Genomic DNA, 138,457 nt, shown 5'->3' with positions numbered 1-138,457 from the left:
GGGAGGGCCCTCAGGACAGGGCAATGGAGGCAGTGGACCTGGGACCTGTGTCTTCAGGAGTCATTTTTGTTGTCTGCTACTAAGAAATGAGTGGTTGCCATGGTTACCAGCCTTCCACTCCTGCCCTTGCCAAGTGTCTTCTCAGGAGCCTGGGGCTTGGAGCAGGATTCAGTGCCTCTCTCCTGTGGAGCTCACTCTCTGCTCCAAGCACCTTGAATTGCCAACGTGCCTCTGTTGGCACTCCAAGGCACTTGTGGCTGCTGCTGGACCTCAGGAGCCTTTGGTGCTCCCAGCTTCTTCCTCATCCTTGAGAGCAGGGAAGAAGTGAAAGACAAATTGACCAGAGCACAGCTTCTCTAGATATGAGCCTGACCTGACCTGACCATGAGCCTGAGCTGACCATGAGCCTAACCTGACCACGAGCCTAACCGGGTCCTGCACAGTGGCCACAGCAACCCCATGCAGAGCTACAGGCTGGGGGCAGAGTGGCTGAGAGCAGCCAGGCAGAAAGGGACCTGAGGGGACTGGTTGATAATAGGCTGAATATGAGCCAACAGTGTGCCCAGGTGGCCAAGAAGGCCAATGGCATCCTGGCCTGCAGCAGGAAGAGTGTGGCCAGCAGGAGCAGGGAGGTCATTCTGCCCTGTGCTCAGCACTGGTTAGGCCACACCTTGAGTCCTGTGTCCAGTTCTGGGCCCCTCAGGTTAGGAAAGATGTTGAGCTGCTGGAAGGTGTCCAGAGAAGGGCAACAAAGCTGGGGAAGGGTTTGGAGCACAGCCCTGTGAGGAGAGGCTGAGGGAGCTGGGGTTGCTTAGCCTGGAGAAGAGGAGGCTCAGGGGAGACCTTCTTGCTCTCTACAACTACCTGAAGGGAGGTTGTAGCCAGGAGAGGGTTGGTCTCTTCTGCCAGGCACTCAGCACCAGAACAAGAGGACACAGTCTCAAGCTGTGCCAGGGGAGGTTCATGCTGGATGTCAGGAAGAAGTTCTTCATAGAAAGAGAGATTGGCCTTTGGGATGTGCTGCCCAGGGAGGTGGTGGAGTCACCATCCCTGGAGGTGTTCAAGAGGGGATTGGATGTGGCACTTGGTGCCATGGTTTAGTTGATCAGATGGTGTTGGGTGAGAGGTTGGACTTGATGATCTCTGAGGTCTCTTCCAACCTGGTTAATTCTGCTCTATTAAATGAAGGTTCACAAAGCTTTTGCCTTGATTCTGAGGGGTTTTGCACCCTCTCTTCTTTCCTTCAGTGTCAGTAGAGGAAACTTGAGTGAGAGGTGAGCAGGTTAACAGGGAGTCTGCTTGGGTTAGTTTGGTTGGCTTTGCTTTGGGGGGTCAGCTGAGCTCTGAAGAGGGGGGTGGCACTGCTTTGGGGGGGTCAACTGAGCTCTGAAGAGGGGGGTGGCACTGCTTTGAGGGGGTCAACTGAGCTCTGAAGAGGGGATGGCACTGCTTTGGGGGGGTCAACTGAGCTCTGAAGAGGGGGTGGCACTGCTTTGGGGGGGTCAACTGAGCTCTGAAGAGGGGGGTGGCATTGCTTTGAGGGGGTCAGCTGAGCTCTGAAGAGGGGGGTGGCACTGCTTTGGGGGGTCAACTGAGCTCTGAAGAGGGGGGTGGCATTGCTTTGAGGGGGTCAACTGAGCTCTGAAGAGGGGGTGGCACTGCTTTGGGGGGGTCAGCTGAGCTCTGAAGAGGGGGGTGGCACTGCTTTGGGGGGGTCAGCTGAGCTCTGAAGAGGGGGGTGGCACTGCTTTGGGGGGTCAGCTGAGCTCTGAAGAGGGGGTGGCACTGCTTTGGGGGGTCAGCTGAGCTCTGAAGAGGGGGTGGCACTGCTTTGGGGGGGTCAACTGGGCTCTGAGAAGGGCTCATGTGAGTTGTGGTGGAGCCAAGGATCACAGCAAAACCCTGCTGTAGGAATTCTTGGAGCAGGAGGAAGCGTGAGGAGTCCCCAAGGAAGCATGAGGTCATTTCCCTTTTAGCAGAGGACATTTCAGAGATACTTTAACAATTAATCAATATCTAAATCTGCAGCCCACTGCAGGCCTTGGCAGCGTGGTGGTTCCTGGCCTGACAAATGGGAGCCTGCCTGTGCTAATAAGCTGAGTCCCTGAGCTGCACTTAAGGCTACTATCACATGGCAAGTGATAACTTGCTCCTCCCTGGCTCTTTGGGGCTGAGGTCAATGAATCCTACCACTTAGGGAAGATCTCCTTCCAATTCCCTTCAACAGGGATGCCAGGAATCCACTTTTGCTTTCTTTCTTTCTTTTAAAGCAGTGAAATTACTAATTGCTACCCAAAACCTGGGAGGGAGGGGCAAGGGAATCTCTCTCTCTGCAGACAGACAGAGCCAGGCCTTACGACACGGCTTTGGCTTCAGGCACCCAGGCTGCTGCTGAGCCCCTCTGTAGCCCCTGCTGAACATCTGGTCCAGCTCATGGTGGAAGGTCAGGCAAGAGAGCCTGGTCCTGACTGCAGCATGAGTGCCTGGGCTGGGGGAGCTGAACAGCTGCTGAGCACAGAGCTGGGAGCTGGCATCGCTCAGGGAAAGAGCTCAGCTTGGGAGGTCACTCTGGGAGGGGAATCCTCTCTGCCTCCTACCTCCTGGGGGGCTTGAGTGCCCTGAAGCAGAGTGCTGGGCCTGCAGAGTGCTGGGCCTGCAGAGTGCTGGGCTTGCAGAGTGCTGGGCTTGCAGGTTGCCTGGGCTTCCCCAGCCCTCCAAACAGTGTCCTGGGCACGGTGTGTGCGTTACAAGGGCTGGCTGTGATAGGATGAGAGGGGATGGATTGGAGCTGGCAGAGGGGAGATTGGGGCTGGAGATCAGCAAGAAATTCTTGGCAGTGAGGGTGGTAAGGCACTGGCACAGGTTGCCCAGGGAGGCTGTGGATGTCCCTCCCTGGAGGTGTTCAAGGCCAGGCTGGATGAAGCCTTGAGCAGCCTGGGCTGGTGGGAGGGGTCCCTGCCCATGGCAGGGGGTTGGAGCTGGATAAGCTTTGAGGTCCTGTCCAACCTAAACCATTCTATGGCTCTAAGGAGGCCTTGTGGTTAGGGCAGTGATTCCTGACTACTTTCCCAGCTCTGTAGCTGGTGGTGGTGGCCAGTGGCTGTTCCTCTGCCCTGCTTACCTGTCTAAACCTAGCTCTGAGTCCCTCACCCTCAGGCTCCCCTGAGCTGCCCTTCTCCCCTCCCCTCTCCTCTCCTCCCCTGAGCTGTCCTTCTCCCCTCTCCTCTCCTCCCCTGAGCTGCCCTTCTCCCCTCCCCTCTCCTCTCCTCCCCTGAGCTGCCCTTCTCCCCTCCCCTTTCCTCTCCTCCCCTGAGCTGCCCTTCTCCCCTCTCCTCTCCTCCCCTGAGCTGCCCTTCTCCCCTCCCCTCTCCTCTCCTCCCCTGAGCTGCCCTTCTCCCCTCCCCTCCCCTCCCCTGAGCTGCCCTTCTCCCCTCCCCTCTCCTCTCCTCCCCTGAGCTGCCCTTCTCCCCTCCCCTCTCCTCTCCTCCCCTGAGCTGCCCTTCTCCCCTCCCCTCTCCTCTCCTCCCCTGAGCTGCCCTTCTCCCCTCCCCTCTCCTCTCCTCCCCTGAGCTGCCCTTCTCCCCTCCCCTCTCCTCTCCTCCCCTGAGCTGTCCTTCTCCCCTCTCCTCTCCTCCCCTGAGCTGCCCTTCTCCCCTCCCCTCTCCTCTCCTCCCCTGAGCTGCCCTTCTCCCCTCCCCTCTCCTCTCCTCCCCTGAGCTGCCCTTCTCCCCTCCCCTCTCCTCTCCTCCCCTGAGCTGCCCTTCTCCCCTCCCCTCTCCTCTCCTCCCCTGAGCTGCCCTTCTCTCCTCTCCTCTCCTCCCCTGAGCTGCCCTTCTCTCCTCTCCTCTCCTCCCCTGAGCTGCCCTTCTCTCCTCTCCTCTCCCCCCCTGAGCTGCCCTTCTCTCCTCTCCTCTCCCCCCCTGAGCTGCCCCTCTCCCCTCTCCCCTCTCCCCTCTCCCCTCTCCCCTCTCCCCTCTCCCCTCTCCCCTCTCCCCTCTCCCCTCTCCCCTCTCCCCTCTCCCCTCTCCCCTCTCCCCTCTCCCCTCTCCCCTCTCCCCTCTCCCCTCTCCCCCACACCCCCAGGTCTCCCAACTTCTGCCTGGAAGCTGACTCGGAGCAGTGGGCTGTGAGCAAGTCCTGGTTGTCCTCTTAACTCTCCTGAGCCCCCCTGGAGCCGGCGAAGGAGCCGACTGCTGCCTGTGCTCGCGGGGAGGTGATCAGAGGAGCATGGAGCATTAGTCATTTCATTAGCATTAATAGGGCAATTATTACCTTAATAAAATGACTGATTATGACATTGGAGCTGGGTTAGAGGTTTACCAGCTGCAGCAGCCTGCCTGAATTGCATGTTTGTTAATCCTCAGTGAGAGTGCTCCGCGGCCCTGAGTGCTGTTTATTTAACATGCAATAAGTGTCTTAGTGAATCCCTGTCCCAGGCACATGTGGAAGCCTTCATCTGAAGCATTACAGAAGAGAGGGAGACTGTTCAATTCATAAAATCCTCTTGAAACACTGAGAGCTCCAAAGCTAAGGCAGTGCCAAAGCAAACTGTGTCCTGCCTGCTCCCTGCCAGATGTCTCATGTGGGGTATGCTCAGGGTCCAAGGAAAATAAGATCTGAAGGGAACAGTTTGGCCACTGACTCTCCAGACCCAGCCCTATAGAAAGGGGTTTGGTTTCCATTCAGGAAACAAAAACCCTCTTCTAGAGGCAGCCTGTTCCAAGGCTGTTTGCTGAGCAACTCTTCCCAGCAGCAGTGATTCTCCCCAACACCTACGCCTGTGAGGAGAGCCTCCGCCTGGTGGGGAGCTTTGGAAGGCATCCTAAACCTCTCTGCAAGCTGAGGAGGAAGAGACACTGAACTGGTTAGGGATGTCTCTGAGGGTGAACCCTAGCCTGGCTGTCCTGATGGTCTTCTGGGTCAGAAAACCATCACCTCCCCTGTGGGGACAGGCTGAGGGAGTTGAGGCAGGAGAAGAGAATCACAGAATCACCCAGGTTGGAAGAGACCTCAAAGCTCATCAAGCCCAACCTGGCACCACAGACCTCATGGCTAAACCATGGCACCAAATGCCACATCCAATCCCCTCTTGAACACCTCCAGGGATGGGGACTCCACCACCTCCCTGGGCAGCACATCCCCATGGCTAACAACTCTGTCTGGGAAGAACTTTCTTCTCATCTTGAGCCTAAACTTCTCCTGGCACAGCTTGAGACTGTGTCCTCTTGTTCTGGTGCTGCTTGCCTGGGAGAAGAGACCAACCCCCTCCTGGCTCCAACCTCCCTTCAGGGAGTTGCAGAGAGCAATGAGGTCTCCCCTGAGCCTTCTCTTCTGCAGGCTAAGCAACCCTAGCTCCCTCAGCCTCTCCTCACAGGGCTGTGCTCGAGGTCTTGAGGCACCAGGGAGACCTTAGAGCAGCCTTCCAGTGCCTGAAGAGGCTACAGAAGATCTGGGGAGGGACTTTTGACAAGGGCTTGTAGTGACAGGATGAGAGGCAATGGCTTTGAGCTGCAAGAGGGCAGATTTAGACTGGAGATTAGGAAGAAATTCTTTCCAGTGAGGGTGGGGAGACACTGGAGCAGGTTGTCCAGGGAGGTCATGGATGCCTCCTCCCTGGAGGTGTTCAGGGCCAGCCTGGATGAGGCCTTGGGCAACCTGGGCTGGTGGGAGGTGTCCCTGCCCAAGGCAGAGGGAGTTGGAGCTGGATGATTTTTGAGGTCACTTCCAACCCAAACCATTCTATGACTCTCTGCTTGTGCTTTAGTGGGCATGGTGGTGTTGGTCTGATGGTTGGACTGGTTGATCTTAGAGGTCTTTTCCACCCTAAATGATTCTAGGTTGGACCTTACCATCCTCCCTAGAAGCATGCAGGATCTCACCTGGCTGCTCTGAAGTGTTACTGCCACTGATTCTCAAGTACTCCACGTGGAACACCAATTCATCTGCACACCCAGGGGGGAATTCTTGCACACAAGCATATAACCAAGAGTAATCCACTCTGTCTATTTAATATGAACTCCACTGGATGGTCTTTAAGGTTCCCTCCAACCCAACCCAACCCATTCTATGCTGATGAAGCCTCAACCAGCCTGAGTTTCTCTTTCCTGTGTGTCCCCTGGCTTTGGGTGACTTGCTACTGTGGCTCACCAGGCTCTGGGCAGGCTGCTCCAGAGCATTGGGAAATTGCCTTCAGGAGCCTGAGCTGATGGAGAGGCTGAGTTCACCCTGAACCTGGCCTGGCTCTTTCTGGGTGCCTCTGGCTGGTATTTCACAGGTAGGTGCATGTTCCTTTTGCCTGTGTTCAGAGACATCTGGGTGTGAACAAGGTCTCAGCTGGCACCCTGTAGCCCTGGTGAACCCAGGGAGGGGGTGGGATCCTTTAGTGCTGATTTGGCACTGAGCTAATGCAGCCCCAGGACTCCCAGCTGGCTCAGACACATGCACAGCACATGCACAGGCATGGCACAGGCTGGCTCCTGAGCTGCTCTGAGGCTGGAGCTGAATTGCCACGGATGTGTGAACCCTGATGCCAGCCTTCTGGATCAGAACCAGCTCAGCTTCGCTTCTACCTCTCCCTGAACATTTCCTGCTGGGTGAGGGAGGGGTGGGCAGCCCTGGCAGCCTTCCCAGTGTGAGCTGTGTTGGCTTTGGGTGCAATGGAGTCATTAGAGGGACCTGCAGCTACTGCCAAGCCTGTGCTGTTTCCTCAGGTGAGGCAGCGTCATCTTCGGGGAGCTTGCTTGCTGGGGTGGAGCCTTCTGCATGAGGTCATCTGCTGTGATGGTAATGTCTTGTGTGCCTTCTCCTTCCAGAGGTGCTTCTGAAGGATTAGGATTGTCCTGTCTGAGAAGGAAACAGGCTGAGAGGATCCCCTGGGGCTGTTCAGCAAGGCAGCAGCAGGCTGGTGTAGAAGCTGTCTCTCCTCCAAGAATCCTGTATGGACAAGACAAGCTTCTCCCTCACCCATGGCTCCTGCTGCCTCTAGCTCATGCTTCTCTTCAGCCTGGTGCAAGGTATGCTTGAAACAGCTTCCCAGCTCTCTGCCCTGACCATGTCCTTGTCCTAGGAGCCAGCAAGCTCAGCAGCCAAGTGAAGGACATAGTTCTCTGACCCTGTGACAGCTTAGCTTGGGCTGGGAGCCTTGCTGGACACATCCTGACTGCTGTGTGGAGCCAGAGGCTTTGCCACTCTTGGCTAGCAATTACCTTTCCTTGCTTGTCATCCCTCCAGGGCAGCAAGCCAGGCAGGCCCATAGGCATGATCAAAACCTGGGATAAATATTCCAAGTGGCTTCATCTATAGGAACAAGCACATGGGGGAGGGAGTGAGCTCATCTGCTCCACACTCTTGGCCACAGCAGAGCTGTTCCTATATCCCCTGCATGCTGCAGTGGGGTGATAAGCTGGTTGCAGGGAGAACACTCTGTCCCTTCCCTGGAAGAAGAGATTCATCTGTACCTGCCTCCTGGGAGCAGGCCTGGGTAGGCAGCTGAAATTTTCCCTTTTCCTCCCATCCCATGACTGCTAGGGAAGATCCAGGCCCTTGCATTGTCCAGAACAATTCCACTGCCCAGAGGACTTCTGGGGTTTTTCTCTATCTGAGGGTTGCTTCTTGCCTCCTTTGCACTTTTCCAGCTGCTTTCTCCCATGTTGGTGCCTCCAGCCCCTAATAATTCCTCTTCTTCTTGGTTATTGAGATGCTTGCAGGAATTCAAAGCAGAGGACATCTCTGCTCCTTCCCTGCTTCTGCCCCAGCCTCAGTGACCATGGTGATGCTGTTGAATATGCAGCCCCTGTGGTAGGAGAGCAAAACTGAAGTGAGCTCTGCTTTCAAAGGTGTCTTCATTCATAGAATGATTTGGGTTGGAAGGAACCTTGAAGATCATCCAGTTGCAGCCTCCCTGCCACAAGCAGGGACACCTCCCACCAGCCCAGATTGCCCAAGGCCTCATCCAGCCTGGCCATGAACACCTCCAGGGAGGGGGCAGCCACAACCTTCCTGGACAACCTGGTGAGACAGAGCCTTGAGCAACCTGGGCTGGTGGGAGGTGTCCCTGCCCATGGCAGGGGCTTGGAACTGGATGATCTTTAGGGTCCCTTCCAACCCAAACCATTCTCAGCTCGAGGTGAGGAGAAAGTTCTTCCCAGAGAGAGTTGTTAGCCTTTGGGATGTGCTGCCCAGGGAGGTGGTGGAGTCACAATCCTTGGAGGTGTTCAAGAGGGGATTGGATGTGGCACTTGAAGCCATGGTTTAGGTGACAGGTTGGACTTGATGATCTCTGAGGTCTCTTCCAACCTTGGTGATTCTGTGGAAGACAAGGAGATAACCTCTCACATTCAAGATGTCTTGGGTTTCTGACCTGGAGATGTGGGTGGAGGGCTGAGGGAGCCCTGTTTGAGGAGGAGGTGGTGTTTTGGAGAGGGCAAGAGTGTCATTCCTGCTGGGGAATGTCCTGAGCTTGACTTGCTGTCCTCTCTCTGTTCCCAGCTCTGACATCTCCCGTGTGCTTCAGAGTGCTGTGCCCAGGGCTATTGTGTATGGGTGTTTAAACAGTGCTTAAGCAGCCCTGAGCCTGTTTATTTACTGAGGCTGTAAATTACCTTGGACCAGGAATTCCTCACAGCAGATCCCTTGTTTGAACAGGCAGCCTGGCTCTCCGCTAGAAGGACGTCAGGAGCAGACCTCCTACCTGCTGCTGCCAAGCTTCTGTCAGGTCCAAGTGTCCTTGCATGGGCAGTTGCTGCCTTCCAGAGGCCCAGGCAGGCTCAGAGGGTTGCTTGTTTGTGGTTTATCTGCTGGTGGCTCAGGGAATGTGGCAGCCAGTGCAGGTCTTTGATGGATGGGTTGTGTGCTGCAGTTCGCTTGTGCTCGCTGGGATTTGCTGGGAGACTAATGATCTGTCTAGCCCAGTGTCTTCCAGGCCTTAGCAGCAGTTGTCTCCAAAGGACAGCAGGAGAGACTGATATTAATCAAGGAATGAGCTTTTCCTAGCTTTTCCCCCCCCCCCCCCCCCTTTTCCTTGAGGAAAGTCTGTTACTGAGGTGTGTGGCTCTCACAGCACAACAAGAGCAGCAGTGTCCTGCTCAGGGTTACCTCACTGTTAGTTTTTCTGTGGCCTCAGGCTTAATGTCTGGGAGAGCTTGTCTGAAAACACATCAGCAGAATCACAGAGTGGTTTGGGTTGGAAAAGATCTCCAAGATCATCACCCCCCCCCCCACCCCATGGCCATCAAAGCATGTCCCAAAGTGCCATGGGCCACACGTTCCTTGAACACCTCCAGGGATGGGGACTCCACCACCTCCCTGGGTAACCTATTCAACATCCCCCTTCCACCATGTGAAATGTCAGTTCTTCATCAGGTAACTTCTCTTTGAGCTTAGAGGTTTGCCCAGTGAAGGTCAGAAGCCACCACCAAGGTGGTTGTTGGTAACTCATGGCCCTGTGTTTCCCTTCCTGTGGATGCTGCTGCTGCTGCTTCTTCCCTCACTTAGAAGCTGCTCCAGACTGGATGATGAAGCAGCTCACTCAGATTGGATGTCAGGGAGAAGTTCTTCCCCATGAGGGTGGTGAGACACTGGCACAGGTTGCCCAGGGAGGTGGTGGAAGCCTCATCCTCATCCCTGGAGGGAATGGAATGGAATGGAATGGAATGGAATGGAATGGAATGGAATGGAATCATCCAGGTTGGAAAAGACCTTTGAGATCATCAAGTCCAACCTATCACCTAACACCATCTGATCAACTAAACCATGGCTCCAAGTGCCTCATCCAGTTTCATCTTAACCACCTGCAGTGATGGTGACTCCACCACCTCCCTGGGCAGCACATTCCCATGGCCAAGCTCTCTGTGAAGAACTTCTTCCTAACATCCAGCCTGAACCTCCTCTGGTGCAGCTTGACTCTGTGTCCTCTTGTTTTGAAGGCCAGGCTGGATGTGGCTGTGAGCAGCCTGCTGTAGTGTGAGGTGTCCCTGCCCATGGCAGGGGGGTTGGAACTGGCTGAGCCTTGAGGTCCCTCCCAACCCTGACAATTCTGATTCCTCACCTCAAGCTGAGTGTGGTCCTGGCAGTCCAGTGTCCAGAAGCTGCTGTGTGAGCTGTGTGGATTGGGCTGGCTCCCCCTGGCAGGTTTGGTAGCAGCCATGAATCACCCATCTCACCTGCTCTGGGCTAAGCTGTTGCCTCTGCACATTTCTGGAGCCACAAGAAGTGGAGATGGGAAAGAGCTGAGCTCATCCAGCCTCTCCATTTTTCCCCCCTATGGGGGAAGGCTTGTTCCCTACACTGGATTTTCCTGTGCTGGGTCCAGTTTTAAGTGACTCAAGCAGCAAGGTTTTCACTGTTTCCCTTGGGAGCCTGGCAGATTTCTCACCATGAGAGATGTTTTCCTAACCCTCCACCTGACCTGTTCCCCTCCTTGTTTCCAGCCCAGTGCTGGAAAGCTGCAGTGGGTTAATGCTTCCTCAGTCCCTTGAGTCCTGATGAACTCTTTCTGGGTCACTTTGATACATGTGTTAGGTGATTCTCCATCTTTCCTCTGCTGAGACCATGCCTCCAGTCCTGGTGTCCCCAGCATGAGAAGGACACAGAGCTGCTGGAGTGAGTCCAGAGGAGGGTCACAAAGATGATCCAAGGGCTGGAGCACCTCTGCTGTGAGGATGATCTTTGAGGTCTCTTCCAACCTTGGTGATTCTGTGTGACAGGCTGAGGGAGCTGGAGGTGTTCAGCCTGGAGAAGGGAAGGCTCCGGGGGGACCTTGGAGCTGCCTTCCAGTGCCTGAAGGGATCCTGCAGGAAGGCTGCAGAGAGACTTTTCCTGAGGGTGTCTGAAGACAGGACAGGACAAGGAGGAATGGTTTGAAGCTGAGGCAGAGCAGGGTTAGACTGGAGCTGAGGAAGAAGCTCTTCAGTGTGAGGGTGCTGAGACTCTGGAACAGGTTGCCCAGGGAGGTTGTGGATGCTCCTTCCCTGAAGGTGTTCCCCAGAGCCTTCCCCACCTTTGTTGCCCTTCTCTGGACACACTGCAGCACCTCAGTGTCCCTCTTGGCCCAGAGCTGAGCCCAGGATTGGAGGTGCAGAGATGGTAGTGTGAGGGGAGTGTGAAGCTTTAAGGTTTTTGTCCAGAAGCTGATTTGTGGTTTAGCTGTCAGGAGCAGTGGGGTCTTCAACCCTCATCTGCACCCTGCTTTGACCAGGCAGAGGCAAGGATGCTGCCTTCACCCCTCTGCCAGGGGAAAGGAGGGTGGGGAGTGGGTCTGTGCTCCCCTCACAGCCTTGTGCTGCACAGATCCTGCTAACCTCTGGGTGCAAAGGGAGGAATTTTCCAGCAGGAGAGGTCCCTCTGCTCTGAGGAGCACTCTGGCCATGCTGGGGGGCAGAGGGGGCCAAGGCAAAGCTCATGACTAATGGTAACGTGGAGAACCACCTTCCCCACAGCCTGATTCACCCCAGCCCTTCCTCCAGGAATGTGTGATAAGGCAGCATGCACTGCTGAGATCACCCTTCTGGCAAGGGCCTGCCGTGGTGTGGGACCCAGTCAGACCCAGCCATCTGCTGCCTGCAGTCTCCAAGGCAACCTCCCCTGCTCCTCTTCCCTGGAAGCTGTGCCTCTCCGTAAGGAAGCTCTCATCCTTCTTACTGGAAGTGCAGCAGATGTGGGAGCCTCTGACCTGTGCCAAAGAGCTCTAGACCAGGGCACTGCTGTGCTGGGGAGCAATGGCAGGGGGGCTGGAGCTAGATGATCCCTCAGGCCCCTTCCAACCCTGACACTTCTGTGATTCTAATGCTGCCTTGGGGATTGTGCTTCCTGCTGAAGGAGGCTCTCTGTGCCCTCCTGCTGCCACAGAGGCTCTCTGTGCCCTCCTGCTGCCACAAAGGCTCTCTCTCTCCTGCCAGTTACCCTCTCTGCCTGCCCTCTGAGCCCACTGCTGTCTGAAACCAGCTGTGCTTGCACAAGGTCTGGGCTGCCTTGAGGACTGCTGGAGATCTCAGCTGAGACAAGCCATGTGCTGCAGCAAGGATTGATTCCAGAGGGATCCCAAGGTGGATTTACCACTCCTGCTCCTGTACCACACTAATGCTCCTGGTAAGGAAACTTCTGAGCTGCAGCTCAGGCTGTTCTGCCAGAGGGGCTTCTCTTGAGCTGAAGCTGCTGGCTGTGTTCCTCCCTGTTAGGAGGAACTTGGAGGGTGGTAGACTGCTGGAGCAGGCTGCCCAGGGAGGTGGTGTGCTCTCCATATCTGGAGTCCTCCAAAACCCCCCTGGACATTATGGTCCTGTGCAACCTTCTCTAAGTGAACCTGCCTGGAGAGGGGAGCTAGACTCCATGATCTCCAGAGGTCCCTCCCAACCCTCACCACTCTTGAGTTTGCTGTGCTGGACAAGGAGTAGAGGCCTCCCCTAAACCTTGCCATGCTCAGCTGGAGTGAGCAAGCCCCTGGTGCAATGGATGTAAAGCAGTTCATGATCCAGTGTGGTGGGGGGCTTGGTCTGTGTAAGTGACTGAGTGACTGAGCCAAGAGCAGAGGACCTGTGGTGTGTGTTGATGCCTGGGGCCAGCCTAGCTGATGGACAGGAGGCAGGGCAGTGGAGATCAGCCAAGCAGAAGGAGCCCTGGCACAGGATGTGGGAGGGTGACAGGAGCTGTGCCATTGTCACCGAGTGAATGGGAGCCCGGGGTGCAGCTGCTGTGCCCATCAGTGGTGGTGGGAGGCACAAAGAGAGCGTTTCTGGCCAGCCTGGGGCCCTGCAGGGTGTCTCTGTGCTGGCATCAGCTCTCTGAGCAGGAGCTTTAGTCTCTTGTCTGGAGAAAGCTGAAAGCATGGTGGAAGGGAGCTCTGGAGATCATCCAGCCCACGCCAGGGGCACCCACAGCAGCTTGCCCAGGGTGGCAATGGCCAGGTGGGTTTGGGATGCCTCCAGAGGAGGAGACTCCACAGCCTCTCTGGGCAGCCTGCTCCAGGGCTCCAGCACCCTCACAGCAAACAAGTTTCTCCTCTCTTCCTTTAGATGGAACCTCCTGGGTCACAGTTTGTGCCCACTGCCCCTTGTCCTGGGGCTGGGCATCACTGAAAAGAGCCTGGCCCCATCCTCTTTAGCTCTTGCTGGGCATTGGTCAGATTCTCTCTGGCTGCTCTTCTCCAGGCTCAGCAGCCCCAGCTCTCCCAAGCTCTCCTTGTCACAGAGGTGCTCCAGATCCCTCATGTGAAAAGGAGTAGGAGAAAGTGCCTTGGGTCAAATCCTCTTTGAACCCAGGAGGGTGTTTTAAGCACCCCAGGCTGCTGTGGGTGTGGAACTGCCTGGAGGAACAGGTGACATCAGAAACGGGGGGATGTGGAGCAGGATGGATGCAGGAGCAGACCACTCACCTGGTCCTCCTGCTGTGCACATCCATGGGAGCAGCTGGGCTGCCCCAGCCAGGCTGGGTGAGGTGGTGTGCAGGGAATGGTGTGGGATGTTTTCCTTTGATTCATCAGCTGGCACACTCTCCTGCTGCTTTGCCTCCTGCAAGTCATCCATTCCCCTCCGGGACCAACCCCTGAGTTCACTTCCAGGGGATGCAGCCTTTCCTTCCCCCTTCTACCCCCCTCCCGTAGCCATCCCGATAGCTCCCAGCAGCACAAAACCCTCTCAGCCCCCTGTTCCCTGACCCTGTTGTTTGTGTTGGCTTCCTGGGGTGAGAGGTTGCCCCTAACGATCGCTTTGGGCTTCCCAATCTCTTTACTTTTCTCACAGTTTCTAAGACAACGGCTGCCAGGAGACACAAATGTGTCAGCCCCTCAGCCCCTCTTGTGTCTCGAGTGCCTGGGGGCAAGGCTGAGCTGCCGCGGGAGCCAGCAGACAGCCCCCTCGTCTTGCAGCCCCCAGCCCCACAGCATTTCACCACTGCCTGCTCCCGGGGCAAGCTGGGGCCGGGTTTGTGCTGCCCCAGTCCTACAGTGCACCTCGAAGGGAAAGCCAGCACCTGGCTTTGACAGCTGCTTGCCTGGGAGGTGAAGCAAGCGGAGGAGTTCCCTCTGGCACCTCCCAGGGCTCAGGCAGAGGGGAAGGAGCTTGAGAACTGCTGGTGGGCTGGGGAGGGGGGAGAGAAACTCAAGGGGCTGCTGGCCGTCAGCAAGCTCTTAGCCTTGGAGCTTTAACCTGAGGGCTGGGAATTTCCAGGCTGATTCAGAGCTGCTTCCCCCTCCTCCCAAGTACCTCCTTTAGGCACCTTGCAAGCATGGCCAGCTCCAAGCTGCCTGGCTCCCTTCTCCAGCCAGTGCTTCCTACGCTTCTTTCCCTTCTCCGACCACTCCTTTCCTTCTCTTTTGGCTCCTTCCCCTCTGGCATTGAGGAGAGGGCTTGCAGCCTGGAGACTTGCTCCGTCCCTGCTTCCCTTGACCTTCTTCCTGGTGAGCTTCAGGAGCCTTTGTGCCTTGGCTGAGAGGGACATCTAGTGGGGTTGGAGCTCAGGGACTTTGGATTTCTTCCTCTCCTGTGGTTGTATTTGCTGCTGAGCTTTCCTGCTTTCTGTAGGAGCAGGAGCTGAAGTTTCTGAGCAGTCCTGCTCTGGGGATGGCCTCGTGGTGCAGTGGACCTTTGGTGGGACAGTTCAGGGAGGGTTTCTCTTGCCTAGTGCTTGGTTGGGACTCTTGGTTTCCCTGTTGCTCCCTGCAGCTGGCTTCCTCCAACGAGGACAAGTTTTCTGTCCTCATCCTGCCTGCTGACAAGGGGTGGCTGGGGCCCTGGCTGACCAGCTGCTCATCCCCTGGCAGCCCTGGCTATTCCCAGCCATGCCCATGGCTCTTTTCCAGGAGCAGGAGGAGCTGTGCAGGGCAGGAACCAGACTGCAGGTGGTGCCTATGGAAGCCTGAGCACCTTCCTGGTAGGTGCTGGACAGTGAGGAGGGCTTGGGAAGACTTCAGCACAGTGAGCTCCAGGTGACCAGGGTGAGTATTCTGCCTCTCTCCCAGCTCCTCCTCAAGCCACCAGGTCTGAGACAACCTTAGTCTTAGTTTGCTTTAGCTGGGAGGGCATCACAGCTCCATGCTGGTACCTGACAGTGCTCAGGAGCCAGTGGGGCTCCAAAGCTGGTCAAGGAGAGCCAAAGAAGTTGTCACAGGGCTTTAGAGCAGGGAGTCCTTGCCCGGCTTTGGGGCAGGGAGGTCATTTTAGTGCTGGTTTCCTCCACCTGGAAGCTGGAAAAGTCAGGGGAAGACACTGGGGCCTCTGCAGGTAGCACAAGGTGAGGAGAGAATGGGACAGGTGTCCTGGGTGGTTGGCTTGTGGGGGACCTTCTGTACCCCCAGGAGCTGTGTTGGGCTTTCCTGGAGGTGATGCTTCCCTAGCAGGGCTGTGTTGGGCAGGGTGTAAAGGGCCTGGAGTTGCCCAGTGAGGACCTGGTGCTCCCAGCTGTGCCACGAGATGGCTGATGGGGCAGGACTGAGGCATCCAGGCTGGGAGTTCTGGCCTGGCCTCCTGCATTCAGGCAGGAGTGTGGGATCCAGTAGCCCTGACTTGGGACTGTGGGGCCTCAGGCACCTCCTGCATAGCATCTCCAAGCCTTCAAGTTTAGGGAAATCTATTTTGGGGTGCATGTCTTGGGGGGGTTGATTGCAAACTGGGCCAGTGTGGAATCAAACCTTTGATGGTTTCATTTGCTTTGACAGCTGAGTGGTGGAGGAGATGCTGTGCATGGACCTCAGCTCTGGGCAGCATGGATGGAACTGGCCCTGGTGAGCCCCACTCAGTGTCCAGCACTACCTGCCTGCTCCCTGCAGGAATTCAGGCATGAGGTGAGCTCTGGGGCCAGATCCTAGCCCATGCAGTGTGTCCAATGCTTTGCTGCTCTACCTTAGCCAGAGGTGTCTTCCTCCAGCCCTGCAAGTGCCCTTGGGCTGGAGAGCAGATGTGGAGCCCTCTACACTGCAGCCAGCCAGCCCCCAGCACTGCAGTGCTCTGAGGGGCTTCACTGAGTCATCTTTGACAATTATTCCAGAGAAACTGTACCAGACCCAGAGTTCCTCTGCCCTATCTGAGGCAGGGAGCTGCAGGGACACCCTGGCACCCAGCCTGGCACCCAGCCTGGCCCTGGCTCACATGTCAGTGTTGTGTCAGAGATCAGGGCTCAGTGAGTGGCTACTCTAAACAGCTTTCTGTGCTGCTGCAACGTGGTGCAACCACAGAGCCAAAATGTTCCTCTCTAGAGAGCCCTGAGCCCCAGATCCTCCTGCAAGCCCTCCCAGCCCAGCTCCTGGTGCACCCTGGATGATTCAGCAGCTTTCACCATCTCTAAGGTGAGGAGACTGCAAAGTGGAACAGAGCAGCCACACCACATACTCAAGCAGGAGCTTGTTTGACTCCTGGGAGTGAGTTGGGGATTTATTCTGCCTCTCTATTTTCTTGTTTCCCCTAGGAGCTGTCTGCCTGCCCAGGGAAGGGGAAGTGGAACAAGCTCCTGCCAGCCTGCTCCCAGCATGGGGGGGGTGAGTGCAGGTTTCCAGGGGGGCAAGGTGCTTCTGGAGTCGCTTGATGTGATGTTCAGCTTCACTTCTGGCTCTGCCTGGACTCTGGCAAGTTGTTCATGCTGGAGCTGCCATGCAGAGGTACAGGAGTGCAGTGCTGGAGGTGCAGGAGCTCAGCTCCTTGTTTCACACTGGATGTGTGCTGCAGGTTTCCCAGCTCCTGAAGAACCACAGCAGCAGAGTACTAGAAAACATTGCTGTTTATTGAGCAGCTCCACTTCACAGAGAGTTTTACAAAACAATTGTATTTACAGGCAAGGAGAGGACTAACTCAGCTCCACTGGAGTGTGCTCTTCTAGGGCAAGGACCAGAGAGGAGAAATCAAATCAGCACATTCACAACTCACATCTCTGCAGTGTTCTTTACAAAAGAGCAAGGAGGGTATAAGAAGTGCCTGGCCCAGCTGAGGTTGTGTTGTCATTGCAGGGGACAAGCTCCAGGAAGGCTCTCAGTGCAGCCCCTCTGCCTGCAGCACAACTCCAAGCAGCTGGAGGCCAGCAGCAGACGTTTCACTAAGGCACAGGGTGGTGATGCCAGGCCCCGGGGGTGCTGTGCCAGGCTGCTCTCTTCCAGCCACGCTGCCAGGGCAGGAGGAGACCACAGGACACCACCCAGGGAGAGGTCTCCAAGGGTAAGGACTCCTCCTCCTTCTCCATCACTGAACAGCAGAGAAAGGGGCACGGAGGGCTGGCTGGGAGCAAACTCTGCAGCTGGGATGGAAGCTGAGAGCCTGGGTTTGATCCTGGCCCAATAACCTTTGCCTCTTTTGTGAACTGAATCGAATTGCTTTTATTAAGTTCCTCTGTGTCTTGGGGGATTGACCATTCCAGCTGGTGGTGGTGTTGATGTCCCCACAACAGGGAACTCTGTCCCACTCCAAGCATTGATTACTCAAGGGCCAAACTCAAGCCTTTCAGCACACCCCCGGAGTCCCAGATGCTTGTGGCGAGGTAGAGGGAGGGTTGAAGTTCACAGTAGAGGCTGTGCGCTGCTAGGAGGCCACGACCACCGCACGTGTCTCCAGCCAGAGCTGCACAAGAGGTGTCCATGTCCACCAGCACGCCCCCTAGAGGCCTGTCTGCTGTCTGATCCAGTCCCGCAGGCTGGTGATGCGACTGTAGACTCCAGGCTTGTTCCTCTGGGCGCAGCCATCGCCCCAGCTCACCACGCCGGCCAGGAACATCCTCCCGCTGGACTCCACGCTGACCAGGGGCCCCCCCGAGTCTCCCTGGGCAGGAACAGACAGAACTGTGAGCACCAACCCAAGGAAGTGATAAACAGCAATTAAGCCTCTGTGATTTACTCTATTAATGACCCTGCAAGCGCCAAACAGTCACAGGAAATTAAGGCAGCTGTCAGTTTCCTGCCCAGGACAGCTTGGTCATTCCCTGAGCCGAGCTGCACCTCGACCTAACTCACATCTTACAGTACAGCAAGAGAAGTGCCCAAATCAGGAGCTGAGCAGGTGTCCTGCCTTGCTAACACAGGCTCTGAGGAGCAAACTGGAGCGTGGGTGCAGTGTTCTCCCACTTGGTGAGGGGGCCGGGAGCCCAAGCCAGGCCAGGCCCGGCCCTGGGGGCTCAGAGCCCCAGCCCATTCCCATCTGTCCACTCCCCCAGTGGAGCAGGATCTGATGATGTGCATTTGAGGGATGTTTGGTGAGGCCCTGCCGGCCCTTACCTGGCAGGCGTCGGTGCCGCCGGTCAGGATGCCCACGCACATCATGCGCGGGGTCAGCTGGTCTGTCAGCAGCTGGTTGCACACCGTTTGGTTGATCAGCCGGATCTCAGCTTTCTGCAGGATGGAGGCTCCACTGCCTGCCAGCACAGAGGGGGGGACAGCGTCACTCCAGGCCCATGCTGCCTTGAAACAGCCTTTCCCTCCCCTCCCTGCTTTGGTGGGAGCCCACAGAACCAGGTGCCAGCTCAATCCCTGTGGCACTGGTGGGAGCCCACAGATCCAGGTGCCAGCTCAATCCCTGTGGCACTGGTGGGAGCCCACAGAACCAGGTGCCAGCTCAATCCCTGTGGCAGTGGTGGGAGCCCACAGATCCAGGTGCCAGCTCAATCCTTGTGGCACTGGTGGGAGCCCACAGATCCAAGTGCCAGCTCAATCCCTGTGGCAGTGGTGGGAGCCCACAGATCCAGGTGCCAGCTCAATCCTTGTGGCACTGGTGGGAGCCCACAGATCCAAGTGCCAGCTCAATTGCTGTGGCAGTGGTGGGAGCCCACAGATCCAGGTGCCAGCTCAATCCCTGTGGCACTGGTGGGAGCCCACAGAACCATGTGCCAGCTCAATCCTTGTGGCACTGGTGGGAGCCCACAGAACCATGTGCCAGCTCAATCCCTGTGGCACTGGTGGGGGCCCACAGAACCAGGTGCCAGCTCAATCCCTGTGTCAGTGGTGGGAGCCCACAGAACCAGGTGCCAGCTCAATCCCTGTGGCAAGAACCTGCTCTTTCCTATCTCCATTTTCCCCCCCCCTGTTTTTCAGGACTGAGATCTTCAGCTGCTCCCAAGGGAACCTCCTTTGCTTCCAGCCCTGAGGCAAGGTAATACATTCAAGTGTCCCCCATTCCCCTAAAGCAACACTCAGAAGTGCATCAGTGTGGTCACAGATGGATAGAATCTCCGAGGTTTGGGTGGGAAGGGACCTTTAAAGGTCATCTAGTTCCAACCTCCCTGCAGTCAGAAGGGACTCTGCAACTAGAGCAGGTGCCTCAGAGCCCCAGACAACCTGACCTGCAATAGGTTGCCAGGAAGGGAAGATCTCTGGGAAACCTGTTGCAGAGTCCCACCACACTCACAGGGAAGAATTTCCTCCTTAAGTCCAATCTAACTCTCCCCTCTTCCCGTTTCAAGTCATTACCTCTTGTCCCATCAGGACAAGCCTTTGGAAAGAGGCCTCATCCCTGGAAGTTCTTAAGGCCAGGCTGGATGTGGCTCTGAGCAATCTGATCTAGTGGGAGGTGTCCCTGCCCATGGCAGGGGGGTGGAACTAGATGATCCTTGAGGTCCCTTCCAACCCTGACAATTCTATGGTTGTAAGAACTCCCTCTCCAGCTTCTCTGCAGGTGCCAACACTCCTGAGGGCACGCTGCCAAGCGCTCACCTCCTTCCTGGGTCGCTCCCCAGCCGGTCACCCACATGTCCTTGCCCACAGGGAAGCTGTGGGTGGCATCAGGCAGACAGATGGGCTGGACAACGGAGGAGAAGGTGACAGGGCTCTGCAGCTCCAGCACAGCCACATCATAGTCGTAGGTGTAGTCGTTGAAGTAGGGGTGGGAGATGATTCTCTTGATGTTGCGTGCCTGCACGTTGGCCCCGTCACGGTTCCCTTGGTCGGTCAGGCCTAGGTAGGCTGTCCACAGGCTGGGATCTGAGTACCTGTAGGCATCCCTATAAACACAGGGTAGGGTGAGGTCCCCTTCTCACAGACAATGGTGTAGCTCTCATTATCTTGCCCCCCCAGTTCCCTTGAGAAATGCTTGTAAAAGGTGGGGAGGTCCTAGTCAAGGTGCCTGAAGACTGGGGGGAGTGGAGCAAAACGAGAAATGGGTGGATCCAGACTGGATGTTAGGAAGAAATTCTTCCCCATGAGGGTGGTGAGAGACTGGCACAGGTTGCCCAGGGAGGTGGTAGAAGCCTCATCCCTGGAGGTTTTCAAAGCCAGGCTGGGTGTGGCTCTGAGCAACCTGCTGTAGTGTGAGGTGTCCCTGCCCATGGCAGAGGGATTGGAACTGGACAACCCTTGAGGTCCCTTCCAGCCCAAACATTCTGTGATTCTAAGAGGGAAGTGCAGTCGGGGAGGGTCCCACCTACTTGCCATGCTCCTGGAAGCAGTGTGCTGCTGACACCAGCCATGTGTCTGAGACCAGTGAGGCCCCACAGATGTGGCCCTGGCTCTTGATGTGGAGGCTGACCTGCCAAGGCCACTCTCCTGTGTCAGAGTCCTGCCCGCCGACGATCCGTGACTGCCTGGTGTAGGAGCGGGTGCCGCAGTCTGGGAAGCAGAAAGAGCACTGAGTGACTGCTTGCTCCCAGCCAGCACCTCCTGCTGCCTGCTCTGGGCCAGCTCCTACACTACAAGTGCCCCAGTGGTTAGCCTGGAGAAGAGAACGCTCAGGGGAGACCTCCTTGCTCTCTACAGCTACCTGAGGGGATGCTGTAGCCAGGTGGGGGTTGGTCTCTTCTCCCAGGCACCCAGCACCAGAACAAGAGGACACAGTCTCAAGCTGTGCCAGGGGAAGTTGAGGCTGGAGGTGAGGAGAAAGCTCTTCCCAGAAGGAGGAATTGGCCATTGGAATGCGCTGCCCAGGGAGGTGGTGGAGTCCCCATCCCTGCAGGCGTTCAAGAGGGGATTGGATGTGGCACTTGGAGCCATGGTTTAGTGGTCAGGAGGTGCTGTGTGACAGGCTGGACATGATGATCTCTGAGGTCTTTTCCAACCTTATTGATTCTATGATTCCAAGTGCAGCTTCCATGTGGGCTGGGCTGGCAAAGTTAATGCTGGGGGGGTTGGAGATTTCAACCCACCCCATACTGCATCTTTCTGCATCGCAGTTGTGTTTGTAAATACAGCTTCCTCTGCTGTCACCTGAGCTGCTCTGGCCAGTGGATTTCAGCCCTCCTCCCCGGGGCACTCACCGCAGTTCTCCTCGTCGGAGCCGTCCTGGCAGTCCTGCTCCCCGTCGCACTCGGGGTTCTGTTTGCTGATGCAGTCCCCGCTGCGGCACTTGTAGGTGTACTCCTGGCAGGGGACCGCTGACTGCCCCCCTGCAGGCAGGAGGAAGGTTAGCCCTGGCTCTGGGCAGCTCTTCACCTCTTCTGCCCAGCCCCAGGATGTCACCACCCCAGGAAAATGATGCCCAGCCAGGACAGCCTGGCAGGAGGAAGGCCCTAAGAGGCCAGCTGAGAGGAGCTGCCCTCCCCAGCCCCACTCGCCACAGCTGCCCTCCCCAGCCCTCCCCTCCCCAGCCTGCCGCCGCCCTGCCTGCCCCACCCTCCCCTCCCCTCCCCAGCCTGCTGCTGCCCTGCCTGCCCCGCCCTGCCCTCCCCAGCCTGCCGCCGCCCTGCCTGCCCCCGCCCTGCCCTCCCCAGCCTGCCGCCGCCCTGCCTGCCCCCGCCCTGCCCTCCCCAGCCTGCTGCCGCCCTGCCTGCCCCACCCTCCCCTCCCCTCCCCAGCCTGCTGCCGCCCTGCCTGCCCCGCCCTGCCCTCCCCAGCCTGCCGCCGCCCTGCCTGCCCCCGCCCTGCCCTCCCCAGCCTGCCGCCGCCCTGCCTGCCCCCGCCCTGCCCTCCCCAGCCTGCTGCCGCCCTGCCTGCCCCACCCTCCCCTCCCCTCCCCAGCCTGCTGCCGCCCTGCCTGCCCCGCCCTGCCCTCCCCAGCCTGCCGCCGCCCTGCCTGCCCCCGCCCTGCCCTCCCCAGCCTGCTGCCGCCCTACCTGCCCCACCCTCCCCTCCCCAGCCTGCCGCCGCCCTGCCTGCCCCCGCCCTGCCCTCCCCAGCCTGCCGCCGCCCTGCCTGCCCCCGCCCTGCCCTCCCCAGCCTGCTGCCGCCCTGCCTGCCCCACCCTCCCCTCCCCTCCCCAGCCTGCTGCCGCCCTGCCTGCCCCGCCCTGCCCTCCCCAGCCTGCCGCCGCCCTGCCTGCCCCCGCCCTGCCCTCCCCAGCCTGCCGCCGCCCTGCCTGCCCCCGCCCTGCCCTCCCCAGCCTGCTGCCGCCCTGCCTGCCCCACCCTCCCCTCCCCAGCCTGCCGCCGCCCTGCCTGCCCCCCGCCCTGCCCTCCCCAGCCTGCCGCCGCCCTACCTGCCCCGCCCTCCCCCTCCCCAGCCTGCCGCCGCCCTGCCTGCCCCCCGCCCTGCCCTCCCCAGCCTGCCGCCGCCCTACCTGCCCCACCCTCCCCTCCCCAGCCTGCCGCTGCCCTGCCTGCCCCGCCCTCCCCTCCCCAGCCCGCCACCGCCCTGCCTGCCCCGCCCTCCCCTCCCCAGCCCGCCGCCGCCCTGCCTGCCCCGCCCTCCCCTCCCCAGCCCGCCGCCGCCCTACCTGCCCCGCCCTCCCCTCCCCAGCCTGCCGCCGCCCTGCCTGCCCCCGCCCTGCCCTCCCCAGCCTGCCGCCGCCCTGCCTGCCCCACCCTCCCCTCCCCAGCCTGCCGCCGCCCTGCCTGCCCCCGCCCTGCCCTCCCCAGCCTGCCGCTGCCCTGCCTGCCCCGCCCTCCCCTCCCCAGCCTGCCGCTGCCCTGCCTGCCCCGCCCTCCCCTCCCCAGCCCGCCGCCGCCCTGCCTGCCCCGCCCTCCCCTCCCCAGCCTGCCGCCGCCCTGCCTGCCCCGCCCTCCCCTCCCCAGCCTGCCGCCGCCCTGCCTGCCCCCGCCCTCCCCTCCCCAGCCTGCCGCCGCCCTACCTGCCCCACCCTCCCCTCCCCAGCCTGCCGCCGCCCTACCTGCCCCGCCCTCCCCTCCCCAGCCTGCTGCCGCCCTGCCTGCCCCGCCCTGCCCTCCCCAGCCTGCTGCCGCCCTGCCTGCCCCGCCCTGCCCTCCCCAGCCTGCTGCTGCCCTGCCTGCCCCGCCCTGCCCTCCCCAGCCTGCCACTGCCCTGCCTGCCCCACCCTCCCCTCCCCAGCCTGCTGCCGCCCTGCCCTCCCCAGCCTGCCACCGCCCCACCTGCCCCGCCCTGCCCTCCCCAGCCTGCCACCACTGCCCCCGCCCTCCCCTCCCAGCCTGCCGCGGCCCTGCCTGCCCCGCCCTGCCCTCCCCAGCCCGCCGCTGCCCCACCTGCCCCCGCCCTGCCCTCCCCAGCCGGCCGCCGGTGCCGCACCTGCCCTCCCGGCGCTCTGCTCGCCGCTGCTGCAGCTGCCCTCGTCGCTCCCATCGCCGCAGTTGTCCTTGCCGTCACACTTCTGCGCCTGGGGGATGCACTTCCCATTGTCACACTTGAAGCTGTCAGCTGCACAGCCTAGGAAAAAAGAGCAGCTGCTGAGAAATGAACCCCACAGCAGCTCCCCCGCAGGGCTGTGTCCATCTCCCTTCCCAGCACCAGCAAACATCCTCAAACCATCTCTGTCCTGCAGCATTGCTCCTTTTAGTCATAGAAGCACAGAAGGGATGGGGTTGGAAGGCAGCTTGAAGACCATCTCGTTCCAACCCTCCTGCCACGGCCACAGCCACCTTCCTCTAGGCCAGGCTGCTCCAGGCCTTTCTCCCTCAAAAGCCTACAGCTCCCACCCCTGCCCATCCTCCTTTCTCTCCTTCAAGCTCTCACTCAGGGCTCCCATGCAGGTTCAAGGAGGCTGGGACTGGGGGTTTCCTGCCTTGTTTCCAGGCTCCATCACCCCCCTCTCCTCACTGAAGCCCTCAGCCCAGCCCAGCCAGGGGTTACTTACTGCACTGCAGCTCGTCACTGTCGTCTCCACAGTCGTTGACGTTGTCACAGACCCAGAACTTGGGCTTGCACCAACCATTGGCACACCTGAACTGCTGCTCTGTACAGGCTGAAAAGGGAGAGGGACAAATCAGGGGAGAGACCTACAGGAGGTACCTGTGGAGTCACCAGTGACCCATCCACCATCACATCTACCACAGCCCCTGGGTGGCTGTCCCAGTGGGTGTGGAAACAAGCCCCCTCCCCCAGAGAACACCATGCAACACATAACAGACTTAGGCTACAGCACAACATTTCCACCAGTTCTGGGGCACACAGCACAGAATTTCCCCCATCTGGGGGCACACAGCTCTCTGGAGAGCTGCAATGTCCTGCACAGGGAAGGCTGATGATGAAGTCCCAGCAGCAGGACAGCCAGAGGCAACAACTGGAGCAAAGTGGCTGCTACACCCAGTGGGAAAGCACCTGAGAGATCCCCACCTTGGTGCTGGCTGCCAGGCCAGCAGCACTCCCTTCCTCAGAAAACAGCTTCCTAGCTGGGAATGAGATCCCAAAGCATGGGATGCTGTCCTCTCTGATTGATTTCATATCCTAGGTGATAACACCTAGGGGATAGCTCTGCCAATCCAGGAGGAAACCTTGCAGCACAAGGAAACAATTCCTGTGCCTCACACAGGGTTTCCAGCTGTGCTCTGCAACACCTGCCCAGGCCACTGACCAAATCCATCCCTCTGCACCACCCAGCTCAGCCAAACCCACCCCAGCCTTGAGGATTACACAGAAAAATACAGTCCCAGCTGGGAGGGACTGGAAGGGGACAGAGATTCCCCAGGGAGAGAGCAAGATGAGCAGGAACCCACAGCTCCTACACACTGGGAAAGGATCCCAGATCAATTCCCACATCAAGGTCCTCTCACTGCAGCCTGCAGAAATGAGGAGAGCAAGGAGACCTCAGCCCTGAGCACCCTGACAAGCCCAGAGGAAATCCTCTGTTACAGTTTGAAGAGGGAGCTTTAACCTAGTCCCTGACTGCAAAGACTGAAAGTAAAAGTACCACTGGGTGCAAAAGAAAGACAATGCTGAGGGCTACAGAGTTCACTGCACTGCTAATGGGCAGACAGGGCAGAGCCACAAGCAGTTCTTGCTCTCTTTTCTCCTCCTGTCACTTCTGCTTGCAGCTTTCCTTCCTCTCTCTGCTGTGGCCTTGCCAGGGCTGTCTCTGCTGTGTGAGGTAACAGAAAGGAGGGAGGGAGTAGGGGAAGAAGAGGTGAATGGGCCCCCTGGGTCGAGAAGAGGAGGGGAATGGGCCCCCTGGGTCCATCCAGGGGGGAGAAGAGGAGGGGAATGGGCCCCCTGGGTCCATCCTGGGGGGAGAAGAGGAGGGGAATGGGCCCCCTGGGTCCATCCTAGGGGGAGAAGAGAAGGGGAATAGGCCCCCTGGGTCCATCCTGGGGGGAGAAGAGGAGGGGAATGGGCCCCCTGGGTCCATCCAGGGGGGAGAAGAGGAGGGGAATGGGCCCCCTGGGTCCATCCTGGGGGTCTGAGGAGTTTCTGTGTTGTTACAAATCTCTCTCTCTCTTGTCCACACATTGCACATTTTGTACTTGTTCATTGCATGTCCTAATTCTAGAGTAAACAGAGCTTCATTTGTTTCCATCCCAAACTGGGCTGGGGGGGTAACTGTCTCAGATTAGTTGGGGGGCACACTTTCAAGGCAGCACACCTCCCCTGAGAAGCCAGCAAGAGCCCAAAGGATGACTTACTGCAGGACCTCTCGTCGCTGCCGTCCACGCAGTCCAGCCAGCCGTCGCAGCGCATGCTCCTGTCGATGCAGCGGCCAGTGTTGCAGGTGAACTTGCCAGGGCAGGCTGAGGGCACAGGAAAGGCTTCAAACAACAGCTTGAGACTGACAGCTGTCCCCTCTGTGTCCCCCTCCCCAAAGCACACCACAGAATCATCACAGAGTCAACCACGTTGGAAGAGACCTCCAAGAGAAGCCTTGAGCACAGCCCTGTGAGGAGAGGCTGAGGGAGCTGGGGTTGCTTAGCCTGGAGAAGAGGAGGCTCAGGGGAGACCTTCTTGCTCTCTACAACTCCCTGAAGGGAGGTTGTAGCCAGGAGGGGGTTGGTCTCTTCTCCCAGGCCAGCAGCACCAGAACAAGAGGACACAGTCTCAAGCTGTGCCAGGGGAAGTTTAGGCTGGAGGTGAGGAGAAAGTTCTTCCCAGAGAGAGGAATTGGCCATTGGGATGTGCTGCCCAGGGAGGTGGTGGAGTCCCCATCCCTGGAGGTGCTCAAAAAGGGATTGGATGTGGCACTTGGAGCCATGGTTTAGTAGTCATGAGGTGGTGGGTGACAGGTTGGCCTTGATGATCACTGAGGTCTTTTCCAACCTTATTGATTTATGATCAAGTCCAACTGATCACCCAACCCTAACTAATCAACTAGAAAACAGGGGGGCTCAAAAGAAAATAAAGGGGGCCTGCAGGAGAGTCAGGAGGTCTGCAGGAAAATAAGAGGGCTTGGAGGAAAATAAGAGTTGCTCCTATCCCCTGGCAAAGCCTGCTTCCCAAGGCAGTGTGAGGCCAGGGCAGGGCCAGCCCCCAGCCCCCAGCCCCCAGGCAGATCAGGCTCAACTCACGGTCACTGGAGTCGTAGGACAGGTAGTCAGCAGAGAAGCCAGTGTCTGTGTAGGACTTGTCTGAGTGGAACTGCACCTCCATTCTGTTGGTGCTGCTGGCCACCACGAACTGGGAACGCTCCCCACAGTACCTGCAGGGAGAGAGGGTGAAGGTGAACCACGTGGTGCAGGTCAGCACTCGGCAAACCACCTTCCAATCCTGAACTCCCCTCAGGACCCAGAAAGCTGAGGGGAGAGAACAGACAGTGTGAGCTGCTGGGCCTCAAGCTCTGCACACAGGACCTTCTGCTGTTGGCTGAAGGTTTGGGACAGCTGCAAACACCAAGCTGTGACCTTGGAAGCACGTGGGAGCAAGTTCACCCAGACCCCTGCCTGCCTCAGTGCTCTCAGACCCCTCATGGCTCTGTCTTTGTGGAGCCTCTACAGCCAGAGGATCCTATCATAGAGATGGGACATGCCTTCTGAAGAAGGTGGTTTTGTGTGGTGGATGGGGGAAAGCCTTGCCTGGGTCCATGGGGTGTTGGGTGACAGGTTGGACTTGATGATCTCTGAGGCCTTTTCCAACCTTACTGATTCTATGATTCTATCCCACCAGTGACACAAGCCCCACTGCAGGAACTAGCCTGGGTCACAGATGTAAGGTGCTGACTCTGAAGCCTCTCTCTGAGGAAGGATCAGCTCCCTTGCCCAAAATGCTGTCAGGCAACACTGCTCCCTCCTCCTGCACAGTGCCAAGCTGGCCCTGTGGCCCAGCTCACCTTGGGTTGTGCAACAGCAAACAGCAAATGCATCACAGAACACAACCTGGCTGCCCTCCCCATGGAGGTGTGCTCAGCCAAGCACAGCCATGCCAGATGTTTCTGCCTTCCTGCACATGAAGCATGGGACAGGGTGGTCCACCACATCTGGAGGGGGTTCAGCTGCCACAAGCAACAAACCCAGGGCCCAAGGCTCAGAAATGGATGTCCTGCTGCCTCTCACCACAGGGCATCAGGCTAGGAGAGCAGGCCAGACCCAAGCACCAGCACAGCAAGGTTAAGGACCCACAAGGTGCCAAGGCTGTGGGTCAGAGAAGACCTGGCACCTACCTGGTGCTGTTGATCTGCACATAGTCCTTGGTGCAGGAGGTGACTGGGATGCCAGGCTCCAGCATGAAGAACATGTTGAAACGCACCTTCACGTTCTTCCTGGAGGGAACCTGCAGAGGGAAGCAGGGTCAGGGGCACCTTGTCCTCTGGAGCACAGGAAGTGGGACTGTGCTTTATGGGGGAAGGGTTTGGGAGGAGAAGATAACTGAAAAAGGCAAGAAGAAAAAGAACCATCTCCCTGCAGAGCCACCATGGCTCATGCTGTCCTTCAGAGCTGACCTCAGCACCCCAGATCAACCAAGCACAGAGAGGTGAGGGTGAAGCCAGACCTCTGGCACTCTGCTTGTGCTACCAGGGCAGGAGGTTGCTCTCACCACCAGTTTTGGCAGCAGGTGCCTGGCCTGTCCCAAAGCCCACATGCTCTTGTGTTCTGTGTGTCAAGCTATGGTTACTGGGGGCTACAGTCAGTGTCCAAGCAAGGTTCAGCTCCCAGAGCCTCCCCTCCAGTCATGCCAGACTCTAAGCCTCCAGGCAGCACTGCTGTGAGCTCACTTGGACAGTGTCCTGCATAACCCAATTCATTTAACTGGCTAATTAAGGCAAAGAGAGGACTTGCTCTTACCTCTATGTTCCAGACACAGTCCATGTCTGGGGCATAGTGTGCTGGGTAATAGGGAGTTGTGAAGGTGCCACTCTCTCCTCTCAGAGTCCCACCACAGGCTGGAAGATAAGCAAGCAGATGAGAAGAGGTTAGAGATGTAAAGAGATGTGGTTTGCCCCAGCCTCAGCCATCGCCCGAGGCAGGCAGGCAGATGCAGCAGCCTCTAACAAGGTTAAGTCCATCTCTGGAGAGAGCAGCTCTGCTCCAAGGCTTGGAGAGAACCCAGGAGATCAATTAGGTGCTTCCTGCATCCATCAATCTGCATGTCTAATCCAACATAACTCTGATTCTGCCCTCCTCGAGGGACATCATTACAGCAGCCAAGAGCACCAGAGGCAAGGCAAGCTCCGAGAGCCAAGCTGTGGCTCCCAGCCCTGGAAACACCACTGGCAAACTGATCACAGCCACAGCTGCACCTCCTTCTTCAGCTCTCTGTGGCAGGGAGAGGTGGGGGGGAACTGGACCAAGGCTTCTGCTCACTTTTCATCTTTGGGAGCTGGAAGAACTCAGCTTTGAAGCCAGGGAATCTGCCCTCCTTGTTGGTAACCAGCGTGACGAGCATGACGTTCTGGGAGGACAGGAAGGTCAGGTTGTAGGAAGGGGCATAATTCCCACACAGCCTGGGAAGGAAAGGACCAAAATCTGTTAGCCAGAGCTGCAGAGAGAGCCTCAAGCAGCAGAGATCACCCCTGAGCAGGGACAGGAGCTCGGGTACCAGCAGCAGCTCTCGGTGTCACCCTGCCGCCGTGCAGCAGCACTCAGTGTTGTGCAGACACCTCCTGAGGACCCTCACCTGACCAAGGCATGGGGCTCCACGGGGCTCAGAGAGTTGTACACCTTGATGTAGTCACTGTCATCTCTGCACTGCTCCAGCTCCAGTGTCTTGAAGGTCAGGCTGATGATGGAGTTGGCATCTGCCCTCAGTGTCCAGTAGCAGAGTGCGTTGTTGGGGTAGGGGCTGTTGGGGAAGCCTGGGGTGGTGAAAGTGGTGATCTCCCCTTCCTTGGCATGGAGGGCAAAGATGCAGCTTTCTGCCCAGGAGAGCAGGGAAGAGTTAAGAAGGGAAGCAAGGAGCTTCTACTCTGCCTGTCCCCAAGATACAGAGTTCAGCACCCTGAGGAGCCAGCTCTTGCAGGGAGCAGCCTTGCTGATCTCCCTCCATCTACAAGGTGAGGCACTGGGGAAGCACAGCCAGGGGCCACCCACTCCTGCCAGGTAACAGCAAGGCTTGTGCCAAAGGCTGGCTGACCCCAAACCAGCTCCATGCAGCACACAGAGGTCTGCAGAGCACATCTCTTCAGGCCTTTCCACATCCTACAAGGGAAACCACCACCCAGAAGAGGCCATAAATGGACTGAGGAAGAGCTGTACTTACTGTCCCGAGTGGAGTGAGCTATGCTGGGGTCAGCAGCTGCAGGAGGAAAGAGAGGAGTTGTCATCTTTGGGCTGTGCAGAGGCCCTGGGAGCAAAGCTGAATGTCTAGCAGTCTGTGACTCTATTGGTCTGCCCTAGGTGATCCTGCTTTGGCAGGGTGGTTGCACTTGATGATCTCCAGAGGTCCCTTCCAACCCCTACCATTCTGTGATGCTATGAAGTTGTCCTGGGACCTGCACTGATCTGGCTTTGCTGGAGGGGTCTCTCCCTGCAAGCCAGCCATGAGGAGGCTGCTCCTACCCATGCTCTGGGGAGCTGAATGGTGAAGCTTTGCCTCTGCAGGAGGGAAGATTCATCCCTGTCCCTCTCCAGATGAACTCAGAGGATAGCTCAGGGAAGGGCAGAGGGTTTGCATGACCTCTTGAATCTGCACGGCCCATCAAAGCCGCGCTGTGAAAGCCAGGTCCTTAAACCCACCCTTGAGAGTTGTCCCCAAGGCAGGGCTGTGGCCAGCAGCTTACCCCTGCAGTGAAATGTCCCCCTCCAGTGAAACATGTCCCCCACAGAGAGGCCCAAGGAGAGCAGGAGCAGCACTCACGGAAGGCGACGACCGACTCCACCTTCAGCATGGGGTTCCGCAGGCGAGGATTCCACCGCTGCACCAGGCTCTGCTTGTCTGCCATGGCCATGTCCAGCCTCTCCTCCAGGTACTTGGGCACAAGGAACTCTGACCAGTAGTAGGCAATGACACTGCCTTCGCTGCAGGGGAAGGGGCATTATGGGGTGAGAGCTGGGACAGACATGGGAGGGCTCACAGTATCAGCAGCAGCAGAGGCCAGGGTGCTTGAGGAGCCAGTTGTGGAGGATGACCACGGGGCAGGGAGAGTCTCAGCGCCAAGATAAACAAATCATGGCCAGCAAAGGTCCCTGCCAGCCTGGGGAGTGCCTTTCCTCTGCTCCCAGACAGGGCTCAGGCAGATCCAACCCTCACCTGAAGGCAGTTATCAAGGTCTCCCTGTGGTATGGGCCAATATCTGCGTGGTTCCTGTAGATCTCCTCCACCTGCAAGTGTAAAGAAGGGTGGTTGAGCACGGCTGGGAGCGAGGAGAGGGAAAGGCTAAAGACAGACAGAGCTTCAAGCCTGCTATGGAAAATCAGGGCACATACCCGACATCCCTGGCTGCAGGAATCTGCAGGGGCCCAAGAGAGGAAGGAGGAGAGTGGAGAGTCCCAGAAGTGCCCAGACCTGCACACCACAGCCTGCTCTGACTCAGCTCACCCCACTCTTCCCCGAGGGAAGCACAGCGAGCACCTGAGTCTGGGGGGAAAGGTGAGAGCAGCCATGGCTTCAGCATGGAGGGCAGGCACCCTCCTGCCTCAGCTCCCAGCCCTAGCTTAGGGCTGGGAAAAGACCTCTGAGTCCAGCCACCAACCCAACACCACCATGGCCATTAAACCATGTCCCAGAGTGCCATGGCCACAGGTTTCCTGAACACCTCCAGGGACGGGGACTCAGCCACCCACCCCAGCATGCTCCCAGGCAGCCTCCCGCCCAGCTGTGCTACAGGCAGCAGCCCCACAGCCACAAGACAAGAGGAAAACGTCCTGCTCACAGGAGGAGGGTGCAAGAAGCCTCTTACCGTGCTCTTGACCTTCTTGGCCAGCATCTGGAACTCTGGAGAGCTGGAGTCCTCATAGGCATCAACAAACTCCCAGTTCAGAACCCTCAAGTGGCCATTGAAAACCTTCCGGACAGGAGCGTTCCTATCTGGAAGGCAAAGGAGCAGTCAGAAAGGGCAGGCAGGGCTGCTGGGGCAGGGGGCTGGAAATGGGGTGTGTGGGGGCAAGGGGATGTGGCACTTTGGGGCTGGTAACCCCCTGGGGTCCTGTGCAGGGGGGGTTTGTGGTGGTATTGCCTATGCTGTGCATTTTCACTGCGTTCCCTATGTCTGGGTTTGTAAATGAAGCTTCATCTGCTTCCAGCTGAGCTGGGCTGGCAATTTTGTTGTGGGGGGGTAATTACAACCCACCCCAGGGGATAAAGGAAGCTTCTCCACGGGGCCAGGCTCCCAGGGTGTCACCACACTCACATTTGAAGTGCCAAACCAGGAGGCCAGTGACCAGGGAGAGGAGCAGGAACACGGCGACGGTGACGGCGATGACCACCCGCCGCCGCGGGCCACGCTTCTCCATCTTCTTGGAGTTCATGGCAGGGAGGAACTCCACCCCTTCATCCAGGTTGTTCATGTCCTGGGAGAGGAGAGAAGGCAGGATGGTGGAAAGGCTGCTCCCAAAGCCTGGTTTGGAGAGGTGCAAGCACAGAGCAGCCTAGAGCAGAGCGACCTGTCCCCAGCGACGAGAGCAGAAGGCTCTGCAGCCGCCCCACGGCAGGACAGACCCTGAAGGCTTCTGTTTCGCTTTTCTGCACACACCTAATTCCCTTTTGGGCCTGATACAAAGTCATCAGCTCACTCAGACTCAGGGGTGAGTCCACACACACACCCCTGTGGCCATGGCAGGTCACAAGCCCACGACCTCCAAGATCTGTGCCTGCTGGCAGCTGAAGCTGCAGGCAAACATCCACCCTCCGAAGCTGCCTGTGGCAGGTGTGGCAGCAGAGCTCAAGGGGCACAGCACACTGTAAATAGCATTCCTGTAAAGGAGAAACCAAGCTACTTCCTCCCTAAGCATCTCCTGGGCCACCACAGGCCTCCTGCACTTCTGCTTGGGGCACAACCATCGAATTAAAAGAAAGAAACCAAAAGCCCTCAGAGCACCACAGCCCCAGCCCAGCTCCCAGGCAAGAGGCTGAGCCCTCAGCCCACCACAGCGCCAGCCCAGCTCCCAGGGCAGGAGCCTGAGCCCTCAGGACCACCACAGCCCCAGCCCAGCTCCCAGGCAAGAGCCTGAGCCCTCAGGACCACCACAGCCCCAGCCCAGCTCCCAGGCAAGAGGCTGAGCCCTCAGCCCACCACAGCCCCAGCCCAGCTCCCAGGGCAGGAGCCTGAGCCCTCAGGACCACCACAGCCCCAGCCCAGCTCCCAGGACAGGAGCCTGAGCCCTCAGAGCACCACAGCCCCAGCCCAGCTCCCAGGCAAGAGGCTGAGCCCTCAGCCCACCACAGCCCCAGCCCAGCTCCCAGGCAAAAGGCTGAGCCCTCAGCCCACCACAGCCCCAGCCCAGCTCCCAGGCAAGAGGCTGAGCCCTCAGCCCACCACAGCCCCAGCCCAGCTCCCAGGCAAGAGGCTGAGCCCTCAGAGCACCACAGCCCCAGCCCAGCTCCCAGGCAAGAGCCTGAGCCCTCAGCCCACCACAGCCCCAGCCCAGCTCCCAGGCAAGAGCCTGAGCCCTCAGCCCACCACAGCCCCAGCCCAGCTCCCAGGACAGGAGCCTGAGCCCTCAGACCACCACAGCTCCAGCCCAGCTCCCAGGACAGGAGGCTGAGCCCTCAGCCCACCACAGCCCCAGCCCAGCTCCCAGGACAGGAGCCTGAGCCCTCAGCCCACCACAGCCCCAGCCCAGCTCCCAGGACAGGAGGCTGAGCCCTCAGGACCACCACAGCCCCAGCCCAGCTCCCAGGCAAGAGGCTGAGCCCTCAGCCCACCACAGCCCCAGCCCAGCTCCCAGGAGAGGAGGCTGAAGCTCTCCAAGGCAGCAACCCAGGAACATGGAAGGGCACCCACATCACACAGCCCTCGCTGCTGTCACCACCCCACAGCAGGCAGGGAGAGGAAGAGGAAGGTCTCTGTGGCAGTGCAATTGCCTCAGTGCCCCAGGGTTTCACTTTTCATGCCCCAGGGTTTCCCTTTTCATGCCCCAGGGTTTCCCTTTCCTGCCCCTCTCCCCTGCCCTGCTCACATACCTGCAGCTGCAGCCCAGGGAGCACTCAGAGCAGCTGCAGCCCCAGATGCTTGCAGAGGATGGCCAGACTATCCTCGGGCAGGTCTGAAGGGCTCAGATCCACACCCACCACCCCATCACTTCCTCTCCTGCCCAGAGCTGGCTAACCCATGCTGGGAGAGCAGAGGATGTGGTCTGCTCTCGTGTCCAGCCCCTCCTCAGGGAGCAGAGGTTCCCTGCCTGCTGCCACCAGCCCAAGCCATGACAATGCCTCACCTCTCCAGTCACCACCTTCCCATCTGCCCCCCAAAAAGCTGGACCCTGAGGTCCCCTCCCAGCTGGTATTCCATGGCTCTGTGGTTTTTCCACTCTCTCAAGCCTTCCCAGGCATCTGGCAGCTTCCTGGGCTCTGCACAACAGCCAGGACACCACAACACAAAGTGCCAGGCCAGCACAAATCCCCTGCATTCAAGCACAGTCCTGTCCTTGTCCCCTGGGGTCAGATGCTGCCTGTCCTCCCCCAGCCCAGGGCTGACACAAACACACACTAATGGCTTGGGCTGATTTGGTGCCAACATCACAAGCCCCTCAGTCAGGAAAACCAAGCAGCCAGCAGATGCTGCTGCCAGAGGGACCTCAGTGCTCCCCTGCAGCCCCAGCCTTCCTCTGCCCCTCCCTGGGGTGCAGTGCTTTGGGGTTTCACCCCTCCCAAGCCTCTCCTTGCAGGGAGGCCCAGCTCCCATTGCGCTGCTCCCCCACTCCTTCTGCCCTCTCCTTCACCCAGTCTGTCCTCTCCTCCCACCCTCCACACCTCCCCAGAGCCTCTCCTCCCTGTGGTATTTGCCCAAGGCCCTTTGCACCAGAAAGGGCTGTGGCAGGCACCTTACCCTACATGCTTCTGAAGGGCTCTGGGAGTTTAATCCCCTGCAAGCACGAGAGGGCCACCACAAACCAAGCAAGCTGCCAGCTTTCTGCTCTCAGAGGGATCTGGATTCACCATTTGACAGCTCTCCACTGCAGCATGGGGAAGAAAGCCTTCATCTGTCTGTGAGATTTACTGCCCAGGGCTGAGCAGAGAGAGACCAATGTGAGGCACATCCTCTCCAAGGTGCCAGGCTGGCTGTGTCACCAAGATCCAGCAACCACCAGACAAAAGAAAAGAGCTAGCAGAGCCCCAGAGGACAACCCCACAAGGGATACTCCAGTTCCCATCTAGTTTCCATGGTCACACAGGACACTCTTTTCAGGTGAAACCCAAGGAGACTCCAAGACAGAAGACACAAAATGAAGGTTAACTACACACAGGAAACAACTCAGCCAAAGTCAAGGTAGCCTGGAGCTTGACACATGGGCTGAGACAGGCATCTGGGTCCCATCAGCTTCCAAACCACAGTGTCAGCCTGGTTGGGGTTGGAAGGCACCTTAAAGACCATCCATTTCCAACCCCCTGCCAAGGGCAGGGACACCTCCTGCTAGACCAAGCTGCTCAAGGCAGCCTGGCTTTGAACACTTCCAGGGCTGGAGCTTCCACAGCTTCTCTGGGCCACCTCTTCCAGGCTCTCACCACCCTCACTGCCCAGAACTTCGTCCTGATGTCTCATCTTAATCCAGCTTCTTCCAGTTTGAAGCCACTGCCCCTTGGCCCAGCACCACAGGTCTGGGTAAAACCTCTCCAAGTCATACAAGGAATAACCCAAAACAGGTGAAGAGAGGCAAGCAGACACAAAGCAGCTCCCTCCTTCCCCCCCAGGGGCTGTCTGCAGTGCCAAGCCTCCCCTGGATTTCCAGTTTCTTCAGCACAAAGACAATCATTTCATTCCCTTCAGAGCTCTGCAGAAGCCTGTGGCAAGGAAAACAGCCTCAGGGGTTCCAGTGCTGTATCTGCTCACACAGAAGCTGCTTTCCCAGGCTGCTTGGGGTGGGAGGAACCTCCTGCCCCCAGGTCACAGGCAGAGTGTCTGTGTACTCTGAGCAAGGGGTTTAGGGCACAAGGTGTTCAACCCTTGGGTTTAATAAGGAGACTCCCCAGAACTCAGGTCTCACCAAACTGCCAGGACAAGGTGAGGAGAGGCTGGCAGCAGGGACACACTGGCCAAGACTCCACAGTGCTGTGGGTGATGCACTGAACACCCTCTTTGGGTTGGGTCTTTGCAGGGAGACAGCTCTGAGATGGCAGCAAGCGTCAGTGTGATTGAACCAGCAGGGAAACACAGCTCCCCTCTGCCCCCAGCACCCCCCACAGGCAGCTGCAGCCTGGCCAAGGGGAGTTAGGCAAGAAAACTCAGCACTGATCTGTCTTCAGACAGTTTCTCTGCTCTTCTGGGGGGAAAAAAAGGATGAAAGATTTTAAAGGTGTGAGAGTTCAGAGCAGGCCCTTGCTCTGTGCTCCAAAGCTGAGATGGCAATGGCACCCACAGCACCAGAACATGAGTGTGGGGGCTCCTGGGGAGGTTACTGATGTTATTACTCCTGTGAGAGGTGCAGAAGCAGCCACTGTTCATCACTCAGTGATCAGAGGTGGATATGAGGCTGGATCCAAAGAGGTTTCCCTCCCTGCCCTCTGCTCTGTATTCCAGACCTCAACCTCCCCATCCCCTGCTTTGCCATTACAGCCCCAGCTAGCTCTGCCCCCTGCCTCAGAGGGCTGTCTCCTGGGTAAGCAGCAGTGATCCCTGCAAGCCCTCACTCAGATCAAGGCAGAGGATCTGAAGCATCCCCCAGGCACTACAGGAATGCTGAATCAAGTTGTGCTGGGAAGACTTCAGACGAGTCCCTGTGTCCTGACCTCTGAGTAAGAGGCTGAACCTTCCCTGCCCACACTCAGCAGCCTTCTGACCCTTGTACCAGAGCTGTCTGTGCTCCAGCAGCACGGCTGAGCCTCTGCTGTGCTCCTCATCCCCTCCCCTGCCACCACTTCTGCCCACTGGGAAACCTCCTCCGTGGTGCTGGTCACTATCCTGTGAGCTAGGCAGAGGGCAGAGAAATCAAAAGCAAGGCAGGCTTGGAAGAGCAGAGTTCAATCAAGAGCACTCTGAGCCTTCCTTAGCCCCTGTTACAAGAGGGATGTGGAGGTGCTGGAAGGTGTCCAGAGAAGGGCCAGGAGGATGAGTAGAGGGCTGGAGCACCTCTCCTGTGAGGACAGACTGAAGGAGTTGGGGCTGTTCAGTCTGCAGAAGAGAAGGCTCCCAGGTGACCTCATTGTGGCCTTCCAGGATCTGAAGGGGGCCTAAGGAAGGCTGGGGAGGGACTGCTCAGGATCTCAGGGACTGATAGGACTAGGGGGAATGGAATGAAGCTGGAGGTGGGGAGATTGAGGCTGGAGGTGAGGAGGAGGTTCTTCCCCATGAGAGTGGTGAAGCCCTGGAATGGGTTGTCCAGGGAGGTGGTTGGGGCCCTGTCCCTGGAGGTGTTTAAGCCCAGGCTGGCTGAGGCTCTGGCCAGGCTGATCTAGTGTGGGGTGTCCCTGCCCATGGCAGGGGGGTTGGAACTAGCTGATCCTTGTAGTCCCTTCCAACCCTGACTGATACTATGAATTTCCTTCCCATGTACTGAGCTTCCCACCTCAGCTGGCAAGCAGGGAGGATCTGCACGTCCTGCTCTCACCCCGTCCATGCTTCTCCAGGCAGCTATCACCAGCCCAAGGTGACTCAAGGGCTGAGTCTCACCCTTCTCAAGGAAACTACTCCAATAAACATTATTGACACAAAACCTTCCTTGCTCTTCTCTCTGCCTGACTCACAGCTTGGATTACTTCCTCCTGCTCCTCCTCTCTCGGCCCTCACCCCTCACAGCAGGGCTCTCCACAGCAGGACCAGAGGTTTCTGGTCCCAGCAGGAAAGCCACAAGGCAATCAAGTGAAAGGGTCAGAAAGGTCTTGCTCCATTTCTTTCATGCCTCAGTTTTCCCCTGGAGCACCAACTCCATGAGGAAACCTGGGAAAGGAGTGCACACAGGTAGGTTTACACAGCTCTTGGGGGGCTCCTGCAGGCAACTCCTTCGTGCTGAGAGCTCAGGGAGAAGCCCTGTGTGTAAGCAAACCTTCCCACTCCTCCTCCAGCCACACAAAGTATTTTTAGAGAGCAACCCCAACTCTGCCAGACTGGACAAACCAGATGCAGAAGTGACTAATTCAGTCAGCAGGAAATTCAGCAGGCACACAGGGATGGTGGCAACTGCCACAGCCAGCTCTGGTGGCAACTGCCACAGCCAGCTCTGGTGGCAACTGCCACAGCCAGCTCTGGGCTGGAGATGCTTACCAGGAAGCAGGGCTACCCTCCTGCAGAGGTGTTCTCCAGCAAGAAGACTTCTGGGATGTGTACAGAATGGATCCATCTGGGATCAGGAGCTCCCACAGAGGCTCTTTGCTGGCTTGTTGGGTTCCAGTAAGACAGGGTGAGGTGTCCCAAGCACCAAAAGCCCTCTCTGCTCCCCTCTCCTCCAAAACAGATGCTCTATTGCTCTCTCAGTGCCTGGTCCACTCAACCCTGACCCACAGGAGGAGGGGGAGGCCCCTGGCCATGAGTTCCACCTGTCCCTTATCACTGCTGGTTGTTTTTCCAGCTCAAGGCAGCTATGAGATTCAACTGCTTCCCTTGAGGTTTATCCACTCCAGCCTCAGCTGGTCCACCACAGCTCTGCTGAGGGCCAAAGCTGATCACAGAAGAGCAGGTGTGCCACCAAGGCAGTCTCACTACAAGAGCCTCTCTGGCTGGCACTAATGTACACTGCCAAGGACAGGAACCTGCAGAAGACAAAGCTGGAGGTGGCCTGGGGAGGTCACAGATGAAGCAGGGTCACCAGACAACACGGTTAGACTCTTGCTGGGTTAATTACACCCTGCAGATCCCAGCCTGTGTGTGTATCAAAGAGGCAATTCCCACCTCCCCTTTTGCAGCCACACCTGCCTCAGGTGGTGGTCAATAAAAACTAAAACATCCCAAGGAGAAATGAAAGGAATGAAATCCATCAGGTCACCAACCAGCTCAGGGTGCTGCCAGCCAGCAGAGCTCAGAGCTTTGAGATCAGGGCTGGGGGTGGGCAGAGCAATGGAGAGCCAAGAAAGTTAGACCTTCAAAACCTGAGGTCTCCTGGGTCACACTGGAAGCTAACAGCAGCTCTGTGATGCTGGCATGAGGGGAAGCAGCCTGTTTGCCATGAGAGAGAGAGCCCAAAGCTCTGAAAGCTGCTGACATGTGGCATGCACAGCGTGCAGCTCCCCTCACCCAAGCAGCTCCACACCTGAGATCAGGTGCAAACCAGCTGCAAACCTCAACAGTCCCCCAGGAAGAGATCTGATAAGAACAGTCCTCTCACATCTCCTCTTATTCCTGATAAGAAACACCAGGAAGCAGCAGGCCTAAGAGCTCAGCTTGCATGAGGCAGGGTCATGCTCTGCTGCCCTACTGTGGGCAGGAGGGCACTGAAGAAGCTTTGCCAGGGAATGAATTTCTGCTTTCAGCTCCTCCTGAAGGACACTGCCAGTGTAAAATGATGACATCAGAACTAAGGAGGGGATGTGGAGCAGGAAAGAAAGGACACCAAGTCCTCCAGACTGGTGTGTCCCAAGCCTTCCAGACAGTTCTGCCTTCCAGGCACAGAGGGCAAGTGCAATAGTGAAAGACACAAGTCACACACACCTGGTCTGGAGCTCTACAGCACTCAGTGTCTTGTGACCATCCTGAGTCATATGAGAAACCAAATTCCTTCAGGTTTATGACAGAAGAAACTCAGCTTAGTGCTTGCACAGGACAGCAGAGGCTCAGCTGGCTGCCCCACACCAGGCTCTGCAGCTGGGGCCTGCAGGACAGCAGCTTCAGGCTGCTTGTGGCTGTGTTGCAGCAGAGAGGTTTAGACTTCAATCTTAGCAGTGCCTGGGGAGCAGCAGGGAAGAAAGCTACCCTGCAGGCCTGATACACATAGCTATGAGCCATAAAATTCCTCCCTACAACACAAGCCCCAAGACCAGAGGAGAAACAAGGCACAGCTGCAAACAGCTGGTTGAAAACACATCCTGCCTGCTACAGAAAGTACTGAGCAACAAACCCCCCCTCCAGCAGCCTCCCCAAGCCAGCTGCACTCCAGACCTCACTGAAACACTCCAAGCTCAGCACATCTCACCCACACCCTTGACCAGCTCAGAGTTTTGAGGTGGATCTGGCCCCATGACATTTGGAGCCAACAGCAGCATCTCCAAGCAGGCAAAGCCTTTGTCTGGCAAACCCAATCCCCACCAGCTGCTCCCTGCTCCTCCTCTCACCGGGGGGATATCAAAGGGAGCTATTTGCAGGGCTCAGCCCCGGTGGCCTTTGGATGGAAGTGACATATTCAACCCTGGGCAAGGTGAGAACCTTTGGTCCAGTCCCTCCCCCCACAGCCAGGCCCCCAGAAACGCTCCTGCAGCTCCCTCAGTGTTTTACAGAGTGAGCTTTTGTTTGCTGAGCAAAGGTCTGGCACACTTGCAGCCTTTTCCTCCTCCTGCCTTCCTTGTGCCTGTTTGCCTTTGGCACCAACAGCAGCAAAACTGGCCTGAGCAGGAGCTCTCCCACCCCAGAGAAAAGCCCTTGCACCTTCCTGAGGAAGAGGAGCAGCTTCTCCTCCTCACTGTGCCCAAGGCCTGTCACAGCTCCTTCTCCTCTGCCACGGCAGCAGACGCAGCCATTGCAACACAGTTCACGTTTGCTCCACTCTTGTATTTATTGGGAGCCAAGTCCAACGACAGCTGCTCCACAAAGGACAAATTCCACAGGCTGTTTATTGCCCTGTCTTCAGGGAAGTCCCTCCTGAAGCAGATCAGCTCCTCCTAAACTGATGCAGTTGGAGTAAAACTAATTCAGAAGCAGGGGAAAGGATTTGAGGAGGAAGGGCTGAGAGCCCTGGGGCTGTTTAGCCTGGAGAAGAGCAGCCCCAGAGGGGATCTGATCAGTGCTCAACAAGAGCTTCAAAGTGGGGGGCAAGAAGTTGAGGCCAGACTCTTGTCAGTGGTACCCAGTGACAGGACAAGGGGCAATGGACACAAACTGGAACCCTGCAGGCTCCATCTGAATGTGAGGAAGAATTTCTCTGCTGGGAGGGTGCTGGAGGCCTGGAACAAGCTGCCCACAGAGGTTGTGGAGTCTCCTTGTCTGGAGAGATTCCAAACCCACCTGGCCATTGTGATCCTGGGCAAGCTGCTGTGGGTGCCCTGCTTCAGCAGAGGAGTTGGACTGAATGATCTCCAGAGCTCCCTTCCAACTGCCACCACTCTGTGATTCTGAAGGGACCTGGCAGGCTGCTGCCTTGCTCAAACACTCAAAGCTGACAGCACCACACAACCTACCTTCTGCCAGGAGAACAAGCTGGGCAGGGAAGATCATGCTGCACCTAACAGTGTTGCCCCGACCCAGCTAGGGAACAAGGAGCTGAATGGTATCAGCAAGAGCATCTCCTTCTTGCTCCTGGCAGTCACCATGGCCCTGCCACACACAGGGCACCAGGGCTGGAGGAAAGGGAAGCAGTTTCTTGCTGTAGGCCAGCTTCTGATGGGTGCCAGAGCTGCTAGATCCTTTATCACTGCCAGGTAACAACCACTAAAGCCAGGGCTCAGAGACCAGCACCAGCCAGGCTGCAGGTGAGCTTTACAACTGCCCTGCTTTAACCCAAAAGCCTGGTTTTCCAACAGCCCCGGGGCACAGAACAAGCTCTGAAGGCACAACCCAAAGAAGACCCTCAGCCAGGACGAGCCAGGTGAAAAGCCAAGCCTAAACTCACTCCAGTTTCCAAGCACACTGCTAATGCATCACTTAATTCACGAAGCTCCAGAGCCCTCCGTTCAAGTCAGCCCTTCTGACAGCTTGAACAGGTTTTGTTAGCCCTGTTGCTAAACAACCTGTGAGCAGCTCACCTCCACCGAGTCCACCTTCCCTCAGCTCCCAAGCTCCAGCCCAACTCAAACCCCTCACAGTGCTGGCGTGGAGGAAGTCAAACACTGGCACAGATTGGGTGGGAATTCCACTCTCCCAGCGCTGCCTTTCCCTTTCCCTGCTTCACCGGGCACGGTCCCCCAGACAGGTTTCTCCTGCCCTCACCAGATGGCGGAGGGGCGGCAGGAGCTCCCTCCCTTCCCAAGCCCCCCGGGGGGCGAGGCTCAGAGGAATGGGAGCGCTGGACGAGGCGGCTTGGTGGAAAGCTGACGGCTTCTGGGACAGCCGCACAGCGCTCGCCTCCCCCCGCTGGTGCCTTACCTGCAGCTGGGCGCTGTACCTGATGCCAGCGGCGCTGGCCGCGGGGCCGCGCTCCATGGCCAGGGCGCCGGCTCAGGCCGCCATGGCGCGGCCGCTGCTGCTGCTGCTGCTGCCGCTGCTGCTGCTCACCTCGGCGCGGCTGGGCTGGCTGCCCAGCTCCTCCTCCCCCTGCTCTGGGCAGGTGCAGGAAGGCGGAAACACCCCACAGGTTCCCCCACGCTCCCACATTGCGCCTCTCCCCTTTCTCCAAGGGGAAACGAAGGCGAAGGTCGCGCCCGGAAAGTGGTTCCCGAAAGCCTGGCACCGGCCCCGCACCGGCCAAGGAGAGCCTTCTGCCATCGCCTTTGTTTAGTGAAGGAAAGGAGGAAAAGCTCTCTGCTCTCAACGGGAGCCACCCCACAGGCAGCAGGAGGACGCATCGGCACCGGTGTGCACAACAGCTTCGAGGGCAAAGCTTTGTGTACCCAAGGTCTTGTCCCTTCCCGGGTGACACCGACCGTCGTGCTACGAAATCCCGCTGCAAAGAGGACACTCTCCCGTGTCCAGCCCCTGGGACAAGCCCCCTGTTCCCAAAAACACCCGGAAAAGGCTGGCAAAGCCAAATAGTCCCTTCATCCCAGCCTGAAACCTGCTCTCAGCTAGGCTACAGCACTTTGAGAAGGAGCTACCTCCTCATCCGACAGAGGAGACCAGAAGCAAAATGAGGAGGCACAGAGCAGCCCAGCAGAAATTGCACATGGATCCGGGGGGGACACTCAGAGTGCTGCTCACATATCAGCAACAGCTCCTGGGGACCGTATGGTCAAGTATTAAATGATGTCCCCAGAGAAGAAAAGAAGGACCCAGCAGCAAAGCCCTGGGTTCTGAAAGTGCTGAGATGCAGGAGGCTTTAAAGGGGGCTTTCAACACTGAGATCTGCACTCCTGACTTCCTCTGTCGTCTTCCCCTCCTTGGAAGGATGCCTTCCCCCTCCACTCCAATATTCACATTTCTTGCATTCAGTCAAGATTAAAAGGCAGCTGGACCAACATCACCACCTTCCTTGAGAGGATCTCCCCTTCTCCATCTTACACATGTGCCACCACCCGGGACGTGCTCAGCCATCCCACCACTGAGCTGAGCCCCACCCCACCGAGTACGCCCAGCCCTGAAACTGATTTTTCCCGCATGTAAATGTCCCAGGAAGCTGGGTTTGGTGTAACAGGAGCTGCCCGGTGATTCCCATGCCCCAGGGAGGTGCTTGCTGGGTCACCTTTGTTTCCCTCAGCTCTAAAATGTCTCCTGCAGAGCACGAGTTTCGCAGCTCTTTTGCAGGTGTTTCTCTGGGTGAAGGAAAGAAAAAGAGATGGAGTCAGCTCTCTGCTCCTGCTCTTTTCCCTCTCTGCTCCTGCTGTTTTCTCGTTAGGTGCAAAACAAAACCAAACCTAATTTCTGTGTTCTCACAGAAACGCTCCTGGAGCTCCCTCGGCAGCCAGCAGAATCCCACCCGCTGAGCAGAGCGCAGCAGGAAGCATCTCCTGATTTGAGGTACTCCCCTTCAAAAGGTGCCTTTGTTAGTCAGCCCGCTGAAACTGCTGGGCTGGCTGATGTCAGGAGCTGCTCTCAGCTCTCCCCTGCTGCCCAGCCCTGCCCAGCGCTCCAGTTTTACGGCCACTCCCTCCTTCCCTACCTGGCTGACTCCAGTGCTCCAGCCCTGACTTCATCCCTTTGTGAAGCAGCAGACTTAGGGCATAAAGCAGCTGAATAGGGATAAAGCTCAACCACTGCTCTTTGTTTCTGGGTATTTCTCCTCTTCATCCCGTTTCCCCCAGGCAGCTGCCAGGCAAACACCTATGCTCTGGGATGTGGCAAGAAGCAAAGTCACTCTTCAAGGCCTAGGGTGTCTCTTAAAAGCTTCACAGGATCCCAGAATGCCAGGTTGGAAGGAACCCCAAGGATCACCTGGTCCAACCTTTCTAGTGGAGTTGAAATGAGCAGGCCCAGCACCCTGGCAAGCTGGACCAACACATCACCTTCCTTGAAAGGACATTCCCTTCTCCATCTTACACATACCACCCCCTGGGATGTGCTCAGCCACCCCACCGCTGATCTGAGCCCCATCCCACCAAGTACATCCAATGTAGGGGACTCCACTGCTGCTCTTGGGAGATTATTCCAATGTCTGACTGTTCTCAGGGGAAAAAATCTTCTTCTGGAGTCCAGTGGGAATCTCCCCAGCAGTAACTTGTCCCCATGAGCTCCTGGTGCTTCCTGTCATCCAAGCCACTGGCTTTTCACAAACTCATTCATCAGCCCAGCTGGCTCTTGGAACAAGGAGAGGTAACCAAAGCAAGCAAAACATGTACTAAACATATAGACTGTACAGCTGGGAGGCAGCTCATGTCACAGAATCACAGAATGGTTGGGGTTGGAAGGGACCTCAGGAGATCACCCAGCCCAAATCCCCTGCCAAGGCAGGGTCACCTAGAGGAGGTCACACAGGAACATGTCCAGGCAGGTTTGGAATGGCTCCCGAGATGGAGACTCCACCACCTCTCTGGGCAGCCTGCTCCAGTGCTCCATCACCCTTTAATTAAAGAAGTTCCTCCTCACGTTCAGATGGAGCTTCTGATGTTCAAGTTTGTGCCCATTAGCCCTTGTGCTGTCACCGGGCACCACTGAACAAAGCCTGGTCCCATCCTCCTGACACCCACCCTTGAAGATTCCAGCCCTAAGTGACAGGATTCCCATTTCTCTGCTGCTAAAGCCGGGGTTCATTTTGCCCCCAGGTCAGAGGAGCTCTTTCTGGGCGCTGTACAGTCCCAAAACATCAAGGCAGCCATCCCCAACCTGCTTTTGGGGTGAGACACTTCCCAGTGTCTCTCTGGTCTGGCTGAAGGATGCTGAGCCCAGCCAAGCCACCACAACAAAAGATGGAATTAAAACACCAAGCTCAAGGCACTTACCCCCCTGCGACGGCAGCAGACAGCACCAAACCTTCTGGTTCTTCCCGCTTGGGATCAGTTCACTCAAGAGAAGTTGTCACCTCGTGCTCTCCTCCTATCAGCGTGGCCACGGCAGCATCATGAGAGCAAGAAGTCGAGGTTCAACGCCTTTGGGGGGGAGAAGGAGAGTACTTTGCTTTAAGCACTGCTTAAATCTGAGAGCCAAGAAGTCCTTCTCTGTCACAGCTGTAAGCGAACTCCAAGAGCTAAACCACTGCGAGCAAGTTCCAAGAGCTCGATCCCCAGGAGAGTCCCGGAGGCGGCAGGGATGAGCGGCAAACACTGTCTGGAGAAGCAGGATACTTCAGCTCCCAGCCACGGGAATGCCATCCACGTGAAAGAAGAGAAAGCTGCTTACATCAGAAAGGAGGCAGGTTGCCTGGGGTGGGGGAGAAGTCTTCTGGAGGCAGTTCCCGGGAATTCTAGCAGAGGAGCAGCAGCCACCCGCCAGCCACAGCAGCAGGGAAGGGGAACTCCAACGTGGGACGGGCGACAAAGGCTTCTCCTCCCTGCTGAGTCTCACCGGGATCCTGATCCGTGTGACTCCTAAACTCAAATTTCACCGACAGTGCCCTCCCACCCAGATTCCTGCCAGACAACCCCGAAACCACCCCATCTCTGCGAGCTCAAACCTCCCAGCCGGTCCTGCAACTTCCCCGGCCACACAAAAGATTAGGGGGGGAGATAAAACTCACAGAGTGTCCTGTTACTTTGCATTCCAAAGAGTAAATAAAAGGCTGATTCAGTGGGAGGAGAGGAAAACGTCATCCAAAGCTCTGCGGTTTCCAGCTGAACCAGCAACCCCCTCCGGGAGAGCAGAGGTGAGCCCTGGGTACGGACGGAGGGATGGAGGATCTGTACCGGGACAGCTCTTCCTGCTTTTGGGCCCAAGATAAGCTGTCTTGGTGTGAATCAGCCTCTCCATCTGCAAGGCAAGGAGAATAATTACCGACTTGGGAGGACAGCACCTGTAAAAGTGCAGTGAATTGTCCTCAGCCGGCCACATGCTGCTTGGAGGCAGCGCAGAGAGGCGCGGCCGCTCTTCCCAAGGCTGCTCAAGGATTACTGTGTCATTCAGATGGGAACTCATCCCTTCGTCTCAAATGCTTCTCCTAACAGCTCTGGAGTGAGAATCCCAGCACAGTGTCAAGTAGCTTTGCCCTCCTGAGATCATAAAGCTGACCAGAACAAAGGGCACTGGGGACCAGCTCCATCCTGTGGATGACAGGAGTCTGAGAGCAAGCAACGGATGTGATTGTGCAACAGACTTCAAGTGAGAAAGTCCACCCCGAGCCCTCCAACACCAGACAGCTCTGAGACTCACTGTCAAAATCCAGGAGGATCACTTCTTGTGCCTCTGTTGCTCATGGTGCCAGCGACAGGAGCCTAAAGGGAATCCAAAGCAGTAGGAGGCACACCACAGGACATAAGCTCACTGCCAGGGCTACACTGTTAGCCGGGTCTCCCTCTTGAGCTCTTCCAGGGCTTGGGAAAGCAGAGGAGCTGTGTTTTGCGAGCCGTGAATCAGCAGGCAGTGTTTGGCAGCCCGACTGTAAGCCAGCGGAGCGGCCGGGCCTGACCGCCCGGTTTCTGCCACTGGGTGTTTTGAAACCCAGCTGCCTGCTGCGGCACGCCCAAGATGCAGTCAGTTAAGGTCCTAACAAGCTGCGAACGCCGGAGACCGAGGCTCGACTTAGCTGGGGAGAGGTGAAGACAATGGGCTGCGATCACCCATCTCTCTTGGGCACATTGCTGCTTCGCCTCCTTCTTCGCCACAGGGAGCTGAAGCTCAGGCTTAGCCTCTGGGACCTCAGCGGTTTACAACCGAAACAAGAAAGCAGCAGCGCTGATTTTTTCACCTGTCCCTCTTATTTCCTCCACTTGGTCGGGAGAGAGGGCAAAGGGATGTGGCATGGGGGTTCTTTGCTGTTTTATGGCCCAGCTCCTGCCATTTGTCAGACAAAGAACTGCTTGATGTGGTCTTGGGTGATAGGTTGGACCTGATGATCTTTGAGGTCTTTTCCAACCTTATTGATTCTATGATGCTCATCGATTCACAGAAGGGTTTGGGCTGGAAGGGACCTTCAAGATCATCCAGTTCCCACCCCCCTGCCATGGGCAGGGACACCTTCCACTAGACCAGCTTGCTCAAGGCCTTGTCCAACCTGGTCTTGGACACCTCCAGAGTGTTTCTCCTCCGGTGGGGCACGGGGAGACTGCACACACTGTTGGAAGCAGGAGAACTGGCTGTGAACTCACCCAGAGAGTTCAATCTGCCAGAGGTGAGGAGCAATAGGTGCTCTCCCAGGTGATGCTAGTCCTCTTCAGGATGAGGTGACAGGTTGGGTGAAACACCTTGCTGGCTAGATCAGGCTTGCAGACCTGCTCTGGTCCATTCCCCATCCCCAAAGCATGATCAGTGTGTATAATGTTTGTCTGGAAACTCTGCTCCTCTCTGTTCTAGCATCAAGGTGTCCTCACTTTCTGTGAGCTTTCAGAACATCCAGCCTACACCGCCTTCAGTTCATGAAAAACTGGCAAGCTCTGACTTCCTTTCCCATGGCTCTTCCACTGGTTCAGACACTGTTGCTGGCTTGCAAGCCTTTGTGGGGTAAGGGTTGCCCATGAGATGAAGAAGGGCCCTCAGATTCCTTCTATGAGATGTTAGGGAGACCTGCCTCACCTTGTGACCCATCTCAGCTCCTGAGAGAAGAGAGCACTTCTCTTGAAGGACCAGTGAGCTGGGGACAGTGCTTCTCTGCCAGCAGCTGCTCTCTGTGCTGCCTGGCTTGTCAATAACAAAGCAGGGGAAATACAGAGATGAAATCAGTGCAAAGCCTGATCTAGGTGTGTGGACACAGTGAAAGCTTTCTTCCAACTGGCATCAGAGAGTCACAGAACTGTCAGGGTTGGAAGGGACCTCAAGGATCATCCAGTTCCAACCTCCCTGCCATGGGCAGGCACACCTCACACTAGATCAGGTTGCTCAGAGCCACATCCAGCCTGGCCTTAAGGAAAAGGAGCTCCTGGGTTTGCTGACTCTGGACAGGCACAGTGCCCACCTATCAGGGTGCCCAAATCACCTTTTCTCAATACAAACTGAAGCCCCCAAATAGAATGAATCCTCTCAGCCAGCCAGGAGCCCAGCTTCCAAATCACAAAGGGCTCACCCCTCTCTTGCTCTCAGCTATCTCAACACCCTGCCTACACCTCCAAAGGAAGAGGGTGCTAATTTCTGTGACAACAAAGCACTTATGGCTTGGGGGGAAATCCTCAGCTTCTCACATGAGCACCTTCCCACCTGCTCTGCTGTCCTAAACAGCAGTTTAGAACAACCTCATGAAGTTTATCACTTATGATAAGCTACCAGAAATCACACACAATAAAACTGGCTGAGAAGTTAACAGCTCCTCTACCTCTGCTCTGCACCAGCATTCAGGTCCTTTCACAGCCAATTACAGGGGTGCAAACCAAGCTGGAAGTGCACTTGCTGTAGAGCAACACCTCAGAGCAAACCTCAGTGCAAGGGCTTCCCAAGTTACTGCTTGCCATTAAGCTTTTCAGGCCACCCCAGCTAAGAAGCAGAAATCCCTTATAGCAGTAAAGCAGTGCAAAGGGAGAGCCAGCAAGCTGCAGTGACTCAAGAGCTCCTGACTGCCCAGACTCATCATTTCACTGCCTAATTGAGAGCACAATAATAACTCAGGTCCAGAGGAAGCCACCAAGCTGGAGCACCTCCCCTGTGGGGGCACGCTGGGTGTGCTGGGGCTGTACAGCCTGGAGAAGCCTCCAGGGAGACCTTAGAGCAGCCTTCCAGCACCTGAAGGGGGGGACAAAAAAGATGGAGGGAAGCTTTTTACAAGGGCTGTAGTGAGAGGATGGGGAGGGATGGATTGAAGCTGGAAGAGGGGAGATGGAGACTGGGGATTAGGAAGAAATTCTTCACAGTGAGGGTGGGGAGACACTGGAACAGGCTGCCCAGGGAGGTTGTGGATGCCCTCTCCCTGGAGGTGTTCAGGGCCAGGCTGGATGAGGCCTTGAGCAACCTGGGCTGGTGGGAGCTGTCCCTGCCCATGGCAGGGGGGTTGGAACTGGATGATCTTGGAGGTCCTTTCCAGCCCAAACCATTCTCTGAACCTATGAATCCTCACCTGACTTACAAGCAGCTTGCTCAGGCAGTTGAAAAATCCTCACTGCAAATACTTTTTCTTTGAGTAACCAACCCTCTTTTCCCACGTGGAGGAGCATATTTTCCTCTGTATGCCTGCTAAATGCCAAGCAGCCATTGCTTCCCCAAGCACACTCTGAAAAAAAACCTCTTCCTTGGCTGCCAAAACCCCATTCAGAATGACACATCCACAGGCTGAAGTCACTCCCTGAGATCCAAACACCACCAGCAGCAACTCTGCAGCTCCTTGGGTAACTCTTCAAGCAACACCAGCACACCAGGCACAGCAGCATCACCTCTGGCAGGTTTGTTCTCCTACCTTCCAGGTTGGGATGGCTTTGCTCTGGCTCAGCACCACCACTTCTTGGTGCTCCCTCCTGTATTTGCTAGGTGTCTTCTGCTCTCTAAGTGTTGCTGTGACCCCACCTCACCCTAGAATCATAGAATGGCTTTGGTTGGAAGAGATCATTGACTACAACCATCAACCCAACACCACCATGGCCATTAAGCCATGTCCCAGAGTGCCATGGCCCCAGGTTTCTTGAACACCTCCACAGGGATGGGGACTCCACCACCACCCTGGGCAGCCTGTTCCAATGCCTGACCACTCTTGCAGGAAAGAAATTGTCCCCAATATCCAACCTGCACCTCCCTTCTTCACAGTGAGAGTGGGGAGACACTGGAACAGGTTGCCCAGGGAGGCTGTGGATGCTCACTCCCTAGAGGTGTTCAAGGCCAGGCTGGATGAGGCTTTGAGCAACCTGGGCTAGTGGGAGCTGCCCATGGCAGGGGAGTTGGAAAGTGGGGCTGGCTCTGAAGGACCAGCAGGTTTCTGCTTCAAGGATCTTGGTTCTGGCAGGTTGTTTCACTCCGGGTCTTGCAAAGTGGAGGACAGATAATGTCAGAAGATCTTGCTGGAAGGCTCTCCAGATTGCTTTGGTGAACACTTTGAGACATATGGAATTAAACTGGCTGTGAAAATATCTTCCCTTGATTGAGCAATCTGCAGGCCTCAGCGTTGGATGCCATCAAGAAGATGAATCCATCCTCCAGTGGATGAATGCACCTTGAGTAGGTCACTTCACACAAAATGTGTCATCCCTAAATTAAATCATTAGAAGCCCCAAATTTGAGCTACTCATCCAGACTGCTTTTTATAGTCCATGGAAAGACATGGTTATACCCAGGGAGTGATTCACCCTGCAAGAACCACGTGAGGGAGGGCAAATGATTTGCCCCCCTGGAGGTACCAGTGCTGGAAAACACATCCTGGGGTGACCAGCTGTGATTTATCTGCCTAGAAGTTCAACACTCAAGCTCAGATGAACCAAACCTACCACCTCATTCCCTTGAGCAAACCATATGCTTCCTCTGCTCCTTATCCCCAGCTATCCCATCACTTACTGGTCCATAGCAGGGTTGGACAGGGAGAGTAAGGGTGGGAGAAATGGCATCAAGGTTTCAAAAATGCCTTCAGGTTTCACTCCAGACTCACAAAGCTCCCATGAAGGCAGGTGGCAAGTTTCTATTCCAACAGCTTCATCAGCTAGAGTGATAGAATAGAATAGGATAAACCAGGTTGGAAGAGACCTTCAAGATCATCGAGTCCAACCAATCAACCAATCCAACCCACCTAAACAACTAACCCATGGCACCAAGCACTCCATCAACTCTCCTCCTGAACACCTCCAGTGATGGTGACTCCACCACCTCCCCGGGCAGCCCATTCCAATGGGCAATCACTCTCTCTGTGTAAAACTTCTTCCCAACATCCAACCTAAACCTCCCCTGGTGCAGCCTGAGACTGTGTCCTCTTGTTCTGGTGCTGGCTGCCTGGGAGAAGAGACCAACCTCTTCCTGGCTACAACCTCCCTTCAGGTAGTTGTAGAGAGCAATAAGGTCACCCCTGAGCCTCCTCTTCTCCAGGCTAAGCAACCCCAGCTCCCTCAGCCTCTCCTCACAGGGCTGTGTTTCAAGACCCTCACCAACTTTGTTGCCCTTCTCTGGACACCTTCCAGCTAGTCAACCTCCCTCCTAAACTGAGGGGCCCAGAACTGGACACTGTATTCGAGGTGCAGCCTAACCAGTGCAGTGTACAGGGGCAGAATGACCTCCCTGCTCCTGCTGGCCACACTGTTCCTGCTGCAGGCCAGGATGCCATTGGCCCTCTTGGCTCCCTGGGCACACTGCAGGCTCATGTTCAGCCTACCATCAACCAGCACCCCTAGGTTCCTCTCTGCCTGGCTGCTCTCAGCCACTCTGACCCCAGCCTGTAGCACTGCCTGGGGTTGTTGTGGCCAATGTGCAGAACCTGGCACTTGTGATGCTGCCCTGAAGTTTGTATCAGAGTGGCTGATTCATTAGGGTGGTTGAAGGACCCAGTGCAGCACTGAGGATCCTCTTTGATACACATCAGATCTACCAACACAAGTCAAGCAGGGGTCAAACTGAGGTAACCTCAGTGAATTTGTAAGTGATGTAAGCAGTCCTCAGCCAGAAGGGGCCTGAGGTCACCATGCACCAAACCCACTTCAGGCAGGACCAGGTTCAAGAGCTCAGTCTGTTGTGCCTTTGTTTCATGGAATGATAGAATGGTTTGGGTTGGAAGGGACCTTCAAGATCATCCAGTTCCAACCTCCCTGCCATAGGCAGGGACACCTAACACTGACCAGGTTGTCCAAGGCCTTGAACACCTCCAGGGAGGAGGCACCCACAGCCTCCTTGGGCAACCTGTTCCAGTGTCTCACCACCCTCATTGGAAAGAACTTCTTCCTAACCTCCAGTCTAAATCTCTCCTCAAGCTTCAATCCATTCCCTCTCATCCTTGTCAGAAGCCCCTCCCCAGCTTTCTTGCAGCTCCCTTCAGGTACCTGAAGGCTGCTCTAAAGTCTCCCCAGAACCTTCTCTTCTCCAGGTTGAACAGCCCCAACTCCTGTGTTTTGCAAGATGAAAAACAAGCAATTTTTTCCCCAGGTACCTAAATAATGTGCCAGTGGCTGCAGGGCATTTGGGAAAGGAAAAGCAACTGCTGAAAATATGCAGCTCAGTGTCCTCCACCAGTTGCTTTTGAAAGGGAAGACTTGAAGTGACCCTGAGTTCAGTGGGTTGTAAGGGCATCCTGCTGGGGTTTATAGATGCAGATTCCCCTTCCTGACTTAACTAGAAGAGAGCAGCTGTTTAAAAGAAAGGTCAGAAAGGCTTTGAATGGGTTGGGGCAGTTTGTGTGTAGCAGGCTCAGCTCTTGTAAGCAATGATTACCTGATGTTGTCTTGCTGGAAACAAACCTAATCCATGGGTTTTGAAGAGTCAGCAAGGCTCCTGGCTAATTAGGGAGGATCTCCCTGTGATAAGAGCAGGCTGCATTCCATTTTTGAGTTGACAAAGGCATTAGAAAAGAGGCAGCAGAGTGCTTCAGGCAAGGGAAGAGATGGATGCTGGAGAGTGTCAGTGCAATGCTTTCTCTAAGCCTCCTTTCCTCTGCACGGAGCTGGCACCCTGGAACAGCTTTCAGTTTCCCAAGCAGATGGGAGCAACCACCACCCTCAGCCACCAAAAAACTACCCTCAGCCCTTCCCTGCCCTTCAGCCTACTGCACAGAAGTTAAAGGTTACTTATTAAAAACGAGGGCAGTAGGCTAGAGGTTATTTTTCAACCAGGGGGGGAGCAACTGGGTGGCAGCTGAACCATGCAGCAGACTGCACTTTGCTCCAGGCAGCTGGGAGTAAACATGCAGTACCTAACCCAGCGTGCAGCACCTCCAAAGAAGCAGCCCAGGTGGTGATTTGGAGCTTTGCAGAAAGAGCATCAGGCTTCAGAAGCAGAGAACTGGCCTAAGTGAAGCAGCAAAGCCTCCTCCATGGAAGCGTTCGAGGTCGTGTTGGATGAGGCCTTGAGCAACCTGGGCTAGTGTTAGGTGTCCCACGGCAGGGGATTGGAACTTTATGATCTTCCAAGGTCCCTTCCAACCCCTAACACTCTGTGATTCTGTGACTGCCTCCAACCCAGCCCTGAAATTGGCTAGTGGTTGTGCAGAATGACCAACACAGCCTCACTCAGCTCAGCCAGCACTGGAGAGCACTGAGCTCCTGTTCTTCACATAGATGACATCCACTAACATGCAGCTAGGAGTAAACCAAGCCTTTAAATGAAGACTGGGAGAGAAAGCAGGTTAGAAAGCAGCATCTTCTGAAGAAGATGGACAATCTGTTAGCTCTGGGCAAGCCAGGCAATCAGGGCACACAAAACCACCAGCTGCACAAAACCACACGGAGATGGTAGAGAGATCTGGGAGGCTTTCTGCACTTTTATTCTTCTCCTGGTCCAACAGTGCCTGCTGATCTCCTTCTGAGAAAGCTTCAAGGTCAGAACAGCCAGGAATTCAGGTCCAAAATTCAAACAGATTTACACAGAGGGCTAAAACTGCAGAGGTAAAAACCAACCGAGAGGCCGGGGGCGTGGTTAAAACACTGCTGCTCCGTCCACGGTGCTACAGCTTGGGTGCCTCTGAAAGCACATTCCAAGCTTTTAAAACAAAGTTACAATCTGCTAAAAAAGGTTTATTTGTTGAGAAGAACTAAAAGAGGATCCTTCTGGTGCACATTTTCCTTTCCAGCACGTCCCATTTGCTGACAGGCTTGCTCACACACTGCCTCTGTGCCTCCTCCTCTTCTCCGCCCCGTGGTTACTCGCTTCCCTACAGCCAGAACCGTCTTGACTCTCATCCTGCCTCTGACAGAACCTTCAGATGGAAGCAGGATCTGGTCAAAAGGAGTCTGAGCTCACAGGTGGGGAGAGGGATTTAAAAACTCTCTGTGAATAGTACACTGAATGTGTCAGGGCTCTACTTCCAAGGCTACAGGACAAACTCTGTGGTGTCCAAGCCACCACAAACTCTGGTGTCCAAGCCAAGCAGTGAGAGCGAGATGCAGCCACAAGAGTCTTCTCCAGGGACTCTGAGAAGTCTGAATTATGCCTTCCAAGCAAGTTTCTCTCTCTGGTTAAGGAAGACTCAAGCTCAACTGCTTTGCCTCTAACCCAAAATGCACAGAAATAGTGGACAAAAGCCCTTTGGGTGGGAAAAGAACGAAGAAAAGGAAGACCTTTAAGTGACCAATAAAGCAGAACTTGGCCTTTACACATCTGGACTGAAAAGGTTTTGGTTTGCTGTGGGATTTCTACCTAGACATCACAACACTGCCTGCAGACAAGCAATGGGACAGAATCCAGGCCAGTCCCCAGCCATGCCTGTGGTTAAGCTGGTGGTGGGTGGAGGATGACCACGGACTCAGGGAAGTTCTTGGAACCTAATCGATTTTCCAGCCGATGTTCATAGCTGATCTTGAGTCTGTTTGGGAGATGGAGCTGTTGTCACAACCACAGTGGAAACTGCTTTGGTAGAGCCAGAGACAGTTCCCTGCTGGAGGTGGGAGGCTGGAACAGTCTGAATTCGCACCTGTTGGAAGTGGGAAGAAAAAGAACTTGGGTCAAGGACAGCCTGGTGAGGCACAGGAGTCGATGTGCTTAATGCAGCTGCTACAGCCAAGCTGTGTAGCTGTGCTCTTCATGGAACCTCTCATATCAAAGCCCTAATGGAGAGGTTAACAAAGCAAGAATCACAGAATCAATAAGGTTGGAAAAGACCTCAAAGATCATCGAGTCCAACCTGTCACCCAACACCTCATGACCACTAAACCATGGCACCAAGTGCCACATCCAATCCCCTCTTAAACACCTCCAGGGATGGGGACTCCACCACCTCCCAGGGCAGCACATTCCCATGGCTAACAACTCTCTCAGTGAAGAACTTTCTCCTCACCTCCAGTCTAAACTTCCCCTGGCACAGCTTGAGACTGTGTCCTCTTGTTCTGGTGCTGCTTGCCTGGGAGAAGAGACCAACCCCCACCTGGATACAACGTCCCTTGAGGGAGTTGTAGAGAGCAAGAAGGTCTCCCCTGAGCCTCCTCTTCTCCAGGCTAAGCAACCCCAGCTCCCTCAGCCTCTCCTCACACAGGACTCAAGGTGTGGCCTAACCAGTGCTGAGCACAGGGCACAATGACCTCCCTGCTCCTGCTGGCCACACTATTCCTGATGCAGGCCAGGATGCCATTGGCCTTTTTGGCCATCTGGGCACACTGCTGGCTCATGTTCAGCTGCTGTCACCCAGTACCCCCAGGACCCTTTCTGCCTGGCTGCTCTCCAGCCACTCCAACCCCAGCCTGTAGCTCTGCATGGGGTTGTTGTGGCCAAAGTGCAGCACCCAGCACTTGGACTTGTTGAATGCCATCCTGTTGGACTCTGCCCATCTGTCCAGCCTGTCGAGGTCCCTCTGCAGAGCCCTCCCACCCTCTAACAGATCAACTCCTGCCCCCAGCTTGGTGTCATCTGCAAATTTGCTGATGACTGACTCAATCCCCTCATCCAGATCATCAATAAGGATATTGAACAGACTGGGGCCCAGCACTGATCCCTGGGGGATACCACTGGTGCCTGGTTGCCAGCTGGCTGTGGCACCATTCACCACCACTCTCTGGGCTCAGCCCTCCAGCCAGTTCCTGACCCTGCTCAGGGTGCTGCTGTCCAAGCCAGGGGCTGACAGCTTGGCCAGGAGTTTGCTGTGGGGGATGGTGTCAAAGGCCTTGCTGCAGCCCAGACTACATCCACAAATATATGGAAAAAAAGGAAAAAAACCCAAAATAGCCTAACCAAACCCAAACCCAAACCCAGAACCAATAAACTGGTTCTAAGGTGTTGTTACCTGTGTGGCCTGGCCTTGCTGCTGCAGCTGCTGCAGCTGCTGTGCAGTCAGGAAGCTCACTGGCTTGTTCCCAGCAATCAGTTTTGTCCCTGCTGGCATGGTAGTCAGGATGATGTTTCTCCCTAAGCCACTGATGCTGTGGGAAGAGAATCACTGATAGGTTAGCAACCAGCAGGAGAGGTCTTTTGAGAGCCCCAAACTGTCCTCCAGTTGCTACAAGATTCAAGCTGTTGATGTAATTTACTCATGGTTTTAAGCAGTGAGGGGCTTTTGCCCACACAGCTGGCAAGTGACAAGTTTATCACTACCAAGAAATGAATTTATCACATAAATTCAACTCCCTTAAGCCTGGACTGTGAACATCACTGGGTTAGTCTGATCAGACCTCAGCCCTCTGCACAGAAAACAGCCCAGCCCAAAGTGTTCTGCCTTGAATTACCCACTGAGGGAGACACTACCAGAGCTCATGGCAGAATAAACACAAAACCTTCAGTGGCTGATTGCCAGAGGAATTTGCACTGAGGCAGCTAACACTTCCTTACTTCCTTTAAGGAGAGGTGGCCTCAGATTACATTTCTTGGGGTGTCAGGAGGTTAAATCCTGTTCAGACACACAGAGCTCAGCTAACAGCTGGTTTCAAGGCAAAGAATGTGCTTTCTTCAGGCTAACTGCAACCCCTAAACCTCTGGGCACCTAAACAAAACCTATGCACCACATCAACTCAGCTCCTGCAGCTGATGGACCTGCAAGGCTCTTCCAGCCTTCTGACCACAGCCCCTCTTAAAGCAGATGCAAGGCACTCACTTGGCTCCGAGGTTGCCCTTGATGATGGGGGCAGTCACCACGCTCTTGCCTTTCACTGGCTGGCTGATCACTGACAGAGGCACTGTTATTCTTGCTGGGAGTTTCCCCTGGAGAAGTTGAAGCACACATGAGGAGCTAAGCACAGAAACTGCTTGACAACATGCAATTACCACTCAGCTTGCTTTTTAGGAGCCCTGGGAGCAGAGAGCAACAGCAGCTTTGCTGAGCCCAAACTCCAGGTGAAGATCCTTTTAAATTCCTCTGCATCTCACTCACTCCACAGCTGCCTCAGCCCCCACACCCCACCAGCATCTTGGGAGTTGGGGCTGTTTAGCCTGGAGGAGGCAAGGCTCTGGGGAGACCTTAGAGCAGCCTTCCAGTACCTGAAGGGGGCTAGAGGAGACCTGGGGAGGGACTTTCACAAGGGCTGGGAGTGGTAGGATGAGAGGGAATGGACTGAAGCTTGAAGAGAGGAGATTGAGGCTGGAGACTGGGAAGAAATTCTTTCCAGTGAGGGTGGTGAGACAGTGGAACAGCCTGCCCCAGGAGGCTGTGGATGCCTCCTCTCTGGAGGTTTCAAGGCCAGGCTGGACGAGGCCTTGAGCAAGCTAGATAATGGTTGGGCTCCATGATATTAGTCTTTCCCATCCCAAAGGATTCTCTGACCCCATAAAGCACCAGTGCATTCATCCCAGCACCCCCTGCTCCCCCAGCTCCAGAGAGAGGCCTGTGTTACTCACGGCCTGGGACGTGGACACCACGGTGGTGCTGACGGGCACCTGCCGCACAGCGGTGCCTCCCGTGCCTATGCTGATAGGAGTCCCTGCAGCCCCTGAGGCCACAGCCACTGCCTTGGACACCGTGGCACTGACAGTTGGTAAGGAGACAGCTGAGGTGTGGGCCGTGCCAGGCACGCTCACTGCTGAGGAAGAGGGCACTTGCTTGGCATGAGTCGCTACCGTAATGGTCTGCCCAGCCTTGGGTGGCACCACCCCCAGCCCCTGCACGATCCTTATAGTAGCAGCTGGCTTGGCCTCAGTGGATGCCACAGTAGTTATGGCCTTGCTCTTCTGATCTGCCACTGTCATGCCCAGAGCAGGCATCAGTCGAAAGGCAGAGCTTGCTGGCTCTGCTGCCTTTAAGTCTGGAGTCACTTTCACCACGGTGCTGCCAGCCGGGCTGGAGGAAGCAGAGGTGGCCGTGCTGGTCTTGGCCGGAGAATCCGCAGTCGGGACCGGGTTGGACGTCACGTGCAACGTGGCAGAGATGCCCTTCCCACTACTACTGCTTCCTGCAGCTGCTGTAAAGAGGTCCTGGGTCAGTTTGACAGTAGTGACTTGAGACTTGGCCAGGGTGGCCATCATGTCTGGGGTGATCCTCAGCACCGTCTGCCCCTTGGCGTCGGTGGTGATGGAGGAGGGCGGCAGGCGCAGCACGTCCTTGCCTTGGATCCGAAAATTGGTGGCTGTCAGTGGGATGCTGCTCCCAGGCTGGGTCTTCATGCCAAGCTGTCCTGTAATAGCCACCTGGGAAGAGAGCAGAGAAAGAGCTGTGCCAAAGCTGGGCACAACACCGAATTTCCCAACAGGACCTTCACAGAATCATAGAATGGCTTAGGTTGGAAGGGATCTCAGAGATCCTCCACTCCATCTTCCCTGCCATGGGCAGGGACAGCTTCCACTAGACCAGGTTGCTCAAGACCTCATCCAACCTGGCCTTGGAACACCTCCAGGAAGGAGGCATCCACAATTTCTTTGGGCAAACCATTCCTAAAATGCAGTCTAAACCTCCTCTCCCCCAGCTCCAAACCATTCCCCCCGTCCTGTCTCTAGACACCCTTAGGCCTTCAGCAACCAGGTGGGAAGTGCCCCTGCCCCTGGCAGTGGGGTTGGAGCTAGATGATCTTTAAGCTCCCTTCTAAAACCCAAACCATGCTGTGGTTTTAAAACATGGTCAACATCTGAAGATGGTTAACCTTGGATTGTGAAAATGGAGCTCAAACTGACCAACCCAGCAACTGCTTGGATCTTATGGTCAGTAACCACACAGCATTACAGCTCACTGCAGTTTCCACTCTCTTTTCACATCTGCACATAACAATAAACAGGAAACAACTGGGTAGAGGATCCCAGCTCCTTGTCTCTCCCTCTCTCTCACCTGCTTGATGATGTTCTGGCCAGCCACGTTCTGGATGACAGTGGTAGAGGAGGTGCTTGGAGCAGAGCTGCCTGGAGAGCTGGTCACAGGTTTCACAGCAGGAGTGGGAGCTGCAGGCAGCCCTGTCACAGTGATGCCTGTCTGGCCTGGCACAGAGCTTCCTGGTCTTTGCACCTGCACTGGGCTGGTTTGAGCTTTCACTGGCAGGGTCATCACAGCCTAGAGAGTAACAGAGGCAGGCTGTGAGCAAGAACTTACTCTTTTTACCTTCTGCTTTATAACTTGCAAGTTGCATGGATGTTCTACTGCAAAGCACTGTGTGAAGGTGCCACATGAACAGGCAGGGAGGTGGCAAAAGGATCACTGAAGCACAGCTGCTCCTCTGCCCCTGCTCTGCAGTTACTGCACCTTCCCTGTACACCATGAGAAGTCAGAGCTACTCCAGCATTCCCATGGAGTCCAACTCACCTGAGGGAGCACTTTGCTTTGGGTGGCTGTAGCTGGGACACGGATTTGAGGCACTGATGTAGGTTGCTGCTGCTGCTGCTGCTGGGTTACCACTGGGGCTTGCTGGGACACAGCTGGCAGGCTGGACTGGGCAGTGACCACCCGCACCTGTGGCAGCCCCGAGGAGGTGGTGTGACTTACCACCCTGGTGGGAGCTGGCTGCTGCCCTGGCTGTGTCTGTGGGCTCTGGGCTGTGGAAAGCAATGTCCCCAGCTGTGGCATGGTAGGAGAGGACACCAGAAGAACACTGTGGAAAAGAGATAAAGCCAGGTCAGCAAACTTCACAGAATCACAGACTGGTTTGGGTTGGAAGGGACCTTTCAAGGTCACCCAGTCCAACCCCACTGCAGACAGCAGGGACATCTTCAACTAGAGCAGGTTGCTCAGATCCCCAGCCTGACATGGAACAGTTCCAGGAATGGAGCAGCTTCCACCTCTCTGGCCAAGCTGCACCAGTGTCTCACCACCCTCCACATGAAAAATGTCTTCTTTAGATCTAGTCTAAATCTTCCCTCTTTAAGTTCAAACCATCACCCCTTGTCCTGTCACAACAGGCGCTGTCCCCAGATTTCTGACAAGCCTCCTTTCAGTACTGGAAGGAATGTAGGGTATAGGAAGTAACTGAGAAAGAAGCAGTACCACCCATGAGTGGTGTGAGACAGAAGCAATACCTCTGGCTGGGCTTTGCTGGCTCTGCTGCAGCGCTGGATGCACTCTTGCTAACCACAGACACTGGTGGGGGGGAGATAGGAGTTGCTGGCAGTGCTGGTGCAGTTGGTGTCACAGGAGTCACAGGTGTTGGTGGCATGCTGGAGTCACTGAGGCTCAGCTGACTGGGCTCTGATGTGCTGCTGGGGAGAGCTTTGACAGCACTCTCCTTGCTACTGGACTTCTGCAAATAAATCAGGTCAAGCATGAAGGTCTTCACACAAAGTGGCTTTGACTGCTGCACTCTGCAGAGGGCTGAGTGCTTTGAGTTCTGTTTGTGCTGGTGCTAAATCCTGCAATCACAGATGACTGACTATCTGCCTTCCTCAGTGCAGCCACAAGTGCATTTGGCTGCCCCTCCCAGCTGTGACAAACACTCAGAGCATGCAGATTTCCACCTCCATTCATTTGCCAAGGGCAACAGCTTCACAGATATTTGGTATCAATAAAAAAGACAAAAGACATCCAAACCCTGACAGCTTCAGCACAGCCATGGGGAAAGCAGATGTGTTCCACAAACCCTGCTACAGATAAACCTCAAAGCTAGATCTGAAAGACCATTCCTAGGATGGGGAGCAGAAATGAATCCATTACTCTTACTGCTGAGATCATCAAGGAGAGCACTTCATTTTGAGCTAGACCAACACCAACATTCCTATCCATAGTGAACTGCTAAGTATGTTCATTAGGGATAGAAAGGTGTGCACTGTAGAATCACAGAATGGGTTGGGTTGGAAGAACCTGCAAAGGTCACCTAGTCCAACCCTCCTGCAGGGTGCTCAGAGCCTGGAATGAAGCTGGAGGAATGGAATGAAGCTGGAGGTGGGGAGATTCAGGCTGAATATGAGGAGGAAGTTCTTCACCATGAGAGTGGTGAAGCCCTGGAATGGGTTGTCCAGGGAGGTGGTTGGGGCCCTGTCCCTGGAGGTGTTTAAGGCCAGGCTGGATGAGGCTCTGGGCAGCCTGATCTAGTGTGGGGTGTCCCTGCCCATGGCAGGGGGGTTGGAACTAGCTGATCCTTGTGGTCCCTTCCAACCCTGACTGATTCTATGATACTATGGTGATACCATTGTTGAGCCTGGCTTAGAGTATCTCCAGGCACGGGGTGGGAACTACCTCCCTGGGTAACCTGTGTATTAAATTTTCATCAGCCACTATGGATGCAGGATTTGTGGATTAAATTAAGCCCCCATCTCCTTTCCAATCCCCAAAGCATCTATGCAACCCAGTGCAAAGAAGTGTACCATTTTGGCTGGAGGTTTTGGCTTCTGCTGAAGAGCTTTCTTGGCCTTGGCCGCAGCAGCTTGAGCCTGGTGAATCCGCTCTGCAAATGCAAGTTGTTAGAGCTGCTAAATAGGAGCAAACTGACTTTCAAAAGAGGCTAATCAAGAACTCTGAGTTCATCTTCAGACAAGAAATCAAGGCATCAGCAAGCCAGGCTCACCAAACTCTTCCTCACTCCTGTCCCGGTGCAGGTAGATCCACAGCTTGCGCCCGATGTCGTACTTCACACAGGGATCCTTCTCGTAGTGCAAGCGATCCAGAGCACCACTGACAACAGTGTTCACCTGCAAAGTCCACAAGTCATGCAACCACAAGATGCCCCTGCTTGGGCTAGCCTAAGTCACAGGCAAGTAATCCTGCTTGGCACAAAACCTAAGGGAGCTGCTAGCGTCCCTCATCTGGCTAAGGACCAACTGAGACGGCGCAGCACAGGATGCTGTTTGCTGCCTCGGATCAAATGGATCTTCCACCACAGCTGAAAGCTCTAGAAGAGGAGGCCATGAAGAGGATCAGAGGGCTGCAGCACCTCCCCTGTGGGGGTGGGCTTGGAGAGTTGGGGCTGTTAAGCCTGGAGAAGAGAGGGTTCTGGGGGCACCTTATAGTGGCTGTCCAGTAACTGAAGGTGGTGCAGGAGAGCTGGGGAGGGACTTGCGCAAGGGCTTGGAGTGACAGGGTGAGAGGAGGGCAGATTTAAACTGGGGATTAGGAAGAAATTCTTTCCAGTGAGGGTGGTGAGACACTGAACAGGTTGCTCAGGGAGGTCCTGCATGTTCCCCTCCCTAAAGGTGTTCAAGGCCAGGTTGGATGAGGGCCTTGGGCAACCTGGGCTAGTGGAAGGTGTCCCTGCCCATGGCAGGGGAGTTGGAACCAGGTAATTTTTAAGGGCCCTCCCAACCCAAACCGTTCTATGAATCTAGGAAACTGTTTCTGGATCTAAATTGTGTGCAGCTACCTGACACAGTTAATTCTGGGGGTTTCCTAGCTCTTTCTCCTCATCCAGAGCTTGGTGTGGATTTGCAGCAGCTCACCAGGGTGGAATGTAACTTTTATTTGCTAATCAAAGTGGCATAAAACTCATTGTGCCTCAGCCACTGGATAGGTCCTGGGTCTGTGCATTGTCTTTTTAGGAGAACCTGAGGAGATCAGCCACGAGATTCAACTCACCTGAGCACTTGTGACATCAGGAGCTAGGAACTGGGAATCTTTCAGCAGCTCACAGATCTCAGCACGAGTTCCTTCTCCATTGGGAAGGCGAGCAGCAGCGTCACGAACTGGAAGATCGAACCAGAGCTTCAACTTGCAGCCCTAACTAGGAACCTCTCTGCTTCAGCAGACACATTTGGGTGGTGTTCTCTTCCCCCCTTCAGCATCTGATCACATTTGATTTCCTACACATTTATTTCATGTCATTTATTTCTTCTTTGCATTAGGCCATCCCAGCCTGCCCACCTCTTCCCTTGATAATGTAGACTCCTAAGGTCATTCTGGGGGGGGTGGTGTTCAAGGGAGCCTTTTTCTTTTAAGGAATAGAATAGAATAGAATAGAATAGGAATAGAAATGGAATAGGATAGGATAGAATAAGAATAGGATAGAATAAGAATAGGAATAGAATAGGATAGAATAGGATAGACTAGACTAGACTAGACTAGAATAGAATAGAATAGAATTAACCAGGTTGGAAAAGACCTTCGAGATCAAGTCCAACCTATCATCCAACATCATATAATCAACTAAACCATGGCACCCAAGTGCCTCATCCAGGCTCTTCTTAAACACCTCCAGTGATGGTGACTCCACCACCTCCCTGGGCAGCACATTCCAATGGCCAATCTCTCTCTCTATGAAGAATTTCTTCCTAACATCCAGCCTAAACCTCCCCTGGCACAGCTTGAGACTGTGTCCTCTTGTTCTGGTGCTGGGTGCCTGGGAGAAGAGACCAATCCCCACCTGGCTACAACCTCCCTTCAGGGAGTTGGAGAGAGCAAGAAGGTCTCCCCTGAGCCTCCTCTTCTGCAGGCTAAGCAACCCCAGCTCCCTCAGCCTCTCCTCACAGGGCTGTGCTCCAAGCCCCTCCCCAGTTCACTGCCCTTCTCTGGACACCTTCCAGCAACTCAACATCTTTCCTAAACTGAGGAGCCCAGAACTGGACACAGGACTCAAGGTGTGGCCTAACCAGTGCTGAGAACAGGACAGAATGACTTCCCTGCTCCTGCTGGCCACACTGTTCCTGACCCAGGAATGCCCTTGGCCTTCTCGGCCAGCTGGGCACACTGCTGGCTCACATTCAGCCTACTATCAGCCAGTCAAAAAGGGTTTTGCTAGCCAGCAGCTTACCAAGGGACAGGATGGTGACGTAAGCTGGTCTGTCTGAGCGCAGCAGGGAGTGCTCTCGGGCTTTGTTGAGCGAGGTTTCCTTGTCAAACACTCCCTTGACGGGGCCCACGACGGACTCGAAGCCGTGCATGCGGAAGGTGAAGGCTTTGTGGGGCTGGCTGTAACGGTACCGCTCCTGCATTTGGACCCAAAGAGGACTGGACTTAGCATACAGTGCAAAGTCTGAAAGCTTGTGCTTCTTTGGTGTGGTGTTATTATCATTCTCTAGAGAAAGTGGGGGTTTCAAACCAGAGTGCTGTATGAAGTTGTTTGAGCCAAGACAAGCAGGATTATAGAGCAGCGCTCGGAAGCGGTGTGCATAGGTTTGTAGAATGGGTTGGGTTGGAAGGGAGCTTAAAGATCATCCAGTTCCAACCTCCCTGCCATTGGCAGAGGGACACCTTCCACTACATCAGGTTGCTCAAGGCCTTGTCCAGCTTGGCTTTGAACACCTCCAGAGTGGTGGCATCCACAACTTCCATGTATTGCAGGTACGTTAGGTTCGCGGTTAAGCACCTGCACAGACAGGAGAGGTGCCAGAGATACACCTTCTGTTCAGCAAGCACCCCCTCTCCCAGCAACAAGAAGCCCTTCCTTCCTCCTCTGCTGTGGCAAGAGACATTTCCAAATGTAACCTGGATATTCTACCACAGACAGAGCAATCAGGGAGAGGAACCTGGGTGAGGAACAGTCATCATGTGTTTACCCTACAACAGACATTTGCAGCTACCATAGACAAGGTAATTTGAGTGTATGGGTGCACTTGTCTTCTCCTTGTACTCATCCATGCCTCAAAATTGGAGAGAGAAGTCATCCTCACAGGCTGAGGGATGGCAGGGAGGGTAGAAAGGCTGGCACTACTAATTTCAGTTCATTCTGGCCCACACCCTAAGGAAACAGAGGTGCTTTGGTAGAAAGCAGCCAGGCTACACGGTTAGGAAGTTCTCTGTAAGGCCAAGAGATCTACTTTAAGGCAGAAGCAGCATAAATTCTTTCCTTTCAAGGGCATGCAGTGTCTAGAACTGCCTGGTTTAGTGGCCATAGGTGTTGCAAAGGAACTCTTACCTGCTCCTGAAACACACGTTTCTCCTCTCCAGTGCTGGGCCGCACCACGTAGTCAGTCCTTCTGAAACAAAAAGCACCATCAGTCCTGAGCAACACCAAACCCACCACAGCCCCAGAGAACATCCCCAAGGATTAGTCACCTCCTCCTTCCTGTAAAGTCATCTGAATTCATTCTGAAAGCATCTGATAACATAAACTGCAGAGATCTTAACTTATGCCCTATGCAAGGCTTAAAGGTGAAGCCAGCCCTGTGACTGATCTTGTGATCAGCACAGAGGTTAGAGGTTTGCTCTGGTAACAGATGAGAACTTGGAGAACATCAGCTGATTTTCTGAAGCCTGGTTACTGCAGCCAGAAGAGTTTAGCTAGCAGGGGATTCTGTTCCTTTACTCTTATTAGAATAAACCTTTATTAGAATAAACCAAACCAGTTTGGAAGAGACCTTCAAGATCATCGTGTCCAACCCATCAACCAATCCAACCCACCCAAACAGCTAACCCATGGCACCAAGCACCCCATCAAGTCTCTTCCTGAACACCTCCAACGACGGCGACTCCACCACCTCCCCAGGCAGCCCATTCTGATGGGCAATCACTCTTTCTGTATAGAACTTCTTCCTAACATCCAAGCTGAACCTCCCCTGGCGCAGCCTGAGACTGTGTCCTCTTGTTCTGGTACTGGCTGCCTGGGAGAAGAGACCATCATCCGCCTGGCTACAACCTCCCTTCAGGTAGTTGTAGACAGCAAGAAGGTCACCCCTGAGTCTCCTCCTCTCCAGGCTGAGCAACCCCAGCTCCCTCAGTCTCTCCTCACAGGGCTGTGTTCCAAACCCCTCACCAACTTTGTTGCCCTTCTCTGGACTCGTTCCAGCAAGTCAACCTCCTTCCTAAACTGAGGGGCCCAGAACTGGACACAGGACTCAAGGTGTGGCCTAACCAGTGCAGTGTACAGGGGCAGAATGACCTCCCTGCTCCTGCTGGCCACACTGTTCCTGATGCAGGCCAGGATGCCATTGGCCCTCCTGGCTGCCTGGGCACACTGCAGGCTCATGTTCAGCCTACCATCGACCAGCACCCCCAGGTCCCTCTCTGCCTGGCTGCTCTCAGCCACTCTGACCCCAGCCTGTAGCACTGCATGGGGTTGTTGTGGCCAATGTGCAGAACCCGGCACTATGTGCAGAACCCGGCACTCTTCTCTGCTGAGACCCCACCTCCAATCCTGCCTCCAGTTCTGGTGTCCCCAGCATGAGAATGACACAGAGCTGTTGGAGTGAGTCCAGAGGAGGCCACAAAGATGATCCATGGGCTGCAGCACCTCTGCTGTGAGGACAGGCTAAGGGAGCTGGGGGTTGTTCAGCCTGGAGAAGAGAAGACTCTGGGGGGACCTTGGAGCTGCCTTCCAGTGCCTGAAAGGATCCTACAGGAAGGCTGCAGAGGGACTTTTCATGAGAGTGTCTAGAAACAGGACAAGGAGGAATGGTTTGAAGCTGAGGAAGAGCAGGGTAAGCCTGGATCTCAGGAAGAAGTCTTTCAGGATGAGGGTGGTGAGACTCTGGTTGCCCTGGAGGTGTGCAAAGCCAGCTTGGATAAGGCCTTCATCAGCAAAGTCTACTTGAGAGGTGTCCCTGCCCATGGCAGGGGGGCTGGAACTGGATGCCCTTGAAGGTCCCTTCCAAGCCAAACCATTCTATGACTAAGCTTTCAAGCAGTGTTAGATACTCACACTCTGGGAATTGGTGTGGCATCTGAGCTGTCTTCATTTTCCTGTCAGAAAAGAGAGAAAGGTCCATGTTGGATAAAGCTCAGCCAGCTTCTGTGCTGCCAGAAGTGATTTCTTTTCTGAAAAGTCACTCACTTTGAAAAAAGTCTGGTCCTTGGTCTCCAACCAGAGCTGGAACAGTGCTGCCAATTCCTTCTCATGATCCTGGCAAGAACCTAGGCCAAGAAACCAAGAAAAATGAGAAACAGAAGTCTCTTGATTTGTTACAAAGCTTGTACTTCCCAGGCACTTCCCACTCCCTTCTCCCTTCTCTACATCCCTTCCACACTTCACCAATGCTTCCAATACTTGTGAAAACCTTGGGGCCAAAACACACCTTCACCTCAGATGAAAACAGAGGTCTAAGCAATGAGTCTTAACAGCTCTGCTTCTTTCTCTCTGGCTGCAGTGAGTCAAGTCCTAGAGCAAGCAGCCAACTTGGACTACAGCAGAAGCAGAAAAGCACAGGGTACTCACCAAGCAACTTCCACTGCTGAGTTTTTTCCTTGAACTCAACAAAAGGTGAGAAGCTGGAAGGGGCATCTGCAATGAAAACTGTGCATGTCAGAGCCATGACAGTCATCCAACCCCCAAAACCCCACTGATGAAACCCAAGGTGAGAAGCTGGAAGGGGCATCTGCAATGGAAACTGTGCATGTCAGAGCCATCATGGTCATCCAACCCCCAAAACCCCACTGATGTAACCCAAGGTGAGAAGCTGGAAGGGGCATCTGCAATGGAAACTGTGCATGTCAGAGCCATCATAGTCATCCAACCCCCAAAACCCCACTGATGAAACCCAAGCTGTCAAGGTAGACTCACAGTGACAGATAAAACATTTTAAGTGCTCACTTTAGTGCACTTCTAAGTTTATACCTGCCCAAGGGGAAGGATCTCAGAGCAGCAGTGTAAGCACCACAACAGAGCAGAGTAACAGATCTTTCATCCACAGGCTGTCAGGTGAGATCCTATTTGTGCTGTGAGGCAGCAGGAATTGGTGCAGTAGCTACTTCTGGGCTCATGGGAAGCCAGCTCAGGGTTTACAGTGCTCCCCAGCAGTGTGGAGAACATGAAGTAGGCCACTGCAGTCCACACTGGCTTTCCTGTGAAAACTTCCCACTATGCAGGTAAGCAGCACAGAATAACCCAGTGTGAAAGCAATGTCTGAAGCTTAGCTGCTCCAAGCCCCAGATCAAAGCTGGGCCAACTCCATGTTGCCAGTGGAACACTCAGGGCATCACCTAGTTCATTTTTTCTTATCTCTGAAGACAACCACAATGTCTTTGCACCACAGAGAGACTCATTTCTTCCTGCTTCAAACACCCTGCCTGAAGCCTATGATCTGAACAGGATCTAAAGGCAGTTTCTGCCTGTCTAGAGGCAATTCAGACATGTTTTTGTGTAGTTAGGAATCAAGCTGGGTCTTATTAACTACCCACACACACAAGCAGTCCACCACAAGTAAGGAATGGGGACCATGAAACCTCTCATGGAAATGCTGTCAGCAATACAATGATTTACTGTAGCAGTGCATTAAAAGCTGACTGGAGCTGTAACACACAGAGGCACTGATCAGAACTGAGGTGCCAGCATCATTAGTATTTTCAACAGCCATTCTTACCTCTGCTGTCCCCTGTCAAGTACTGCAGGGCAGGTAAAACCAGTTCAGACCAGTTAGGGGCAAAGGAGAACCAGGTGTTTAGTGCACTGGCAGGAGAAGATTGCCAATCTAGAACTTTATCTTCAAGCTGGAGAGAGAAAAAAGCCTCCTGTTACAGATCTTGTGCTTCAAAGTGTCACTGGTTTGATGGAGAAAGCAAAGCACCCAATAAATGCAGGGGCAACAAGGTTTATATCCATAAGAATGACTTGGCTGCTTCAAGTAACCTTTTGATGGTATTTCAGGTAACAGACCTCAAAAAGGGCAAACCACTTCCCTACCACCTCTGACCTTAACACCTAGAATTCATCTAACCATCATCTAGAGAATGAGCATGGAAAGACTTCAGTTCAATGTCCATTGACTGTCCAGTGAGGGCTAGAGCCCTCAACACAGGAAGCTCATGGACCTGATGAAGCAGGCCCACAAGAGGACCACAAAAGTAATCAGAGGGCTGGAGCAGCTCTGCTGTGAGGACAGGCTGAGGGAGCTGGGGTGTTCAGCCTTGAGAAGAGAAGTCTCTGGGGAGACCTAACAGCAGTGTCCCAGTACCTGAGGGGGGCTACAAGAAGGCTGCAGAGGGACTGTTTGCAAAGGCCTGCAGGGATAGGATGAGGGGCAATGGTTTGAAATGAGGGAAGAGCACATCTAGATTGGATGTGAGGAACAAATTCTGCACCATAAGGATGGTGGAACACTGCAACAGGCTGCCCTGAGAGGTGGTTGAGGCCCCACCCCTGGAGACATTCAAGGCCAGGGTTGACAAGGCTTTGAGCAACCTGCTGTAGTGGAGGATGTCCCTGCTGACTGCAAGGGGGTTGGACTGGATGACCTTGGGAGGTCCCTTCCAAACCAAACCACTCTATGATTCAACTGTCAAACTCCATTACAGATGTTAAACCCAGAATGTGGTGTGCACTCCCCAGGGGGTCTAGTTCTTTAACATGTAATTTAGAGATTGGAGGTGGTGGAGTCACTGTCCCTGAAGGTGCTCAAGAGGGGACTGGACACGGCACTTGGTGCCATGGTTTAGTTAGTCATGAGGTCTTTGGTGACAGGTTGGACTTGATGATCTTTGAGGTCTTTTCCAACCTTATTGACTCTATAATTCTACATCTTGATATAAATCAGAGGTGTGATCTGGTGCAGGTGATCCTGCTCTGGCAGGGGGCTTGGACTAGATGATCCCAGCTTTGCTGCCCTTCTCCAGACCTGCTCCAGCATTTGGGGAAGGGGAAGGGGAAGGGGAAGGGGAAGGGGAAGGGGAAGGGGAAGGGGAAGGGGAAGGGGAAGGGGAAGGGGAAGGGGAAGGGGAAGGGGAAGGGGAAGGGGAAGGGGAAGGGGAAGGGGAAGGGGAAGGGGAAGGGGAAGGGACTACTAGTAGTCATGAGGTCTTTGGTGACAGGTTGGACTTGATGATCTCTGAGGTCTTTTCCAACCTTATTGATTCTATGATCTTTTGAGGTCCCTTCCAGCCCTTAACATCCTGTGAAGTCTGGCTCTAAACCCCTCTGCCTCCCAGTTTTGGTTCCTTACCACAGAGAGAGTAGCAGGTCCTTCCACAAACAGTATCTCCAGAAGAAGGGAAAAGAAGCTGGAAGATATTTCGTTTATTCCAAGGCACGGCTTCATCTCTTCAAGAGGTCTTCAAGTGAGAGAGAAAACAAAGGAAAGAGAAAGGAAGCCAAGTTCCCTGAGTAAACATCCACCACACACAGCTGAATACATTTCACACATCCCAAGCTGCACCAAAAGAAACCCCACAAAACTCCGAGCTGCAACATCTGCTGCTTCCTCCAGCCACGCACGGCCTTCAGGGCCCTCTGAAGCACTTACTCCTCTTTGACAGATGACAGAGGGAGGGGGGAAGGATCCTGAGATAGTGGTGGGATTCCATCTGCATTGCCCAGAGAGTCAGCCAGATCTTCCACCTCGGATTTAATCATCTTCAGCTTTTTTTTCTTCTTGTCTTCCTTTTCCTTCACCTTTTTCTTGGCGGTTGCAAGGTCAAACAAAGCTTCAGATACGACAAAAGGCAAGAAGAGTATTTAGAGAGCTTCTTGCAAGAGTTTAGGCAGAGTCATAAACTAACTAGAGGTTTCAAGGCATATTCAGGCACCTTAAATTCATGCAGGGCACAGGTACCACATCCTAGCCACTGACCTGCTAAAGAACCTTTCCTGCCAGCATTGACTCGAGTCATAATGTCCTCAAGAGTCACGTCTGTTGTCACTAGATCTGGGTGGTCCTAGACAGGACAAAGGGACAGGAATTAAAAGGACAAAGTCTTGAGACAGCAGCAGGGGTGCAGAAGGCAATGCAAGGACAGAAATACCCCAAACTTCACCAGGATCAGCTTACAAGGTTATTTACTGCAATACAAGTTGGGAAGTCTTCTAACCCTGAAGTCCAAAGTTTTGCCTCTCCAAAACGCATCACCCACAGGACAAAACTCTTCTAGGCAACTAAGCACAACCAGAAGTTGCATGGAAGCTGACAATTAAACACAGGCTACACTAAAGGGCTGAAGGGTGGTTGCACACAGCAAGGATGGCAATGATTTGTCACCCAGAAGCACCCTGAACTTTGTAACAGGCAAGAGCCTGGGCTGCATCAGGAGAAGTGTGGCCAGCAGGTCGAGGGAGGTGATCCTCCCCCTCTACTCAGCCCTGGTGAGACCCCACCTGGAGTACTGCCTCCAGTTCTGGAGCCCCGATTACAAGAGGGATGTGGAGGTGCTGGAAGGTGTCCAGAGAAGGGCCACAAGGATGAGCAGAGGGCTGAAGCACCTCTCCTATGAGGACAGACTGAAGGAGTTGGGGCTGTTCAGTCTGGAGAAGAGAAGGCTCCCAGGTGACCTCATTGTGGCCTTCCAGGATCTGAAGGGGGCTACAGGAAGCCTGGGGAAGAACTTCTCAGCATCTCAGGGAGTGATAGGACTAGGGGGAATGGAATGAAGCTGGAGGTGGGGAGATTCAGGCTGGATGTGAGGAGGAAGTTCTTCCCCATGAGAGTGGTGAAGCCCTGGAATGGGTTGTCCAGGGAGGTGGTCGAGGCCCCGTCCCTGGAGGTGTTTAAGGCCAGGCTGGATGAGGCTGTGGCCAGGCTGATCTAGTGTGGGGTGTCCCTGGCCATGGCAGGGGGGGTTGGAACTAGCTGATCCTTGTGGTCCCTTCCAACCCTGAATGATACTATGATACTATGATAAGATGTAGTCCTGCCCCCCAGACTTCTTACAGGTTGGCGCTTTCGTTTACCCTTCTAGGCAATCAAGCACAACCAGAAGTTGCATGGAAGCTGACAATTAAACACAGGCTACACTAAAGGGCTGAAGGGTGGTTGCACACAACAAGCATGGCAATGATTTGTCACCCAGAAGCACCCTGAACTTTGTAACAGGCAAGATGCAGTCCTGCCCCCCAGACTTCTTACAGGTTGGCGCTTTCGTTTCTCGTGGTGCTTCCTCAACATCATCTTCAAATCACTTTCTCCAAGCTCTATCCTGTCTGCAACAACAGAAACACCAGAGATTATTTGCAGGTTTCCATTTCTGGGGCTTCACAGACTTCTCAGAATGCCATTTTCTACCCACTGACACTTTTCCATCATCTCCAAACTTCAGTATGCTTTCTTGATCTGGATTCCCGACTTTCAGCGCACCCGTTTACTTCAACACTTAGTGGCCTGGGCTATCAGACTTCACTGCTGAGGCAACTATGGAACTCAGAACCAGCTGTGCTGCACAAAGGGTTTGCAGACTTGATTGCACCAACCTTAGGAGGGATTCCTTTCAATACCTGAAGGGACTTTTCATAAGGGTGTCCAGCAATGGGACAAGGGGAAGGGTTTGAAGCTGAGGGAGAAGAGGTTTGCACTGGATCTTAGGAAGATGTTATTCGGTATGAGGGTGGTGAGACTCTGGAATGGGTTGCACAGGGAGGTTGTGGATGACCCCTCCCTGGAGGTGTTCAAGGCCAGGTTGGATGAGGCCTTGAACAACCTGGTCTAGTTGAGAGGAGTCCCTGGCCATGGCAGGGAGGCTGGAGTAGATGATCTCTAGGGTCCCTTCCAACATAAGCCACTCTATGATTCCCTCAGCACAGACACCAATACAGTTTAAACTGGAAGAAGAGTCAACTGTTTTGGAGACTGCAAAAATGAAGCCTTACAAGATTTCCCATGCAACAAGAGCTTCTCAAAATGATCCCTTGAAGGATTTCAAAGTGATTTGTGGAATCAAAGAAAGGGTTGGGATGGAAAGGACCATCAAGATATCCAGTTCCAACCCCTGCCATGGGCAGGGACACCTTTCACTAGCCCGGTTTCCTCATCCAAGCTGGCCTTCAACACCTCCAGGGAGGGGATATCCACAACCTCCCTGGGCAACCTGTTCCAGTGTCTCACCACCCTCACTCCTTCCTAATCTCCAATCTCCATCTCCCCTCCTCAAGCTCCAATCCCTCTAAGTCCATATGAAGTTATAGTCTGGTTCTCACCTGCTGTTTTCATGTCTGTGGTTGACAACGTGGGGATCACTCTCAGGGGAACCGGTGGACTTGGACAACGTGATGGAGAACTAGGAGGCCAGGAGCTAAGATCTAAAACAGACAGAGCAGTAAATGTACTCCTGCAAGACCTAGCATCAACCTGCATGCTTCCATCACCCTGTGTTCAGCAGGCCACTGGAGTCCAGTTCCCATCCCTCTATCAGACATGCTGTCCCCACATCAAAATCGTGTCTTGCTCCAGTCACACCTCAAGGCTTTAGTCCAGTGCAGGCTATTACCTTCTTCATCAGAAGACAAGGTGGTATCTCCACACTCCTCTTTGACTTCCCTCAGGATCTTCAGGTAGCGCCGATGTGTCCGCCTGTCTCGCTCCTCTGTGTCATACACGGGTGGGAAGTGCCTCCTCCTCAGGGTCATATCAGGGCCTCCTTTCCTAGCTAAATCCAGCAAGTGCTGGAAGATGAGACAGGTGTGGCATTAGCTAGCTCACCTGTGGTGCTGTAAGCTACAAGAGAAAAGCTCAAGTCCTGTATTTTGGGCGAGTTTAAGGCGTGGAGGTGGTGCAGAGAGCAGCCCAGCTCTTTACAAAGCTCTGACAAAGCACCAGGGTCTGTCACACACAGGATTTTCAACCCAGCATCATTTCTACAGACATTCATTTTCATCCATGTTTGATGCATTTCAAGAGTAGTGGAGTGAGCAAGTGCTCACAACAAAGGCATTTTAGATGGCAGCAATTAGCTGGCAACAGTATCCACAGAGGAAGACTTCATTGGAATGTACAGAATCAAGAGTTACGTAGAGGAGGAGGCTGAAGGGAGACCTCACTGCTCTCTACAAGTCCATGGAAGGAGGTTGGAGTGAGCTGGGGGTTGGTCTCTTCTCCCTACTGTCAGGTGATAGGAGAGGAAATGGCCTGAAATTGTGCCAGGGGAGGGTTAGGTTGGAGATGAGGAACAATTCCCTTCCTGCAAGGGTGGTCAGGCATTGGCACAGGCTGCCCTGGGTGGTGGTGGAGGTGTGCAAGAAGTGTGTGGCACTTTGGGACATGGTTCAATGGCCATGGTGGTGTTAGGTTGAAGGCTGGACTGGATGATCTTAGAGGTCTTTTCCAACCAAAACAATTCTATGAACTCTGCTCTATACCAGTCCTTGATGAAGCTGGAAATTCTTCCAGCAACGTTTTTACCAGCCGTGTTCCCAGTGACAGACATGGTTACAAATGAAGGCAGAATGATTTGTTAATGGGACAGGAAGACGTGCAGAGGGAAATGCAGGAAGCAGGGGACAAGGCTGGTGTGGAAGGTGAGAGCTAAGAGAGCTTCAAATCTGAGACACACAAACAGGCTGGGGTCAGAGTGGCTGAGAGCTCCCAGACAGAGAGGACCTGGGGGTGCTGATTGACAGCTGGCTGAACATGAGCCAGCAGTGTGCCCAGGTGGCCAAGAGGGCCAATGGCATCCTGGCCTGCATTAGGAATAGTGTGGCCAGCAAGAGCAGGGAAGTCATGGTGCCCCTGTACTCTGCATTGGTTTGGCCACACCTTGAGTCCTGTGTCCAGTTCTGGGTTGCTCAGGTCAAGAAGGACATTGAGACGTTTGAAGGTGTAAAGAGAAGGGCAACAAGGCTGGGGAGGGGTCTGGAGCACAGCCCTGTGAGGAGAGGCTGAGGGAGCTGGGGTTGTTTAGCCTGGAGAAGAGGAGGCTCAGGGGAGACCTCATTGCCCTCTACAACTACCTGAAAGGAGGTTGTAGCCAGGTGCGGCTTGGTCTCTTCTCCCAGGCAAGCAGCACCAGAACAAGAGGACACAGTCTCAAGCTGTGCCAGGGGAGCTTTACACTTGAGGTGAGGAGAAAGTTCTTCCCCTGAGAGTCATTGGTCATTGGAATGTGCTGCCCAGGGAGGTGGTGGAGTCCCCATCCCTGGAGGTGCTCAAGAGGGGATTGGATGTGGCACTTGGTGCCATGGTCTAAGTCATGAGGTCTGTGGTGACAGGTTGGGCTTGATGATCCTTGAGGTCTCTTCCAACCTTAGTGATACTGCGATAAACAAAAGAACGCTTCCAGTGCCCTCGTAAGGGCCACTAGAAAATGCAGCATTAATTGAAGACCTCCAAGAACTGTGAATATGTACACCCCAAGATGCCTTGTTGCAAAGCCAAGAGACACCAGGGCAGCAGGCAGTGCTGGCACTCACCTTGCGGGAGGCGAGGATCTGCTTCAGCAGGCGGTAGAAGTACTGCTGCTGAGAGCTCAGGTAGCGTTTGTACTGCGACTTAAAGCACAGCTGCCGGTACTTCACCACCTCAGGGTTGAAGTGTCCATCTGCAAGAGGTCAAAAACACTTCAGCTGTCACCAGCTGCTGAAGTTCTGGAGCCCCTCTTACAAGAGGGATATGGACATGCTGGAAGGTGTCCAGAGAAGGGCCACAAGGATGAGCAGAGGGCTGGAGCACCTCTTGGACTTGATGATCTCAAAGGTCTTTTCCAACCTGGTTAGTTCTGTTCTGTTCTATTCTTATTCTATTCTATTCTTGTTCTATTCTATTCTATTCTATTCTATTCCATTCCATTCTACTCTATTCCTATGAGGACAGACTGAAGGAGTTGGGGCTGTTCAGTCTGGAGAAGAAAAGGCTCCCAGGTGACCTCATTGTGGCCTTCCAATACCTGAAGGGGGCTCCAGGAAGGCTGGGGAGGGACTGCTCAGGATCTCAGGGAGTGATAGGACTAGGGGGAATGGAATGAAGCTGGAGGTGGGGAGATTCAGGCTGGAGGGGAGGAGGAAGTTCTTCCCCATGAGAGTGGTGAAGCCCTGGAATGGGTTGTCCAGGGAGGTGGTTGCGGCCCCATCCCTGGAGGTGTTTAAGGCCAGGCTGGATGAGGCTCTGGCCAGGCTGATCTAGTGTGGGGTGTCCCTGCCCATGGCAGGGGGGTTGGAACTAGCTGATCCTTGTGGTCCCTTCCAACCCTGATACTATGATACTATGCTGCTTGAAAGGATACCCAGAGGCTTCCTGGGCTCACTGACCCCGGAAGAGTTTCTGGGCGATGTGCAGAGGGTTTCCAAAGCGGAAGTTTTCGCCGCTGAACAAGGCCAGGATGAGTTTGTTCTGGTGCTCACGGTTGTTTTCAGGGAAGTGAGGCAGGAATTTCTTCAGGTGGTCTTGCTGGGCATCTGTCAGCACCTCCTGCCAGGTAGACAAGCTGACGACCTCGAAGAAGATCTCGGGCTACAGAAAGCAAAGCAAAGCAGAAGGGAAATGCAGCCTCTGCCTTGACAGCTTTCCAGCCCTCCAGGCTTTCCTGTGGTTAAATAGCACAAGTCACCAGACAGTGTCTCACCAACAGCAGAGAGCTGTGAGAGAGGCTGTCAGCTAGAAAGAACACACAACAGGATGATTGTCAAGCTCCTGAGACTAAAATCATTCTTTGGACACCTTTTCCAGGACAAGCTGAAGCATCCTGGGCTGCTGTGACCAGCAGGACCAGGGAGGTGGCTTTCCCCTTTTCTACTCTGCCCTCATTGAGACCCCACCTCGAGCAGTGTCCAGTTCTGGTGCCCTCAACAAAAGGACATGGAGCTGCTGGAGTGGGTCCAGAGGAGGCCATGAAGATGATCAGAGAGCTGGAAAACCTCCCCAGTGGGAACAGGCTGAGAGTTGGGGCTGTTCAGCCTGGAGAAGGCTCTGGGGAGACCTTAGAGCAGCCTTCCAGTACCTGAAGGGGCTACAGGAGAGCTGGGGAGGGACTTTTGACAAGGGTTTGTAGCAACAAACTGGAAGAGTGGAGATTAAGACTGCAGATTAGGAAGAAATTCCTTCCAGTGATGTGGGGAGACATTGGAATAGGTTGCCTAGGGAGGTTGTGGATGCCCTCTCCCTAGAGCTGCTCAAAGGCAGCTTGGATGAGGCCTTCAGCAGCCTGGTCTTGGAAAGGTGTCTCTGCACATGGCAGAGGGGTTGGAACTAAATGATCCTGAAGGTCCCTTCCAACCCAAACCATTCTATGAATCTATTTCCCCTCTACAGTTTGCTCTGTAAGCCCCACAAAGGCTTACACACAGGGAGTTAACCCAGGTTCTGAAAAGGTAAAGCATCTCAGCACTACTCACATCCTCCAGAAGGTCCTCAGGCAGGCTAACCCTGGTGGTACCCAGCATGCAGTCCTCCATGATCCTTGTGCCATTTCCTTCCCCACAGGGTCCCAGCAGGGGGTCCGTCAGCATATGGTCCAGAGAGTCCATCTTTCACCCTTTCCTTCTCCTGAACAAGAGCAGCAAACCCCTCAACAACCCAAAATCCCAACAGAGAGGACACCTCCAGCTGAAGGACTGAGAAGTGGTAGCTGAAATGCAAGCTATAAACATCCAGGAAATATACATGATACTGGGACATGGAGGTGGTCCCTGGCAAGGCCAGGGGGGTTGGAACTAGATGACCTTCAAAGTCCCTTCCAAACCAAACCAGTCTATCAATCTATGACTGTTTCAGTGCTGCTTTAGTGGGTGCTTGCAGCGTGGGTGATGCCAACAGAGAGGGACATTGGTAAGTACAGGTGACCCATTGCACTTCACATCCCACCCGCAGGAGCTGCAGCGTCCACAGAGGTAAATCACAGGAAAACAGAACCACTGGGGTTGGAAAAGGCTTTTAACTTCATTGAGTGCAGCCCTGAACCCAGCACTGCCAGGCCACCACGGAGCCCCACCGCTAAGCATCCCGTCGCTGTGTGCTTTAAATCCCAGGATGGTGACATTAGCGGCGGCAAGCACCGTGAAACACTGCTTAAAGCGGACTTCAGGTGCAAAACTCAGCCCCAGGTCTAGAGTGGGGCTTGCCCAAGGTTCAAGCTGCAGCTCCAACTGGGCCAAGAGCCCCGCGCCCCCGCAAGCACGACTTGGGAGAGCTGTGCTTGGAGGAAAACGCATGAACCACGCGGAATAAGCAACAGTAGGGAAGGATTTATTAGCAAACAAACAAACACGCCCTTAAAACCGAACCGGGGAGTAAGGAAACGCAGGAAATAAAGCGCACTTCATACCCGCTACGCTGGTTCTGGACGTGACACCGGCGGCTGGTGACGGCACCCTAAGACCCCTCCACCCCGGGCCGGGCCGCCCCCGCTTTCCACCCCTCTGCGGGCGGAGAGCCGAGCCGGGAGGCGCCGGGCAGCCCCGCGGCCCAGGCGCGCTCCTCCTGTCGGCCGCAGCCCCGCGGCGAGCGTTGGGCCGGGCGGGGGGCGGGCAGCCCCCGCATGCGGCCCGCAGCGGAAGGCGGAAGGTGGCGGCCGCCGCGCCCCGCGCCTGCGCCGGCCCTCCGCCGCGCCCCGCGCCTGCGCCGCCGCTCCGCTGGGGGCCGGCCGGGGCGGCGCCGCTGCTGCGCCTTGCCCTTGGTGCGACCGGGCCTGGGGGACGAGCGGCGCAGCGCCTCGGATCATAGCAGAGCATCGCCAGGCTGGGAGAGCCCTCCGAGAGCAGGGAGCCGAACCACCAACCCCACACCACCATGCTCACTAAGCCGCGTCCCCATGTGCCCTGGCCCTGCGTTTCTGCAGCGACGGCGGCTCCACCTCCCTGGGCAGCCTATTCCAATGCCTGACCACTCTTGCAGCAAAGAAATTGTTCCTGATCTCCCATCTAAACCTGCCCTGGCACAATTTCAGGCCATTTCCGCCCCTTCCGGCACCTGGGTGCTAGGGAGAAGAGAGCAATCCCACTTCCCTCCCCTATCCTTTCAGGTAGGTGTAGAGAGCAGTGAGGTCTCCCCTCAGCCTCCTTTTCTCCACACTGTTGAGCTGCTTCGCACCAGCCCTGTGCTACAGCCCCTTCACCAGCTTTCTGCCCTTTCTGGAACCACTCCAGCACCTCACTGTCTTTCTTTGAGTGCCAGTCCCAAAACAACCCCATACTCAAGGTGTTACCACTGCCCAGGACAGGGAGACAATCGCTTCCCTCACCCTCCTGCTCACACCCTAGCTGATCCAAGGCAAGAGGGTGGTGGACTGGCCACTGGCTGGCTACTCCCTCGCTCATCTTCACCCTGCTGTTGGTCAACAGACCCAGCTCCTTTTCCACCAGGCAGTTCCCAGCCCCTCTGCCCCCAGCCTGGAGCGTTCAGGGGGCTGCTGTAACCCAAGTGCAGGACCCACTTGTTGAACCTCACACAACTATCCTCAGCCCCTGGATTCAGTCTCTCCCAATCTCTCTGCCTATCCTTCCTACTCTCCAGCAGATCAAGGCTCCTGCCCAATTCGGTGTCATCGTTCAGAGCACTCAACCCACTTGCCTACAGATCCCTGATAAAGATACTGAACAAAAGCAGTGCTGCTTCCCTCCCCACCACCCCCAGTGCCCCGAGGGAACAGACACAGAGGTTGCTTTTCCATTGGGAAAAAAAAAAAAAGGCAGAAAAAGATTTATTCATTTCAGGGTGTTTGTTGTTTTTGTTTCTTCCTTTTACACCTGTCAGGTTGCACAAGACTATGAACACAAGGAAACAGTCACTGAATGTACAACAAACATACACAGTTAAATAAGGGGCAGAGCAGTCCGAGAGGTGCAAATTCAGGGGGCTTGGGTGGGGGTGGTGGTTTAGCTTGTTTGGGTTTTTCTCCCCAGCAAAATACAGACTCAGACCCAAAACACCTACGAGGAACAGTGTCAGGCCTCCACAGAGCCCGCAGCTGTGCCTGTCTTTGAGCAAAACATCACCCCTGCAGGCGGCCAAGAGGACTCTGGGAGTAAAGCTCCTGTGGGACGTGACCTAAGAGAGAGATCTTTGGGTTGCTCTGGTTTCAAAAGAACAATAATTCATCCTATACCTTCTGCACTGCAGAAACTGGAAAGAAAAGAATCCATGCAAACTGTGGGCTTTCTTAGCTGGGTCTTTCTAAAAGCAGGCTCCTGCCAGCTGTGCAATCAGGCTCTTACTTGGGATGCAAAACGCATGACACTTCCAGGGATGCTTCCTTTGCAACGAGGACTTTATTTAACTGGGGCCCCCCGTGAAACACTGGTGTGGGTACCCAGTACCCTGCTGCTGCTGTGGGACCAAAGAGAAAATCTGATAAGGAAGATTTGACTTCAGAGAGGCTGTTACAAACTCATGTGCTGGAACACCTTGTAGTTTTCAGCTTTAAATAACTGCTGCAATTGTCCTCACTCTCTGATCTTCCCCAAAGCTCAACACAGCCAAGTGTTTTTTCAAGCCCCACATCGGTGAGATCATTAAGGGACCAGGTTTGGTGCTCATCTATAAAGACTACAGAGCTTTTAAGACTTCAAAATTGCTCCTGGAGGGCAGTATCTACCTGGACTATCTCTTTTCCAAGTCTCCTATCTTCCTACTCCTCAATGTTTTTGACTCCTCATGAATTCATCTAGCAGCCTGAAGAAAGCCTGAACCAATTCTCCCTTCTCTTCTCCCGCACCAACAACATCTCAAGGCCCAAAGTCCTAATTCAGAAGCCCTCAGGAACACAACTCCAATGGGAACAGCACTCCCTTGGCCATGCTGCTGAAGTTGATGGGCTCCCAAATCCACTGAATTTCAAGACACTCAGCACTGCACTTGACCAAAGGGGAGCTTTGGTCCTTCTTAACTTGACCAATCTCATGGTGGTGCAGCAAGAGGAGCAGAAACCCAGGCACAGAGTAATTCACTTTTCGGCAAGTCACTTCAAAGCTACCTCAAAAACAGTTCTGAGCTTGCCTGAGTTTGCAATCCAGTTTACCTCCTCAGGCACAGCCACTATTTCCATACCAAATTAACAGATATGTTAATTACCAAAGCAATACCTGCCACAAGGCTTTACCCCCAGGTCACCAGGCTTCCTCTTGCCCAGTCTGAGTGTGGAGCTCTCTCACACCTAAGAGTTTTAACCCTGTAATAATGGAATTAATAGTGACACCACAAGCTGTAAACATCCAGATGGGTGATCCTCACCTCAATCTGTGGGAGTAGTTATGCTCAAGAGTCCCAAATCCACACTCTGTGCAGCACAAAAGTTCTTCAGTCCCAAGGGCTGTTAAGACAAAACATCCTTCTTTGCTTTTGTTCTATAAATGAACGCACCCTGTTTCACACAGACATTCTGGGATGAGTTTGAATGGAGGTGGAGACATACACAGTGTATCCCATCAGGGGGGCAGTGGAGTTCTTGCAGATACCAGAATGCATTAAATAACCAACCAACATGACCCCTGTGAAGGAGAATTATGTAAAAGAAGAAGAAATTTGCTGCCTTCAAAGATAAAACTTACTCCTTCCCTTTCTCCTGGTCCCTAAACATGAGTTCTGTACACAGACCAGGTCTACCACAAGCAGGTAACCCTCCTAGATGGCTTTCTGTGTCCCATCAATAGTGGTCCACTAGCATGTGTCTTGTGTGTTTCCTGAGTCCAGGGCTTGTCACTTCCTGGAGCTGCCCAAAGGAACTACAGTGCATTGGGAACAGGGCTGGGTGGAAACCCAATGTGACCAACTCTCTGTCCAGTCTTCAAGGGGAAAAACATCCACTGATGTGGCAACAGAGATGACAATGCTGCTTCTTCAGAGGTGTGCTCCTGTACCCTCATCTTCTGGCACAATTGTCTTTAGGCTCCAGCAGAAGCTGCTAAGCAGGCTAAGCTGAGCCTTTTTTTTTGTTGTTAACAGGCAAAAAGGCAACTTTCCCTGCAACTGCTGGAGGAGGAAAGAGGGAAGAGTGGCTCCACACTACCCTGATGTGCTGCTGTGGTATCACTCAGGGTTTAAGCCTGCACTTGTCCTTCCTTCTGGAATGGCTCAGTGAGACAGGGCAGGGCAGGCAGCATGTAAACAGCTCTGGAGGGCTGGAAAGAGAATAACTTAAGGGACTGCTTCTGCACATCTTCACAGCTTCACTGCACACCCAGCCCCAGGCAGGGCCACCGCTCTGCTCTGCCGCTGCTGCTCTTCTCCAGTCTGCCCACGGTGAGCTGGTCTGTTCCCTTTCACCTTGGCTGCTGACACAGAGACACAGGAAGCAGTTCTGCCATACTCTGGCACTTAGCATGGTTTCTTTTTGCTTAAACATACAACATCATTTGCCAGTTAGCCTTCAGGTAGGCAAGCTTCTTCCCATACAACTGAAATGAAAGGTGGTTTCCTGGAGACACTTCCAAAAAGGCAAACTAAGGGGCCGCAGACATGCCACAAGAAAAGTCCAGAGCAAGCAGAGGTTTCACTTCTCCTCTTCTCCTTTTTGTTAAAAGCTGCACAAAATAGCATCCCAGAAGGACTCTGAGGGTACTTCTTCATGATTGCTGGGGACTTAAACCTTCTTTAAAGCATTAACAAGAGCTCCATGATTTGAGTTGAAAAAGTGAGCATATGAGTTAAACCAGACTGAGCCCCAGGACACCCAGCTCGCTGGGCTTGCAGGGAGGTGACAAGTACAAGTGACACCACTAGGCTCCTTCATTCATGCTCTGCTGGGAAAGTCCTTGGTTTGGTGATGTGCACTTCACTGCCACCACTCCCATTGGTGCTGGTGGTGATGATGTACTGGGTGGTTTGCTGCTGGCTGCTGGTTTGGGATTCCAGGGGATCCGTGTGGGCTGGCGGCTGGGAAACGCCGACCGGCACCTCACTGGAGAGGGAAGAGTTCTGCTTGACATCCAGATCAGGCTGGCCTTCAGAGATCACGTAGTGAGTCTGCATGGGGATATAAAGAGTGAGTAATAATCCTTGCATCTTCTCTGCCTTCTCTGTTCTAATGTTCTTTGCTAATGGTCTGCAACTTTCCTGGGGCCGTGCTGGAGGATGTTTTGGTACAAACTGATGAAATGAAGGGATCGTGTTTCATCTAAATCAATTTCAGAGCAACAAAGCCCTTGTCCTTTCTTCTGAAGCACAGGGGGCTAGCTTACAAAAGGTTAAAATCATGCACTTTGCATTTGGTTAGCTTACAACAGGTTAAATTCATGACACCATGAACCCATCACAACAAATTGAATCAGTGACCTTTTAATGCAACTGTTCTGAAAGGGTTTTCCCTTTCCCATGTGTTCTAGCAGGAGTGGCAAGTCCAGTGCCCGACATCAACACAGGACAGCCTCTTGGGCTGGACTGGTTAAGGTAGCAGAAATCCTTAGTTTGTAATCCTACAGAGGTAACAGAAAACTATCAAAATACCTCCAGAAACCTCTGGGATTTGGCTCAATGGATTCAGCTTAGTTATCAATATTTCTAAGACTAATAAATGCTAAGTCTCTGTGCCCTGTGAGATTTGGGTGATCAGATAAGAGGGGATGGTTTGAAGCTGAGGGAGAGTGGGTTTAGGCTGGATCTCAGGAAGAAGTTCTTCAGTACAAGGGTGCTGGGACTCTGGAATAGGCTGCCCAAGGAGGCTGTGGATGTCCCCTCCCTGGAGCTGTTCAAGGCTAGGCTGGATGAGGCCTTGAGCAGCTGAGTTGAGAGAAATCCCTGCCCATGGCGGGGAGGTTGGAGTAGACAATCTCTGAGATCCCTTCCAACTTAAGCCATTCTATGATTCCTGTAGCCTTCAAACTCAATGCTTTAAGCCTGGTATCTTATTCTGGATGAAGAAAAATTAGGCCATGCTTTCCTTACCTGAGTAACTGCTTTCACTTGCCCAGTGTTGACAGTGGTGACTGGTGTACCTACGGCGGTCTCTGTGATCACATACTGGCCTTGGGGAATGGTCATCATCTGGATCTCAGAGGCTAAAGAATAGAAATGGGAGAATCAAGACCCTCAGTCAAACTGAAAGACCACTTTGAAATGTCTTATGTAAGATTTCAAGCCTGAAACAACAGTTGGAAGGACTAAAGGAGCCCAGTCTACCTGCCCAAATCATGTATCAGATCATTAAGACAGAAGAGTGCAACCATTTTCATTCCTCTGAAACTCTGTCTCCTTAGATCTCAATGAATATGAATGACAAAGCTTAATGAGCTCTGGAAATATCATTCCATTTGGTAGCTGGAGAAATGGAGCACAGAACAGTGCCCCACACTGAGCAGCCTGCCAGTGAGAGCTCCTGCTGGCACTTACAGTAGCTCCGAAATGAGTTCCACGTGCTGGGAAGATAGGTGTGCTGGACTGAAGAGCCCTGCTGCTGCTGGAGGCCTTGGCTTGGGGTTGTTGTGGCTGTCTGCATCTGGGAGGGGCTGAGTTCCTGCTGAGGTGGCTGTGAGGAAGGGCTGAGAGGCTGACCCCCAACCTAGGAGTGAAAAAGAGGTGTAAGTGATCTTGGTGTAGCAAGGATTGTCCTCTTACAGGCTCAAGGGGAAACCAAGGGCAGGTTCTACAGCATATTGAGCACAAGCCCACAAAGATCTCCTCCAGCTTGTTGCACTCTGGTTAGCAAGCAGAGATCATGGAGAGATTACTTGCCAAAGGTTACATAGTGAGCCTGTGGCAGAGAACTGAGGTTAGAGGTTAAATGCTACCCAACAGCATGAAGATTCCTCAAACATTTGAGGAATGCCAGTTTCCTTTCCTGTCTCTCAAGTGGCTAACTTCATTTAAGCTTCAGTTTTGTCCAATCCCAGACATTTATCTCTGCCTTGTAAATGCTGTTAGGATAAACACACATACACCAACCCCCACCCAAAAGCACCACACACAACAACAGGTGAAAACCACAGAATACCTCTATACACCCCAGGAACAACACTGATGATCTTGGAGATCACAGAATGGTAGGGGTTGGAGGGATCTGAAGAGATTGAGTCCAACCCCCCTGCCAAGTCAGGGTCATCTAGGGCAGGTCACACAGGAACAGGCCCAGCTAGGTTTGGAATGTCTCTAGAGATGGAGACTCCACCACCTCTCTGGATAGTGTGTCCCAGGGCTGCATCATCCTTCAATTACAGAAGTTTCTCCTCATGTTTAGGTGGAACTTCTTATGTTCAGGTCTGTGCCCACCACCCCTTGCCCTGTCACTAGACACCACTGAAAAGAGCCTGGTTGCATCCTCCTGACACTCACCCTTTGAGTATTGATAAGGGCCAGGAGGATGATCAGAGGGCTGGAGCAGCTCTCCTATGAGGACAGACTGAAGGAGTTGGGGCTGTTCAGTCTGGAGAAGAGAAGGCTCCAAGGTGACCTAATTGTGGCCTTCCAGTATCTGAAGGGGGCTACATGTAGGCTGGGGAGGGACTGCTCAGGATCTCAGGCAGTGATAGGACTAGGGGGAATGGAATGAAGCTGGAGGTGGGCAGATTCAGGCTGGAGGGGAGGAGGAAGTTCTTCCTCATGAGAGTGGTGAAGCCCTGGAATGGGTTGTCCAGGGAGGTGGTTGAGGCCCTGTCCCTGGAGGTGTTTAAGCCCAGGCTGGATGAGGCTCTGGCCAGCCTGATCTAGTGTGGGGTGTCCCTGCCCATGGCAGGGGGGTTGGAACTAGCTGATCCTTGTGGTCCCTTCCAACCCTGACTGATACTATGATCAGCATTGATGAGATCCTCCCTCAATTGGGTCTTTTTAGTCTGGAAAAGAGCAAATTCCCTCAGTCCTTCCTCATAAGAGACATGTTCCAGTCCCCCGAGCATCTTTGTTCATGTAAGATGTTCATCTGTAGTCCTCTAAATGCCATCGAGAAGACTGGTAGGACATCAGGTAGGACATAAGCTAAGCAGGCTGGTAGGGAAAGTCTTTCCTGCAAGAGAAGAGTACAGTACCTGTGATGATGGCTGAGTTGCTGGGGATGGCTCTGTGACCTGGATGTGCTGCACCTGGATAGCATGCTGGGTGTAGGTCTGGGGGTCATGAAGCTGCCCAACGTCCACTGTGGAGTGCTGGGACTGGTGAGGTGAGGTAGCCTGCAAAACAAGAGGCAAAGCAGAGGTTGGCATTTCCAGGTCTTTGCAGAAGCAGCCATGCAAACTTCTCCTGTGATAAAAGGTATGGAACAACATGGTCAGAGCCTCAGTTTCAGCCTCACCCAGCAGGTAACAGACCTGAAGGCTACAGCACTTTCTTAGAGCTACCAGAGTTGTTTCCCTTGGCTCAGTCACTGCAGTGACACTCGGGGTTCATTTTCAGAAGGCTGTGGAGCATCATCACAGACAATGAATATTCTAACAGATGATATGAAAGGAAAGAGCAGGCACTTTCTGCACCTCCAGATTTTGGCTCTGCCTCACTGAGATGAAGGAAGCACAACTTGGTTTTCAACTGCAAAAATGGGTCACCCACTGACCCACTTTCCTAGCTGCTGGAAAACCTTCCTCCAGCAGACTCGAGGTGCCCAGATGGGTAGAATGAAATTGGGGCTGTGATGATGTGTCTCCAGCAAGCTGACCAAGACTGGCAGGATTATTTATGCCCAGGACATGATGCTTACAATGGGAACCCTCTGCATTATGAATCAGGGTAGGTGTACAAATCCAGCCTGCACCACTCTTTGTAACTGCTCCTCAAACTTCCATAGACTCATACAATTATTTCAGTTGGAAGAGACCTCCAAGATTACCAAGTGCAGCCTTCAACCCAACACCACCATGGCTGTTAAACCATGTCCCACAGTGCCATGTCCACAGGTCTCCCAAACACCTCCAGGGATGGGGACTCCACCACCTCCCTGGGCAGCCTGTGACAATCCCTGCCCACTCTTGCAGCAAAGAAACCTTCCCTAATCTCCACCCTAAACCTCCCCTGGCACAACTTCAGGCTGTTTCTTCTGCTTCTGTCACCTGAAACTAGGGAGAAGAGACAACCCAACCCTCACTTCACTCCAACCTGCATTAGATCCCACTCAAGTCTCTGCTTTCTTGGGGCTATAAAACACATCAGGTTACTCACCTGGGCCACTTGAACAACCTGCAGCTGTATCTGCTGGGGCTGCTGCAAGCCAGCTGTGGCCTGAGACACAGGGATGTACTGGATTCGCTGGTAGTCTCCCTGGGGGGTTCGATAGTCTGTTGTCAGGGTCTGGGATATCTCTGTCATTGCCTGTGTCAGGAGATCTGTTGTCTGAGCAGGTAGAGAGAGATACAGACCATCAGCACACACTTGCATCACACTGATCTCAACTATGATCTCAAGGTGCTCTCAAACAATGTCCTCACAGTTGAAATAAAACACCAAGAGGCTTCTGTTTGTTTCCCTCCACTGGCCTGCCCTAAGTTGTCTCAAGTCCTTACCACAACAGTCTCTCCAGTTGTGCTGTCAGTGGTGAGGACAGCAGGAGTGGAGCTGATGACAGCTGTTGCCAGTGGAGCATGGATTGTGTTAGGGAGCTGAGCGAACTCTGGGTGCTTCTTGCGAATGTGTTGGACCATCTTTGTCTGCAGAGAGGAAAAAGAGCATCAGAAAGGTGGTCAGGGACTCCACTCTGAGCCTGCAGACTGCAGCTTTTAGGTCTCCCTCAGTAAGGTGGCATCAAGAGAGTTGGGGTTGTTCAGCCCAGAGAAGAGAAGGCTCCAGGGAGACCTTAGAGCAGCCTTCCAGTACCTGAAGGGAGCTCTACCGGAGAGCTGGGGAGGGACTGTTTACAGCTCTGCAGTGACAGCACCAAGGGTAATGGCTCCAAACTGGAAGAAGTTGGATTTAGATTAGACATCAGGAATAAATTCTTCCCCACCAGGGTGGTGAGACACTGGAACAGGCTGCTGGCCAGAGAAGTAGTGGAGGCTCCAACCTTGGAAGTGTTCAAAGCCAGGGTGGATGGGGCCTTGAGCAAGCTGGCTTGGTAGGACGTGTCCCTGTCCATGGCAGGGTGGGTGGAACCAGATGATATTTAAGGTTGCTTCCAGCCCAAACCATTCTCTGAGTCTGTGAAGATTCACACTATGGGATGCTCTGCTCAGCAAGAAGGAGGCAAGGCACCTGCTGATTGGAGTCAGCTGACACTGAAATATTACCCCAAACACCATAACCTGTCAGCTTTGTACCCCCAGCACAGCCAAGTGTTCTGGGGGCCTTTTCCACAGGTGTTTCCTGCATCTTCTGCCCCTACTGCTCTCCCTTTTCCCTTTGTGATCACACTGTTAACACTTCATTGCTTCTTTCATGCTCTGGCCCTCTATTCAGTGAACCTTTTCACCCTAAAAGCAGGCTCCACCTGTACTGGCAGCACACAGCATGCCACCAGCACTCTGACTCAGAATAGAAGAGCTCTGCTCTCTGACAGAGGCTGTGGTGCAAAAGCATCACCAGGGAGAGGCTTTCTCGGGACAAGCTCATACCTTGCTGCTGTACTGCTTGGAGCAGTGAGGACAGCAGACTGGAGGGGTGGCTATGGTGCCTGTCAGCTGGGTGTGGGTGCTCAGCATGGGATCTGGCTCTCCTGGGCCTGCAGGACGCAGTTTCCGGATGCTTGGAGGTAGCTCAGCACCAGGATGGTTCTTCAGGATGTGTGCTTTGCGTTTGCTGGCACTCTTGTACACCTGCAGGGGAAAGATTGGGAAGGAAAAGTGGTGGAGGGTCAAATGTGGAGCACTCAAGCTGCAATTTGCCTGGTGCTCATTTGTTATGAGGGCTGATGTCTCCCCTATCGCACAGCACAGTGGTCAACATATCTAACTGATTTTAAGGCACATCAACAAGTGCCTTAGGTCCATGGTTTAGCACCAGAGCTGGGAGAGTTACATAATGGTTGGACACTGTGATCAGGCCCCATCCCCAGAGGCATTAAAGATCAGACTTGATGTGGCCCTGGGCAGCCTGATCTAGTTGGGAGGTGTCCCTGCTGACTGCAGGGGGGTGGACAAGATGGCCTTTGAGGGTCCCTTCCAACCCTATGAGATCTGTCAATCTGTGAAACTAAATCCTGAAGGTCTTTTCCAGCCAAAATGATTCTGTGACTATCAATATTCTGTAATATTATTTCAAGCTACCCAGGTGTTTTCCTTTAAGCAAGAGGAGGCATGAGGGATGAGTGTACTGAAGAAGAGAACAGTTAAAATACACTCCTTGGTAAACAAAGCTGGGGGCAGGAGTTGATCTGCTGGAGGACAGAGAGGCTCTGCAGAGAGACCTCGACAGGCTGGACAGAGGGGCAGAGTCCAAGGGCAGGAGATTGAACACGTCCAAGTGCCAGGTTCTGCACATTGGCCACAACAGCCCCAGGCAGTGCTACAGGCTGGGGTCACAGTGGCTGAGAGCGGCCAGGCAGAGAGGGACCTGGGGGTGCTGCCCCTGTACACTGCAATGGTTAGGCCACACCTTGAGTCCTGTGTCCAGTTCAGGGCCCCTCAGTTTAGGAAGGAGGTTGACTTGCTGGAAGGTGTCCAGAGAAGGGCAACCAAGTTGGTGAGGGGCTTGGAATACAGCCCTGTGAGGAGAGGCTGAGGGAGCTGGGGCTGCTTAGCCTGGAGAAGAGGAGACTCGGGGTGACCTTCTTGCTGTCTATAACTACCTGAAGGGGGGTTGTAGACAGGCAGAGGTTGGTCTCTTCTCCCAGGCAGCCAGCACCAGAACAAGAGGACACAGTCTCAGGCTGTGCCAGGGGAGGTTCAGGCTGGAGGTCAGGAGGAAGCTTTACACAGAGAGAGTGATTGCACACTGGAATGTGCTGCCCAGGGAGGTGGTGGAGTCCCCATCACTGGAGGTGTTCAGGAGGAGACTCTACAGGGTGCTTGGTGCCATGGGTTAGTTGATTAGGTGGTGCTGGATGATAGGTTGGACACAATGATCTTGAAGGTCTCTTCCAACCTGGTTTATTCTATTCTATTCTAAATAAAGGCCCACATGCATAAAAAGCAGAGGCCAGGGACTAAGACCAGGAACCCAACGGCAGTGTAGAAGCAGCTTCAGGCTCCACTGAACACTGGGAATTACTGGCATGTGACTAAGAAAGCAGCTTACAAGAGGTTAGTGACTAACTTGCAGCAGTGATACAGAAGCCAAGAGAAATGAGCGTTGAGGAATTACAGACAGACAGTACAGTCTGTCCTAGCTTGCAGGAAGTGATATAGGACTAGGGGTGAGTGACTGTTTGCTGGATCACACTAAGGTTCCCAGCTCCAAAGACAGCAGAGAATTACAGTTTTCAATTTCAGCTGCCTTGGCCTAAGTGCATTTTATCTTAAACATTCTTGGACAGCACTAAAGGAATGTTGCTGGCAAGCACCTCAAAAAAGCCCTACAAATCCTGCCAGATGTTTCTGTGCAGAGACAAATTGGCTGCATACAGGTGTAGGGCTGAGCTAACCCTCTGAGGAGTGACTTCCTTACATACCTTATCACAGTACTGACAGAAGTAATCTCTGTTGGGTTTGATGATGGGTAACGTGAGCTCTGGCACCTCTTCTATTTTCATGTCTGGATGTCTCTTTGATAAATGATTCACCTTAGGAGAAAGAAACATAGAGAGCAAGAGAACATATTACAGCTGGAAGCCAAGAACTGCTGCTTCTCCTAGACATGGCTAACAGCCAGAGTAAAAGTCTAATGATGCCAGCCAGCAGCACTGGAAGCATTTGCTGCTGCAAGGTTGTTGTGCGTTCGCAGTCAACTGCCCAAGGTAACAAGGTCTTGCCCCATCTCATTTACAGTTTCTCTAATCAAAAGAAGACAGGAAGGGGTAAACTAGTTTGTCAGAGCTCTCCTGGAGCTGACAGAGAGGTAATGTAAAGGGCCTCTGCTCAGGGAGGCTTTTGATAGCCTCAATTCCCTCATGAAAATATTTGCTTGTGAGATCTGTGGCTGCAGAACAGCCTTTACACAGCAGCAGTTCCAGGGCACGGCCAGGAGAGGCCCCTCAAGAAGGGAGAAAACAAAGAATTGGAAAGACAGCCAGGAAAAGAGAGGCTGCAGGGCTGAACTAGACACTCTATTGACCTCATTTTCTGTTAAATAGAGGACATCAATCAGCATTACTTGGTGACACCCAGACACACCATACAGGCAACGAGATCCCTTTGCTGAGGAGACAAGACACGCAGGTTCCGAACAACAAGAGGTCCTCTCAACTCAGCTATGACATCCTCCCTACTTCCACAGCATCCTTGTGTTCCTGCCACTGGAATTGCATTTTTATTCCTTAATTAGCCATCAAGACTGAGGCCAGGAGCTGGAGGGAGGGAGGCTCACCAGCATGCCCCTGCGGCGGAAGCCCATCATGCAGAGCCGACACTTGAACATGAAGCTCTCGTAGTCGGTGGAGGCTATCCGGGGCTTGAAGGTCTTGGAGCGGCTGATCCGGTCGGCTTTCTTGGCTTCCCTCTCTGGGTTGTGCATCCTCTGCATGTGCTCTCGCAGCTTGTCCTTCCTCTAGGGAAAGAGCAACCAGGGGCAAAACCATCAGCCATCACAAAGTTGTTCAGAGACCTCGCTTTGCCTTTTCCCCTCCAGCTGCACGCTCGCTGTTGGGACAGCTCAGCAGGAACCCTTTGGCCTCAGGTTTTCCCTTAAGCCAAGCTGAGGTTGCTCAGCCACAGAAGCAGCAGTCAAACTGATGCTAATTTGATAGCCCCTGTGAGGACAACCCCCCCTTCACTCTGGCTTTTCCTGGAATTGATCTAAAATATTAGTGCTCAACTTCATACGGTTAGAAACTTGCGTCTTCATCTTGCATCAAAAAGCTCTTCACAGAAGAGGTAAGACTCTGGCCCAGCATGCCCAGAGAGGTGGTAGATGCCCCATCCCTGGGCCCATTCCAGGTCAGGTTGCTTGGGGCTCTGAGCAACTTGCCCTAACTGCAGATGTCCCTGCTGACTGCAGGGGGTTGGACTGGATGGCCTTGCAAGGTCCCTTCCAACCCAAACCAGACTGTGACTCTGTGAAGACCTCATGTCCTATGATGGTACTGCCCTCTTTTCAGGGAGTAGTAGTCAGAAGGTCTCCCCTCAGTCTCCTATTCTCCAGGTTACACAACCCCAGTTCCCTCAGCTGCTCCTCACCAGCCCTGTTCACCTGCCCTGCTCCCACTCCAGCATCTCAATGTTCTTTTTGCAGGGAGGGCCCCAAAACTGAACCCAGTACTCAAAGTGTGGCCTCACCAGTGCCGAGTACAGGTGGACAATCACTGCCCTGGTCCTGCTGCTCACACTATTGCTGACCCAAGCCAGGATGCTGCTGGCCTTCTTGGCCACCTAGGCACACACTGGCTCATCTTCAACTGGCTGCTGACTAACATCTCTAGGTCTTGCCCTGGTGGGCAGTTTCCAGCTGCTCTGCCCCGAGCCTGGCGCATTGTGTGTTCTCCACCTGCATCAGGAAGAGAAGCCACCAGCTCACCTTGAACTGCTTGCCACAGGTGGAGCAGAGGAAGTCCTTGCGGTCCGAGTGCCGCAGCATGTGGAGGCGCAGCTTGTCAGGCCTGCAGAAGGCTTTGTCGCACTCTGTGCACTGGTAAATCTTCTCCGAGTGGAAACTCCGGACGTGCTTCTTCACCTAGGGACAGAGAGGAGCCTGTGGTAAACAGCCTAGGAAACTCTGAGCAAAGAGGAAGAAGAGAAGGGGCTGCAGGGCTCTCTGGTCTGCTTTGGTTTAAAGAGTGTTTTATCAGAAGAGCTACTAAGAGGGATGGGACATGGCACGTGGTAGGCATGAGGTCTTGGGTGAGAGGTTGGACTTGATGACCTTTGAGGTCTCTTCCAACCTTGGTGATTCTATGATTCTCCAAAGCCATCACAACTTCATTGTGCACCTGGATGGCCAATTTGATTTCCTCAGGAGTGATTCTCAAAGGCATCAGCTATTGCTCAGCTGGGCACTTAATGGGTAGCCAAAAGTCCATGACGTACCAGCTTCCCTGAATCATCCTGGAGTTCACACCTTCAGCACTGATCAGTCTCACCACCTCCCTGGGCAGCACATTCCCATGTGCAATCACTCTTTCTGTGTATAACTTCCTCCTGACCTCCAGCCTGAACCTCCCCCGGCACAACCTGAGACTGTGTCCTCTTGTTCTGGTGCTGCTTGCCTGGGAGAAAAGACCAACCTCTGCCTGTCTACAACCCCCCTTCAGGTAGTTGTAGACAGCAATAAGGTCACCCCTGAGCCTCCTCCAGGCTAAGCAGCTCCAGCTCCCTCAGCCTCTCCTCACAGGGCTGTGTTCCAAACCCCTCACCAACTTTGTTGCCCTTCTCTGGACACACTCCAGCAAGTCAACCTCCTTCCTAAACCGAGGGGCCCAGAACTGGACACAGTACTCGAGGTGTGGCCTAACCAGTGCTGAGTCCAGGGGCAGAATGACCTCCCTGCTCCTGCTGGCCACACTGTTCCTGATGCAGGCCAGGATGCCATTGGCTCTCCTGGCTGCCTGGGCACACTGCAGGCTCATGTTCAGCCTACCATCGACCAGCACCCCCAGGTCCCTCTCTGCCTGGCTGCTCTCCAAAAGAAGAGTAGAGAGAAATACATAGAGAGGGAGAGGGGGAAGAGAGTGGTTCAGAGCTCACCTGGATGAAGTCTGGGAAGCGTTTCTTGCAGGTGGGGCAGGTGAAGTAGCCGTCGTTGACGTGGATGGCCACGTGGTCCTTCAGCAGATCCAAGCGGTCGAAGGACTCGGGACAGAAGATGCAGGAGTAAGTTTTCTGGTCCATGTGGAACTTCATGTGGCTCTCCAGGGCACCGCTGTTGATGAAGCCCTTGTTGCAGATGTCGCAGGTCAGGGGGCAGTTGCCTTCCCGCCCGTGGAACCTCAAGTGCTGGTCCAGTTTGTCCTTCTCCCGGAAGGCCTTGCCGCACTGCAGGCATTTGAAGGGCCGGAAGGACTTCCGGATGAACAGGTGCTGGAGAGCTGCATTCTGAAAGAAACAGCCAAGAGACCTTCAGCTTGCATGGCTGGGCACAGAATCCCCAGCCAAACAGTCTCAAGATGACATACACCAGGTGATCAGTGAAGCCCAGCTTCCAACAATGCTCCTGCACGACCCATGCCGGCTCCAGTTTCCACAAGGGGAGGCTGCAACAGGCAGAACTCGGTGGTGAGAAACTTGAATAGCTTGCCCAGGGAAACTGTGGATGCCTCCTCCCTGGAGGTGCTCAAGGCCAGCTGGGACAGGGTCTTGAGCAGCCTGGGCTAGTGGGAAGTGTCCCTGCCCATGGCAGGGGGGTTGGAACCAGATGATCCTTCAAGGTCCTTTCCAATCCAACCCATTCCATGAGTCTGTGAATTATGGGATACACCTGCAGCTACTCACAGTTAGCAGAACACAGTGCAGGAGCTTCCTCTCCAGCCCTGCTTTCTGCTCATCTAGTTAACTTCTGTAAATTAGAACCAAGCCCACTCCACAGTACAGACCTGAGCCTGAGAAGAGCTGCAATTCCAGCTGACTTTGGGGGGACAAGATCACAAATTCAACCACCATGCAAAGGAAACTTTCTTCTTTCATGCAGGGGCAGGGCTTAGGAAACTCCACAGCTCTTTACAGACTCAACTTCTGCACCAAAGATCACCACAGAGATGTGCAGCAGTGGTTTAGCATTGCCTGGAAAGCTTCTGGTGGAACACACATTGAAGAGCTAATGATCTCCAGCTTATTCTTTTTGCTTATAACAGAGCTTCACAACGTTAGAGCAGGGGCAGAATGGCAGATGTGTGCAAGCAACAGGTAAGAACTTGTGAGCAATTGGCCTGTCTTTGCCATTTAGCACACCTCATGTGCAAGAGCCTGAGAATGAAGAAGGAAGATGGAAGACACACACACCAGGACTAAATAATGAAGAACATTTCACCTCTTTTCAGGTCTTACATGGTGATAGTTGGAGAAACAGCACTAGGACACTGCTGGCACCTGTGCTTTCACACCTTCAGTGCTACATGCTCCTCCATGAGCTATGTTCAAGACTCCTGCAAACAGATTTCTCTGCTCTCCTCTCTCCTTTTCCTGTGGGAATGTCTGTGCTGGTATTTGCTGTGTCCCTTCAAGTGTGTGCCAACAGCTGATACTGAGAAAGCAAAGTTAGGAGCTCTTCTGCTGGAAACAGCTTGGGAATACTGTGAAGTGCTGTGCTAGAGACTTAATTGGTGAACCTGAACTGGTGATCCTCTACTGAACTGCAGAGGGAAGCCTAGACTTTCATTCCAGAAGGAGGAACATGAGAGCTGTAAAAACCAGCTACAGTTTCATACAGGAGGCTCAAAATCAACCCTCCCATGAATAACTGTCATTTCCTTTCTCCATTTTACAAGTGGAGAAGCAGAGGCAAAGAGAAATACCCAGTTCTGCCCCAAGATGCAAGGTGAGCTGGCAAGCTAGACATGTGCTGTGTCAAAAATCCATGTGTTGGTTGGTGTCAGAGGACAGAATTCTGCTCTCAGTTATGGGGATATGCTGATAAACCCCAGAGAGGCACTTCAGGTTCCTAACTCCACTATTACTGCACTTCACTGTTGAATCACTGCTATCTCACTGTGGGGTTAGAGAGCAGGCCAGACTTCTTTGCCATGAAACTCACCACAGTTAAAGGCTAGAGAAGGGTGAAATGTTTCTACTGCTCTGTGGTCAGACAAGCCTTCAACTATCAAAACAACAAAGAGACCTCAGTGCTGTCTCATTAACTGGCAACACTGATTCAGTGCAAAGAAATCCTCTGAGGCTTTAAGATGGCTATTTCAGCAGCTCATCCAAGCAGCTCACTCTTATAACATTCACCTTAAACTGGCAATTAATTGATTTGAAAAGCACTAGAAGAATGCAAGCTGGCATTCAGATAAGCCTTAGAATAAACCATATTTAGAATAAACCAAACCAGGATGGAAGAGACCTTCAAGACCATCGTGTCCAACCCATCAACCAATCCAACCCACCCAAACAGCTAACCCATGGCACCAAGCACCCCATCAAGTCTCCTCCTGAATACCTCCAGCGATGGTGACTCCACCACCTCCTTGGGCAGCCCATTCCAGTGGGCAATCACTCTCTCTCTATAGAACTTCCTCCTAACATCCAACCTGAACTTCCCCTGGTACAGCTTGAGACTGTGTCCTCTTGTTCTGGTGCTGCTTGCCTGGGAGAAGAGACCAACCCCCACCTGTCTACAACCTCCCTTCAGGTAGTTGTAGACAGCAATAAGGTCACCCCTGAGCCTCCTCTTCTCCAGGCTAAGCAGCCCCAGCTCCCTCAGCCTCTCCTCACAGGGCTGTGCTCCAAGCCCCTCACTAACTTCGTTGCCCTTCTCTGGACTCGTTCCAGCAAGTCAACCTCCTTCCTAAACTGAGGTGCCCAGAACTGGACACAGGACCCAAGGTGTGGCCTAACCAGTGCAGTGTACAGGGGCAGAATGACCTCCCTGCTCCTGCTGGCCACACTGTTCCTGATGCAGGCCAGGATGCCATTGGCCCTCTTGGCTGCCTGGGCACACTGCAGGCTCATGTTCAGCCTACCATCAACCAGCACCCCCAGGTCCCTCTCCACCTGGCTGCTCTCAGCCACTCTGCCCCCAGCCTGTAGCTCTGCCTGGGGTTGTTGTGGCCCATGTGCAGAACCTGGCACTTGGATGCTCTGGTTGCTTCAGGCACAAATGTGACAGCTTATGATGCAGGGTCAGTCAGGAGACACCAAACAGCGGTTGGACAAAACAACATGGAGGGTGAGGCTGTTACGTACCCATTGGATTAGATACAGCAAAAACCCAACCAAGCAAAACACCCAGCCCAAACCTACCTGCAGCTCCAGCTGAGCAGGCAGCATTGAGGGAGAGAAAAATACTTTTGTTATGCAATGGACTTTAAAACAGAAGCCTTGACTTCTGTGGGTCATGAGGAGGGCCAGCTCGTCTAGCTAGAGTTTGCTTTTGACTCAAGGAGGTGTTTGCCTCAGGAAACACCAAGCAGCTCTTCAGGGTTTGCCCTGCAGTTAATAGCTGCCCAAAGGGAGTTAAAGGGCAAAGATAAAACCCACAGATAATCTGGAAGGTGTTCTGTGACCTTTCCTGCTTTCTCAAGAGTTGATTAATAGTGATGTAATGCACACTGCAGAGCCACCCTGAGAATGAAATGCTTGCAGCAGGAGGGAATAATTAGGACAGGATGGCAAGAGGGCAAGGATTAGAAGAGTGTAAAAGTGAAGGAGAAAGGACTTTTTAAATCTCCTCTTACTGTCTGCACTCATTGTTATACAACCAGTTGCATTTCTTTCAGCATGAAGGAAGTGACTGTGCTTTCCAAATCACATCCCTGCTCCTTGCCAGTTCTGAGTGAAGCACTCACCTACGCAGAGGATGTTTTAGGATCAGGTCTGTGTGTTAAAAAAGCCACCCCACAGTTTGCAAATGCAGATGTTTCAGCCCCCAGATTAAACCCAAATATTCATCTTGGCTGCAAGACCACAACATCCCTCCAGTTTGTTACAAGAATAGCTTGAAGGGTGGGTCTGCCTTTGCCACACTAAGGACATGACTGCCATATTTAAAGCCTGATCTCCAAGGAAACCCTACAGCAGAGGCTGGAAAAATTAAATGATCCTATCAGGAGCTGAGCCCTGGGGCACCAGAGATCAGTGCTTCCATCTAGAATGACAGCACTCAGAGCATCACTGCCTTAAACCTTGGACTAGTTGAAGCAATCTGAAGAATGACTGGCTTTGAAAATGAAATCCTGCATGAGTAATAAGGAAGAGCCAGAGCTGCCCAGCTCTGCAGAGCATAATCAGGAGTCAAGATTTTCTACCTGTTCCTTACAAAGAAATGATGTACCACAGCTTAAACCCAAGTATTTACTTCTGTTAAGTGCATTTTATTGTCAGGAGGTGCTAGAAAGAGTCAGATTGAGTGCTCACAGGGTGCTAGAGTTTGCTGTGGTTCTTCAGTGCTTAGAAATGAATGCTGCTAGTGGCCTCTTCTCTCGGTTCCTCATTGCTCACAGTCTGACTCAATGTGAAAAGGTGCTGTGCAGCCATCCATCTGCCATTCTGCCAGTGCCCCTGCCTTGCAGCATCTCCAGGACTCTGCTGGACACAAGCTGCCAGATGTATGGGGAGTTAGGGAGATCTGGAGATACAAATGTGCCACCAAAACCAAAACCACCACTGCACTCCCCTCAGCTGTCATCCAGTTGTGATGATGTGCCCACAGCTGGCATGGGGGAGACTGTCCCTGCTCCCTTCTTGCCAGCTCAGGATGTCCAGAGGAGGTTCTCCAACTCTCCCAGGGCACAAGCAACAGCTGGTTGCTGGCTTACAAACACCTCTGAGCTTGGAGACAGCTGCTGCTGCAGCTCACCCTGGGGGAACATGGAGATCCAGCAGGACAGGGATGTGTCCCTGGGGTGGCTGAGCAGTGAGAATTGCCAGGGAACAAAAGCTAAGTCACAAGACAAAGCAGCTTCATAGTTTCCAATCCTTTCTTCCCACATTTACTGTTTAAGATGACCTTGAGTTCACATTTTGGGGGTCTGGGAAGCAAGCAACACTTTCTCTTTCCACCACATCCATGCCTCAACTTTCTACTGAGGAAGTTGTGGGTATCACAACAATCAATACTCACTCACTCCCCTGTCAACAGCTCAGCAGTCTGTGCTTTGCTATCCACCCTTCAACACAGGCAGTAAAATCCCCCAAGCTTTTGACATGGCCATCAAACTGTTGGTGGAAACTTGGCATTCAGGGAACACAAACATTCATTAGACATGGTCAGAAATTCTGGAGTCTTATTGTGCCTGAGCCAAATCCTTCCTTCAAGATAAGCTGCTGCATTTCTGGGGCCAGGCAGCCACCGCGGCTCTCACACATATATTATGGTTGGACTTGGATGATCTTAGAGGTCTCTTCCAACCAAAACAATCCTAAGGATGTATAAACAGAGAGCAAAAACACGGCTCAACACCTTCACCAGCTGCTCCACCCTTTTCCAACCCTGCCTCATCACCCAAAAATGAAGCCTTGCCCCCTCCTGCAGCTGTTCCTTTCTTGTAATCGAAATTTTACACACGGGAGGCAAAGAGGAAGATTTCAGACTAAATAAACCAATCTCACAGTTGCACAGCTTGAAGGATTATTTGCTTGAATCATTTCCCTCCCACACAGAGCAGAGGCAAAAAAAAAAAGAAGGAGGAAAAAAAAAACCAACCCCAAGCTCACCCAGCTGACACAAAGCTCAGGCTCAAAGTGTTTGCTGTCGGTACACAAAGCACTCGGCACAGGTTTTAATCTCCCAAAGACAGGCAGGTTTTGCTGCCTCCCCCCCCCCCAAGAAAGGATGTTTATCACTAAATATCATCAAGTGAGTGGATCTAAAGCAGGGTCATGGCTCCTTTCTGGCAAGTCTGTGCAAGGAAAGAGTTCAGAGAGACACAGATGGTGCTGTGAACAAGTCGTTAGTCTGTGCCACAGCACCGTGATTCAGCCGGCTGTTGGAAGCACTCCTGCTTGCCAGCTTGGCTGGGCTGTGTTGCTGTGAAAGAATTAACTGTGCTGGAATTGAATCAGCTCCAACTGGTGACCAATCCTCACTAGCATCTCTCAGGAGAGACACCAGTTCCCTACATGCAAATTGTCTCCCTCTCAGCCCAAACAGAACTGTGAGGAATGAGATGCTTTACTGAAGGTTTGGAAACAGAGAGGACAAGGGAGAGAAAGAGTCCAGCTGGTCCTGGCAGGCAGGTCCAAGCAAATAGGGGGAGAGAAGACGTGGCCCAGCATCCTCTGTGCTTACCCTGATGCGCTTCGCTCGCCTCATGTCGTCTGCCGTCATGGTGCTCTGCGTGGGCACTGCGCTCTCTTCCTGCTGCGGCTGGATTTGCAGTGGGTGGTTTTCTGGCTGCTGCTGCTGCTGCTGCTCCAGTGCTGACTGTGCCTCTGATGGCACTGGAGTCTGCTCCTGCTGCTCCAACCCATTCAGTGTGGCTTGTCCGGCCTCATCAAACTGCCCCTTGCTGGAAAAATGCAGCAAGTCCTGAAATCGCAAATCATACAGCCAGTGATTATTCCCCCCACCCACTGAAAGGGGCTTTGATCATACTCAGCACACAACAAGACTGCTACATGACCACCAGCTAGAAACAAACAGTGCCTACACTGACACCTTCCTGCTGCCTTCCACTGATGCTTTCAGCAGGTCGTCTCCACCTCCAGCTAGAACAGTCAGACTGCCGAGCATGAGGAGCTGCAGGTAGGAGACTCTCTTGGCCATCATAAAGCTCAGAGAGGGCAGACTTAGACTGGAGAGTAGGAAGAAATGCTTTACAGTGAGGGTGGGGAGACACTGGAACAGGCTGCCCAGGAAGGCTGCAGGGGCTCCATGGAGGTATTCAGTATTACTAAGGTTGGAAGAGACCTCAAAGATCATTGAGTCCAAGATGTTCAAGGCCAGGCTGGATGAGGCCTTGAGCAACCTGGTCTAGTAGAAGGTGTCCTTGCCCATGGTAGGGTGGGAGTTGGAACTAGATGATCTTTAAGGTCCCTTCCAACCAAACCATTCTATGAATCTGTGAATCATGTTATCTGATCAGACACAGCCAGCCAAAGTGACCCAATTCAGTATCAAAACCAAGTTGTTCTACCTTCCTGGCAGCTTTTGCTTTAACCACAGGTGATCTAGGATCGACCTGTGAGAAATTTGATGACCAAAGCAAGTAGCACAGACCAGGGGAAAGCAGAGAGTTTCTATCTTGTTGAAATCATTGTCACTTGGAAGCATTATCATCTATTGTTATGCAGTGTCTTCTCCTTGCTAACAAACTATCTGGAATGCTGAACTGGAGAGTGACAAACGAGGTGATTACATTGTGCAGGATGTGTTTTGCTACCCAGCTTCCAAGCTCTGCATCTACCCAGCTGCATACATCACTTACATTTATTACACAAAGCTGTTTTCTTCCTTTTTAGCATTAGCATAAAAGAAAAGGGAGCAGAAAGCACGTGCCCAAAAACCCCCAAAAGAATCAATATTCTTTCTGCTTAATTCCCAGTAACTGCTCTGGGATGGAATCCTCTCCTATTACAGGGGAAAAATCCCCACAGATCCTGCCTTGACATCACATAAGGCAACTCAGGAATCTTAAAAGCATAAGCTAGAAGACAGAACACCCAAAACATATCAGTACTGTCAAAGCACAAAAGCAGGTGTGGGAGAAGACAAAAAGGAGTGCAGTTGTTGAAAGCCTTCATGAGTGCTTACCAGAGGGAGAGACTTAGAGCAACACAACAGCTGAACGTCCAGTCCTGGTCTAGGTGGCCAGGTTCCACACTTGTTGACACTGAAGTGTGCTCACAGCAACCTGAGTCTTAAGCCCTCTGGCAGATGACCTCATGTACCCAGTCATTAGTTAGGTGGGCAGCCCTCCAAAGGCTTGGGACATAACCATGGCTCTGCTCAGCTGTACACACACACATGAGCTAGCTCTGGGCCATGCTCCAAGCTGGCAGGACAAAAGCTACCTCCAGCCTAGAGACCATTCAGACATCAGCACAGGGCTGCACCCAGTAAGTCCTACCTCTGTGGAGTTTGGCTGCAGCATTATGCTTGTCTAAATGGAGCTGCTTTGTGTCATGCAGCTTTATTTAGAATAAACCAAACCAGGTTGGAAGAGACCTTCAAGATCATCCTGTCCAACCCATCAACCAATCCAACCCACCCAAACAGCTAACCCATGGCACCAAGCACCCCATCAAGTCTCCTCCTGAAAACCTCCAATCATAGTGACTCCACCACCTCCTTGGGCAGCCCATTCCAATGGGCAATCACTCTCTCTGCATAGAACTTCTTCCTAACATCCAACCTGAACCTCCCCTGGTGCAGCCTGAGACTGTGTCCTCTTGTTCTGGTGCTGGCTGCCTGGGAGAAGAGACCAACCTCTGCCTCTCTACAACCTCCCTTCAGGGAGTTGTAGAGAGCAAGAAGGTCACCCCTGAGCCTCCTCTTCTCCAGGCTAAGCAACCCCAGCTCCCTCAGTCTTTCCTCATAGGGCTTGTGTACCAAACCCCTCCCCAACTTCGTTGCCCTTCTTGCATGCTGAGGATGATCTCTCAACTGTCTGCCCGTAATGCAACATACAGTGCAACCCTGCACGCTCAGAGAACAAGCAGCAGGCAGTCAGAGGCAACCTACACGTTCCTCCCTCTGAGTCAGCACTGAACCATGACCCAGCAAGATGCCAGAGGAGAATTACCACCATTCCAGACAGCAGCTTCCAGCTAAGTCATAAAAATAGAACCACTGATCCCTTCTGACACCTCCCATGAAAGGCCTTGGTAGTAACCTAAGTGTGGTCAGCAGCAGAGAGAATGCAGCATTTTACTTCTATGCATCAGATGAGGTCCCTGCAGAATACAAGCAAGAGCCACAAGGAAAAGAACATTTTGCAGTGTGTATGCCAACAGGAGGCCCTTTTGTTAATATTACAACAGCACCAAGAATCATAACTCAAACTGATTTAATTCTTCCAGCAGCAGTTTTAAGGGCAGGCTCTGACCTGGTGTCCCAGAAAGGACAGATATGAACCTAAATTCCCATTACAGTTTTACTGTCTAAATTACTTCTGAGATGCTGCTAAACTGCTGCAATAACCTCTCTCCACTACTAAGTGCTGTGGGATGAACGTTGCTGTGGAAATGCAAGTGATTGTACAGGTTTTATAGCAGGGAGAAGGGAAGCAGTGTTCTCCTTGCCCTGGCAGAGAATCACAGGATTGCTAAGGTTGGAAGAGACCTCGAGGATCATCAATCCAACCTGTGACCACAGACCCATGACTAGACCATGGCACCAAGTGCCACATCCAATCCCCTCTTGAACACCTCCAGGGATGGGGACTCCACCACCTCCCTGGGCAGCACATCCCAATGACGAATGACTCTCTCTGGGAAGAACTTTCTCCTCACCTCCAGCCTAAACTTCCCCTGGCACAGCTTGAGACTGTGTCCCCTTGTTCTGGTGCTGCTTGCCTGGGAGAAGAGACCAACCCCTTCCTGGCTGCAACCTCCCTTCAGGTAGTTGTAGAGGGCAGTGAGGTCTCCCCTGAGCCTCCTCTTCTCCAGGCTAAACAATCCCAGCTCCTTCAGCCTCTCCTCACAGGGCTGTGCTCAAGGCCTCTCCCCAGCCTTGTTGCCCTTCTCTGGACACCTTCAAGTGTTTCGATATCCTTCTTAAACTGAGGGGCCCAGAACTGGACCCAGGACTCAAGGTGTGGCCTAACCAATGCAGAGTACAGGGGGCACAAGTACTTCCCCTGCTCCTGCTGGCCACACTATTCCTGATGCAGGCCAGGATGCCATTGGCCCTCTTGGCCACCTGGGCACACTGCTGGCTCATGTTTAGGTGGCTGTCAATCAGCACCCCCAGGTCCTCTCTGTTTGGGAGCTCTCCAGCCACTCTGACCCCAGCCTGTAGCTCTTCATGGGGTTGTTGTGGCCAAAGTGCAGCACCTGGCACTTGGACTTGTTGAATGCCATCCTGCTGGACTCTGCCCATCCATCCAGTGGGTCGAGGTCCCTCTGCAGAGCCTTTCTACCCTCTAACTGACCAACATCTGCTCCTAACTTGGTGTCATCTGCAAATTTGCTGATGACTGACTCAATCCCCTCATCCAGATCATCAATGAAGATGTTAAAGAGGATGGGGCCCAGCACTGATCCCTGGGGGACGCCACCCAGCAAGAAGCCCGAGAATGACTTGGGTCCAAGTCCAAAGCACACCTTCAGTTCGCATTTATGCCCCAAATTCTTTGGGCCAAGAGCTTACAACTCCCAGACATGATTTCTCCCCCCCCCCCAACTCTCCACCCCCCTTCCCCAAACTATACCTGTGTCCCTTCTTCACACTTCTCCCCGTTTTCACTGGTGACTTCCATCCGCATGAATTTGGGAGGCCGGCCTGGGCGCCTGCCTGGCCCAAACCTCCTCTTTCCTCGCCCACGGCCTCGGCCTCTGGCTCTGCAGAATACACAGTGCTCCAGGTTAAAGACAGAAAAGGAGAGGTTTGGAATCTCCACTGATTTTAGGATTTCTTTCTCAGCATCACTATTCACCCAATCAACTCAGGAAACACAGCCTGCAGCAAGCAATAAAACCTAAGGAAAGCCTGGCAGCAGAACCCCAGGGTGCTGGCTGGTATCTGGTTATTGCATGCCCTGAGAAACCCAAGTCCACAAACACATTAACATTTATTTCAGTAATCATGGGATTGAGAGGACTACTGGCTGCTAGCAAGTCCTCTGCCATGGCAACTCTTCCTTCCAACATCTCACTGTACAAGCGTTTTCAGCTAGATGCAACAAGCACAGAAGGAAACCAATTTGAATGCTGAAGCTGTAAAATCCCTCCCCCAAAAAGGCACTTGGCCATTGATGTCAGGCAGTAAACTGAAGGGAACAATTTTCTCTGTCAAAAAATCCAAACAAAATGCAGCCATTTGCTAAGGTTCCTGAAAATAAAATAGGCAGCAATGTCTTCTGCTCTCTGATGGAGGTTTGGAGGTTCAGCTTTCAATGGGTCAGGAAGAACTATGTTACCATCCCCATAAGCAGGCTTCTTCTCCAAGCTCTGTATCTGCATCCACCTGAGAATCATCAGTATTCTAAAACTCTGCTACTGAAATCTTGCAGTTGTTAGGTCATTGATGAAGAATCAAAACCACCCCCCCCCCAAAATCTCACTGGTTTCAAGAGGATATTTATTGCCCTCTACAGGGTATTTATTTCCCCTCAAGCTACATCTCCCACAAGGGCCTCTTAAACCAACCAACCAGCTTCCTGATGCCACACTCTCACCTCCTGGTACCTCACGTGGGGACCAAAAGTGGTCAGTGAGGTCTGCAGGGCAAAGAGCCTCCTTTCTACAGGTTTGGGGAAGCAGCATAATGACAACAGACAAAGCTAAGGCTTTCAGTACCTGCTGAAGAAGTCCAGCTTCTCATCGTGGGAGTTGAGGTGCTGCTGGAGCTGCTCCGAGCTCATGAAGCGACGATTGCACTCATAACAGGGCCAGTTCTTCTCCTGCTCTCTGAGAACTACATGCAGTTGGAAGTGGCAAGAACAGCATTTCAGTCACCACCAAGTAAAAACCTCTTTTTTTTATCCCCCCCTCACCAGCTTTTTGTCCTCTCCAGGCCATATTCCTCCCCTGGATGTCAGACAGGCTGCAGAACACCCAGCACTGCTCCATTTAGCTTTTCTCTTATCCTCTCTGCACTGTGGCTCATCAGAGAAGGTCACTGGGGACAATTCATGTGCACTATAAACTGCTTAAAATTCTGGGAGATTTGGCAATTTACCCTTCTAAGTCCCTCTGTGGCATGAATTAGGGGAGGTCAAGAGAAACCTCTCAATCTAAGGCATAAACATTGGTTTATGACACAGACTCAAGGTTCCACTTGGAAGTGTACAAACACACCTCTGGCAGCCTAATGCTTCCCAGACCCTGAGGCCAGAGGTTCACATGGTGTAATTCTAGCAGAAGAGTTAGCAGCACCAAGCTCTCGTCTAAGCTCTGGGTCAACTTTTCACAACCTAGCAGAGATTTGGGACCACTGTACAGGCCATGTGCATGAAAGTAAGGAATACAAGACCCAGCCACCCTCTGGCAAAAGCAGAGAGCAGAAGAACCCAAGTTACCCTTCCTTTCCTCCTCAGATATGTCATGGATCTTCTGGTTCACAAACTCTGCATAAGAGGCAGCATACCACACCTGCAGGAGCAACAGGAGGGAAGAGAACACTGAGCTGAAGCCAGAGCTAAAGGGAATTCATTTGAAAATGGTTTTTAAGCAATACATTAACTTCTCTTGCCCCTGCCACTAACTCTTATCGCTCCTTTCATCCTCAATAATAAACCCTGGTGAGATCAATATGCCCCCACTGAGGAATGAAAGAGCTTTGCCCAGAAACCATATCCATTTAATTTTAAGGTATAGCCTCCTAATATGAATTTTAATCTCACACATGGCTACCAGTGGCTCTCAAGGAAGTAACATCCATCTTTCCAGACCTGACTGTGTGACTGTAAAGGATGGAGGTCAGCAGAATGCTGATACTTGTTGTACCAACAGCAGTGGAAAAGTTGTTAGCTTGGGGATTTCCTCTTTCTCTCCTGCTCGCTTCACAAAGACAATGAGGCCACAGAGACTCATTTAGAATGTTTCCAAATGTTCTGAAGGGTAGGAGCAACATGGTCCTGCTTCCCAAAACAAAGACCTGCCAGGCTGCAGCACGATGGACTTGCTTTCCTCACACAAATTTAGGAAGCCTTCAGCACAGAACACCACAGGAGGCAGAAAGACAAAGCTGATGAGAGCCTAAAATCAGATGCTCAGAGTTAGCTGGGAATTCTTGCATCAGTTCTCATCTTCTCTTGCTGCTTGATTAAAAAGGTTTGGTTTTAGAAGAGATGAAGGAGGCATGAAGAGATTTTCAGCATGGAAAATCTGGGCAAGTTTAGACTTGCAGAGTGCTGCAGGCATTTTCACAGCAGTGGTGAGTGGCATCTAGATTGGATATTAGGAATGAGTTCTGCACCCTGAGGGTGGTGCAACACAGGTTGTTCAGACAGGTAGTTGAACCCCCATCCTTGGAGCTATTCAAGGTGAGGCTCAACAAAGCTCTGGGCAACCTGATCTCATGGAAGATGGCCCTGCTGACTGCACAGGGGTTGGGCTGGGTGACTTGTGGCTGGACAGCTACCAAACAGAGAAGGACCTGGGGGTGCTAACGGACAGCTGCCTAAACACAAGCCAGCAGTGTGCCCAGGTGGCCAAGAAGGCCAACGGCATCCTGGCCTGCATTAGGAATAGTGTGGCCAGCAGGAGCAGGGAGGTCATTGTGCCCCTGGACTCTACATTGATTAGGCCACACCTTGAGTCCTGTGTCCAGTTCTGAGCCCCTCAGTTTAGGAAGGACATCGAGACACTTGAAGGTGTCCAGAGAAGGACACAAGGCTGGGGAGAGGCCTCGAGCACAGCCCTGTGAGGAGAGGCTGAGGGAGCTGGAGTTGTTTAGCCTGGAGAAGAGGAGGCTCAGAGGTGACCTCATTGCTCTTCACAACTACCTGAAAGGAGGTTGTAGCCAGGAAGGGGTTGGTCTCTTCTCCCAGGCAACCAGCACCAGAACAAGAGGACACAGTCTCAAGCTGCACCAGGGGAAGTTTAAGCTTGAGATGAGGAGAAAGTTCTTCACAGAGAGTCATAAGTCATTGGAATGTGCTGCCCAGGGTGGTGGTGGAGTCCCCATCCCTGGAGGTGTTCAAGAGGGGATTGGATGTGGCACTTGGTGCCATGGTCTAGTCACACGGTCTGTGGTGACAGGTTGGACTCGATGATCTTTGAGGTCTCTTCCAACCTTGGGCATACTGTGATACTTTAGGAGGTCTCTTCCAAGCCCAACCATTCAGTGATGCTATAAAATAAGCCAAGGGCACACAGGACTAACTGGAAAGGGCATTCAAGACTAAAAAGCATCAGCAAAATAGATGCAGTGTAAGGCATGAGAGTGACAGACAAATCATTTACATACTCTTCAACTTTCTCATTTTATACCTGAGCCAGAGCTTATTTAAAATTGGTGGCTAACAACTTACTGACTTCAGTGATATTTGATTCAGGCCATCATCTGCTTTAGCAGAGGGGAGGGGGGAAAACCACCCTAAAACTATTTAGAGCAATCATTTCTGGGGATGCACTTACAGAGCAGCAACTCTAAGATAGGATTTCAGCAGTAGGAAAAAAGAAGAGAGTCCCAGACCATGAGCAAAGCCATACCTTGAGTTCCTGCTTGGGCTCCACGTTTTTAATGGTGGTGTAATAAATGTGGTGGCCATACTGATAGGCGACCAGGTTCTGCTCCAAATGGTTCTGAGCTGGACGCACAAACATCATCCAGTTACAAAGAGCCTCGCTAGAAAGCTCAAACCATAGGTCCTCTTGCAAATCTCTGTCTTTTCTCTCACCCTTATCAAGAGAAACCTGTAGCAAAAGCCAATTACATGTGACTGTAACTGCCTGGCAGCAGGTTCAAAAGACTTTGAGCTGCTAGAAAACCAACTGTGTCCATGCAGCTTTGACATCAGGAAGGCAGTGAAGGCTTAGCCAGCTGCCTCGCCTTGCTAACAGCAGTCCAGAGACAGGCAGCACTCAGGAAAAGCATTGAAAAACAGGTAGAGATTTAACTGGGGACCCTTCCATGGCTTTCCAGGGCAAGAAGGATTCATTGAAAGGGTACTTTCTGTGTGGCCCTAAGTGAGGCACAAGAAGCTGGGGCTATGCAGCTGTTCTAACTGGCAGAGCCACTTCTCTTTTCATTTCCTGATTCATGACACAGCCTCAAGCTGGAAGCAACTTCTTCAGTTGAACTTCTGTTGGGTGACTGAATCTGCCTGTGCTACAGCTTGCCTGCCAGACACTGGCCATCAGAGAGCAGAACTCTCAGGACTGTGGACATAACCTCCAGCAAATAAACAACCAATTCCTATAATGAAACCAGTACATAAATGGGTAAGTTCAGCCAAATCCACACCTCACACTGACTTGGCATGAGGAAGGGGAGGAATCTCTCTCCTCCACCCTACATCTTGTGGGGGAGAGGAGGTAAAGGGGAAGAAAAATATTTTTAGCTTAAGTTACACAAAATAATGGTTGCCAAACATCCTCACATGTGGCTATTTTGATGTCCAGATGCTGCTTCAAGCCCATGTGAGAGTGACTTGGAGATGGAAATAACATCTCCAGGATGTGGCCCTGGGCAGCCTGCTCTGGTCCCTGCTGACTGGAGGGGGGTTGGACAAGATGACTTTGAGGGTCCCATCCACCCCAGTGCAACCTGTGGCTACCTCATGAACATGAAAAGCTTAAGCACAAACTGCTTGCCCCTCTCCCATGCAGCCCCTTACCTTCAAGTGAATGTAGCAGTCTTTGAGCTCAGTCTGCCTCACCAGGGGGCCCTCCACCGGTCCGAACTGCGTGCGCTTCGGGATCCGCCTCTTGGAGAAGACACCTCCCAGAAACCTGTCGATGTAGAGCACCAAGGGCAGGCTGGCCCTGGCCCTGGTCAGCACGGGCCGGTTGGGGATGGGATGCAAAGGCCCATGCTTGGGGCACACGGAGGGGTGGGCGTTATTGCACTCTTCACACCCTACAAGACAAAGTCAGAGAGGTTGTGACTGTCAGGCAGGCCCCACCTGCACAGCTCAGGGCACACAGCCTTATCTCTCTCTAAATGCCTCTGGCACAGCTGTGGGAACCTTTATCCCAATAGTCTGTCTACATTTTCAAGCACTAGAGAGAGCAAAATGAAGAACAGAGCAGCTCAGAGACTCCACCTCAACCAGGACCTTGTCTTTTCAGGAAGGCAGCTCAATGTGAGCTTGTTTTCCTGGGGTTTACTTATTACTGCTACAATCTGAATGGATTCCAGCTCCTTTTACAAGAGGGCTGGTGGAGGGGAAAGAAAAAGCAGCTCATCATAGAATCAGTGAACTGTCAAGGCTGGAAGATATCTTAGAGATCAAGTCCATACACTACATGCTACTTTATATGCTTACATAAATCATTGGGATCAAAGGGTCGAGGTGGATCTGGATCCCATTCATCCATGTCAGTGTCTTCCCCTTCTTCATCCTCATCTTCATCCTCATCGTCTTCCTCTTTTGCTTCCATGCTTCCCATTTGATTCTGCAGAGGTGCTAAAGGGTCAGAACCATCCACTTCCTCCATAGGAGGTAACACCTGGTTATGCACCGGTAATGATGCCTGAGGAGAGAAGTCACAAACAATCAGCATTAATCCGTGGAGAAAAAAACACCCTGAGAAAGACATACAATCAAGGCTCTTGCTAGCCTACCCTTCCCACTTCCTTTGCTAATGGAAAGAAGGACAAGGGAAAGTGAAGTGGCATGATAAATGACTGCTGAAGGATGCTTTGCATCGCTGCTGCTGCTGCCAGCCTTACCCAGGACAGCTCTGTGTCCCTACCTTGCTCTACTCTGTCACGAGCTGACTTGAGAGAAGAAAATGCTATCAGAGAACTGCTGGACCTTCACAGAAGGTCTGAAAGGTCCAGCCTCTGTGGAAACTATCTGGAGCCTAAGGCTGTATTTTAACTCCTGCACAAGTGAGAGAATCCTGCACTTTGGCACAGGATCTTGTCTCTGCTATCACACAATCAAACAAACAATCCCCAGAGCACACACATGGGGATCAATAAGGGATGAGATAACACGAGGACCAAACACAGACTGTGGGACACAGAGGACAGCTGAGAACATTGCATTCTTTCACTGATTTTAAAGTTTATCCCTTTCCCTGAAAGGAAAAAAACCAAACCCAAACCCAAGAAAACAACAGAGCTGCACTGCAGAGAACATTCCCTCACCCACACAGGTTTCTCAGGTGAGGAACAAGACAACACACCACACAGCCAAGCTGTCTGGCAAAGAGACCCACTGCACGTCGGTCCTGCGTGACAGTCAGCATCACACCTTCTGTTAACTCTGCTTTCTGAATCCTAGGAGAGGATTTTAAGGTGGATGCTCAAGACAGAACAATCTGGACAACAGGTTTCTCTGTGTATTAAACACATGATGTCTCCTAAAAAAAACCCCAAACCCCAAACAGCCACCCAACCCCACACACTCCACGGTGAGACTACGAAAGACAGCACAAATCTGTGCCTACAGCTCTGCCTCCTCTCCTCCTGTATCACTCAGACACGTTTCCTCACCCGAGACAATGGAGCAATGAAAGCAAAAGGAAAGGGAGCCTGGCAACTTACTCTATCTGCTTGTGGCCCCTGCTCCAGAGCCATTGGCTGGGGGGATTGGGCAACGTTGCCGAGCACGGAGAGGTTGGTGGGATTCATGCTCTGAGCAGCAGCAGGCAAGAGCACAGTGACCTAAAATTATAGGCACTCATTTTAGCACTGCGTCATTCCCACCACTCACTTACACATGGGCAGTGCCCTGCATGCAAAGCTCCCTCCAGGCCTACCCTGGGTCACAATCTGCAGCAGTTCAATGCTCTCTTTTATTTTATTGGGGCTTTTTTTTGAAGGTAGGAATGATGGACTTGGGCAAAACCTGCAGACCCAGGGGCAAAGGGAAAGGCTTCCAAAGTGAGTCTGGATTTTGCAGTGTCTGAATTTCCTCTCTCCCACTTTTTGCTTTAATACATTAGGTTCTCATTGCACTCCCAAGCAGAAATGAGGGGCACTTTAGCTCTTGGCACACAGCAGTGATTTGGGGGCTGTTTTCTCTTCCATCCCCCCCATTCACAGTTGGTTTTAAGGGAGAAGGTAAAGAAGGAAACCTCAGAGTGGTTCCAGAATGTTTTATGGATATGGTGACAGGCATTTTAGATCTATTAATACAATTAAATGTTATTTATATCCTCTTTTGGCTTATCTTTTCCTCAAGCAAACCAAGATTCATAGAATTATCGGGGTTGGAAGGGACCTCAAGGATCATCTGGTTCCAACCCCCCTGCCATGGGCACAGGGACAACTCACACTAGATCAGGTTGCCCAGAGCCACAGCCAGCCTGGCCTTAAAAACCTCCAAGGATGAGGCTCCTACTACCTCCCTGGGCAACCTGTGCCAGTGTCTCACCACCCTCACGGGGAAGAATTTCTTCCTAACATCCAGTCTGAATCTACCCATTTCTTTGATCCCCTTGGGGGGATGAAGCCCTCAAATAAAAGGATTCCAATAATCCTATTTCCTTGGCATTATTTACTCACACCATACCTTTGTGATTGCTTTGATACTCTTCTCTTTTGGTGTGCTAACAAGAAAGTGAATGCACTGATGCAAAATTAATGCTCCCATCATCTACTCAGTGAGAGGACTAAGCAGAATTAAGATCCTAGGAAATCACCTTTCCTGTCTTCTCCTCCCTGCTTATCTCTACAGGAGTGTGCACTGTTATCCCTCGTGATTTTTCATCCCTCTTCTACAGCTGACATCATGTGGCTTCTCGTTTGTGCCTCTGACTGTTAAGCAGCTTTTATGCTAAATTAAAGCCCCTCCACAGAATGCTTAATAAATATCAGCTAAATCTGAGCCCAGCAAATTGTGCCAAGAGGGAAGGAGCAGACCAGAAAAATCCATACTGGAAGCAGAGGGTCTTAAACCTTCCAATCCAGTTGTTGTGTTTAAACAGGTGGTAAGAGTCAATTGTGAAACTGCTTAGAAACTACAGGGAGGGGTGAAAAAAAGATGACTTCAGGGAGCAGGAACCTGCCAAGATGACAGCTGAAGCAGGCTGTCTGGTATTGACATCCCTGATGCCAAGTGGCAACAGAAAAGGAATCATCACTGGGTGGCACACCCCCAGGCCTGCCAGCAGCGAGAGGTTCGTGCAAGTTTGTGTCTGTTTGTACCTCCCATTAGCACTTCCTGCTACTGATCACACCTCAAACACAGCCTTGCTTTCCCTTCCATGTCTGCCACTGGGAGGCATGAAGGCATGAGTTATGAAAACCTTCCCATTGCTGCTTCAGCTCAAGTTTCTTTTGAAGGACACGAGGAGCTTCAATTACCACTTGTACAGTTTGGGCATGTCCCACATGAGCTGCTGATGTAAAAAACACCTCACAAAGGCAGGAGCTGCCACTGTGAGGGACGAGCCCTTCAGCAGCTAAGGAACATCTCTGCTGGGACTGCCATCAGATGGAGCTGAGGACACACAGACAATGCTCATGTCCTTGCTGCTCAACAGCCTCTGCTGTCAGAGTGTCATCTGCGCTGCACATCAGCTCTGCTTTTAATTAGACCAGGTATTTCTTTGTTAAATGAGCTTTGAGATAATTAAACAGGATTGGGGGGGGGGGAGGGGGCTTTTTAAAGCCAGGAAATTGATGTGGCAAAAAGTTCCAGAGTGACACTCCCAATGAGAGAACAGGAAGGAAGCAGGTACCACCTTTACTGTGCCAGGCATTGTTTCCTGCCTGCCCCTCAACAGTTTCTTTCAGCAAGAAGAAAATTGCCTTTTGGTGCAGCCCTTCCCTCTGCCCCAAGCCCATCAATAAATACACATTTTAGTGATGGCATTCAAAAGGATTCAGATCTCACACATCCCTTTACACCTGCCATTAAAGGCTCACCAAGCAGTCTCCAGGAGGAGCAGAGAATCTGAACTAGAGCTGAAAGCACCTACGCCTGTGTGCCACCACGCAGCCCCCAAAGACACAAAATCAAGTTAACACCAAAAGCTTCCATGGATTTACAGAACAGTTTGGGTTGAAAGGGAGCTTAAAGATCATCTGGTTCCAACCCCCCTGGCATTGGCAGGGACACTTTCCCCATCCATGACAGATGAAGAGAAAGAGAAATCATCAGATCTTTATAGTATTGATGGATTTCATTCTGTTGCTGGCCCACTTCACACCGGTGAGCACACCTGGGATGCCCTGGTGAGGTAGAAGAGACAGCAGTGGAACTTTTGAAGGCTTTACCACTAATTCCCTGTGAAGTTTCCAGCAAAATTAGAATTTGACCCAAACTTTCTATCCTTTGAGAGCCTTTCATGGACTTCAAGGCATGGGGGATGCTAATCTGTAGGAGGACAACTGCAAACCCAGCCTTTCCAGAATGACTTCATTAAAATCAAGTCAGCCACATCAGTTTGCTGATTAAAGGGATGAGAATCAAAGAATTCCCATTGCATCTGGGGCAGTAAATTAGTACTTTTGCTCATCAGTAGCTCAAACTCTCTTCAGTTTTGCTGCCATTCCTGCACAAGTTGGCCAAGCTAGCAGTGGCTTCTTCCCACAAGCTTTCTGCCCATGATCCCTGGGGTGACAAGACTGCTGTTGACAAATCCCAGGGCTAGCTTATTACACTCTAGCACCACAACAATGTCCCTTAACCCTCAGGAAGAGTTTCAGGCCCAAAGCCAGACAATAATGTCTCCTTCTTACCTGCTGGGTGGTGGCATCCTGTTGGACATAAGCCACTTGGGACGGATCTGTAAACAGAGTCTAGACAAAGTGAAAAAGGTTTATCAAAGAGGCTTTGGGCTTGTGTGCTCCCAGCTCACACAGACATCACCCTGCTGCCAACAAGTGAGCCACAGCTGATCTCCTGCTAACTTGGAACGTGCTGTTGCCACACTACATCAATTAACTTACCCATGTGAATCTACATGCACAGAGATGGGGCTCAAATTAGGCAGTGCTCCATGAAAAGAGAATTTCCTCGCTCTGGGGCATTTTTCATCTACAGACTTAAAGAGAGAGGGCTTCCTCCTGGGAAATGCAAGACTCAGATGAAAACTAAGCATTGCTTGCTTTGCCAAAACTTGAAATGCCTCAGCTTGTAGCAGTCTGGCTCCAACAACATAAAGCATGGCATCAGCCAAATTCCATTAATGCTTTGATAGCTTCATAGATTCACAGAACAGTTTGGATTGGAAGGGACTTCCAGTCTCAGCCTCCCCTTTTGCAGCCCAAAGGCATTGCCCCTCGTCCTGTCATTACAAGCCCTTGTAAAAAAGTCTCTCTCCAGCTTTCTTGTAGCCCCCTTTGGATATTAGAAGGCTGCTCTAAGCTCTCCCTGGAGCCCTCTCTTCTCCCAGCTGAACAGCCCCAGCTCTCTCAGCCTGTCCCCATAGGGGAAGTGCTCCAGCCTTCTGACCATTTAAATTGCATTCAAGTGCCTTAACACTGCAGCTCTGCTGCCAAAGTGCCAGTACTCAGAGTCTGGGATTCACTTAATCACTAATTTCCTGGGAGATACTCCCTCAAAATACCCTCTCAGAACATTCCACCAGGTAGGAATTTGCTTTCATGTAACAGCCAAGAACTGCACAAGGCAGAGAGCACACCAGTGCTGCTGCTGGTGTCAAGTGCATGCACTTTGTAGCACTGCTAATCTGTCCTGTCAGCAAAGCCTTCATAAAACATTCCTGACAAAGAGTGCCTGTCCCTCTTGTTTTATCTGTCTGCACAGGGGTACAGATGCAGGCTGTATTAACCCCCTGTAAACACATGCTGTCAGAGAGCAAAGGCTATTTGGTATCATCAGGAGGAGGCAAAAAGGACCTAGGTCTGTAATAATCAACAACAACTCTGCAGAGAAGCTGCACCATCAGATTGAACACACCAAGAATCCTCTGCAGAGAGAGAGGACTTGTTGTAACTATCAATTATAAGAAGAGTACTACACAAAGCAAGGACTCTTCCAGAAGGCACATCAATCACTCTTAGCATTTTACTGAATTCAGAGGCAAGAATTTCTGGAGAGATTATCCATGTTTTGAAAAACAACAACTTTGATTTCATTATCATCTGGTCCACCTTCAGTGCAATAACCACCATTTCATAATTCACAGCCTGGCCATCCTTTGATTACCACATCAGACAAAGGAACAGCACGATGCCCCTGCTCAGCAGCAGGCAGATAAAAGTGCTAAGAGCAACTGCCTGCTGCTTTGCAGTTGTGTCACTTGGCTGGTAACTGGCTTTCATCTCAAGCCAGACTGCTTTGGTTCCTAGGTGCCAAAAGGGGGTGGGCCCAGAACCACACATGCCTGCGTAGCTTCCACAGGATGGATGTAAACCAGGGTGTGCTCCGAGGTGTCCACGGAGGTGTAGGAGGTGCCGTCGGCCGTGTAGACCACCTGCTGCGAGGGCCGGTCCTGCTCGTCGCTGTACACGATCTGGGCCACAGTGCCCCCCTCGGGCACAAAGTGCACCTGCAAGGGAGAAACACACCCCGGAGTGAAACTCCTGCTGCTGTACGCCTCTGGGAAACGCCACAGACCACACTGCTTGCAGAGCAAAGGGGGTGGTCTCTGCTCCCCAGTAACAAGTGATAGGATGAGAGGAAATGGCCTCAAGTGGCACCAGGGGAGGTTTAGGTTGGGCATTAGGAGAAACTTCCTCATTAGAAAGGTTCTCAAAAACTGGCACCAGTATTGGAGAGGTTGCAGGCTGCCCAGGGAGGTGGCTGAATCCCCATCCTTGGAGGTGCTTCAACGAGGCAGAAATGTGGTGCTGAGGGGCAGGACTTAGCACCAGCCCTGGTAGAGTTAAAGACTGGTTGGACTTGATGACCTTCAAAGCCTTCTCCAACCAAAATGATTCTGTGATTCTCTGAAAGCAGAGAGCACCTTGTGTCCCAGCTCCCCAGCCAATGCTTTTGATAAGACACATTTAAAATCTCCTCTGAATCATGCCAGCAACACAGGGCTCTGCACACAAACCCCAGCAGCCTGGCTTTACTCTGCAGTGTAACTCAAGACCTACCTGGTACAAAGGGCACCTTCCCAAACTTAGTTCTTAGATCATCCTTTGAAAATCCATAACAGAAGGCAAGCTGATGGCAGCTTATCAACCAGCTCAGGAAGGAAAGATATGAACTAGTGTATCTCTGGGATTTATGGGTGTATTGTTTCCCTCCATTCCCATACTGCTCTCTGGATTTATGATAATTACTTCATTCAGCTACTTCTGTAGTTGGGAGGCAATTCTTCCTGCCTGATGAACACCTAACAGAGTCTATTAACTTTGATACTGCTCCAAGGAAGAGCATTGCACCTATCAGGAGGAGCAAGGGGGTATGTTAGATTGCTTCTCTGGAGTGTGTACACACAGCACCACGAGAAAATCCAACTACTGAAACAGAGGAACAGAGAACTGGAAAGCATTAAGCAATGATTCAAAGGACTGCTGGCACAAGTTATGGCTAGGGCAGCAGTTTAAAAGCCAAACAAGCTGATCTTGACAGAACATCATGATCATAAGTGGAGATCAGTGGCCTACCTTAAACTAGACTAGTTAATCCCAGAGGCAGCAGGGACATGTTTATCTTTTGACACCCTTTACACACTAAAACCCATTTTCAGCATGCAGGGAAAATAGGCCAGGTAGCAGAAAACCTCTTTTCAGTGTCCATACTCTCATCAAATGCACAGAAGATGATGCCACAGTTCAGTACTTTATTTACTCTGCTTCAACTTTTTAGCTTGTGCTTCAGGAGACACCTGGCCCTCCCTTGGGGATGCTAAGTGTTGATTCCATACAAGAAATCCTCAGGCAAACACTCCAGTGAGGATGAGTGCAGTGCTTTGGTCTCAGAGAGCACTCCACAGCAGCTCATCAAGCCTCCTACCTGGCTTGTGCAAACAACAGTATGGCTCTCCCCTTGTATGGGTAACCAGGCCACTGAAAACTGCCTGCCTCTGTGAATTTCAAAGCTGGAAATTACCAGGAGAGTTCAAACTTCTCAGCTTGTGGGTCAAATGATCTGCAGCACATCACATATTCAACAGAACACACAATCTATAGCCTTCTAGAAATCCTTGGCTGCATGATCTCAGGGACTAGCTGCACACCTCAGAACTGGGCTGTATTAGTCACTCACTAATAACATTTCTCCTTTCCTCACTACCCAGATGTCTGACTGGACAAAAAATTACTCATCTTACTTTCCCCCAGGCCCACCCACAGTTCCCAACTGATGCCATCTAAAAGGCTGCCCCAGAGCACAGATTTGGTTAATGTTCATTAATCTGAACACCCTTTCACTTTCCCCTCCCAGTTGTGCACATTTTTGGACACTGAAACTTCCCATAGCCCCTGGCTGGTTTTGGTTAGCTCCTCTCAGGTGGCTGTGCATTCACTGCTGTGGTTTGCTGAAGCTTTAACCCCAAACCATCCCAGGCAGGTTTGTGTTTATAAATGGAAGTTGAGTTTCTGGGCTTTAAGGAAGGGTTGCATGTGAAATTCCGCTTGCCAAGCCACCCCACCAAGCCCAGGTCAGCCTGAAACAAAGCACACTGGAAGGCACTAATCACCTGAGCAGTATTCTGCTCCTGCTCAGCAGAGTCAGTCCACACCTGAGGACTTTCCTCTTTGGAGTCCATCTCCTCCCCACCGTGGTGCTCCATGAGGAGAGAGCTCTAATGGAGGAATGTCTGGCTGAATAGATTCATCTGTTCACTGTGGCTCTGCTTCCAGAAGACAAGGTGCTCTTGAACATGGCTACAAAAACAAAAGACATGGAGATATATTAAACCAACTGTGACACACAGAAGGGAGGTATGAGGCAGCATCAGCTACTGCCCTACAAGAGCATGCTGCCAGAGTAAAGCAGGTTGGCTTTACAGACAGGGCAGTCTCATTTTCCATGCTCAAATTCTGCTGTATAATGCTTTCCATGTCCTATTAAAAAGGAAACAAGTCAACCATTGCTACAATTACACTGAAGGATTATTCTGCACTGAAAGATGAGACTGAATTCCTCCTGCACTTCTCTCCTTGGCCACAGGCAGCCCACAAAACATTCTTCACTTTGTCCTTCTAGGACAGGCCCAGAAATCAATGAAGGGTGCAGAAAGTTGACCTTAAGCTTCCAACAGGGAAATGTTACGTGCAGAGACACATCACCAGGCTCTTGGTTCATCTGAAAGAGGTTTTGCTCGAGAACCAACTACAGGCAGCTCTCACCTTGTGCCAGGCTGCAGTCCCTGTTGGTATTCAGGTGGTGCTACAAGAGGTAACTTGGAGAATAAAGAACAAGGGAACTTAAAGGCTCGTTCAGACGAGCCCAGAGATCCTGACAAATTGCTTCCCAGCTAGGTTTTATTCACCTCTTGCAGTTTTATTGGAGCCTCTCAATCTGCCACTGGGAATCTCAGAAGTATAATTTACAGCCCCAGTGACTGGTTTAGTCAGTGGCTCATCACCTTCCCAGTCCTTCGTCTCCTGATGTCACATTAAATCACCAGCCCAGGAATTAGCACGAGGCTGAACCCATTTCATTTTTCAGCAAGTCCAATTAACTGAATTTTATACCCAGAGTCTCCCTGGGCTGCTCCAAGCCCCAGTCCCTGCTCTGCAAAGAAAGCAGAAGGCTCCTTGCTGATGCTTCCCACTCATTTGCATTTTAAATGCAAATTATTTGAGTCGTAATTTATTCCCATAAAAGCCAGCAGTTGGCTTGTCACTGACAAACTCAAAAAAGCTAAGAGGGGAATAAAAAGCAGCAGGCACCTTCTGCTAATTTGGCCAGGGAGGACACAGCTCTGCAGAGCCCAGCACTGACTCGACCTCTGGTCCTGGCCAGGATTTGGAACTCAATAGTGAATGTCACTGGACAGCACGGGGTGGGAGGAACGAAAGAAAGGAGTCATAAAAAATCCTATGACTTGCACACATGCAAAGGAAAACTGTGGGAGAGCTATTTCTGGGCATTGCCAGACAGTCAGTGATGCCACCATTGGTGACTGGAGCTGCCTCATGCAGAGCAACACACGTGTGACACACAGTCCCCCACGCAAGCAGACGCTGAGGAGCAGCTCTGGCTTCCTCTAAGAGCCAGGCAGCCCTCAGTCCCAGGACAAAGGAGCAGGACTCCTGTCTCCATTGACAACTACAGCATTGTCCAGAGAAGGGCCAGGAGGATGAGCAGAGGGCTGGAGCACCTCTCCTATGAGGACAGACTGAAGGAGCTGGGGCTGTTCAGTCTGGAGAAGAGAAGGCTCTGAAGCTTTAAAGCTCTGCAGTATCTCAGATGTGAATCCACTTTAAAAGCTGTAAAGTTCACAGTATCACCAAGGTTGGAAGAGACCTCAGAGATCATCAGATTCAACCTGGCACCACAGACCTCATGACTAAACCATGGCACCAAGTGCCACATCCAATCCCCTCTTGAACACCTCCAGGGATGGGGACTCCACCACCTCCCTGGGCAGCACGTTCCAACGGCTAACAACTCTCTCTGGGAAGAACTTTCTCCTCACCTCCAGCCTAAACTTCCCCTGACACAGCTTGAGACTGTGTCCTCTTGTTCTGGTGCTGGTTGCCTGGCAGAAGAGACCAACCCCCTCCTGGCTACAACCTCCCTTCAGGGAGTTGGAGAGAGCAATGAGGTCACCCCTGAGCCTCCTCTTCTCCAGGCTAAACAACCCCAGCTCCCTCAGCCTCTCCTCACAGGGCTGTGCTCAAGGCCTCTCCCCAGCCTCCTTGCCCTTCTCTGGACACCTTCAAGTGTTTCGATGTCCTTCTTAAACTGAGGGGCCCAGAACTGGACACAGGACTCAAGGTGTGGCCTAACCAGTGCTGAGTCCAGGGGCACAAGAACTTCCCTGCTCCTGCTGGCCACACTATTCCTAATGCAGGCCAGGATGCCATTGGCCCTCTTGGCCACCTGGGCACACTGCTGGCTCATGTTTAGGCAGCTGTCAATCAGCACCCCCAGGTCCCTCTCAGCCACTCTGACCCCAGCCTATAGCTCTGCATGGGGTTGCTGTGGCCAGTGTGCAGCACCTGGCACTTGGACTCCTACCACTTGCCCCAAATTCCCACCACTGACTTTATCAGGCAGATGAGAATCAAGTGGTCTAGGACTGCTTGTGTGAAGCACAACAGCTTTGATGGCACTAACATAACTTCAACAGCAATTTTTTGTGTAGAATCAAAGCCTTACCCTGGCCATTTTCTTTGGCTGATTTAACACCAACAGCTTTTTTTTCCCCTTCACTGTCATTATTAACCACGAGCCAATTCCACATAATGGCCCTGACAATATCCAGGAGTTGAATCCATTACCAGACAGCAAATGGCTCAGAACAATACAAATAAATGCTGGAGGTTTGGAGTCTGGGGGGGGGGGGGTGGGGAGCTTCTTTCAAATACAATTATCCTGCTAGTAACAATTCAATCACTGGTTAATTTAATTGCATTAAGAGAAAGGCACAGCTCTGGCTAATTCCACATGGTGCAACAAGTAGCAGAATTTTTGGCTGACCTTCCCCACAAAGAGATACTGAAGGTCTGCAGGAAGATGCTGACTCACTCCTGCAGACTCCTTTTGGCACAAACAGTTTACACCTTGGGTGGAAAGGAGACTGAGGGGTTCAGCCAGGTCTTGAATAGGCAAAGCAGGGCATTAAGATTCATATCTGCAAAAAGGACTGTACCAAACCAAGTTGGGAGAGAAAGCAGAAAGCAGTCAGCCCAAGAACATTCTGTGGCTCTAAAGGTTAGCAGTGAGCTGAAAACTCAGGGAAAAACTGAAGCTGAGCCAAATTGAGTGGCTCAGTGATGCAGTTTCTATAATTGGTACACTTTCCTCACAGAAATGAAAAGAGAATGTATATATATTGCTCAGTCCAGCCAATTGTGCAGCAATAATAATCAGACAGCATTGGGAGCTGCAGGATTTGCTGATGCTTTCAACCTCAGCACTTCAAAACTACATCCTAGGATCTGTCCCTCTGGTACAGATCCCTGGGAATTCTCATTGCTTCTATCCCCACCAAAACACACAGAGAAGCAGGTTTCCCTGGAAACTTGGATATGCTGAGTGAGAAGTCAGTCAGCAAGACACCCCAGAGAGGTCCCAAAGGCCAGGCAATCTCATTAGTACCACATAAAGAGGGCAGGAGGCAGGAGCAAGCATTGGCAATTTAGCTGGTAGCAAAGCCAACAGTGAAACAAGTCCTGCAGCTAAGGTCAGCAGCTGAGAAGCAAGATCTGGTCCAAAGTCACTGCCAACAAAACCACCAGGAAGAGTAATCACCTGAGCAAGTTTTCTAACCCTGGAGGCAGAAAAGACCAAAATAAGTTGGCTCACTATCCCTCCATAGGATGCTCTCCCTCATTAATCCTCCCTGATCTTATTTTCTTCTTCAAATCTCCCTGTCAATATCCATGAGAGCTGTGACACTGACAGTCAGTGCCTCGAGGTGGTAAAGATTTCCCTGTGGCCTTCTCTCTGCAGAGATGTCTCACTGCACCAGCAAGCAGCAGCAGCAGATGTCCAGCTCAGCACATAGCCACAATATTTTAATCAGATCAGCTGCAGAAGAATCATGATGAGGCCTCCAGGCTAAGCCTGTGAGCAATACCAGTTTGGGAGATACAAGGAGAGAAAATACTGGCAAGTTCTGCAGTGTCCAAGGGGGACATTATGAGACCTGTCACCCACCATATCAACTACAACTCTGTCACCTCCCCAGTGCTCATGGACAAGCTGCTGTCATGCACATGGCCAGGAAGCAATGCCAACGTGTGAGATGCTAAACCATCTAGAGAAACTGTGAAGACATCATTTTCTTCCCCAATATAGCAGGCATGCCTCACCCAGTCCATGCTGAAATGCTAGTAGATATAAATAGAGGCCAGCACCACTCCAGCACGTCAGTGGCAGGATGCAGTGTGTCATGTACAACCTGCACCAAGACAGAATGTCAACCAAGGACCCACAAAACCCCAGCTGGTCTTAGGGAAAGGCAGATCCAAACCCAGCACTGATCGAGCACAAGCCTTATGAGGAGAGGTTGAGGGAGCTGGGGTTGCTTAGCCTGGAGAAGAGGAGGCTCAGGGGAGACCTTATTGCTCTCTACAACTACCTGAAGGGAGGTTGTAGCCAGGTGGGGGTTGGTCTCTTCTCCCAGGCAACCAGCACCAGAACAAGAGGACACAGTCTCAAGCTGTGCCAGGGGAAGTTTAGGCTGGAGGTGAGGAGAAAGTTCTTCCCAGAAAGAGGAATTGGCCATTGGAATGTGCTGCCCAGGGAGGTGGTGGAGTCCCCATCCCTGCAGGCGTTCAAGAGGGGCTTGGACCTGGCACTTGGTGCCATGGTTCAGTAGTCATGGAGTCTTGGGTGAGAGGTTGGACTTGATGATCTTTGAAGTCTTTTCCAACCTTATTGATTCTATGTTACCCTGGACCTAGCCAAGTTCCACTCATAATATCCAGCTGTCTGCCTCTTCAGGTAAGTGCAAATGAATCCACAACCTCAAGACACAACAGGTTCATTTCAGGACACCATTCCCCTTTACCTTGAGACCTTTGGTCATGCTCTTTAGTTCTTGCCTTTTACATCCAGTCCCCCCAAAAAACCTCATTAACACTGAAGCTTCTCCTCTGCAGCTCCCAATGCTTGGAAGGCACCTTTGTGTCACTTTCTGAGCAGTTCTTCATCCTTTTTGAAGTCTCACTTCAGAAGTCCTCCTGCCTACCACGATACTCCTGCTACACCCCCCTCTCCTGCTCCTGTTGTTTTCTCCAAAGCTGTGTTATTAAACCAGCAGCTTCCCCCAGTCGCTGCATTCAGCTCTGGAAGGTGAGAGCATACCGCTCAGGGGTCAACAGCTATGTTCCCACCAGCCTTCTTGTCCTCAGCCCACTTTCAGCCATCACACCACCCATGCTCTGTCACCTCATGGGTGACACCTCTGCAACGGCAAAGAACGGTGCTTTAAGAGCAGGCTCCCAACACCAACCAAGGCAACTACTGTGTAAGGTTTGGACACATGATGACCACCAACTCACAAAGTGCTTCAGAGGAAAGCTCTGAAATGCTGAGAAAAGCACCACCACCAAACAAGACAGATCAACAGCAGCCATATTTTCCTGGCATACCAGCCACTAAGGCATGACAATTTCTTTCAGTGCTGAGACTACACACAGAGGAGACACAGAAAACCACTCCAGGGACTCCATCTGCAGCAAGCTCTCCAAGTCTAATTAAGGACACTGTGCCAAGAAAGCACCCCAGCCAGAGGCTGCCCCACATTCATGTGTGTCCCTTCTCTGGGAGACAAAAGGGTTCTTCAGTCTGGGATGAGAAGAATAGAGGAACATTAAAGCTGGACTAGAGGAAAAGTCCACTTCCTTGCTGAGGGAGCCATAAAACCTCTGCAGTATCTCAGATGTGAATCCACTTTACCATAATGGTGCATAAACCAGCTAATGTGATTTACTCCCCCATGTAAAAGAGGCTTGCACACAGACTGGGGTTCCCTGCAGCAGTAACAGCAGGGGTTATTAGCTTAATCCTTTCAGCACTGAGCTCACTGACCACTCTCCCTCACTGCCAAGCATCTGCAAGGACAGCAAGATTGTTAGGAAAGGGGGTTTTACGACCACGGGTCTTCCTCCAGCTTTTAATATGGAAATGATTTATGCTGCTCCAAAGGAACATCACATGTGTCTGCAAAAAGCCGTATCCCACACTTAAGTTAATTACCCCAGCTTGCCTAGAAGGCAGAGCTGGTGCATTTCCTGAGATCCCTTGGCAGGAACAAGCTTTCATTGCAGCAAGAAGGCTTCTAACCTCATTGAGGACTGAGTCACGACTGCTGTCTCCTCCTCTGCGCTCCCATCCATCAGGAGCACAATATTGTTTCAAGGAACCCTGGCTGGGGTGCATTTTGGCTGAATGTTAATAATCAGGTAATATATACCCCAGTATTTATGCTTTACTGGGGAGCTAGGAGTGGAAATCATACAGAGGGCCGGGGCAGCACGGATTATTTATTCCCACCAAAGGAAAAATGGCTTCAATTCGTTTAGTCGGGCAATAAACAGAAGAGCTCAGCCAAACACAAGCTCACTCTTCACTCAGATTGTGCATAATGAATCGATTCATCTACATCCTTATGGCACATCCATCATCAATGCAACAATGAGCTGGGGGAAAACTCTTAGATCTCCAAGGCCAGCCCCCTGCTACTCTGTCCTACATGGGTCACAGCCCTTTCCCTACAGGGACAATGCCCAGGCGCTGAAGGTGAGAGCATGAGTCTGCTGCAGCTGCTCTCAAAAAGTTCACAGTATCACTAAGGTTGGAAAGGACCTCGAGGATCATCAAGTTCAACCTATCAACACAGACCCCATGACCAGACCATGACACCAAGTGCCACATCCAATCCCCTCCTGAACACCTCCAATGAGGGTGACTCCACCACCTCCCTGGGCAGCACATTCCAATGATGAATGACTCGCTCAGTGAAGAACTTCCTCCTCACCTCGAGTCTAAATCTCCCCTGGCACAGCTTGAGACTGTGTCCCCTTGTTCTGGTGCTGTTTGCCTGGGAGAAGAGACCAACCCCTTGCCAGCTACAACCTCCCTTCAGGTAGTTGTAGAGGGCAATGAGGTCTCCCCTGAGCCTCCTCTTCTCCAGGCTAAACAATCCCAGCTCCCTCAGCCTCTCCTCACAGGGCTGTGCTCAAGGCCTCTCCCCAGCCTTGTTGCCTTTCTCTGGACACATTCAAGTGTTTCAATGTCCTTCCTAAACTGAGGGGCCCAGAACTGGACACAGGACTCAAGGTGTGGTCTAACCAATGCAGGGCTCGGGGCACAATGACTTCCCTGCTCCTACTGGCCACACTATTCCTAATGCAGGCCAGGATGCCATTGGCCCTCTTGGCCACCTGGGCACACTGCTGGCTCATATTCAGGCAGCTGTCAATCAGCACCCCCAGGTCCCTCTCTGTTTGGCAGCTCTCAGCCACTCTGACCCCAGCCTGTATCTCTGCATGGGATTGCCGTAGCTAAAGTGCAGCCCCTGGCACTTGGACTTGTTGAATGCCATCCTGTTGGCCTCTGCCCATCTGTCCAGTGGGTCGAGGTCCCTCTGCAGAGCCCTTCAGCCCTCTAACTGACTAACATCTGCCACACAATACAGGAGACGATGAAACTCTTTCAGCACAGCCTCTTCTCTGCAGTAGTTGAGGCAACAGAACAGGTTAGGCAATCTGCACATTAAAACAGCCGGGGGGCTTAACATACAGCACCCATTAAAGGCTACGACACAACTTCTAGTTCTAAGGGTTTTACCAACACCAAATAAAAGTGACAAATAGACCCAACCTTGTGTTCAAGTCAAAACAAAACTCACAATACCGCAACAGCCCCCGTAATTAGCTGCACTTAGAAGTCAATTACAATTCCGTTTACACAGCTGACAGCAGCTGCAGGTGGTCACAAACACACTGGAAGGAGCTGCTGACTGCAGAGCAAATTGTTTCTCGCTCCCCTCTGCTCCCCTGATGGCAATCTCCCCCCTCAGCCCCCACCTCTCCCTAACACCAAACTGCCAGTCATGCCAGCAGATGAAAACAGTCGTATCGATATCTCATCTTAACAACCAAGGGAATAAAGCTTAAACACCTAACACACAAGGGAAGCCAGCACGCAGCAAGGGGCCAAAAAAGCAGCACCGCTTGACAGGTTCAGAGGGGGTTGGAGGAGGCAGCGCCAAGGGCTCACTTTTGGCTTCTGATTCTGCCTCTGCAGTTCCCTGGTGGTTCTCAAACACCAACTGGGGCTTTTGTCCCTGGTGCAGAAGGAGGAAAAGCCACCTTGGCCACTAAAGTTGCTCCAGCTGGCGAGCTCCCTGCCAGGAGAGAAGAAACACATCCAACCTACAGCTCTGACCCAACTGCATCATGCCTGGGGCTGCTGTTCTCCCTTTTGAGTCTTATTTCCTTCCTGTTAAGGATTGGCTAAAGAATTACACCTCTTTTTTTTGGGGGGGGAGAAGGATGTGTTTTGCTTTGGGGTCGTTTGGTTTGGTGTGTGTTTATTTGTGGGGTTTTGTTTGTGTTGTTGCTTCTTTCCCCCCCCTAATAAAATAAATCCATTAGAAATGTCAACACTGACAATGATTTTATTTCCCCCACAGATGCAAGGAAACCCTCTCATAAAATGAGAGGATGACTTCTAAGCATTTCATCCTCTGGCTTAAACTGACAGAAAGACAAAACCACAACCAGTTACTAAAAACATATCAGAAGCAAGCTAAAGTTCAACATAACCTTCATTCCCCATGAAGCTCTGGACAGAAAACCACTGGCAGGCGTTTTCTGGATGCCCAGCTTTGTGTTTGCTTCATTTCCTTGAGAGCCTCCAAGAGTACCACGATAGCCAGGCTGGGGCAGTGATAAACAGTGCCTCAACTAACCTTGAATTTCACTCTCAACACCAGATAGGCACAGAGCCCTCCTGAGGATCTGTCACAAGCAGCTGAAAGCTTAAGGGGAGACCATTCGTACCTTGGAGTCCCTTGCACAGGGAATTTAACCCTCCCAAGGGTCAGCTGGCTCCTTGGGGGTGAAGAGCTCTGAAGGACAGAGCAGCAGGACCTTAACAAACTCCCTGCAACCAAGCTGTGTGGTGCAGCAGACACACTGGAGGGAAGGGAGGCCATCCAGAGGGACCTGGACAGGCTGGAGAGGTGGGCACAAGCCAACCTCAGGAGGTTCAACAAGAGCAAGTGCAGGGTCCTGCATCTGGGTGGAGGCAATCCCAGGAACAAATCCAGGCTGGGCAGGGACTGGCTGGAAAGCAGCCCTGAGGAGAGAGACTTGGGGGTGCTGGGGGAGGAGAAGCTCACCAGGAGATCTCAGTGTGCACTTGCAGCCCACAAAGCCAACCAGAGCCTGGGCTGCAGCAGGAGAAGTGTGGCCAGCAGGGCAAGGGAGGTGATCCTCCCCCTCTGCTCAGCTCTGGGGAGACCCCACCTGGAGTACTGCCTCCAGTTCTGGAGCCCCTATTGCAAGAGGGATGTGGAGGTGCTGGAAGGTGTCCAGAGAAGGGCCAGGAGGATGATCAGAGGGCTGGAGCACCTCTCCTGTGAGGACAGACTGAAGAAGTTGGGGCTGTTCAGTCTGGAGAAGAGAAGGCTCCCAGGTGACCTCATTGTGGCCTTCCAGTATCTGAAGGGGGCTACAGGAAGGCTGGGGAGGGACTGCTCAGGATCTCAGGCAGTGATAGGACTAGGGGGAATGGAATGAAGCTGGAGGTGGGGAGATTCAGGCTGGAGGTGAGGAGGAAGTTCTTCCCCATGAGAGTGGTGAAGCCCTGGAATGGGTTGTCCAGGGAGGTGGTCGGGGCCCCAGCCCTGGAGGTGTTTAAGCCCAGGCTGGCTGAGGCTGTGGCCAGGCTGATCTAGTGTGGGGTGTCCCTGCCCATGGCAGGGGGGCTGGAACTAGCTGATCCTTGTGGTCCCTTCCAACCCTGAATGAAACTATGAAACTATGAAACTGCTTTTAATGCAGCTGTGGCACAGGATGGACACAGAAACCCAACTCCAACACCCAGGTAGCACAAACAGATCTACCTGGCAGGGGCAAACCAGCCTTACTTACAGTAAGAACAGCATTAGCAGAGCTGTGGCAACTGCCACAGCTTCTGCTTGAAGCTGCTTCTGCTCACAGGTGGACCTCGACCTTTCCTTCAGGGGATGGAAGGAACCACTTCAGCCTGGATCCACCAGCTCTGCTCTTGGACAAGCCCATCCCCACAAGGCCCCTCCGGGCGCCTCAAAAGGTGGTGGGGCAAGGGCCGTCGCGCCTACGCACCAGCCCCAGGACATCCCAGACCGCAGCTCCCCCAGCAGCTCCCCCAGCTCCTGTCAAGGCAGACCAGAGGTCCCCCTAGCCCGCTCCCCCTATATACCTGCCGCGCCCCACCACCGCCGTCCCGACAGCCAATCCGGGGATGGGTTGCGACGCCCCCTCCCCTAACTAGGCCAATGGGAGGCAGGGGCGCGAGGAACGCGGCCAATCAAGAGACACAGGTGTCCGGTCCCCCCTCCCTCGCCCGCTTCCCGCCACCGCTCCCCGGTGTGAGAACTCCGCCCGCGCCCCGCAGGAGCGTGAGGCGCCGTTGGCCCTCTCCGTCAGGGCTCCCGAGGGTCAGTCAGCCCTAACCACTCTGGGCCCTGGGGGGAACACGACACACACGGGGAGAGGCGGGCAGAGGGGAGGGGACGGCCCAGCAGCTGAGGGCAGGGGAGCTGCTCTAACCACGGGGTGAAGGGAGCGACCGGCCTGGAGTAATGGCGGGGAGGGGAAGGAATGAGGCGCCCATAGTGCTGGGGGGGGGGACACCACAAGATGGCTCTGGCACCCCCCTTCTACTGAGGTGCCGGGGTCCGGACCGTACCATGCATGGAGGGGGGGAAACAGGGGTGGGGGCAGCCCCTTCCCCCTCTGTCCGGGGCGGGTGGGGGATCCCGGCTGGGGCGGGGAGGGGGGGGGGAGCGGACTGTACCTCTCCCGCGGGGGAGGAAGGGGATCGACTGCGCCCTGCTCCCCACCCCCCCCACTCGCGGGAGCGAACGGTTTATCCCGTCCCCAGCGCTAAGGAGCCGCCAGCTCCGGGCGCCATCTTGGGTGCGACTAAAACAACAACTCCAAAACCCCCGGCGGGTCCCCGCGGCGCCCCCGGATCGAGCTTCCCTCCCGGACCGTCCCATCGCGTTACCTGAGGGGGTCCCGTGCGGGTGCCGCGTCCCGGCCGCCGCCGCCGGCCCCGCTGCGGCCCCAAACCCCCCCCACCTGTCCTCACCTCACAATGGTAGCTGCAGAGCGGGAGGGGGGGGCGGCCGCCCAGACCTCATTACCATAATCTGCCTGGCAACAGTCCGCGGCGCCGCACGCTGATTGGCTTAAAATGCATCCGCCTGCGAAGATAGGCCACAAAACTCGTCAAGAAAAAGACCAGGAGGCGGCCAGGTCAGGGGGCCTGGGAGCAAGTTGGGGGGGGACCCTGATCCACGGGGAGGGGGGGGGGGCGACCCCTACCCAGGTCTTTTTCTCCCCCCCCAACCGTGGATGGCATCGACCAATCAGAGCGCCGCTCTCATTCCCACTCTGTTCCGGCAGCGGCCTTCCTACCAATCAGAGCGCTCCTCTTATGGCGGCGCTCCGCCCCTCGCTGGGGGAGGAGGTGTGTGTGAGGGGGGACGTGAGCAGCGCCCCCTGCTGGGAGGGCGGGGGAGGGCTGTTCGCCCCCTGCCGGCGGGGAGGAGCGGTAGGGCGGGCTCCGAGTGAGGGGCAGAGATTGATTGGGGCTGGGAACGGGCGGCCGAGTCCTCCCCTTTGACACTGCAGGGAGGGGCCAGGGCCATCTGCATCTCCCCACCAGATACGGAGCCTGGCTTGAAACTGAGAGTCAGAGACTCATAGAATGGTTTGGGTTGGATGGGACCTTAAAAATCATCTGGTTCCAAGCCACTGCCATGGGCAGGGACACCTCCCACCAGCCCAGCTTGCTCAAGACCTCATCCAGCCTGGCCTGGAACACCTCCAGGGAGGGGACAGCCACAGCCTTCACTGGAAAGAGTTTCTTCCCAATGTCCAGTCTCAATCTTCCAGCTGAAAGCCATCCTGCCTCATCCTACCACTGCAAGCTCCTGCTCCCACAGTGCCAGCACTCAATACTGTCTCCATCCTTGCAAACCCTTGGCAATCATTTCATAGCCCCAAGGAATTTGGGGGTGCCACCTGAACTTCAGGTTCTAACTCTGGATGCTTCACAATGATCTCTAGTGGGGCTCTGCAAAGGACCTGTCTCAACTGAAAAGGTCTCTTGTGGGGGCTCTCAGCCACTGTGCTGGCAGCCCCTCACTATATAAGAATCTGAAATGGTGCCCAAAATAGCAGGGTTCACTGTGGTTTTATACTTCACAAGGATGAGCAGAGGGCTGGAGCTCCTCTCCTATGAGGACAGACTGAAGGAGTTGGGGCTGTTCAGTCTGCAGAAGAGAAGGCTCTGAGGTGACCTCATTGTGGCCTTCCAGGATCTGAAGGGGGCTACAAGAAGGCTGGGGAGGGACTGCTCAGGATCTCAGGCAGTGCTAGGACTAGGGGGAATGGAATGAAGCTGGAGGTGGGGAGATTCAGGCTGGAGGTGAGGAGGAAGTTCTTCCCCATGAGAGTGGTGAAACCCTGGAATAGGTTGTCCAGGGAGGTGGTTGAGGCCCCAGCCCTGGAGGTGTTTAAGGCCAGGCTGGATGAGGCTGTGGCCAGGCTGATCTAGTGTGGGGTGTCCCTGCCCATGGCAGGGGGTTGGAACTAGCTGATCCTTGTGGTCCCTTCCAACCCTGACTGATACTATGATACTATGAATTACAAGCTAAAGTTAGAGCTATTGATATTTGGCAAGGGGCAGCCCATGAGGAAGTGCCCCCTCAGAGGTCTCCTTCTCTTAAAGAGACCCAGACTGCTGCTGGCATTTCTTCTCTTGCATGGTACATGTGTCCTAAATGTCAGCTCAGAGGAGGAGAAGAATTACTGCTGTTGAGAAGTTGCACTAATTGGTCATTCCAGTGGGGTTAGTGCTGTCCCTTTGTTGCTGCTTGCCTTAAAGAAGTGTTTGTGTTATGGTGGCATGGCAAAACACTGCTTTTCTTCTTCCTCCTTGGCCATTAGCATAAGCTCTGCAAGCTGTTTGATCTACCAGTTCACTAGATGGTTGTTAAATAAGACAAGCTCTGTCTTTAGTACCTTCTGAGCTCATTCCAAATGGCTTCATGGACTCTGTGTGTGTGTGTGTGTGCACATACTGAGCACTGTGCCACTGAAGCGTGGGCAGCTACACATCCTGCAACGGGCCATTGTGCCTGGCTGCCCCAACATTCAGTACTGCAGGAAGGGTAAACTTTGGGTGAAGATGAGTCACTGCTCCTACAACAACTGCTGCTGCTCATCCTGTGCCCAAGGAGAAGGGCAAAAGGGGCAGATCATGGAGTCACAGAATGGCTCAGGTTGGGAGGGACTGCAGAGGTCATCTACTCTGCCATGGGCAGGGACACCTCTCAACTAGACTCAGCTGCTCAAGGCCTCATCCAGCCTGGCCTTGGACACCCCCAGGCAGAAGGCATCCACAGCCTCCCTGGGCAACCTGTGCCAGAGTCTCACCACACTCACACTGAAGAGCTTCTTCCTGAGATCCAGACTAACCCTACTCTCCCTCAGCTTCAAACCATTCCCCCTTGTCCTGTCTCTAGACACCCTCATGAAAAGTCCCTCTGCAGCCTTCCTGCAGGATCCCTTCAGGCACTGGAAGGCAGCTCCAAGGTCCCCCCAGAGTCTTCCCTTCTCCAGGCTGAACACCCCCAGCTCCCTCAGCCTGTCACACAGAATCACCAAGGTTGGAAGAGACGTCAAAGATCATCCTCACAGCAGAGCTGCTCCCAGCCCTTGGATCATCTTTGTGACCCTCCTCTGGACTCACTCCAGCAGCTCTGTGTCCTTCTTAGGATGGAAGCAATTAACCTGCATCTCCACTGGGACTTTTCAAAGCCTTATCTAGGCTCTTAAATCAAGAGGTGCAGGTGAAATCACACTGAAACCATACTGCAGAGTGAAATCATCCCCTGTTCTGCTGACCCATCCCTTCCATGAGCAACTTAGATGAAAAGAAAAAAACAACCAAGCCCAGAGAGAGGCAAACTTGCTAACCTGTGCTCCAAACTTGACCTTAAAAAAGGTTAACTGAGGAAGGATTTTAAATGGGAAAGTTGCTAGTTAAAAAGTTTCTTGGGTGGGTTTCCCCCTCCCAATACTTTTTACTGGCCTAGACTGTTCTCCTACCTAGAATTATGAGGGTTATGGAGTCACAGTATCACACTATCACAGTGTCCCTGGAGGTGTTTAAGACCAGGCTGGATGAGGCTCTGGCCAGGCTGATCTAGTGTGGGGTGTCCCTGCCCATGGCAGGGGGGTTGAAACTGGATGATCCTTGTGGTCCCTTCCAGCCCTGACTGATACTGTGATACTATGATAACTAAGGTTGGAAAGGACCTTGAGGATCATCGAGTCCAACCTATCAACACAGACCCCATGACCAGACCATGGCACCGAGTGCCACATCCAATCTCCTCTTGAACACCTCCAGGGATGGGGACTCCACCACCTCCCTGGGCAGCACATCCCAATGACGAATGACTCTCTCAGTGAAGAACTTTCTCCTCACCTTGAGTCTAAACCTCCCCTGGCACAGCTTGAGACTGTGTCCTCTTGTTCTGGTGCTGGTTGCCTGGGAGAAGAGACCAACCCCCTCCTGGCTACAACCTCCCTTCAGGGAGTTGGAGAGAGCAATGAGGTCTCCCCTGAGCCTCCTCTTCTCCAGGCTAAACAACCCCAGCTCCCTCAGCCTCTCCTCACAGGGCTGTGCTCAAGGCCTCTCCCCAGCCTCCTTGCCCTTCTCTGGACACCTTCAAGAGTTTCGATGTCCTTCTTAAACTGAGGAGCCCAGAACTGGACACAGGACTCAAGGTGCAGCCTAAGCAGTGCTGAGCACAGGGCACAATGACTTCCCTGCTCCTGCTGGCCACACTATTCCTGATGCAGGCCAGGATGCCATTGGCCTTCTTGGCCACCTGGGCACACTGCTGGCTCATGTTCAGGCAGCTGTCAATCAGCACACCCAGTTCACTCTCTGTTTGGGAGCTCTCAGCCACTCTGCCCCCAGCCTGTAGCTCTCCATGGGGTTGTTGTGGCCAAAGTGCAGCACCTGGCACTTGGACTTGTTGAATGCCATCCTGTTGGCCTCTGCCCATCTGTCCAGTGGGTCGAGGTCCCTCTGCAGAGCCCTTCTGCCCTCTAACTGACCAACATCTGCTCCTAGCTCTGTGTCATCTGCAAACTTGCTGATGACTGACTCAATCCCCTCATCCAGATCATCAGTGAAGATGTTGAAGAGGCTGGGGCCCAGCACTGATCCCTGGGGGACACCACTGGTGACTGTCTCTGTATTCATCTCTCCTCTAAACCCAGTTTCAACTTCATTCCACCATGCTGAGCCATGAGGATAACAAACAGCAGGAGGAAATAAGACAACAGCAGAGCAACCCCAGCTGGCTTTATTCCTCAGAAGCCTTAACAGCTCTTTGTGTTGCTGTTGCAAAACCCCTAAGTGCTGACTTCTTAATTTGGGCTTTCTGAGCCTCCCTAGCAACTTGAGGACATCCTGGCTTGGACAAGCTTCACCACTGTGTCCTCTTTTCACCCAGCCTTGGAGGCCTGCAGCACAGGACCTCAGGGCTGTGTACTGCTTCCAGAAGTGATTTCCCAAGTTATTTCCCACACACACCCACACTTTTTCTTCCCTTTGGAAAGCCCATTTCAGTGCAGGCATGCAGTGGCTGCACCAAGCTGCCAGCTGCAGGAAAAAGCAGCCTGCTGGTCTGATTCACCATCTGCAGTAGCTGGAAGCTGACCTCATGCCTATTGTGTTCCCCCCCCATTTAATGTGTTGTTTCTGGTGCTCCAGCATGGGCTTTGTTTTTCCAACAGCCTCATGCTGTCAGAGGGAGAGAGAAGCCTTCACCTCAGCTTATTTATTGCTACTCTTCAGAGTTCAAATAAGCTCCATAAGATAATTGGGGCTGGAAAAAACACTGCTACCCCTTCAGCAAATCCTCCTTTCCCCCTCCCCATCTCCTGGGCCAGCAGATCTCTATCTCCATCTCCACATCACCCCATTGCTGTACTGCTGGTTCAGCACTGCTCCTGCTGCAGGTGTCCTGTCTTGCTGGGTCTGTCTCTTCCCTGTGGCCACCACAGAGCTCATTTTCCAGGTTGCAGCATCAAAGTGTGGGTACCAACAGCCTCCCAGTGCTGACATCCTCCCAGCAAGGGCCACTTTCTCCTTCATTCCTGGTGGAAAAGCCCTCTGCAGCCCCACCCTGCTTCTTGTAGGTGAGCCTCTCCCCAGCCCCTCCATTTCCAGCCTTGAGAAGAGAAGGCTTTAGGGGAACCCTTATTACCATGGAGCAGTACAGAAAGGGTGGCTACCAGGAGGATGGAGACTCCCTTCTCACAAGGAGGCTACCAGGAGGATGGAGACTCCCTTCTCACAAGGAGTCCCAAGGAAAGGACAAGGGGTGATGTGGACAAGCTCCTGCTGGGGAGATTCCAAGTGGACTCCAGAAGACAATTTCACAGTCTCACAGTCTCACAGTATCACTAAGGTTGGTAATGACCTCGAGGATCATCGAGTCCAACCTATCAACACAGACCCATGGCCAGACCATGGCACCAAGTGCCACATCCAATCCCCTCTTGAACACCTCCAGGGATGGGGACTCCACCACCTCCCTGGGCAGCACATTCCAATGGCAAACGACTCGCTCGGTGAAGAACTTCCTCCTCACCTCGAGTCTAAACCTCCCCTGGCACAGCTTGAGACTGTGTCCTCTTGTTCTGGTGCTGCTTGCCTGAGAGAAGAGACCAACCTCCACCTGGCTACAACCTCCCTTCAGGGAGTTGTAGAGGGCAATGAGGTCACCCCTGAGCCTCCTCCTCTCCAGGCTAAGCAACCCCAGCTCCCTCAGCCTCTCCTCACAGGGCTGTGCTCCAGACCCCTCCCCAGCCTTGTTGCCCTTCTCTGGACACCTTCAAGTCTCTCAATGTCCTTCTTAAACTGAGGAGCCCAGAACTGGACACAGGACTCAAGGTGTGGCCTAACCAGTGCAGAGTACAGGGGCACAATGACTTCCCTGCTCCTGCTGGCCACACTATTCCTAATGCAGGCCAGGATGCCATTGGCCCTCTTGGCCACCTGGGCACACTGCTGGCTCATGTTTAGGCAGCTGTCAATCAGCACCCCCAGTTCCCTCTCTGTTTGGCAGCTCTCAGCCACTCTGACCCCAGCCTGTAGCTCTGCATGGGATTGCCAGCCTGATCTAGTGTGGGGTGTCCCTGCCCATGGCATGGAGTTTGGAACTGTATGCTCCTTGTGGTCCCTTCCAACCCTGAATGATACTGTGATACTATGATAAAGTGCAGCCCCTGGCACTTGGACTCGGCACTCCTCCCCATGAGGACAGTCAGACACTGGAATCATCTCCCAAGGGCAGCAGGGGAGTCCCCTACATTGCACAGTTTGAAGCCTCAGCTTGCCAGGGTGCTGGGCCAGCTCATTTTCACTCCACTCTCACCTGGACAGGTTGGAGCAGATGATCCTTGGGCTCCCTTCCAAGCTGGCACCCTGGGACTGTGCCCCACCTGGTAAAAGCACTGTCAGGTCTTTGGCTTCGAAGCAAGCCTTCCACAGCTGGCCCACAGCCCCCTAAAGCTGCTCCCCAGCCTCTGTCAGACCTGCAAGGGAGGGGTTCTGTCCTCTCCCTGGCTGTGCCTCTTTGCTGCTGGCTTTGTGGCAGCCATTGGGTTTCTCCCCATGACGTTATCCCCACTTTGAGAAGCAGGAGGGTTAAAACATGACAGAGAAAAATGCTCAAGGGCTGTAAACTCATTTGAGTTACAGAAGCAGTGGATGCCTCAGTGGCCCCATTGACCTCCCTGACTACCTCTGTGCATGATAAGTAGGTACTTGCACCTACATATCCAAATGAAACCGTGCCCAGAGCTGGGCTGGGCCCTGTGGCACCCATCTGCCATCCCCCTGTGCAAGGCAGCAGCTGGCTGTGATTTAAAACTCTAATCTAGAAGATGGAAAAAAACTTCAGCTCTCTCCAGGTCTCCTTTTACAACTGGCTCAATCATAATGCAGCTGAAATGTAATTGCTTTCTGTCCTGCACAGAGAATATGAAGGCAGTGAGAGGAGTTTACTGGTTCAGAGCAAGCCAGAAGGAACTTAATTAAGGTGGCTTCATGTAGAGAGAGTCACACTCACACTGAGGTTGGCCATGCTGTAGTCCCTCTCAGGAGGTAGAATGTAGAATTAACCAGGTTGGAAATTACCTTTGAGATCATCAAGTCCAACCTATCACCCAGCACCATCTGATCAACTAAACCATGGCACCAAGCACCCCATCCAGGCTCTTCTTAAACACCTCCAGGGATGGTGACTCCACCACCTCCCTGAGCAGCACATCCCCATGGCCAATCTCTCTTTCTGGGAAGAACTTCTTCCTAACATCCAGCCCAAACTTCCCCTGGCACAGCTTGAGACTGTGTCCTCTTGTTCTGGTGCTGCTGGCCTGGGAGAAGAGACCAACCCCCTCCTGGCTACAACCTCCCTTCAAGGAGTTAGAGAGAGCAAGAAGGTCTCCCCTGAGCCTCCTCTTCTCCAGGCTAAGCAACCCCAGCTCCCTCAGCCTCTCCTCACAGGGCTGTGCTCAAGGCCTCTCCCTCATTGCCCTTCTCTGGACACCTTCAAGTCTCTCAATATCCTTCCTAACCTGAGGGGCCCAGAACTGGACACAGGACTCAAGGTGTGGCCTAACCAGTGCAGTGTACAGGGGCAGAATGACCTCCCTGCTCCTGCTGGCCACACTCATCCTGATGCAGGCCAGGATGCCATTGGCCCTCCTGGCTGCCTGGGCACACTGCAGGCTCATGTTCAGCCTACCATCTACCAGCACCCCCAGGTCCCTCTCTGCTTGGCTGCTCTTAGCCACTCTGACCCCAGCCTGTAGCTCTGCCTGGGGTTGCTGTGGCCAATGTGCAGCCCCTGGCACTTGGATGTGTTCAATCTCCTGCCCTTGGCCTCTGCCCATCTGCCCAGCCTGTCCAGGTCCCTCTGCAGAGCCTCTCTGCCCTCCAGCAGATCAACTCCTGCCCCCAGCTTGGTGTCATCTGCAGATTTACTGCTGATGGACTCAATGCCCTCATCCAGATCATCAATAAAGATGTTTGGCTTCTGGGATTGAGTGGAAGAAAGCCACCCCTGGTGTCATGAGTGGTGTGGCCCTGGCTTCAAGGCCTCTGATGTGGCAACCTTTGGTGTGGTGCCTGGTCAGCAGCCCCTGCAGCGAGCGCTGCGTGAGCAGCGTGGGGCTCTGTGGATCGAGGTGTCATTCTGGATTGCACTCAGGAGATTTGCTGCAGAGCAGCTCTTTGCAGTGGGCTGTGTCCTTCCAGAGGAGAGTGGTCTCAGCAGAAGATAAATGTTTGCTTTAGGGAGTGATTGGTTTGAAGCAGGAGATGCTTTGGAACCGAGGGAAAGCATATTCCACCCACGCCGTAGGGCAGGTAGCTGAGTGCCTTTGGAAACAAGTGCCTGAGGAGAGCAGTGGGGAGCTGGCTGGAGCAGGCATCTAGCAAGTGTCAGGATTTGTCAGGGAGTTCAGTGCTGCCTTATCTCTAAAGCTGACAAAAAGGAAATGCTATCATCTGAGACAGCCATTAAGATTGAAGCTGCAGCCCCTGCCCTGCTGCAGATGGCTCCCAGTGAAAAACTCCTGCTGCCAGCCAGCCAGGAAGAACAGGAGAATTTGCTGTGCAGAGGGGGTGTGGGGAGGAAAAAAGCAGAGCTGCCTGGAGCAGGGAATTCTGGCAGAGCCTCTGCTGTGCTTCAGGCAGATGAGACCAGAGGAAGGATGCAGACACTGTAGGCTATGAAGAAATAACACATCAATCTGCTTCCCCCCAGTCCTCTCAGGGAGCAGAGCATAACCCAATTAGTTTTGAGCCAGGCTCATTTTTTTTTTCCTCCCTCCCATGTTTATTTATTTATTTATTTTTCTTCCAGGAACTAATCCTCCCTGTCAAAGCTGCTGTGATCTTATTGAGGTGCACCCAAGTGTTCTTCTGCTCCAGGTGTGCCCAGGCACCTGGCCAGCTCAAGCCAAAGCAGAGGTGTTCTCTTCAAAGCAGAGGATTTACCCAGTAAGGTGAGAGCATTCTTTCAAGCACAGTTCTGACAGTGCTGAGCAGTTCTCTGTTATTACAGAATTGTTCAGCTGTTGCTTTGAACTCCTGTAACCTCAGCTTGCACACAGTGGAAAAATGCAGGCTTTGCTGCCTGAGCGTGGAGGCTGAGCTTCCCAGCAAAATATTTGCTGTAGCTCCAGCTGGGAGGGGCTGCTGGCTCCTGTGCTGGGCTGGGTTTGCTCCTCTTTCATTTTGCACAGACCCTGCTGGAGATTTCTTTCAAGAGCTTTGCTGCCTGTGGTCAGAGTAAAGCTGACACTTCCCAGTGCTCTAAAATCCATTTCCATAAGATCACAGTATCATAGTATCAGTCAGGGTTGGAAGGGACCACAAGGATCAGCTAGTTCCAACCCCCCTGCCATGGGCAGGGACACCCCACACTAGATCAGCCTGGCCACAGCCTCAGCCAGCCTGGGGCTTAAACACCTGCAGGGACAGGGCCTCAACCACCTCCCTGGACAACCCATTCCAGGGCTTCACCACTCTCATGGGGAAGAACTTCCTCCTCACCTCCAGCCTCAATCTCCCCACCTCCAGCTTAATTCCATTCCCCCTAGTCCTGTCACTCCCTGAGATCCTGAGCAGTCCCTCCCCAGCCTTCCTGTAGCCCCCTTCAGATCCTGGAAGGCCACAATGAGGTCACCTGGGAGCCTTCTCTTCTCCAGACTGAACAGCCCCAACTCCTTCAGTCTGTCCTCATAGGAGAGGTGCTCCAGCCCCTCTGCTCATCCTCCTGGCCCTTCTCTGGACACCTTCCAGCACCTCCACATCCCTCTTGTCATAGGGGCTCCAGAACTGGAGGCAGTACTCCAGGTGGGGTTTTGCCCTGCTGAGTTCTGCTTCACCCAGGAATCAAGCTGAATGAGCCACTCCACACCCTTGTGGTGCTCCTCAAAGACAAAAGGTTGTGATGAGATGTCTCCTGTGTCAATGAAACCCAGAGCCTGGCTCCCTTTCTGTGCCCTCATCCTCACTATTTCCCTGCAGGACTTCTAGGAAACCTGCTGGTGCTGCCTGTATTCAGTATTCAGTAGAGAATAGAATAGAACAAACCAGGTTGGAAGAGATGCTAAGGAGGATGGGGGCCCAGCACTGA

The 138,457-nt window shown here is 53.3% G+C and overlaps 3 protein-coding genes and 1 long non-coding RNA gene across 11 annotated transcripts; 1 reads left to right on the top strand and 3 right to left on the bottom strand.

Moving 5' to 3' along the window:
- The first annotated feature begins 11,967 nt into the window (after window positions 1–11,967).
- Window positions 11,968–15,766, top strand: LOC137451942 (uncharacterized). The gene is made up of 3 exons (XR_010989923.1): window positions 11,968–12,084; window positions 14,792–14,926; window positions 15,647–15,766. It is a non-coding gene; the product is annotated as an uncharacterized lncRNA (long non-coding RNA).
- Window positions 15,767–16,683: 917 nt separating this feature from the next.
- ST14 (ST14 transmembrane serine protease matriptase) lies at window positions 16,684–45,341 on the bottom strand. 3 transcript variants are annotated; one of them, XM_068160038.1, is made up of 20 exons: window positions 45,036–45,341; window positions 44,639–44,785; window positions 31,725–31,884; window positions 31,275–31,402; window positions 30,626–30,696; window positions 30,233–30,393; window positions 29,636–29,671; window positions 29,054–29,291; window positions 28,741–28,880; window positions 28,222–28,319; window positions 27,600–27,709; window positions 26,512–26,642; window positions 25,636–25,740; window positions 23,874–23,981; window positions 23,309–23,446; window positions 21,148–21,276; window positions 20,323–20,503; window positions 19,613–19,899; window positions 18,182–18,318; window positions 16,684–17,729 (listed from the first exon to the last, which is right to left on the bottom strand). In XM_068160038.1, exons 3-20 carry the CDS (start codon window positions 31,879–31,881, stop codon window positions 17,568–17,570), a joined length of 2,517 nt encoding a protein of 838 aa, XP_068016139.1. In that variant the 5' UTR covers window positions 31,882–31,884; window positions 44,639–44,785; window positions 45,036–45,341; the 3' UTR covers window positions 16,684–17,567. The 3 variants fall into 3 exon arrangements, with proteins under 3 accessions (XP_068016139.1, XP_068016137.1, XP_068016136.1); XM_068160036.1 differs by having other exon boundaries at window positions 44,639–45,341; XM_068160035.1 differs by lacking the exons at window positions 44,639–44,785; window positions 45,036–45,341 and adding an exon at window positions 41,694–41,785.
- Window positions 45,342–53,128: 7,787 nt separating this feature from the next.
- On the bottom strand, window positions 53,129–77,713 carry NFRKB (nuclear factor related to kappaB binding protein). 4 transcript variants are annotated; one of them, XM_068160034.1, is made up of 27 exons: window positions 77,467–77,713; window positions 76,538–76,688; window positions 75,455–75,656; window positions 74,621–74,748; window positions 72,703–72,877; window positions 72,413–72,514; window positions 71,349–71,422; window positions 70,080–70,164; window positions 69,753–69,933; window positions 69,453–69,561; window positions 67,878–68,004; window positions 66,734–66,799; window positions 66,353–66,432; window positions 66,221–66,261; window positions 64,499–64,559; window positions 63,395–63,569; window positions 62,224–62,330; window positions 61,220–61,343; window positions 61,020–61,099; window positions 59,739–59,959; window positions 59,029–59,314; window positions 58,561–58,779; window positions 57,848–57,929; window positions 57,144–57,703; window positions 56,404–56,510; window positions 55,600–55,735; window positions 53,129–54,297 (listed from the first exon to the last, which is right to left on the bottom strand). In XM_068160034.1, exons 2-27 carry the CDS (start codon window positions 76,667–76,669, stop codon window positions 54,172–54,174), a joined length of 3,786 nt encoding a protein of 1,261 aa, XP_068016135.1. In that variant the 5' UTR covers window positions 76,670–76,688; window positions 77,467–77,713; the 3' UTR covers window positions 53,129–54,171. The 4 variants fall into 4 exon arrangements, with proteins under 4 accessions (XP_068016135.1, XP_068016132.1, XP_068016133.1 ...); XM_068160031.1 differs by having other exon boundaries at window positions 57,144–57,929; XM_068160032.1 differs by having other exon boundaries at window positions 57,144–57,929; window positions 64,499–64,556.
- Window positions 77,714–78,659: 946 nt separating this feature from the next.
- On the bottom strand, window positions 78,660–128,315 carry PRDM10 (PR/SET domain 10). Of its 3 annotated transcripts, none has more exons than XM_068160027.1 (23): window positions 128,221–128,315; window positions 117,014–117,200; window positions 114,746–114,910; window positions 113,136–113,195; window positions 109,992–110,111; window positions 108,763–108,970; window positions 108,112–108,353; window positions 106,985–107,188; window positions 104,848–104,920; window positions 104,126–104,243; window positions 103,039–103,168; window positions 98,955–99,194; window positions 92,759–93,106; window positions 91,593–91,748; window positions 90,447–90,626; window positions 89,593–89,703; window positions 87,599–87,799; window positions 86,555–86,698; window positions 86,214–86,384; window positions 85,091–85,231; window positions 83,463–83,631; window positions 83,019–83,131; window positions 78,660–82,100 (listed from the first exon to the last, which is right to left on the bottom strand). In XM_068160027.1, exons 2-23 carry the CDS (start codon window positions 117,104–117,106, stop codon window positions 81,864–81,866), a joined length of 3,624 nt encoding a protein of 1,207 aa, XP_068016128.1. In that variant the 5' UTR covers window positions 117,107–117,200; window positions 128,221–128,315; the 3' UTR covers window positions 78,660–81,863. The 3 variants fall into 3 exon arrangements, with proteins under 3 accessions (XP_068016128.1, XP_068016129.1, XP_068016130.1); XM_068160028.1 differs by having other exon boundaries at window positions 78,661–82,100; window positions 117,056–117,200; XM_068160029.1 differs by lacking the exon at window positions 109,992–110,111 and having other exon boundaries at window positions 78,661–82,100.
- Window positions 128,316–138,457: the final 10,142 nt, after the last annotated feature.

Source organism: Melanerpes formicivorus, unplaced genomic scaffold (genome assembly GCF_026170545.1).
Source record: "Melanerpes formicivorus ecotype bairdi unplaced genomic scaffold, bMelFor1.0.p_v2 SCAF_47, whole genome shotgun sequence".
NCBI lineage: Eukaryota > Metazoa > Chordata > Aves > Piciformes > Picidae > Melanerpes > Melanerpes formicivorus.
The sequence above is the reverse complement of the archived record's forward strand: the minus strand, read 5'-3'. Positions and strand labels throughout refer to the sequence as shown.

Excerpts from the sequence above, each read along its gene's own strand:
- ST14 (XM_068160035.1), bottom strand. The coding sequence starts at position 41,750 with ATGGAGCGCGGCCCCGCGGCCAGCGCCGCTGGCATCAGGTACAGCGCC. Across the intron at positions 25,741-26,511 it reads GTCCTACGACTCCAGTGACC|CCTGCCCTGGCAAGTTCACC; the intron begins GTGAGTTGAGCC and ends CTGTGCCCTCAG. Across the intron at positions 21,277-23,308 it reads GCAGAGCGCCGGGAGGGCAG|GGGGGCAGTCAGCGGTCCCC; the intron begins GTGCGGCACCGG and ends TCCTGCCTGCAG.
- NFRKB (XM_068160031.1), bottom strand. The coding sequence starts at position 76,669 with ATGGACTCTCTGGACCATATGCTGACGGACCCCCTGCTGGGACCCTGT. Across the intron at positions 61,100-61,219 it reads CAGGAGTGAGGAAGAGTTTG|AGCGGATTCACCAGGCTCAA; the intron begins GTGAGCCTGGCT and ends TTGCATTTGCAG. Across the intron at positions 58,780-59,028 it reads AAAGCAAAGTGCTCCCTCAG|GCTGTGATGACCCTGCCAGT; the intron begins GTGAGTTGGACT and ends GTTACTCTCTAG.
- PRDM10 (XM_068160027.1), bottom strand. The coding sequence starts at position 117,106 with ATGGAGCACCACGGTGGGGAGGAGATGGACTCCAAAGAGGAAAGTCCT. Across the intron at positions 108,971-109,991 it reads AGGGGCCACAAGCAGATAGA|GCATCATTACCGGTGCATAA; the intron begins GTAAGTTGCCAG and ends TTCTCTCCTCAG. Across the intron at positions 86,385-86,554 it reads CAACTGGAGAGACTGTTGTG|ACAACAGATCTCCTGACACA; the intron begins GTAAGGACTTGA and ends CTACCTGCTCAG.